At 43.0% G+C, this 116,363-nt stretch overlaps 4 protein-coding genes and 1 long non-coding RNA gene across 7 annotated transcripts; 4 read left to right on the top strand and 1 right to left on the bottom strand.

Annotated features, from left to right (window-relative positions):
* Positions 1–8,550: 8,550 nt before the first annotated feature.
* On the top strand, positions 8,551–10,929 carry LOC130193752 (claudin-19). The gene is made up of 4 exons (XM_056414446.1): positions 8,551–8,913; positions 9,292–9,456; positions 9,816–9,894; positions 9,973–10,929. Exons 1-4 carry the CDS (start codon positions 8,712–8,714, stop codon positions 10,127–10,129), a joined length of 603 nt encoding a protein of 200 aa, XP_056270421.1. The 5' UTR covers positions 8,551–8,711; the 3' UTR covers positions 10,130–10,929.
* A 3,759-nt stretch (positions 10,930–14,688) lies between these two features.
* Positions 14,689–76,335, top strand: p3h2 (prolyl 3-hydroxylase 2). Its single transcript, XM_056414529.1, has 15 exons — positions 14,689–15,272; positions 59,173–59,325; positions 60,111–60,300; positions 65,088–65,219; positions 67,505–67,632; positions 70,119–70,208; positions 70,608–70,648; positions 72,401–72,492; positions 72,632–72,759; positions 72,851–72,946; positions 73,140–73,290; positions 73,527–73,644; positions 73,775–73,850; positions 74,513–74,653; positions 74,891–76,335. Exons 1-15 carry the CDS (start codon positions 14,856–14,858, stop codon positions 74,981–74,983), a joined length of 2,046 nt encoding a protein of 681 aa, XP_056270504.1. The 5' UTR covers positions 14,689–14,855; the 3' UTR covers positions 74,984–76,335.
* Positions 76,336–78,107: 1,772 nt separating this feature from the next.
* ccdc181 (coiled-coil domain containing 181) lies at positions 78,108–82,278 on the top strand. Of its 3 annotated transcripts, none has more exons than XM_056415439.1 (6): positions 78,108–78,314; positions 79,130–79,283; positions 79,642–80,565; positions 80,678–80,824; positions 81,341–81,501; positions 81,808–82,278. In XM_056415439.1, exons 2-6 carry the CDS (start codon positions 79,182–79,184, stop codon positions 81,977–81,979), a joined length of 1,506 nt encoding a protein of 501 aa, XP_056271414.1. In that variant the 5' UTR covers positions 78,108–78,314; positions 79,130–79,181; the 3' UTR covers positions 81,980–82,278. The 3 variants fall into 3 exon arrangements, with proteins under 3 accessions (XP_056271414.1, XP_056271413.1, XP_056271415.1); XM_056415438.1 differs by having other exon boundaries at positions 78,109–78,314; positions 79,174–79,283; XM_056415440.1 differs by having other exon boundaries at positions 78,109–78,314; positions 79,174–79,283; positions 81,344–81,501.
* A 2,808-nt stretch (positions 82,279–85,086) lies between these two features.
* On the top strand, positions 85,087–87,586 carry LOC130193468 (protein-associating with the carboxyl-terminal domain of ezrin-like). Its single transcript, XM_056413935.1, has 4 exons — positions 85,087–85,107; positions 85,189–85,291; positions 86,029–86,199; positions 86,317–87,586. Exons 1-4 carry the CDS (start codon positions 85,087–85,089, stop codon positions 87,150–87,152), a joined length of 1,131 nt encoding a protein of 376 aa, XP_056269910.1. The 3' UTR covers positions 87,153–87,586.
* Positions 87,587–106,683: 19,097 nt separating this feature from the next.
* Positions 106,684–109,441, bottom strand: LOC130194014 (uncharacterized). Its single transcript, XR_008831770.1, has 2 exons — positions 108,625–109,441; positions 106,684–107,365 (listed from the first exon to the last, which is right to left on the bottom strand). It is a non-coding gene; the product is annotated as an uncharacterized LOC130194014 (long non-coding RNA).
* Positions 109,442–116,363: the final 6,922 nt, after the last annotated feature.

Raw genomic sequence — 116,363 nt, forward strand, 5'->3', positions numbered from 1 at the left:
AACAGGTGTTTGCGCTGAATAAAAAACAAGGTGTGCATCCTCACGAACAGCTTGTTACAGAACTGCAAAACAGAACAGTATCTATTCACAGGTAAGTTAACTCACCTGTCCTCCGATCAGTCAAGTGGCACGAGAGGGATGAACAACCGCCGCTGCGGATGTGTACCGAGCCAGGGAAATGGACTCTGAGGACTGAATGCATGTTCCGTGTCTCACCTGGCAGGTAAAAAGCTGAGTGCAGCTGTCTATCAACTGCAGCATGCCATGTCGAGACACGAAGACACACCCACTAGAGAGAGAGAGAGAGAGAGAGAGAGAGAGAGAGAGAGAGAGAGAGAGAGAGAGAGAGAGAGAGAGAGAGACAATCACTCTCACTGGATGTCTCTGTCCATCCAGGTTAAGTGTCTATCAAAATGTAAATCCCACACAGAGAGGAACATATAAAGCATTTGCTCCCTCGACACTCTTTTAATTTGTTTCTGTAAAGGAAAAAGCGCCATGCAGTCGTTAGAATTCAACACATTGCATGTTTTTTCTCCCTCTCTGTCTCTTGAAGCCCGGAGGCGCACCTTCAGGAAAAACCGGTGGAGGGAGTCAAAGAATAGTTAGTCAGACTCAAATGATCCAACCCTCAACAGAGAACAGCGTAGAGCTGTCTATGGAGAGGGAATCAATAAATCAGTCATGGATTAAAACATGAAATGTAATTAGAATAAAATAAAATGAATGAATAAATTGTTGAAACGCCACATTACCGGTTTTAATCTGAGTACTTTATACACTAATACTCTGAGGATTAATCCTACGCAGACAGGATTGCATCTGCACAGTTGTGCCACGCCTTCAGCTAGACACTGTTCCTAAATAAATAAATCTACCCACATACTGTACACGCTTGGCTCAAAGTCTAACAAGATATGAAGTATAGCCCTGTATATATGACACTTATATATGTGACCATATGCATAATGCTCATCTCTTGAATTCGTATTTTCTAAATTCACCGTCTTATAACCAAATTATTTTAAGAATGGCACTCACAGCCCTGGATTATAGTCTGCCTTTATTTTAGAGTTTATAATGGAGCATGTGAACGAAAGCAAACATTCTCATCGTGGGGTGTAAGAAATGAGGCAGGCCGTTGGGCCTGAGGCGCTCTGCTGTGCCTGATGCAGGAATGACACCGGACTGGTTTGGAGCAGCACCAAGGCCCATCGGAGCAGGGAGTCACCCTCCAATCCAGAGGTAATTATCCAGTGCTTCCTTTTAGCTTGCACGAATGGACACAGTATTAGCAGGATATTGATCCGCTGGTACACTTTAACTGAAGAGTCCATAGAAAGATCCTAAACGATTAAAAATAAGAAACACAAAAGAACATATTGTTGTTGTTTTAAAGTTAAAGCACCAATATATAAATGTTACATTGACTTTTAATTACAGGGTATCGAATTCCGATCACATTAAAAGGTGTTTTATCGACATCTTGGGGACAGCAGTCTGTTTGGCTTTCAGTCACAGGTATAGGTTGTTTTAACAAAAGACATTTTGACAGGTCTAAATAATAAAATCAATAATGGCTGAATTAGATTTAGCTGCTTCAGTTTCAGGGTCCTGGTACCGTGCATACTGGCTCACTTTCAAGACTTACAGGAACACTTGAATTGAAAAGATTGCTAATATTATCACACCTGTGCTTTTCGTATACTACTTTACAATGCTTAGGCTACCATGTTTCAGGGTTCTCACTGAGCAGTTGTGATGCACTTCACAGGTTCGACACAACTTATGCTGCATGAAAAACTAACAGATGCTTAACTTTGGGAAGGATTCGAAGAAATGGCATGTTGGACCTCAGCCCCTGACCCTCCTGTTCAGGGGAACAAGTGCTGGGGAAAAAAATCTCTTTCAAGTTCAAAGTCATTGCTCCCCTGATCTTAGAGGTCCCCAAGGAGTCCGGCTCTATTGTTTATGATATACATGTTGTCTCTTTTTTATCTTCCGTTCACTAGAGGAGCCCCGCAGCTTCCATTTGAGGAGAGCAGAAGAAAGCTTGCACCATCTTCCATTGTATATGTTGCATAGACTTTTGGAAAACGTGTTCAGCCTTTCATGCAACTCAAACCATTTTTTTCCGACGTTAAATAACAAAGATACAAGATACTGGGAACCTTTGGTGCATTGTTTTTTAAAATATTCTTCAGGTTTTAAATTGTATGAATCCCTTCACTTATTGACTAAAATTTTGACCAACAAGCATAAAAATAGACAATAGAGTCAATGCAGATTGTCAATGACACGTGGACAAATAAGACAGGCAGAGGCAGGGCCGACTTCAGTTGATGACTGTTGAGCTGACTGCAGCTGGTTCAGTTAACACACAGTAAATATAACATAAAAAACTACTGATAGAATATCAAAAAGCACAATAACAACACTTGCCTTGTTTGTATTTGTACAAACCAGACACACTCTTACAGACCGTCCTCACAGCAATGTGATGTCGCCGTCCTGTTTCTAGAGCACCAGAGCTACGCGTTAAAACACCTCATGGACCGCAGCCACCATTAACCTTGTTAGTTACACCTGTGTTTGAGAGGTGAGGATGAGATAAGGCAGCTACAGTATTTTAACATCCTATACTGCAAAGTGTGTCTTTTTAAATTATAAAGCAGGTTTATATAATATATAAATAGAGGTTATTTTCGGACGAAAATAAAGAGTTGTTTGAACATTAAAGCGTGTAAACATACAAGCACGGACCTGAAAACAGATGTGTCCTTTGTGGTTTTAGATAATACATTCTGAAGTAAGAATGAGTCACAGCCTCTCAGACTTCTTGTTTGAATCACTTGGTTAAACAGTAATGACTTGACTTTGTCAGTTTCGTATTGCAGGAGACATATTGTAAATATATCACATATACTACATGCATATACTATTTGTTTGAAGTATTGTATATGTACAGAAATGACTGCGATCAAAGCGGTATGCTTACTGGTACAGTGACTCTGCTCCTGGCGGCCCTCGTGGTCACAGGGGCCACTAGATGGCATCTTCCTCACATAGTTCCCAGTATATGTAGATGCATCTTCACCAGCACTGTGCAAACTGAGAAACTGTGTATGGACTTCACAAATGGAGTTTTTGCTTTATCAGCTTTTGATCGGGGTGTTGATTTACTTATGATCTAGCATTGGTAGCTTTTGGCTTTAGGACATTTTTTAAACATTAGACAACAGCACATGACTTTACTTTCGATTGTGTCCTCTCTACTTAGCAACATAACATTATAAATATGTGTGTGTAATTAACCTGAATGTTCTCGCTGCTATTCCCAGAAATGAGGTTACTCTGTAACTCCTCCCCAATGTCAGTATTGGGCAGCACCTACAGGATGCCAAGCAATGACAACAGATATCCCAAAAAGTCAGAAAGTAAGAAGGATTGGATCTCCAACCTTGTCCCCTATGGCGAGAAAATGAATTATAACAGTGAAACAGTGATAACATCATAAAGCGCTGCAGGAATGACACATTTTTGTAGGCCGACCCTCAAAGTCATCGTCACACTGGCTGCCTTGAGAGAAATCAAGGATTTTAAACACAAATTGATGATACTTACACATTTTGTCCATCAACATATTTGTTCAAGAATTAACACCAATTTCATTGATTTTTGAAGCATGAATGCAATCAGCACGTTAGGCTACAGTCTCACCACACCTCGGTTGCATGAGTGTGTGTGTGTACGCAACAAGGCTGTAAAGGTGCACTAGTTCAAAGACACTTCAAAGGTTTAAGAAAAGAACGGGATTTACAAAACCTGAACCTTTTTTAAACTTTGTTAACCACAGAGATTATTTCTGGAATATAACCAAGAATATAATAAAAAAGCGAATTGACTTTTACACGAGGGAACCAGAAGTGCAAAAATGCTGACTCATTTCGGGGTTTAAAGGACTTATACCTTCACCATATTATTTACTGTAAATTAGACAAGTGGTGATGTGCAATTTTCCAAGAAATTAAACCTGTATTTCAGTTGAACTGGTGTTGACTGAGCTCTTCAAAAGTGCTAAGTCATTGATATGTAATGCATTGTTTTTCTATGTTTTGGCCATGTCATTCTGTAAATAATGTGTGTGTGTGTGTGTGTGTGTCAGGTGTGTGGTCTGCACTTCCTGTCACACTGATAGATGTGACAGGACATGATAGAATAAGTAACGTAAGAGAGAAAACCAGGTTGGTCCCCTCAGTGCATAAAGATAAAGCCGAAAATATGTTTGTTTTACATCTGCTGCAATCTTGCTCCTATTGAAAGTAAACAATAAAAAAACATTAAGAGTTTACAGCTGATCTCAGAGGACTTTATTTTCCTGAGAAAAACAACCTCAATGTGTTTTTTTAAGCACCACATGGACACCTTCTGGACATTTCATATTTGATATGCACATAAACACATGTATTTGTTAGAGGAAACCATCTCAGCCTGCTGGTTTTGATAACGACTGGTATGACTGCCTCTTTCTTTGTTTTAAATACAATTCAGGGAAGGTTTTTTAGTAGGTGTGATACATTAAGGAATCATTTTCCCTCTGTGACATTGAGTCAGTTTCCGCTTTTATGCTAATGTCATTTTAGCTCTTTGCATGGTCCTTTCTCAGTTTGGGGAGTAGAGCGCGCAACAAGAGTCTCCTGTACTGAGATGCAACCTTATTAGAAGCTAAATTATTATGGCTCGTATTACTTTTGATGGTTTTTATTACTTACTTTTGACAGTGTGTATCAGTTACTTTTAATGGTTTTTATTACTTGTTTTTAATGTTGTGTATTACTTACTTTTAATGGTTTTTAATACTTACTTTTAAACAGGATGTTCTTCTTAAATTTAAAATGCTGTACTGTAACTTTGCATTGTGTGTATTGATCCTGTACTATTTGTTATTGTTCTATGTTTTATGTTGTACGGTCTGTCAGGGGACTACAGATGAATGATGAATTAGCTGAAGCTACACTCTGGTACAGTGCATCGAATGGTGACATTTATCTTTTAAACGTACATGGTCCCCTGTAAATAAAGATAAAAATCATAATAATAATAATAAACGCTAATAAAAGCATGCCAACATGTTCATAAGCGAGATGATGCGTTTACCATAATCACCATCTGAGTTCAGCGCGCATGGTAGCATACGCTACTGAGCGGTAAACACAAAGTGCAGGTATTTAATTACTAACCAAGTATTGAATGAATCCGAAATACTGACCGAAAGATGAAGCTATAGATGCAGCATGAGGGGATGATCGAGTTATATGGTTCATCCCTTTGTGAACGGATGCATCCAATACATGACAATCCATCCAATCGTTGTTGCGATATTTCAGTCCCGTCATCATTTTTAGATCATACAATTGACTTGTTTCCTGATGATTGGTTCAGCGCTGTCCACGGTTTCTCAAGTATATTTTCCTTAATGTAGCTTCATTTTACGGGTGTGTTTCATAAACTCTTACACTCAGATTACTATCAGAAGTGGGTTGTGACACTTGTAAATACTGTCACATGGATTTGTTGCCATTTGTCTTCATCTCAGAGGGATAGGTTCTGACTCTACACAAGAAGTGTGTGTGGTGTGTGCGTGTGTGTGTGTGTGTGCCTTCAGTGGGATTTTTACTCATCGTAGAAACACAACCTGCTCCGGTTTTTAAAGGAACTATGTTTCTGTTTGTGTGTGTGTGTGTGTGTGTGTGTGTGTGTGTGCGTGTGTGCGTGCGTGCGTGCGTCTGTCTGTCTGTCTGTGTGTACGTGTGTGTACGTGTGTGTACGTGTGTGTGTGTGTGTGTGTGTCACAGTGACCCCTCCCTTGTTTTTGAATCTCACCATAAAAAGTGTCATATCAATGTTACAGACTGTGACCTCTTTCCCCTTTTGATTCATTTGATTTCTGTTTGGAGGTTTTTGGAAAACCTTTTGGCAGCGAGAAGAAAAGTGTGAAGGCTTACTTTAACTTTGGCTGTGAATTGCCAAACATATAATGCCCACAACATGATGGGTCAGGATTATTCACAACAGCGTCCGTCACAAGGCTTGTTCATACATTATTATAGCATCAAATGGATGTTTGCAGTTGTTTGGATGATGTTTTTATTTATCCCACAGCAGGTTATGAACTGGACTTGTTCACTATGACTTTTTACTTAAACTATTAACAAAGTTGTGTAAATGAAGAAGATTTGTAATGGAGAAAGTGCCGGCAGAAAACCCACAATAACAGGTCAGTTCACACTATTGACCACATTCAAGATATTAGATAACACATTGGTGGGGACATCAGCGCATTTCAGTGAATACAAATGACGTGATTCAGTGGGGTGAATGGCATAATTTCATGCATACAGAATGTAAGAAGAGGATATTCAGTCAGGAGCATTGCATAACCAGAAGGTCATTTGAGTAAATCTAGTGCACCTAACTGAGTTATGTGTGTTCCTCTTGAGCCAAAGTGAGTTTCCACCCACCGGCCAAACAAGTTTGGTGAACTGGCAACTCTAAATGCCCGTAGGTGTGAGTGTTTGTGGCCTGTGACAGATCAACAGCCTGTCTAGGCGTAACCTTTTGCCCAATGTGAGCTGGTATACGATGTGTTATCACTAGCGCCCCCTACAGGCCGGGGCCGAGTAACAGCAGTGTGAGAGGGGTCAGCAGGCACTCAATGGCTTCATAAAATAGGCAATTTTATGAGAAAGTGTGAGTTGCTGCCTTCAAACTTGTAGAACTTTTTTGCGAAGACATAAAAGCAGTTATATTATGGCGGGACACAAAGTGAACAATTAGAACGCTATGAACTTGTTACATCAGGCTGTTTCAGTATTGCGTGTCTCTGGTGTTATGTTTCGTACAATAAAGAAATGGCTTTCAATGTTTTCACCCCCTTCATTTAAAGTGGGGATACATTCGTCTCTCAAGTTGAATGAACACCACAGCACACACCACCACACACCTGCTCCACGTGTTCATCACATATTCAAATCACAAATCCTTCATATCATTCTACTATTTTCACAAAATCCTCTGGTGATGAGTCACTGATGACACACGCAGGAAAGGGTACAGCCTATTTACAGTTGGAGCACATGGGGGAAGAGGGTTGACATTCTTTTCGTTTATCTATAATCCTCTGCGCACAGCATAATATAAAAGGAGGTCTATTTATAATCAGACGGAGGCCAAGTGGTTTAATAACTATGATTATGGTGCATTATAGCAATTTTAACTGTTGATGGATGGATATCGAAGGGAAATTAGTCCACTTTTCCTGATATTGTCACGATCGTGAAATGCAGTCTGCAAACATGTAGCAGGAATTCGTCGGGAATAAAGTTTGAACTGGGCTGACCTGAATTAAACAATGGCTGTGAAAAAAGAAGAAAAAAACTATTGCTTTCAAGGGAGGGCTGCATTATGACTGGTTGTAAGCAAATTCAGAAGGGAGTTGTGACTTTAATTGCTCTAAGCAATGTTTTGATTTGGGCTTTTTATCAGGAAAGGGTGGAAACCGATCCAATCTAACAGACAAATACAGCGTGTTTACAAACTGGCATCCCCTTAACCATATATGGTCAACTCATTTGTTAATCTGGTTAAAATGAAGACGTAAACTGAAGCTCGGTACTGTAATTTGCTGAGCAATTAACCCTCACTTGTTTGGGTGACGGATAATGTTTTCATTCTGATGTTTTTATCAGATGTCAGTTTTATGTTCTTGTTACCGACATGTAAATTAAACTCGTGTTGCATGAAGCTGAAGTAATTTATTTGACAAAACATACTGTTTACTTGAAGGCACGGAAATAACTTCAATCGAAGTTTACTCCTCGTGGTCACCAACAGATAACTTAGGATACCCGCCATAGAAAAAGGAAGCCAATGGACACCTTGTTATGCTAACCATCACTAAACTATGCGAGAAAACAAGCGCATTGTGTGGAACATATTGTTTCTTCAGCTGCAATACAATTGTGAGGATTAACATGTTGCTTCTAAGCTGCAGTAAACTGTATACATCTGAAGCTGATTCATGGCTTATTGATATAGTATCAGTTCATTACTTTAGTTCATATATATTTTTTAGATTCTTTAAGTTCTAATTTGGAGGGATTTGAATGCTGATTTTACATTTCGTATTTTTTGCATGTATTTTATATGGAATATCAATGCTATATTTACATCAGTGACCACAATGGAAGTAGGTCATGGACTCAACCGCGTCATGTTTGACACATGTGTGACCTGGAGTCCTCTGTTGTCTCATTGTGTGAAATATACTAATGAAGTGAAAAGAGCTAAATCATTTTTCCGACCAGAAATTGTACTTCTTCTTTAAAATAGTCAGTACTTACCGTCATTAACTGGTCTGATAAGACATAACATCAACAACAACTTTTCCCATCACCCACTGCAGGTGGAGTAGAGACCTCACACGCGTCACGCGCCTTGGGACTTTAAATAGAGGTTGCAGAGAAGCGCGCGTATAACGGTCTGAAAGCTGCGAGGAGCCACCGAGAGGGAAACCACACTGTTTCCTTTATTAAGGACCTCAAATCACTTCCATATTTGTTCTCTCTCTGTTAATTAAGTTTACAACCAAGTTATCGGACGTTTAAAGCTAATTTCCCCAACTCTTCCCGCTCTGCTGTTATCTGGATGCGATGGCCAGCTCGGGACTGCAGCTCCTCGGCTTCTTCCTCTCACTGGTCGGTCTCGCGGTCACCGTCGCCGCTACTCTGATGGTCGAATGGAAGAAGCAGTACCAGGGCAAGACGCACCGCATCTACGAGGGCTTGTGGATGAGCTGCAGTGGCAACGAGAGGACAACCTGTGAATTCCACCAGTACCTCCTGAAGCTGCCAAGTACGTTGTTATCGCGTCTGTATCGGCTCTAAAAAACAGACGCTGCTTGCTGAGATACCTTCCCCTTTAATAAGTTTATATAATAAGACAGAAATGCATCTTTTTTAGATCTTTGGATTGACCTCGTCTGACCCCATGTCTGATATTGTGGCAATTCCTTAGGGTGTTTTGGAAAATTGTTCTCTCTATTTCAGCTTTTATTTAATTGTGTGCTCTTGAAAAAGTGTAAAGGTCAAGCATAGAGCCCAAACCACACAAAATAACACAATTGTAATACATTTAGAATATAAATAGAATGTACAGAAGAAAAACAATATGAGTATATCAATGAGAAGTTTATACTGTTTAAATGTAACATTCCCATGGCTGCTCCTCTAGCTGAGGTGCAGGCTACCAGAGGCGTGATGCTGCTCAGCGTCTTCCTCTCCGCTGTGGCGCTGCTGGTGTCCACAGTGGGAATGAAGTGCACTCGCTTCATGGACGGCAAAGATGAGAGCAAATCCACAACAGCTATGGTCGGAGGAATCATGTTCATGGTTGCAGGTGTGTTCATTTGTACCTTTATTTAACTAGAAAGGCCTTACTAAGATTTAAAATCGAAGTTTTCTCTTGGCCAAAATAGGCAGCAATAACAGAGTTACAGGCAAATAACACACGAAAGATAAGACAAAAAAATATATCATCAGCTCCTATCTAAAGATATTGCCTTAATCTTTTCATAATTCAAACCTCTTGAAATTATATAAGTAAAAGGAAAATAGTGGATCATATTGAGCATTGGTAATGAATAACCTTCTACATCTATTTTACACCTGTAAATATGTAATTTGTAAAAACAGTTTAAAAAAAAGATTAGCCGCACTTAAAACTTGTCATGAACAATATATGTTTTCTTTGTTCAGGTTTATTAACCCTCATCATAACATCCTGGTACGTCAAAATGATTGTTCAGATCTTCAATCAAGCCCATCGCCTGCAGAGGTATAAACACACACACACACACACACACACACACACAGCGTTGGTTCTGTACATAATTGTGTGTGTTTTTCTCTGCAGCTTTGAGTTCGGTAATGCCGTGTTCGTCAGCTGGGCTGGCGGCCTCCTCACTATGGCTGGCGGTGCTTTCCTGGGCTGTCGAAGATGCTCTCAGTCCCAGTCCAAGAGCTCCAACCACTTCCTCTCCACCAGCCACCCAAAGTCCAACTACGTCTAGAGGAGGAGAGCAGAGGAGAGGCTTTGATACAACCAGTGATCAATTTACCAACAGGAGCAGGTTGTGTTTCTACGATGAGGAAAAATCCCACTGAAGGATTATAAATACCGCCTGCTGAACATCAAGTCAGAAATCAGGATCAGGAATACACACAAGATCAAGCTGATAACCACATATCACACTTATGTGTGGTTATTACTTCGGTGCTGTCAGTCACTGCAGTAATTTACGCTGCTGTCAGCAGTTTTTATTTTCCATTGAGAGAAATAAATGTAAGGATTCCATTTGTAATTTATTTAAAAAATTCAAATATTATATAAAGTTAGCAATATGCTGCGGAAATGAGTCCTAAAACCCAGACACATCCCATTGGCTTTGTGTTGAGGGAACCAAAAAAAACATGTCATCCCTGCAGCACTAATTCTTCCAGGTATTCATATATATATATATATATATATATATATATATATATATATATATATATATATTCTTAAACTTCGTCAGCCTGTTTATGAAATTATGACTTCAAAAATTTCCTCATCACAATTCCTGATGAAGAACACTTTCAATAGTTTGCAGCATAGACCCAAAGATTCGACACTTGATGGAAATATTTATTTTATGGTGTACATTGTGTACAATTCATTCCTCTTCAGTTCCACGCTGGTGTTAATGGAGATTTGTTTGTGCAATGTTGTTTGTTAGTTTTTATATTGTCTTGTCGTGTTTTCATGTAATTTTGTTGCTGTTGCCATTTAAAAGATGTTTTGAAATAAAAATAAAATATTTCTGTGGTCTTCCCTCTGGCCTACGTTACGTTCTATTTGATTGCACACAGTGTGGAGGTACATTTTAACATACACCGTACAAAATATGTTTTCAAAAATGAAACTCATTTCAATTTAGTTATTCCCTATTTTAAGTATTGTGTTTTAATCGATTTGTTTTTGTTCTTAAGACAGGTAAAGGTTTTAGGCAAATTATTTGATATTTACTTTTCATGTGACACTGGATTGATGTTATCCACTTACTTAAATTACTCGTTATACTCAAATTCAGACTCCAATAGTACAGTCGAAAGAAATCAATTAGTCCCTTTCTTTAAATGGTAAATTCATTTGTTTAGCCTCTCAGTAGTTTCCCCAAGGAGTCGGGAATCGAACCACCAATCTTCTGATTAGAGAACTACCGACACTTCCTCTTAGCCAGAGCCGCTCAGGTAATATAATCACATGAATGGTGTTTTCTCTCAGTGCGGAAGATTTACTGACACAGGTGAGCATCAGTAGTGTAAGAAATACTCATAAACATAAAACTTCACAAGTATTTGCATGATAATATACTTAAAGTGCAAAAAGAAAAAGTAGTCACCTCACAATGCAGAATGGCCATTCCAAGATAATATATAACATGTAATCCAACATCATTTAAATATCATCAAGTGAAAAGTATAATTATCTTCTGTGATATAGTGGTATAAAAATAAAGCAATATACATATATAAAGTAGTAATAAATGCAAAAGTACAAGTACCTCAGAATTAAAGAGCGGAATGAGTAATGTTCTTAGTGAAATGTACTTTGTTGATCAAATTTGATTCAGTTCATCAACATTGTATTATCCAGTGAGACGTTGCTGTTTACTGTGAAAAAGTGGATCCTGTTGCCTTAAAAAGAGTCCTCCAGTAATGAGAGCTTTCCTGACAGTGAAACAGTTTCCTTCCTCCCGTATCTGCTATCGTTTTACCCTGTAAATATTGTGTTTATGGTCATCTGTTATTACAGCTGCTGCTGCGAGGAACTCAGAGAACAGAATTGATTGGAGGGGTGTAAGAAGTTCTGTCTGAAAACGAGCTGAGAGTCGGTGTACGAGCTTTAACTCAAATTGGGTTCACATTGCGTTACGACGGATATTAAAGACGGGAGAATACACAAGAGAAAACATGACCTTTGACCCTCCTTCTACCAACTGGGGTCCCTGCAGACCCCCCACAGTTATATATGTTGTCATATCTCACAGATGCTTTTAATTTGTTTATGATTTATCATTGCCTTCAGTTCTGCTTGACTAAATAATAGGGTCTTGGGGGCCGAATTCAAAAGCACTCATGCAGTCTATGCAGTGTTAATAGATACAATAGAATATAGAGATAACATGTGTCTCATAGGTTCCTATAACATATATTACCACAGTATAGGAGCATTCTGTAATCTTGAAGGAAACTCCTTGTTTGACAGAATTACTTAATTGAAATTAATTTCTCTAAAGATAGTTGTTGGAGCTATTTATTTGATGTTAGTATTGAGTAGTATTGTTTCATTTTGTTGTCAGAGTAGACAGGCACAGGACCAGCATGCACCAGGGTGGGCTTGTGCTTTTTTCACAGAGCAGGGAGAGGCGGCGATAGGAGCTCCTTTGTTCATCCGTTTGTTGATTTGGCTGGTTTTGTTTAATAAATAACAAAAGAAAAAGAGAAACACGTCTGATTAAATTACAAACACATGGTGCATCAGTGGCCCTTTGAATTACATTTGTTTTTTATTTATTGGACAAATAGGCACATCAATATTAACTGCAGAATGATTGAAAGGACAGGAAAGTCCTCCTAGACAGGACCAAACAGCCTCATGTTTTCGTAGAAACACAACAAATAACAGGAGACGTTGTAGTGTCCTCCACGGATGTAAACTCATTAGGAGTCTCTCATGGGACGTGGCAAACTGCTGCCCAGATTCTTCCTGAATCTTTAGAGAAGAAGTGAAAGTAAAATGGTAGAAAATAGAAAGCTGTATGATGGGCGTCTTGAAGCCATGCAGCTATGCAAAGTACCTAATGAAACATGCTGGTATTCATCATTATTTGCTTTAAATCTTGTCATGTTTTAGCATAGTGAAAAAAACCATGTGGATCTATGTTCCCTGTCATGACTTCATTACAGCAACATAATATTAATATTTATATATATATATATATATCATAATATTCAGTATAATATGATCCATAAATATACAATATAAATATCATGATATCGCTTTTTTTGGTCGCCACACCACATCCACGTTGTTTGATAACACCTCAAAGCTTTTATAACTCCGGTCTTTCAATAGTTCTGACCACAAATCTAAATAATAATAACAAACATTTTAAGAAAAAAGGTCCTCTGAATAATTCAGTGATCGGGCCCTAATAATAGTAATAACAACTTTACATTGTCATTATATATAATATGGTTAAAGCCCGTCATGAACCAACTTCCTTTTTTTTTACTCGTTTGCTCTGCTGAGCTTTGAGCCTGTTCCATGATTCTGTTCCATGATTCTGTTCCATGAGCCTGTTCCGTGATTCTGTTCCATGATTCTGTTCCATGAGCCTGTTCCGTGATTCTGTTCCATGATTCTGTTCCAGGATTCTGTTCCATGAGTCTGTTCCTTCTTCTACCCGGTTGTCACGATCCTAAAATTATAACTTATTTATCTTTAGCCAATGTGCGATGAAAGGTACAGGAATCTAAATAGATAACACATTCACACATTGCTGTTATCGAAATACAAACGATCTAAAAATAAACTTGAATGGCTGCATATGAATGTTTTCATCCTTATGATAAAATACTGACCTTAAAAAACGTTGAAGATGTAACCTGCTTTACTACATACTTGTCGCCTCTGTGGTGTCTTCAAAGAGATTTGGATCAACATGTGTCGTTTAAAGATTCACGTGTGTCTGGATTTCCTCAATGAAGAGTTGAAAGGGTTTTTAAACGGTCCGGTTTTTAAACTGCTATGAGCTGGAAGAGCCTCCAGAGGGAGACAGCCTCCTTTAAGTGGATTGTGTCTGACTGTCTTGACTCACACTGAACCCCCCAAAGTAAAGAGAAACTCCCAGAACACAAAGTAGCAAGTATTTGTACATGCATATCTCACGATTTTTGTGAGGGGTTGTTTGCATAACAACTTACTAATATCAGGGTATTCATTGGTTGATTTAACTGGGAGAATAATTAATATTAATAAACAAGAGATATTTTCCATCAAGTAAGCAAATATTAGTCGTCCTAATAAATGGACATACGACTAATTACAAAGTTGACGTCTTAATTTTCTTGGGGAAGAAGTTTTAAATATAGAGCTATATTCCTAATTAATATCTCAATCGAAATCGCTCTTAAATAGTAGAATATGTAATTGTATGTAATGCTTCCTGGTCTATTAAAGCAACCTCTGTTTTAAGTATTTGGTGCAGTTTCTTTTACAGGCATTCTTAAAGTCACATTATCGAATACTTTTTTTCGTTTAAGTTCCTCATTATCTCCAGCGGAAAGTTGAGACTTAAAACGTGTCTTGCGAAACAACCACTTAAACTTTTTTTTATTTTTATAAAACGATGCGGTAAATGACGTTTTACCAAAAGTATTTCGTGTTCGTGTTTGAGGCGACCCACGCGACTCCCCGAAGGACCCTTGTGGGTCCCCCGCTCGGCTGCTCCAGGAAAGCGGTGATTGTGCTCCGGCCATTCGCGTCTTGGAGGGGCGGAGTCAGCGGAGCCAACGAGGTGTCATAACAAAATGTGTGTCCCCGACTAACGCAACTTTATTTCAGACCCTGGACCGGTGCCGTCCTGCGTATCTCCGCGAGGAGCTTTTTTAAATGGACTCCAAGACGAGTCCGAGCTGATCGTGGTCGCAGTCCGCTCCTGTCGCTCCTCGCCGTCTGAACCGAAGCAGAGGATGGATGGAACCTTCTCACCGGCCGCTATCCTCTTCGCAGTCCTCCTCACGGTCGCGTTGTTATCTCCAGCAGCCTCCCTGGAGCCATACGACCTTTTGTACGACAGTGCGGTGCAGGCGTTTTACATAGGCGACTATACGAATGTGGTGCGCTTCATGGAGGGAGCGCTCGGCAGCTACAAAGAAGTCCGGCACACTAAAGTCCGGTGCCGGCTGAGGTGCCAGTACCAGCATCCCTTTGATGGAACCTTCTCGGACCTGCGCTTCGCCGACGTGGTGCTCCGGAGAGCGGCGTGTATGAACACATGCATCGAGGAGAACATTGGCACTCAGTCCGTGCATAAAGTCAGCGAGGATGTCGTGCAGGACTTCCAACGGAGGATCCCCTACAACTACCTTCAGCTGGCATATCAGAAGGTAAGTGGGGAGGAGGGGGGGCCGGGGGGGTCACAGACTAGCACACTCCACGGAGCACTACTGCTGACCACTCCGCGGGGAATTCTCAACCTCGCTGCTTTGCGCCACTTTTCTTGCGTCAGTCTTCCTCAGCTGTTGCTGATGAGGCAGAGGGCTCTCGGGAGGTCTGCTGCACACGTGCAGCCAACACCGGTTGCTCCTGTGGATTCAGTAGTGTCGGCACTAGTATTTCTAGATGTGCCAGTACCTCACTCCTCAAATATAACCACACACATAGTACAGGGCACACAGCCACAGGCCTGGTATTTGTTATTTACAACTCTACTACAGTTGAACAATATCCATAAAATATTTTATATAAACATTATATATATATATATATATATTTTTAAAGTGCTTGGTCCAATAACAATGAAGAACAACTTTAGGAGAATAGATTTATTTGGCTACTATTCAACAGGTTGGTTCTTTTACAGTTGAACGATAGGCTACTGTTTAATTTCAAAGCGGAGGCTAAAAGTTAAAATTAGTTTGACCTTTCATTCTAACTAGAATTACATTTTTCAATTCTGTCAAATAATAGTGGCGTGCTGATCATATCAGTCAGACTCCTTCTAAATAATATACAAGCGAAAGCTTATTTCAGTTTTCAGTGAGATGCAACGTGCACGACATGCACCTGCCAAAGACTACCGTGTTGTTTATTAGTTTTAGTTGTAAGTAGATCGAGGCCCAGCAGGTTGACTCTACAGATGTCTGTGCACTTGCTTCAGCCATGCTTCAGTTGTTATAGATCCTCTGTGAGCAGTGTTATTTTTGGGCAACACATTTGGCAATTTCTCTTTCTGTTTTGACAGCTCCAACTTTTTCTTTCTTTCTCTTTCCACATTGGTTTCAACACGCTTGTAACGAGAGTGCAATAATCAGGATTTACTTTGAAGTGCAGTCAGATTATAGACTCGGTGAGCTTTTATATTATCGCAGCACTCTTAAACTAAAACTATTCCGCAATCTCTACGCTTTAGAAATCATTCACTCTACAATCATACAAATTTCCATGACATCTCTTGGCTGCAACTATGTTGAGCACTAGGCGTGGGAACAAGATACGGATAAAACAGGAGAGCTGGGAAGAAAGTGTAATTTGCTGATTCAGACTTTATGCTATATTTGTTTCTGAGGAACCAGTGAGTTTGATGTGCCTGGAGAATATTTGCCATCAGAATAGTTTGTATTTTGTAGTTTCTCAAATGTAAGAAGACACCCCATATTTGTATTCAGAGCTCCTTTTTTAAAGAGTTGGAAACCCCCTAGATCTGTGACAACCCGAATGACTCCCAATCTCCTTTTCCGCTGACTATCTTGGACTTCTGACCGATGAAAAGAGTAGAATTTGATCTTGACAAACACTTCATTCAACATGCAGGTATTTTATTAAAATATGTGACCGCAACAATGATAACTCTGGAAGGAAATTGTCTTTCTTGATCCGTCCATCAACGGCTTGCTCGGGGTCAACTTCAGGACACTTGGTGGGGGGTCAGTGACAATCAGATAGCGGCGGCGACATCTGGTACGAATAATAAACTCGTCCATGGTTGAGCTTGACTGGACTTTTTAACTTCACGTGTGCAAGAGAGTGACGTTTGACACGTGGAGCTCACTTCGGAAGCTGTCGGCGTCTCCTTCCATGAACCTGAGAACCAGTCGACTTCCACTGTTGCTGACATCAGACCAGCTCCAAATGCCGGGGTGATGACGCACAGCTTCCACTTCTCAGAAGTGGTGGGAAGTCCACGGGCCTTGTCATCGTCTGCTGCCGAGCAAAGGGGTTCTCTATTGTTTCCTGAATCGGAGCTGATGTGATCCTCCACGAAAGTGCACGCTCCTGTCTAGACATGAGCATATAGACACCGCCTTACCACACACGCAGAGTCTCGCCCAGCTGTAAAACATATTGCGACTCTTTTGAAAATTCTGATTACGCAAACATCTGTGGCTCATTATTTATTTTTTCTCTCTCACAACAAAGCATCAACCAGAGCTCTCGTGAACGTTTGAACAGATCTCTCCCCTTAGCGTGTTGACGTCTTTATGAACTAAGTATGTGGCAGCACATCAAGGCTGAGAGCTCTGAGGTTTATCTTGCCACAGGTTAGGAGAGGCTGAGCTGGAGCACTCCCATTGGCCCGCCGGATGAGAGCACATCAAACCAGTCGGTGTGTACAACATATTAGCATCTGGATCTTCTGTATGTGTGTGCAGGCGCCCTCACGTGTGTGTTAGTATGGGGGCGTTTGGTGGTGTTTGTGAACATAAATAACATTCCTGCATATCCCAGCGCCACACACCCTCCTCCTGACAGCCTCTGGCACAATGCAGCCTTTGGGCCTGTTCGAAGAGGCTCCACAGTCGCCAACTGTTCTCATTGCTCCGGCTGCTGCGTGTGTCCCCCAGCTCGCCCATCATTTAGCCCGGCAAATATTTTATTTATTTTCCTGATCAGTTTGCTTTTCTAAAAAAAGAGAGACACGCCACCTTTTGCAGGTATTAAAGGGAGACTTCTGTGGCTGCCCTTTGGGCTGGACCCCAATGGCCTCCAGTGAACTCGGGCTCGGCCCTCTGCTCCCACTTCAGTTGCCCAACTGCAGAGCGATCAGAGGCCCTCAGGTGCAAGAAGAGATCGTATCTCAAGCCTCTTTATCCTCAATCTGATTGGACTCGCAGCACTGCTGCTCTAAAAGAAGGACTCATTATTTCTGGTCTGTGAATTTATGAATGTTTAATTTGATTATAAATAGAAGATAATTTCTCGAAAAATGATTTTTTTTGTTGTTGCATGGGCATATTACATTATATAGAACATCAGTTTAATCTATCCCAAACATCTGGATATTTCTCCTTGAAACTCAGTTAAACATCATGAGTCTTGGTTTTGAATATTTTAATCGGTGTGGATATTGTTTAGTTTAAATGGAAAAACTGGAATACCATGGTGCATTATATTTAAGATGCGGACAAACAGAGTGGGATAAGATTATTTAATAGAAATGCTCACGATCTCAAACAGTGGACCTTTTTTAATTTCTGTGGATTTGTCTTCTGCATACCACCCATCCAGATATTTAGGATTGCAGTTCCCAGTGTTAGTGGGACGTATACATTCTTTTCATCTCGTGACTGTATCTCATATCACCAGGTCATAATGGGGTTTGTTTGACGGCTCACTTTACAAGTCTGCCAGCAAATACAGTGTATTATTTTTGATAATGATTATCTGTGTTCCAGGAGAGTTTGGGGAGATTGGGATATACATTACTTGTAATTAAGGAGGTGGCGATGCTCCATAATGACCCTGTTGATGTTCTCATACCACTTTGGAGGCCACACATTTGGAGCCACCAATGTAAATATACTGTCACAGGGCTCCAGACTAACTTTTTTTACTAGGAGCACAGTGGCCCCTAACTTAAAATTTTAGGGGCGCAAGCAGAACATTTAGGGGCGCACACAGGTTTTTTCGTTGGTCAAAATGGGTCTTCGGTGCTCCCCAAAAATAATGTTTGCGTGCTGCGTGCGCACCGTCTATTCGTGCAGGTCGAGCTGTTGAGTGAGTGATCAGCAGCTGGCCGCTTTGTCCATTCACGCACCTCACAGTTGTGTATTGATCAGACAAGAAGACACGCTTATCAACTCCAGTGTTTCCCCTACTATTATAACAGGGGGAATCTCCACCCGTCACCCTGTAACTCTTCAGAAGTTACTGTATTGAGTTTAAACATATTTTAAGAGAAAACATACCTTGAGCATGTGCATTTTGCACTTCGATGTGGCCAATCAAAATATTTGTTGGTTTCAAGAGATGCACCGATCAGGTTTTTGGTGCCGATCACCGATCACTGAAATCAGTATCTGCCGATCACCGATAATACCGATCACTGATCACTGAAATCAGTATCTGCCGATCCGATAATACCGATCACCGATCACGGTGTCGATTGAAGCATTCTATTTATTGTGTAGCGTTATTGCCTAGGACTATGAGGAAATACATATATAAAGCACCTCAAACATTAAAGAAATTACCGATTTCTTTAAACATTTAGGACTTTTACTTTGAAAAATGTCCTAATTGATACATTAAAATTGTTTGATTGCTATTGTAGGGGATTTCAGATATGTATGGAACACATCTGCATTATTCATTTCCTGGAACTCTTGGGGAAATCTATAGACAGGACTTTGTTTAGCATACAAAAGACTGACTAATTTTTATAAACCACTCCCTTGGTACAGTAAAAATGTTTTAATGTTAGCATAATTTAAGCTAAATCTCAGAAACGATCTATAAAGATACAACATCAGTTCATTGTTTACTTTTATATGTTAGTGTATGATTTGTCGACATCTTATTTTGATAAACTGATGTTGTTTCACGTGGTTCTTTCCGCTAACTTTGCAAAACCGGATGTTGTCAGTTAAATCCTTCCGCTAACTTTATCAAAACCCTCGCACGCTCCCGATCGAATGCGTTTACCGTGAGCATCAGTCTGTCGGGGCAGACATGTGAGAGTCGGCTGAGTTGACCCAGAGATTCAACTCGGGGGACGGGGACGCCGCTCGGTGCGTGAGGATCCCCTCTGACCTCTCACTCTGCGGCCCTCGCCCTCGTTGCGTCTCCGTTGCGGTGCGCCTCTTTTCACACATTAGCCCCCCCCCCCCCTCACACACAGGCCAGCCTTCTTCTTCGGTTTTCGTCTCTTTTCTTCTTCTTCTGGAGTTAATGTCGGTTAGTAAACCAGTCATTCAGGCATTACCGCTAACTATAGTGGGCTGAAGTGTAGAACAAGTTTGTAAACAACAAAAATATTTAATTTAAAAAAAAAGAAATCTGCTAATTTACTGGTCGCGCATGCGCGAGTTGATGAAAAATTTACTCGCACTGTGTCTAATTTTAGGCGCAAAATGCGACCATTTGGTCGCAGTCTGGAGCCCTGCTGTCATGTTGAGAAACTCGAGCATTTACAAGATCCATGCTGAAAACAGCAAAAAGGCAAAATATTTGACACTCAATGGTGAAATTCCTGGGAATATGAGACACAACAGCGATCCAAACGTCATTTTTTGTAATTATTTTTTTACTTCCCTGGGTCACCCAGCACGATGTTAGAAGGTGACTGGGTCAGGACAGCCTCTGGAGCCTGCTGATGTTGTGAGCCTCCTCTGGAATTTTTCTCTTTTTAGTCCGACCCATTCATGATTTCACTGTGACTGTGATGATTCCAACACGGCAGGCATCTTTTGGCTCAAGCACAGTCTCCCTCGGATGGCCATGGATGGCCTCATGGTGAGATGAAACCTGCTGGCTTGGTTGTGATGAGAGGTTACGGTGTGCAAACGTCTTGGCGCTGGTAATGATCGCTGTGCTTCTGGTACATTCCTGCTGCGATTTTGTTTTATCTTCCCTTTTAATTCAATTCAGTTTATTTTGTATAGCCCAATATCACACATTACAAATTTGCCTCAGAGGGCTTTACGCTGTGTACACATATTACCTCCCTGTCCCAGGACCTCACATCGGATCAGGAAAACTCCCAAGGAATAAGAAAAAAAAGGGACGAGACCTTCAGGAGAGCAACAGAGGAGGATCCCTCTCGAGGAAGGACAGAAGCAATAGATGTCATGTTTACAGAAGGAAGCATTAAAGAGTTACATAAACACATTCAATGAATATGACAATGTATGAATAGTTGTAGTCGTAGTAGGCATGGACCACGATCCAGACCTCCACAATCCATGAGACAGATGGAGGTAGAGAGGAGGGGTGGGGGGAGCAGGCCCATGGCAGGGGGCATCAGACACAGCCAGGTCCAATGGACCCTATGAGAAGTGAAATAACCAAGACTCCGAGGAGGAAGCAGAGTTATTAATGTGTGATGGAGAGACGAAAATTCATCCATAAATAGAGATCGGTGCTCAGTGTATCCTAAAATGTCCCCCTTTTAGAGCTCATTGAGATACAGTGACACAATTAGCCAAACACACAGCAGCATGGGGGGGGGGGGCAATCCAGCGTGAGCCCTGATGTTTGTGAGTTAGATGGGAATCACAGATGATGTTATTGTCATCTGCAGCTGATGAGGGGATTGATGGGTCTTCGACAGAGGGGGAAGGGCTTCTGCCCAGAGGCCGGCAATTTGTTCGCCTCAGTCAGACTTTTTTAACGTTTGATCTCAAGGGTCAGTTTTTGCTGTTCTCCTATTTGCAAAGTGACTGAGATGTAACGCAGGATCAGACAAAGTAGACTTGGGTACCGTAGATAAGGTGGTAATGTACTGTTGCAAGTTTGAGCATCTTTAGGGGAAATAAGTGTTTCAATTCCATACTATAATTAAGAGTTAACTATCCTGCACATCATTCACTGTTAAACATATTTTTTTACACTTTGATTTTTTCAACACTTTTTAAAAATTATCGAGCTGGAAAGATGCAGAGAGGGGGATTATATTTAATCACAGAGCTAACCTAGCTGTCTTCCCCCATTTCAAGTTTCAATTCTGCTCTCATTCCAATTCCCAAGAAAATTAATCCTATTGATAATGGAAAAGAGGGATTGCGAAAGAGAAACGACACTGGACGCTGTCTGTTAATGCATGTAACTGACCACCACCTCCTCTGCACACACACCTGCAGTGCCAACATGCTGCTTCCCTAGTGCGCTGTGCTCTGCCCAGAAAGTGTGGCCTCCTGCATGACTGGATAGGAGCGGATAACACACCACAGGAATGTTGGGGCACGCCGTGGCATAACACACCAATATAGTACTCGCCCTGATTAACAATGAAAGGGCTGCAGTGAGCTGCTAATGGGCCACTGAAGTGGTTCTGGGCTCGGAGGTGACTGCGAGGCGCTGGCTTGTGCGTCTGAGGCTTTAGCCCAACGGCGATCGGGACTTGTTTTAAATCAAGCTCCAAACTTTTTATTAATTCATAAATATTTATCACAGTGACTGCATTCTGACCAGTGTTCCCAATGTCTTGGATAATTTATGACTTGCCACAAAAGGGAGGATTTGGACCACGGTTCATTGTGTTGGTCCAACCAGCTGTGTGTCCTTCTCTGTGTGTGTGAGCGTACGTCAAAGAGTGAGATTCTTTGTTTTTAGTCATTATCAGTCTGGCCAAACACTCCCGGCTGTCTGAGTGGAGAAATCGGTGCTGGGATGGAAAACGCAGAGTTTGCCAAGCATCTGTTCAGCTTCACTGGTGTCTTGAACTATTTGTTGGCTGCGGTGGTGCAAGCAGAGAAAACCGCTTCTCTGCGTCGTGTTATCTTTTTACACAGCAGCTACAAGCTGGTATTTCTTTTCCATCATGTCATAAAAAAGCAGAAAGAAAGTATCTCACTTTTGTGACAGCCACACAGTAAACACCAACTGATGTTTTCCTTCACTAACTTTTCCAGACAATTAGTCACCTTCGGATGGTTTTGAGTATGTCCAGCTTCAGACGATGTGGTTGCTGTGGTTACATCGGAGAGAAGGAAGCTGCTATGCTGGAGACCAAGAACAGACCTTGATCTCTGTTGATAACGTCCTCACAGACCCGTGGGCGTGTCGTACACCGTGAACCTGGCTGCTGGAATGGGACGGAGAGAAAGGGCCAGTGTCCACTGAGTAGCGATGTTGTTCATTTGATTTATTTTTTTTCCTCCAAAATGTTTCTTCATAGGAAGCCAGTAGCCAGTTCAGGAGTGAACTATTCTGAGTGTGACTAAATGCATATCTGGCGTTGACGGAACGGTTGGCACATATTTAAGCCAACCTTTTAGTCCACACAAAGGGCAACATTTTCCACAGGTTTTCTGAGGTATCCTGTATCCACCCTCACAACCGTGAGCTATGAATCGTTACGACGTCTCAGGTGACTTCTGTCTTTTGCGGATCATTTCTAGGATGTGGAGAGCTGGGAGCTTCTGGTATTAAAGTGAGAGCTCCTCTGGTAAAGAGTTCTGACTGGCAGAAGGTTTTTGGTATTTGGTGCGTAGTCCCAGTTGCAGGGAGCCTTTTCAGGGCCATAGCAGGGTCACATGTCTCCTTTTTCCTCTTCCACTGGTGTGGTGATGCACACGTGTGATCACACAATGTGATTGTATGTATTCCCACAGCAGCCTCACAATGGGTAAGCGATTTGTTAAATTGATGGATAAGCATATTGGGTTGTATTTGCATATTTTTTCTTGCATCCAACAAACATTTACACCCCTAATGGCCATATTTAGCATTAGATAAATTAGTTAGCTTGGGCATTCACAACTGTAGTTGCCAGACATTGCAAAAGTGAGTCTGAGACAGAGAATGTCAAATAAAGATAATTTATTTCTGTCTGGTAAATACCATTTTGCCAAATGTTACTTTAAGTAATATGAAGCAAAATAATCGGTCATAATCTTTGTTCTTGTTCACTTCTCCGGTTGGAGTTGATAGACTAGTAGGACCAGCCCCTAGTCTTTTTAAATTGCGGGGCAGTGTTGAAACCCATGTGACACAGACACAGGAAATTGACTCATTTAGGTATTTTCTTTTTTATTCTTGCCGTTTGGCTGAATCTGATCACATTTGAATGAAATTTTTTTTTTTACCTGATACATAATTCATTAAATCAAATTGAATATGTTTTCTTTACACATATAAATCCTCCAGTACGGTCGGAGACGTTCATCTTTTGAAGGCAGTTTGTTTGCCTTCTTGACCCCACAGCTGTTTCCTGTAAAAATGAATTGGAAGTGTTGATTGTTTATCTGCACCGCTGCCGGGCGATGGTCCCACGGCGACTCTGTAGTAAATGTGTGCTTATGTGACACTGTCTATGGTTGTGTGTACTGAATGTGTGTAAGAAACTAAGATATGTCGTTGGTAGGGCCGCCCTCATTTTTAAATGCCTTTTCACTCCATGAGCACATTTGAGCAATATTTGAAGGGACCTTTATGGAGTTTTACAGATCTGTTGATTTAATCAACACATTGCCTAGTCGACAAAATCATCGAGTTGAACAGCTCTAGTTGTTGAGGTGCATTTCAGCTATGTCCAGTTTTGTATCATACATGTTACCGTGCAGATGATTTTATTTCACACAATGAAACATGTTAAGTACAGCTCTCGGAATCCACTTCACGCTGCACATCACCAAGTTGAGTTTGACAGCTGGCGCAGAGAAAGGAGAGTATGCCCCCCATCCCTCCTCCCACCTCCGACTGCCAAAGAGTAATTCATTCTAGTGCATAACGCCAGGATTTCCAACTATTATCCCCTGCTGCCCTGTGGCCTGCTTATCTTTGTTCTTGGATCTCAGCTCCCTCCCTGAGAGTATTTCCCCTGCAGGGAAACAGGTAGTATTAAACCTAATTGGACAACAGGAGAGAATAGTTTTCACGATCCAATCTTGACCTGGCCCCTGGCCGACACTGACCTCACAGCAGCATCTCCACATCTGGTTCAGATCTCTGTAAATTACAGCTAACAGCGTTGGGCAAAACGAGCTAAAGAAAGTCCTATCTACTCTGTCAAAGTAGTGTGGCAGGATTAGGAGAAAGTGAAGTTGAGGGTGAAATGGGGTCGACTGTAGCTTATGGGGGAGAGTGATCCCGCTACCACAAGGTGCCCAGTTCAATCCCCGCCCTCCCCATAGTTGTATGTCAAAGTGTCCTTGAGCAAGACGCTAAACCCCCAGTTGCTCCCTGGGCGCTTGAATGCAGCCCACTGCTCCTTAATAACTAAGACTGGGTCAAATGGAGAGAAGAACTCCCCACTGTAGGATTAATAACAGTGTACGTTATTGTTATTACATGTGCACTGAGGTGCTTTTTGCTCTTGCATGGCTCTTATATCTCATCTTTAGCCAATAAAGAAGTCCTTCTGGAGATGTCAAGTATGAGACAATGAAGTCATGGCGATCAACATACAGCTCAAGTAGTTTTGGACTCTCAACATGTGGATGTGGTTTGTACCCATCTGCTCAAAGCACAGCTGCAACAAATTATCCTCAAAAATCTGGATTTTTGGGATCATTAGCAATTTACTTTCTCGCCTAAATCATAGAATGGATATAAAGATGGATGAAATGATAGCTCCCGAAAAGTGAAGACAAAAAATGTTGACCGTCCTCTGGAGGCTGGCTGCAGTATAATGCTGTCCCCTCCTTGTTAGTGGATGAGAGATGGGTCAAAGTTAAACATTTGAAGGACACGTAAAATACATTTTTATCAAAATAAATGTTTCTGTCATTTACGGTAGTTCTTATCATGCCGATCTATGTTAAGTGTTAATTTTCTGGATTAATTTGATTCTATATTTGATGCTGTAAAGGCGATTTTACGTCATGATTGACATTTTTGATTGACAGCTGAAGTAATACAATTTATTTTTTATAGCCCAACATTACAAATTTGCCTCGGCAGGCTTTTCAATCTTTACATATATGACATCCCTGTAGCAGGAACTCACCTTGGATCAGCAAAAACTATTTTTTTAAACTCACAGGGAAAACGGGGACGGCGTAAGAGTTGTGGAGTCCAGCAGACACTCCAATGATGTTTGTGAAACACTAATCACAAGGTTTTAAAAAAAATAGAATATGCGTCAATTTTCATCAGTATTTTCATCGAGCCTTCAGCACAGATATTATGGTTTGTTTGTTTTGTTTTTCTAGCCAATTGGCTACAGAGATGCTAACATAGCCGCTAGATGGCTCATGCTACCAAGGCGTGGCTGTGCTCGCCTTGCGATTGGCTTGAACAGGTCTATGGGCAGGACCTCGCTTCAGCAGCTTCTCTAGTCACGACTGGAAGGACTCTGGATCCACATGAAAGTTACTGTATCCATGAAACTTTGGCTTGTACAGTAGGAGGAAGACCAAGATGTTATCATAATATGCTGAATTATACATACAGTTCCTGATTTACACATCCAGCGTTTCTGTTGTCATGACGAATGATTGTTATTTACCCTCCTTTTAGTTTACCAGCTGGTGCTGAGCACGTGGTTTCCATTGGAGTTTTTACCGTTTCATTTTTGTTACTGAAAACGGCGACCTGTCGCAGCAGACTACGATGCTATGAGAGCCAAAACAGTTCAGTTGCAAGTTGTTAAACCACGACAATGGGCTGAGACACCAAACATCTACAGCTACTATAACTACTAAGATTGTCACGCTAACATTTGTGCACTGTCATGTACAGAATTGTAAAAGTTATTCACCGCACAGTTTGCAAAGGCCATGTGTATTCTTTCAAGTGGTGTTGATGGTACAATGCCAAAGGAACGCTATAATGAGTCCAGAGGACGTGAAACACTGCAGCTGTGACTAAAGTTACATCATAGTTTTATGGCCTCATGTGGTAAAAAAATGCATTTGTCTTGCATCCTTGTCTTGGGGATGACCGTGATTGAACTGTAGTTTAAAAGATTTATTAACTTCTTACAACTTTGGCCAAACCTGATTCCAAATCTATAAAAAAAATGTTAAAGGATTTGCTTCGAAAGGCCTAAACGAGGCACGGCTTGTTTAAATCCCTGCAGATTGACATCAGCTAACGCTGCATGTCCAATTCGCCATTTATTTGACAAGCGTTTTACTTTTGGCTTGAGGCGAGTGCTTATGTTCGGCCTCGCTTGCCAATTTAGTAATCAGTCATTTATGTGAAGATTTGGAGGTTCAGTTTATGTAAAGCGTTCAGAGGAATGTGATGTCACCCAGTTGGAGAGTCCACGCAAGGAATGTAAACCTTTTGGAATCTAGATTTTGAGAGGAAACTGCCTCTGAGCTGCCACTTCTAGGCTTATTGCCCTGTGACCACATGCACTCAATACAGAGGGAAGGCCCCGGCCCACTTGACTCTCTCCATGCAGAAGTAATCATTAAACTTGTGGAGGCAGAAGAATATGGGAAAATACACTTCCGCTTTCTGTAATGATAAATATTGCAAAACAGCCAAGGAATTTAATAGAAAGAGAATTACCCCCTTTTATTGATGTCTTGTATGGAAATATTTACATCATTTCCATACACTTACGAGGCGCATTAAAATCTGCCCTCTCTGCCTCCTCTTGCACGGTGAAATTGTGTTATTGTCCTGGCAGCGGATGGTTTGAACTGATGTGCAGTTTGGTGTCGTTGTGTTTGTCTGTTTAGCTCACGTCGTATTTGTCGAGGTGACGCTAAACCTGCTGGTGCGTTTCCCTTCATGGAACAATTCGGATGGACTTGATGAGACATGACTTTCACTTGAGTTTTCGAATCTGTCAATATTTACTTCGTTACCAACTGGTCTAATGTTTATTATCAACAACAGACAGTTCATCATGTAATGTTTACACATTATAGGAGTTGTAACGCTGAGTTTATTGTTGCTTAGTTGCAACCGTTGGTCCTTATTGTAGTGAGTAAACAGTTGATACTTAAGTTATTATATTAACATTGGCCAAGTTTATGCTAAATTTCACTGAATCATATATTATAACCTTTATATTGTAATAATATGTATACATCTGGATTACTAACTGATGCACAATTATCTTTACTGAACTATTGTGCCATAGTGATGTTTAAATGGTCACAGATCAGTTGAGATGTTTTATTTTAGTTTACTTTCTGTACTGTACACTTTCCTTTGGAACGGTAATAGAGCTGACGCATTGAAAATCCACATCACTCGGAAGTTTCTTTTCATGTTGCTTTGTTGGTAAACCCCAAAACTCTTGGAAAGTAAAGCCCAAATATTTGCTTTTAATGGTCTAAATAAGGCTGTGCATGGTATTTAAAGTGGCTTTAGTTAATGATAGGTGGTAGGTTCTAAGAATATCTCGTCTGTTTATGGCAAACGTTTGGGAGGGTGTGAAGCTTTGCCTTGGCCCAGCTAAAAAAATAAAAAATATCATTAACTAAAGACGTGAATTCCTCACTTTAACTGCCGCTCACACAAACTGAACCACATCTAATTAAGATGTTGAATGTCAGCGACGGTGTTGTGAAACGTGTCGGCCATTCTTCTGTCACTGCTTCCTCACAGAAGATGCTGATGAATTAAACCCGGTGCCGAAGCTCACCTTGTGGGCCGGTTTCTAAGCAGCAGCAGAGATGCAAACAAAACCCAATGAGAGACTTGCTGCGTCGTGGTTTGGTGGCTTCCAGCATCTCTTCATCAGAGAGGAATTTTGACATGGTTTGGGCAAAAAGCTGAATCGTGGAGATTGTGTCATTTTTAGGGAATGAGCTGTTATAGACCCAAGAGTCTATCATATGGAGTCTGATTGAGACGAGCAAGCGGAACATGCATTTCTGTACAGTAGAGCCATTGTAGTGTTCAGAAACGGGTTCATGACATTCTATAGATGTTGGACAGTAAACAACTCGTCTTTGTCATACGCAGTTTGGGTGGAAAATCTTACGATGGGTTATTAGAGTTGCATATTTCTCTGAAGTGAAGTTTCATTTGGTTTTACACTTTCACTTCATCTTGACCGCTTTTAATAAACATCGGGCCACAGCTGGCACTGGTTTGACCTGCTAATCGCGGGATTTTTTCAAATATCTAAAGTTTATTTGAATAGACTTTTTACTGATGGTTCTCTCTGTATGATACTTATTCCGTCTTTACGGCTTGTGTGGGCCGGTACCCGCAGTAGCCAACAATAACAAAGCCCTTTTGGTCCTCTCGCTTGCCGGGTGCAGTGTGGTTTTCAGTAACGCGCAGACATGTCATGCATGCAGGCCTCTGTATTTCATGTTTTCCATGAGCTGCTCGCGTCTCCTGTAACCTCGTCTGTGGTTTATGGGCCATGGCGGCGAGGTTTAAGTGCACCGTCGGCCTGGAGGAGGCTCCAGCTCGTGCTGTACGTGTGGTGTGAGAGGCATAGCTGAGGGAACCCGTCATGGGATGCCCAGGCGCTGACTCGGACGCCGCGTCACTGCCTGAATGAGCTCATGTGAATAAGGGCTATTATAAAGTTTTGTGGAATGAGTGATGCATAATGTGAAATCAGTGTTTTCCAACATGCAGGGTCATTCAAAACCAACTAATATGCCTCTATGGGAAGGTATAAAGAGCATTATAATACTTGATATGTGAGCCTAATATAGAGAGTAGAGACAATATGATGATGATGTACAAGCTAATAGGATTTTTCTTTTACATAAGCACAAACCTTTTGATAAAGAACTGTACCCAAAACACATACTGGATGCCGGGTTATGGGAGTCTTCCCACAAACTTGTGACAACATCGGTGTTGGCGATTTTACAACAGACATTTTACAAAACAAGATGTTCCTCAATGATATCTGTAGAGCCTTGACTTTGATCTTTATGGCTGTGTGCCACTGCCAGGCCTCTCAAGTCAAACTGTCACTGCAGGGCTGCAGGTTTCCATCTGGTGCCGTGTTCCGGCTGCGGCCCGTTGTTTTTTCTTCTTCTTTTCTTTCCTTTACAGATTGCTTGAATTACGTTGTCAGGTTCTTTACTCGCATTGGGCTTGAATTCAAAATATTGCCAAAAGGGCGCTTTTTGCTTTAGACACCAAATCCTCAGTAAACGCTTGTCGATCATCTCCTCTTGTCCTGCTACGCCACCACACTTTGAGTTTATAACATAATCCGACATCCAATTAAGCACTGATAACCTGCCTAGTATTTCCTTCTTTTTTTGTGTGTGATGAATGTGGGTGCTGATTGCCAAGAAAACGTTTACTTAATGTTTTTCGTTTCTATTGGAAGAGAAAAAGCTAAATGGTGTGGGCAGTGGGCAAGAAATGAATCGGTGCGTGTCCGAACTTTGTGTAACATTGGTAACACAGTGTTTCTAAATCCCTTCTCTAAAACAGTGTCTTTGAAAGCAGCATCGGTCTGGCCAACTCCCTGGTCCGGCTCCAGCAGAGATAGTTGTATACTCGCAACGTGACAATGGATACTATCCAGTGCCGGGCGATGGGGCGTTGGAATGCAACGGGTTTCTGTGCACATTGGTACAGATCTGTTGTCTAGTAAAGTGGATCACGAGTGTCAGTGAAGCATTTAAAAAAAGAACCGTGTGTGTTTTCAATCATGTCTTGTCTTTTTCTTCCTCCTCACCGTTTGTTCGAACTTCACATAGATGCCCCGAGACAACCCTACACACTGTTGTGGCTGGATTTCTTCCTTCAACAATGGACAACAACAACCTCCCTCCACATCTGTCTTTCCCAACTCCCGAACACCGTGACATAATATTTCTACCAATACTCGATGCGTGTGCAGCCTCTTTCCACTCCCTCATTGCATATTTCTCGTCCCTCGGCGTAACTCCTTCCCCATTTCAAGCCGGTTACTTTAAGGAATGTGAGGTCCTTGCCGACGTCTCCCCCCTCGTCACTCTCCTATCGTTATTGTGTCTAAGCATCCCGGCCCTTGCTCTACAGTCTCCTTTCCACCGGTTAATACTGGAACAACACAAGGCCGCTGTGTGTATCCACGCCTGGCGTTCTTGTACCTCATGTTAGGGAGAGAGAAGTGTGTGTGCGCAAAGTCATCTTTGTAGACGTAATTTAAGCCCAATATAAGACTATGCACCAGTATAACATACTTTCCTCTATATGTTGTGGCAGCACACCATTTGAAACAGTGTATCCACCACAACGCACATCCGTGTGTCATCTGAGGAAGAGCTACAAATAAGACACGAGTGGCTTTCTGGTGCTAAGCCCCATTCTGTTATGTAAGAACACTACTTTGTCACTTTCCTTCACCGTTTAACATTAAGAGGTAAATGTTTGAAGGTTTCTGGGAATGCCTTAGGCCTGGTTTGTTTTTGTCAGGCCCACCACTTACAGCTGTCATGGCTTAGTGTTGACATTTACACTCATAACAATCCTTCATCCGAGGTTATCCTGCAGGCCTTAGAGACTTCAGTAGGTATAATTTACTGTCTCACAAGCGGCTTATTCGAGCACTTTGTGGGTACACACCTTTTTTGTGGGATTGTTCAGTGATAGTTTTAGCACCTCATACCTGTCGCCCCATGCTTTATAATTTAGGGATTGCGTTTTGGGAATGACCCCTATTTTGTTAGCAGGTTATTAGGATGTTTTCATTTGCTAACACATGCATTCAGTTGCCTGTGTACCTCCTCGGGCTATCGGAAACATCAAGTGAGTCTCTTTTTCCAATGACGTGATGGGGGGGAAGTGATTACTTCATTTTCTGGTTGTTTCCAGCTATTATTCTTTCCTCAATGTGCCAAACAGGACACAGATCACAGCAATTCCTGTCATCACAGCCACACAATAAAGCGCAGAACAAAAGGGTGCTCTTTGGAATAGTGTGTCTGTGGATTGGGAGTCTGCAGCTAATGAAGTTAGTGGAAACGGCAGTTGTGATCAAAAGCCGGATGCCGGTTCACACCCTGGTGAATGGAGGCGGGAAGACGAGACGAGGGAAGATGTGGCTTGCTTCATTCTCAGGGAGTCAGTTGTGGAAAGGGAGGAAATGAGGTCAGCCTCAATATAGAGAGCCACCCACACCAATGACAATGTATTTCTTCACCTCTTTTCATTATCTCTTTCTTTTAAAGGATCTGTACGTGACACTTGTAGAGCTGAACGGTCACCTGGCTTAAGCTGTTATGGTCGTGGTGGTCGGTCAAACTGTCCAGAAAGCTTTTGTTTTTGGAGGTCTGGAGGAGGTTTTCCCCTCCAGATTGCTGGGGATTTCCTCTCCTTCCCAGGGGGCATCCTGTTATCTGAGCTGTGACTCAGTGGAAACTGGTTTCAGTGACTGGACCGTTTCTTTCCTGTATTGCTTGATGCAGGAATTTTTTTTTCTTATCTAAAACTCCCATTAAATCACTTGTTTCCATTTTGCAGCATTGTACTTGGTGAACTTTATCGGGTGAGGGAATGTAGCCGATAGGTTTTTCATTTGACATTCATGAATGGAAATTAAATATAAATCAATCATTTTCTTCTATAACTTTAGCAGCTGTGTGTCGGATGACTCAGGTCTGGACTAGAGGAAATACAGAGGGGGAAATTAATATAACAGCCTGAGTCTAAAAAATGTTTGTGGAAGGGAAATCTGAGTTGTGAAACCGTTTTGCGTGGTTTGAGAGGGTTGAAAATTAAAAGTTAATTTCCTTCCATCCATTTTGCTCTCCTTACACGGGGCCGGTGCAAGGGCAGCAGGCTAAGCGGCTATTCCAGATGTCAAAGTGAATCTGTTCAGGTTAAATCATCATCTGTTCACCCCTACCAGCAAAATGCCCTCCAGAACTGAAATTAGTTTTGTGATGTGACGAAGCTATGTTTAAGGTTTGGTTAGGTTGAGGCAAAGATGATGATTTTAGTTCAAATAAATATTTTATTTGGTATGGCTTCCTCACGGTGACTATAAAAAACAAGTTTTTAAAGTAAGGGAAAGATCCAGCATTCAATGTGTTGTAACTCTGTTATGTTGTTCATTCTTTACCTAAACATCTATTTCACTTCTGTCCCTCCGGGGAGAGGGATCCTCCACTTTGTCTGTCCTCGAGATTTGTTATGTCTTTTTTCTACCCGTTAAAGTTTTTTTCTGTGGGAGTTTTTCCTGTGCCGATGTGAGGTCCCAGGACAGGATGTTGAATGTCTACAGATTGTAAAGCCTTCTGAGGCAAATTTGTGATTTTGGACTAAACAAAATACATTTTATTTAATTGTGGTCATGCTTTAAAAAAACGGTCTCCCGTGTTAAAGTCCAACGTTTTAACCCAACTATCCACCACAGCCTCTTTCTTACATGGATTCTATACCGTCGGCTGACTTCCTCATTTACTCCTGTCATTATGTACACGGTCACTGGAGGGCTTTGTGACTTTTAAAGTTGGCATGTGCTTTTGGGCCGCTTGCTGAAATGATGGATGCTGTTAATTTTTGGCAGCCTCATTGGCTACAAAGAAATATTAAGATAAAAGTGCTCTAGTTCCCTGATGATGTTTCCTAATGGTATTGATCCTTTGACCTTTTGTCTTGCACCACCAACAGGCTAAAATATTTATTTGCTGAAACTTCCAACTTAACATCTCCAAAACTAGCTATTTTTAAACAAAAATCTTGTTGGTGTCCACTGTTATTTGAGATATGTGGTAACGAGAATGGATTTCTCTTGTGCTGTGCCTTGAGTCAAGTACACCCCAGTGAATGACCTGACCTTTGCCCTCAACTTTTAGCCCGGGCCTGATTGATTAGACAACAGTTTGGTCGAGCCTGTTCTGTGTCGCACCATGTTTTTCTAAAGTAATTGGCATCATTACGTTCTGAGAAGTAGAAATATGCTGATAGAAATATGGGCCAGTGGTACCCGAGGGCCTCCTGTTAAACAGCTGGGCGGGGTCATGTCTGGCCTCCCTGGCCCGTATATTGGTGAACCTGTTATCAATATCTTCTCCTCTCGAGAAAGACTCTCAATAATGCTGTTCCTGCACAGTCATGAGCTTTTTTTTAATACCGTAGCAGATCGAGTATGTAGTCGTGGCAGAACATGCTGGGACAGACTCATTTAAATTACGAGCATATTTTGCTGATTTATCATTGGGATTTGGGGTTTCTTGCTACCGATACAAGCTTAAGACAAAAAGAGCGTTTGAGTTGAACCGAGTGAGGCACAAATGCCAACATCAACCGTACAGCTGTTTGCACCTTGTTTGTCTTCTGGTCCAAAAACTCCATGTTTCTGAGTAAACTTGGTTCTTGGGCTCAGAGTCTGAATCTTGTCCAAGTTTAGTATCAGACATTTTCCTCCCTAAATTTCCTCCTTCATTTAATCTCAGCACAATGATCTCATTCTCATCGTCTGTTGTGAAGGAAGTATCACCGGGGCAACAGCTCCTCTGGTCAGGATCAGGATGTTGAGATCAGCGTGACCATGTGAAAAATGTGAGTCTGGACTTCACTAATGAATACGTATTAGGCTTTAAAAGACACATTATTTATTCATCAGTTTGAGAGTTAGTTGAAGTCAAAGACACTGGCTTCAGGGGAATCATTTCTAAATATGTCAACATGTGGTCTGCTGTGTTCACAGTGGTTTTGCCTTACTGCTGATGCTCTTGAGGTCAGATACGTGTTGTGATCTATCTGCTATTGCATACTGTTAAAATGAAAGACAATCGTGTTAAAGCATCTGTAATCTATATTTTAATAATTACAAACTAATGAACCAAAACTCTTCATGGTGTCTGATCGCATGACCTCGAAGTTGGGAACGTTGGTCCTGCGGTTTGTCTGACTGAACTCCTCTTTCAACAAAACTCAAGGAACTGAATAACTTCAATGATCCTTGATGTGGTCCGACCACCAGTACAGCGTGAGCTGTGGCTTTAGCCTGTTCGTTGATGGATTTCATTCAGTGGCACTCAGTGTGGTAGTTGTTTAGAGACCTTTTGAGAGATGTATCTGGTAATTGTTTTCATTCTTGCTGAATCAGGGCAGCTGTGTTTTCAGACGGTTTGTTGGTAATTTCATAAATTGTTCAAAGAAACAAAGTAAGCTGTTGACCGCAGTCTGCCAGCTAAAACCAGGATTTCTCTGCAGAAAAGAAACAGACTTCTTATAATTCCAGACGTGTAATTCCAGACCTCCTGCGTGTCCCTCTTTGCCAAACCACTTCCTCACAGTAGTTTAACAGGCCAGTGAGTCCAGACCTCCAACAAACCTCTCAAAATGCTCACTCAGGGTTTAATAGTCGCTGAGGTCCAGAAGCCTCTCTGTTCATTATTCTAAGTGGCAGCTGGCATTGTTTCCTGCCAGTGTCACGGCCCTGAAAATAGTTCAAGTGAAGTGAGCGTCTGAGCTGCCAGAGTCTGAATGTTCGAGATTCTTTGAGGAAGAGAATCCTCTTCCCCTGCTTCGAGGCCGGTCGGCCTCTTCTTGCTTTTTGTGCATTTATGGAGGGAACATTCGAGGGGTAAAATGTTGAAAGAGGGCATCAGCGCATATCATTATTTATTCTGCCTGCTTAACCCTTGTGTTGCCTTTGGGTCATTTTGACCCGATTCAATATTTAACCCTCCTGTCGCCTTCGGGTCAATTTGACCCGATTCAATGTTTAATGTCTGTGTTCTTTCGGGAGTCAACAAACAAACATAAAGTACCTCACACTTAAACTTGGAAAACAATATTAATTCTAATAATTTTCTGGAGATTTTAATAGCTGGGGTCATATTGACCTCAAGGGTAAAATATGTTAGTAAATATAAAGGTAACAGGAGGGTTAAACATTGAATCGGGTCATATTGACCCGAAGGCGACAGGAGGGTGAAACATTGAATCGGGTCAAATTTACCCGAAGGCAACACAAGGGTTAATTAGACCGGAGAGTCGGCAAACCTGAGGTGCACACACAGCCTGTGGGGCTGCTGCAGGTGGGACACATCAACAATAACAATAACTCTGCACACGCATCCTTCTGCCCACGCACATCTTTCCCCACCTCCCTCCAATCCAAGCTGATCTCAAAGTGACTCTTGGTTAACCTCGACAGGTAATCTCTGCACATGTTTTTATTTTCCGAGGTGCTCTTTGGAGGAAGGGCCCAGTGTTCGATGACACAGTAGAACGTGTGTGGATTGTATTGCCTGTGACCCAGCATGCCCACAGCAGAAACCAGTACCAGGTGGGCTGCGCCCCCGTGCAGACTGAGGGTGCAGATGAATATCTCCAAGTGTTTCAGGACGGTTGGTACGGACGCATTAGCTGCTGTCAGTCATTCACTGTCACGAGAAACAACACATACAGAAACACTTATTCTAAATGGTGGTTGTTGTATCATTTAGTCACTATAGGTAGTCATCCAGAAAGCCTGTCCATCACTCGGTCAGTGAAGCTGCATTCCAACTGCAGGCCTTCACCCTTCAGTGCTCAAAGCCTTTGTATTTGGGTGGGTTTTGAACTTGTTTATATTTAGCCCAATGCTTAAAATCCATCTTCTAGCAACATTAACGAAAAGCAACAAAAGATTTAAAGAGTAACGAGTAAAAAAAAAAACTTAAAAATAAGGACATTTAATATTTACAGTTTGATTTTAACTAATGCTTGTCAGTCAATCAAATGTCTAATTGACTCGAGGTGCTATCTCTACAGGATAGGAGATCTTTTTCAGATAGATAGCGGTGATTATTTTCATCCCTCGGTGTTTTCTTCTAATAGTGGGCCTCATGTACTGGTGTACGTCTGTGGCTTTGGTAAAGCCTGTTTTCTCTTAAAACAGTCACTGATATTTTTAAGTGTTTTTTGTAGCTTCCGTGATTTATAGCAACTATAAAAGTAACTCTTTTTTTTTTTACAATGAAATCAGCTCATGTTTTATTCTGTTGAGTTTAAATTTCCATTATTTTTCTCAAACTTTCAAAACAACATTATTTCTCAGTCACTGATACAAATGCCATTTGTTGACTGATGTGTAAACAGTCAGAATGTGACGCTTGAGGACACCGGGGCTCTCTGTGTGTGGCCCAACAGGAATTTCTATCACAGGAAATAGAATCTCAACAGACAAGCAAATAGTGTAAGATTGTAAGCAGACTGCCCACAGCTGGGCCAGTTCTCTCATCTTGTCCCCTTTTTTTCCTTCTACCTTTCACAACATGGGGAATTAAGGCCTGGAGACCGACTTTTACTCTCTCTTTAATTTGGCATGGAATGAAAACCAAATGGCAGGCTTTGACTCTATACTGGGAGCCATTGGCTCCCATTATTCTGGACCCACATTGCTAACAGTCCCAGTACCTGTAACAGCAGAGGTATGTGAGGGTTGCCCTCATAACAAAGAACATAGAGGGCAGAAGTGTGAGCAGCCTTTCATAATGAGGAATGTAAATCCCTGCTGGAACCTTATTTAGGATCTCCAGGGAAAAACCCATGGAGCATATTGTTGCCAGGTCTGAATGTATGATTGTAAGCGATTAGCATGACTTTGGTATTTTATATCTGTATTTCTAAGCAAGATTTTGACTGGTGTCTTCTGTTGTTCTATTCTAACTTTTACATGTGCATGTGCTTGGCTGACGACTCTAGAGTTGCACCAGCAAAGACGAGCCAGCAGCATGACCGAAATTAAAAGCACGCTCCAACTCCTGACTGTTTCATTCATGTCGTACAAAACCACAACCTTGACTCCACCATGCAGTCGAGCAGTCCCACCCTGCCCTGTTATCAGCACACGGTCTCTTTTATGACGCAAGGCGGTACCGGGCTGGGCAACTGTTGCTCACCACTCTACCGCACTGGGCCTGCTGAAGCTTTTGATAACATCTCTTTTGCATCTAGATTTCCAGATGGTAGAAAAACACACCAACGTTTAAAGAATAATGGGAAGAATGAAAGAAATGAAGGAACACATCCTCAGCTGAGTTTCCAACATTTGGTCCTGGCTGCTCTTGCGGCTCACGAGTGTGAAGCGTGAAGATTTTTTAATTATTCTTATTGACCCAGAAACGGAGTCTGAAAGTCAGCAAGTGTCAAATGTGCCTAGAGTTTGTCTGCAGTAGACACATTGGTGAGGATGCCATGTGGCCTGATCAGTAATAAAACATCTTGTGTTTATTACCACGTTAACGGCTCTGTGAGGCTGTACTGTGGCCAAGTGGTGCTTCCAGGTAAATTAATCTCATTGCAATCCATCGAACAGTTTTGAAGACATTTCACTTTAAATCTCATTGTGGCAAGAGAAGAAAAGTCATAAGGATTCAAACTCGAGGCCCCATGATTATCTGGACAAAATGTCAATCCATCAGGTAGTTGTCCAGATATTTAGTCTCGACCAACGTGGTGGGCCGACCTCCATCGCCGCTCACTGAGCCACGCCACTATTGTAAAACATTTATATGAGCACCTCGATTCCTTGTATTTTCCTGACCAAGATTCCAACCCTGCCTGCCACTGTTCATGTTGACTGACTGAGCCAATCAAATCTAAGAAACAGTGTGTATCAATTTGACTCCTGGCCGGCTCCGTTACGCTTCGCTCTACAAAGTTGGCATCTTCAAACGAATAAAATGAAATGGCATGCAATTCCGTGAGTACATTTCAGCTAACAAATTATAAGTCTAAACTTTAAACTGTTGTGCTTAAAACAGCAGACTCTTCTTAAAAAAAAAACTTTTAAATTGAAAGACTTTGATCAGAGCGACGGTCACTGAGTTCCTCCTCATGAGAGGCATGCTGCTCCCTTGGACGTCTCACCACCGAGCCATCAGCATGGCACCCCGACACCCCTGGCTGACCTCACCCCTGTCCAGCCAGTCACAACCAGTCACATGTGATATCGTGATAGGTATACCACACACTTACTTGAGTCTTAAAATCCTCAGATCTTACTGGATCTTAGAAAAATAGAAATCAATACCATGTGATCTGCAGTGTGTGTGTGTGTGTGTTTGGTTATGTGGACCGAATTCCAGTCAGCATGCTGTGTGTCAAGAAAACTAGATTTGTGTAATGTGACAACAGGAACATGGTGTTTTTATGAAGGGAGTACAACTCAATTGTGTGAGGCCTTTGAAGAGATTTACCCACAGGATGGTTGCAGAAGTGAAATATCTCAAGTTGAAAGAAATAAACTGATTGGATGGCATGTGGTGGGTAAGAGCTTGAGGGGAATCTGTGAACGCTTGACTAAATAAAAAGAATGGGGAAAGAAATGCAGCACTCTTAAGTCATTCATTAAAATGACGTCAATAAAAGCGTAGACTGTTTAGTTTTTTGTCGACCTAAAAAGAAAAAAATCCATTAGTGAAGCAAACAATCTATAAAAACTTTTTTATTATGATGTTACATCTCATATTCAATTCAATTCAGTTTATTTGTATAGCCCAATTTCACAAATTACAAATTTGTCTCGGAGTGCTTTACAATCTGTACACATAGACATCCCTGCCCCAAAACCTCACATCGGACCAGGAAAAACTCCCAAATAACCCTTCAGGGGAAAAGGGAAGAAACCTGGAGGAGAACAACAGAGGAGGATCCCTCTCCTAGGATGGACAGATGCAATAGATGTAATGTGTACAGAAGGACAGATTTAGAGTTAAAATACATTCAATGAATATGACAGAGTGTATGAATAGTTCATAGTAGGCATATTCCACGATGGAGACCTCCACGATCCATCAGGCAGATGGCGGTGGGGAGGAGGAGTGGCGGAGTCTCAACAGGACAGTGGCGTAGTCATGAGCAGGAATTCCACGACCCAGGCGATCCATCAGGCAGATGGGATCTATGCCGTCTCATAGGGTCCGATGACCCCATGAGACGTAAAGTCAAAAGGACTTCGGGAGAAAGCAGAGTTAGTAACGTGTGATTGAGAGATGAAAATTCATCCTTAAGGAGAGAAAAAGAGGAGATAGGTACTCAGTGCATCCTAAAACGACGGCCGGCACCTCTATGGCTATAGCAGTATATCAAGGGGCAGAACCAGGTCAAACCCGATTCCACCCTAACTATAACTCTGTCAAAGAGGAAGGTCTTAAGTATACTCTTAACAGTGGTGACTGTGTCTGCCTCCCGGACTGATATTGGAAGCTGGTTCCATAACAGAGGAGCTGGATAACTAAAGGCTCTGGCTCCCATTCTACTTTTAAGACTCTAGGAACTACAAGTAGTCCGCATTTAGTGGCGTAGCTCTCTAGTGGGGCAATATGGTACGACAAGCTCCTTAAGATATGATGGAGCATCACCAATCAAGGCTTTGTAGGTTAAGAAGAATTTTAAAAGTGATTCTTGATTTTACTGGGAGCCAGTGCAGAGCAGCTAGTGCAGGAGTGATGTGATCTCTTTTCTTAGTTTTAGTGAGAACACGAGCTGCAGCATTCTGGATCAACTGGAGGGACCTAAGAGATTTATTAGAGCAGCCTGCTAATAAGGAGTTGCAGTAATCCAGTCTCAAGTAACGACGCGTGAACCAATTTTCTGCATCTTTTGAGACAAGATGTGCCTGATTTTTGAAATATTACGTAGATGAAAGAATGCAGTCCTTGAGATTTGCTTTACGTGGGAGTTAAAGGACAAGTCCCGATCAAAGATAACGCCAAGATTCTTTACAGTGGTGTTGGATGCCAGGGCAATGCCGTCTACAGAATCCACATCACCAGATAATTGATCTCTGAGGTGCTCAGGGCCGATTAAAATTACTTGGTTTTGTCTGAGTTTAACATCAAAGTTGCAGGTCATCCATGTTTTATGTCTTTAAGACATGCTTGAATTTTACAGAGTTGGTTGCTCTCCTCTGGTTTTATCGATAAATATAGTTGAGTGTCATCTGCATAACAATGAAAGTTTATGGAGTGTTTCCTGATAATATTGCCCAAAGGAAGCATGTATAAGGTAAATAAAATTGGTCCAAGCACAGAACCTTGTGGAACTCCGTGATTAACGTTGGTGGTTATCGAGGCGTCATCGTTTACAAATACAAACTGAGATCGATCTGATAAATAGGATTTAAACCAAATTAGTGCCGTGCCTGAAATGCCAATCGACTGCTCCAGTCTCTGTAACAGGATGTCATGGTCAATGGTGTCGAATGCAGCACTAAGGTCTAACAAGACCAGGACAGAGAGGAGTCCTTTATCTGCTGCCATTAAGAGGTCATTTGTAATTTTCACCAGTGCCGTCTCGGTGCTGTGGTGTTTTCTAAATCCTGATTGAAATTTCTCAAATAAACTATTATGATGTAGAAAGTCGCACAACTGATTTGCGACCACTTTCTCAAGGATCTTGGAGAGGAAGGAAAGGTTAGAGATCGGTCTGTAGTTAGCCAATACCTCTGAATCCAGAGTGGGCTTCTTCAGGAGAGGTTTAATAACAGCCACCTTGAAGGAGTGTGGTACGTGGCCTGTTAGCAGAGACACATTGATAATATCTAATGAGAGCCGCCAATTAAAGGCAAACGTCTTTAGGCAGCCTTGTCGGGGTGGGGTCCAAGAGACAGGTAGACGTGCTGGAACTAGAGACCGTCGACAATAATTGGCCACGGCTGATAGGAGAAAACCCCTCCAAATATACACCAGGGCATACAGCGGTTTCCAAGGCCATTCCACTTGAGGACAGATTGGCACTGGTTATGGGCAAGAGATTATTAATCTTGTCCCTAATAGTTAAAATCTTTTCATTAAAGAAGTTCATAAAGTCATTACCACTAAGGTTTATAGGAATGCTCGGCTCCACAGAGCTGTGACTCTCTGTCAGCCTGGCTACAGTGCTGAAGAGAAACCTGGGGTTGTTTTTATTTTTTTCTATTATTGATGAGTAATAGGCTGCTCTGGCATTACGGAGGGCCTTCTTATATGTTTTAAGACTATCTCGCCAAACTAAGCGGGATTCTTGAGATTAGTTGAACGCCATATGCGTTCAAGCTTTCGTGACGTTTGCTTCAGTTTGCGGGTCTGAGGGTTATACCAGGGAGCAAACCTCCTCTTCCTCACTGTCTTCTTCTTCAGAGGGGCTATCGGGTCCAGTGTCATTCTCAGAGAGCCTATGGCACTGTCAACAAGATGATCAATCTGGGACGGACTAAAGTTAGACCAGGAGTCCTCTGTTATATTGAGACGTGGTATCGAATCAAATACAGAAGGAATCGCTTCTTTAAATTTAGCTACAGCACTATCAGTTAGACATCTAGTGTAGAAACTTTTGACTAACGGAGTACACTCCGGTAGTATAAATATTGATCGTCTAGCGAGTCCAAATGGCACCATATTTGATGAAACATTTCATGGGTTCCCCAGTATAACACCCACCAAGTGCAAAGTAGATCGGATGAGCGGCTCCTGAGATGTTCAGAGAACACACACTTTTCAGTTCCATGATAATTGTGAAAATCTAAATATTGGACAATAACTTGCTAAATCGAGGCCTTTCCCACTTTGTATTCACAGGTATTTTTTCTCCCTCTGCCAAGGAACAGTGGCACTTCTCTGCAGTAACCTTCCTCGTGTTCTCATGTGTGGACGCACTCGTATGGAAGAGTTACGGCCACTCGCTCACACATCATCCGGCAGACATGGCCTCTCACACATGCAAAAAAATTCACAAGTTTGGGTTTTCTCACACATGTGCCTGTGTAAAAAAAACCAGATGAAATGAGGCGGTGTGTTGAAAGCCTGACGCGGCAGCGTGGCTGGGTTTTTCTGAAAACGGCCCCCCAGAGGGAAGTGGTGACAGGCTGAGAAAATGTCTGTCATGCGGTAATGGACTTTCCTTCCAGTCATATCATCATTAAGGGTCGGGACTCGGGTTCGACTGTTAAAATGCACGAAATCTAAGTTACTGTTGCTGTCACTTGAACACTGTCTGGGCCAGATCTCCCAGTGGGTGAATGGGAAAGTGTGTGTCTTGGGTGTGTGAGTTTATGCACATTTCTTGACAGTTAGACCTTAAATCACTTTTTGGTTGTGTTTGCCATCCATAAACAATAATGGTTGAAGCATGTCAATGATATTTACACCTAACAATTTGTACGTAGTAGTCGTATAGTAGTAAGGTTTTCATTCTTATGTAATAAGATTCTTAAATGGCCTTATTGAACTTGCCACAAAGTGATTTATTTTCCTTCATAACAGAGGATTTATTTCTCCATTCCCTTGACCGAGGTCTTAATGTTTTTGTTTTTCCAGGTTTTTTTGTCTTCAGTAGACGACACACAAAGCCTCCCACTACTGTCCCAGATGTATGAGAAGCCAGAGAGGCCAGTCTTAAATAAGCTGTTAATGCACTACCATTAAAATGACTTAAATCTTGTCAGCATTTCTTGTCATCTCCCCCCAACCCCCTCATAACATCCGTCTGTTCAAACCTGCAGGGAGCGTCTCCCGCATCCGGTTGCATCCTCTGTAGCGGAACTAAACTGTAACTCCACGAGGTCGCCAAAGCTCCACACCGTCTTACATGTTCAGTGCCTTGGAAGAGGATGCTCATCTTCTAGGAAAAGGGAGACGTTACTGGATCATTTTAGGATTAGAAATACTTCTGGCTCTGTGTGATGTTGAGACAGGACTCCTGGTCAGTCTGGTGGTCATTTTAGCCTTCATGCTCCGCTGTGGATCGCTTCGCTCAGTCTGAGCACGCATACCACCAACAGCTTTACGAAGAGGCTGAAGGAGGCACATTCTTCTCCTCTTTGGATAATCCTTTAACCATGCAGGCTTGACTTTCTTGGCCATTTCCTGACCCTTTCCAAACAATTGTCTGAAGTGCGCCAGGATATATATATATGTATGTATTTTTTTTCTCTTTTTCTCCAGGGCTTGGGGTTGGCATCTTGATTGATGGGCTGATTTTGTGGTTAAACGTTGGATAGGACCATTCTGTCATTGTTTGATTTATTGTGTATCCATTACCTAACCATAGGAGGGAGGATGAACCAGGAAATACTCCTTCAGGGCACTTGAACCTGTCACACTCTAATCTTAAGGGAAAATCTTCTGACACTTTAAGTCTTTAAGATGACAGCCTACTCACCTATCATCAACTATGCTGGTTAACATTTCATGGCAAGTTGCTCGTAAGTGCTCACTTTCATGCAAAAACAACTGTTTGGATTTGTTTCAATAAAAGGACATGCGTTTAATGGCTTCCCATAGTTTCCAAATGTATAACACCCCCTGTGATGGTTTATACGGCATTGGTCTCTCAGCTGAAGCTGAGTTGTGAGCGTTGTGTAATGGCTTTTGTTTTTTAAAAGCGGGTCATCGCTACAACTCCAGATTGATTTTCTACATGAAGAAATATATTTTATACTTCTCTAGGGTAAGCAGGGGCCCGACATGGTGAAAACTGACTGGATGAATGCTGGCATTGTCTGCTGGGGCGCGCATGCGCACACACGCACACACACACACACACACACTTGCACGCACAGCTCCTCATAGCATCCCCCTTAGTTTTTTCTTGAAGACCCTGTTGTGTTTGAACTAAACATTTGTCTGCTTTAGATTTAACACTTAAACACCACTTCATGCTCGCCATATTTTTTTCTCCCAGTCCAATGTATTTACAGGCTCAGTGGAAAAGCTGAATCCGCCCACGTGCATGTGAGCGGGTGACCTTTGACCTTTGTCCCTGAGTGGCCTGCTTGTAAATGGGTCCCTCTAATGTGCTGTGCCTTGTAATGTTTCTGTCGGATGAGAAATCTTCCCTTCGAAAGGCCTACAAATGTTCTGAAGTGGCTTAGTCTCGTGTTACCGCCTCTGAGATAATGGTGATCTTTTGAAACGAAAGTGTGAAAGGAATAGTTTGACATTCTGTTAAATAATCTTCTGCGCTTTCTTGCTGTGAGTTGTGCTGGAATGATGTTTGTCCGGGCTGAAATTTGTATGTAAACGAGTGTTTAGTTTCTTCTTGTAAAGGTTGGTGGTGGAACATATGTGTCCATTGGGGCGCAACGTCACTTTTGGTGAAAAGCAATGTTAAGAAAACTTAGAGAAAATCAAGAAATGGAAACTTTTTTGAATGCAACACTGTAAACGTATTATATCTGTCAATTTAAAGGCGCATGGAGGAGGATTTTTCTGAAAAAAATATGTATAGACTGGTACAAATATAATCACTTATGACCCACTCGAAGTGTGTGGCGGTATCGTCTTTAGAGACGTAACTCTCCGTAAGAAAGGAAATGAGTGTATTTCTCAAAATGAAGAACTGTTAATTTAAGCTATTGCAGGTTTCTGATGAAAAGCTGACTGCTAGTATCTTTGGCATCCCATGTGTGGGCTCCAGTTCCAGTCTGTATACACTTTTGATACACACACCACATCCTCAACCGAAGCCAAAGTTGGAGAGACAAAACACAACTGTTTCAGGTTTCTCAGACCAGTCACAGTGTGTTTTTCCAGTCTGGAAAAAAAACACCTTTTTGTTAGTGGAAAGTGGTGGAGTGTGAGATCAGAGGATTGTAGCGTAAAAATAAGACGTAGGTCAGTGGGCGTATGCAGCTGTATTTAGAAACGTCTGAGAGAAAAGAGTGCAGGACTGTATTTTCGGCAGGAGGGAGCGTGAGAGATGTGTCAGGAGGAGGAAGACATTATGGGTGATTTTCCACCCCGTTTGGACTACTTTTAAATGTACACACCTTGTGTTTTTGACATTTCCACACAAAGCTGGCCTTGTCCCGAAGCTGCACAGGAAGCAAGATCAGACATTGAAACGGGAGTACTGGTTGACTCAGGATACACAGGATAGCTCGGAGAAAAAAGGTTGAGAAGTTGTTCAGTGTCAAAACTCCCACAAAGATAAACGTTGTTGTTCCTGAAGATGGAGAGGATAATGGAAGCATTTCCCTTTTCATCAAAATGATATCCGCCACAGGGCAGTCAACTACAGATGTACAAATAACCGTTCAAGTATCCTGATCCAGATTAGCTCACAATGGACATGAACTGTGTTTTGATAACTTATGGATTCTGGACCCTGAGGGCGTGTTCCACATTCTGGGCTCCCTTTACTTTTCGGCCACTGTGTTCAAGAGCGTTCACTCATTCCCCCCCTAATCAAAGCCAGCAGCTTCAGAACATGAGCACGCAAAACAAAGCCAGAGCTATTTGCTCTAATATAAAGTGCCATTATTATTATTCTACCACTGCTCTCTTTTGGGTGCCTGCTGGGGATCTTTGAAGACGGATGACTGATGGAGGCCGGTGAAGGAAAGAGCGAGCGCCGTCATGCCTCCTGTGTCTATCCCGGGGTAATGAAAGAGGCTTTTTAGCAGCGGTGAGGCTTTTTCAGGCATTCCTTCGACATGACCTTATAGGAGGACCACGCTCTGGCCCTGGGAGGGGCGAGGACAGGCAGAAAGAGGCCTCTGTGCTGAGCCGTCAGCAGGACGGACACATGAGAGAGAGAGAGGGGTGGTGTGACGGAGATGGAGGGGAGGACATCAAGGTGGACAACATTTACCCATGACATCATTAAGAGGAAACGATCCCCTTATTTATTTATTTTCCACAGCATGTGCTTTAACATGTTAGCCGTCTTGCATGTAATGTACACACTGGCCAGCCGGCTGGTTTCCTGACTGGCAACAGTCTGAGCTACAGTCCAGCTCTTAAAGTGTTATTTGATTTAGCCGCAGAGCAAAAACAAACCCTTGTCTGGTTCATTTAGCTGAGATCATCAAGCGACTGATTCACACCTCGAGTGTACAGTAAAGACATTATGTGGCCTGTGTGTCCAGTAAGCATGAACTGAAGCAGCTTTTTGGCCGTCAAAGCTACAGAATTAATGAGACTAAAGACTTACGGGTGGGTAATGGAGGGGTTAACCTCTAGAGTCTGTAATGTGTTCCTGTCCAATTAGTGTCACCCATACATCATGAGCGCCCTTTGCCACCACAATGCCGTCTCCTTCATCTTGTCAAACCTGCGTCTGATTGGTTAGGGGGTCGACGTATTGTCTTACAGAAGGAGATCTTTCCGTCGACACGCTCAAAAACAGACATAAGTTGTTTTCCAGACTTCCAGGAATTTCTGAAGTTCCTAGAATCATGCTCGCTGTGTGCCTTTTGAAACGATCCAGAGTGGAAGGAAGTGAGGCGCTCGCCTCATGGGGAGGTAATAAGCCATTTAGACAAACTTTCCTACAGTGAGTTCCTGGTGCCAGGCATTGGTGCCAATACCTTCCCCGAAGCATTGCTGCTGCAATAAAGAGCTCTGTTTGAAAAAACAAAAGTAACCCTAATCTGACACCCATTTGGTGAAGATTTAAAGTATTGTGAAATGTCTTCATTCTATCCAGATGCTCAAATCAAAGTGCCAACCTCTTAAAGGTGCCATGTGTCTTCTCAAGATCGAACCTCACATTAATTAAATGGACCTAGACGGTGAAACAAAGAGACTCGATTGTTGATATGAGTAGAACAACTACTGGGCGGTCCGTGTCATGATTCAGTGCCAAAGACAGATAATTGAGCCAAAGACAGATAATTATGGTTTACTTGCTTGTTTAGGGGATGAATACCTTTATGACGAATATGCCTCAAACCCTCCACCTTGTGACACAAATATTGGTTTAGTGACAGTAAACGTTGCCATTGGTCTAGTCAAGAAAATAGCGACTGTGTTTAGACGAGAGTAAATATCTTCCCATTAAAACACTCCCTGGATCTATACAAACGGATAGCTGGGATGTTAAGGGCCCAGCTGTGCAGCAAAAATGCCTTTCCCTGTGTATATAAGTCAATAGATTTAGCATTGGTAGGAACTCCTGGCAGTAGTTATCTGTCTACTTTACGTTCAACTTTAATCCTATTTGAGGACCAACTTTTTATTTTATTTCCATCCCTTTCCATCAAAAGTTTTACGAGTTTAGGTTGAACTGAAAGTCTTTGTATGCCTGATAACCTGACGGTTCCACTGAAGCTGTAACATTGACCTTTCTGAAGCAGACACCACCGCTCACTTTACTGGCCTTAAAACCAGTATTGGCTGTACAAGGATGCAGTTACCACGCTCGCAGATGTTTCAGAGAGAAAGTGTTCGAAGCAAAGTGGTGCCATACTATATTTTAGGAAGCTGGTAATTATGTAATGCATCGTTTAAGGAAGGGTCAGTCGAGATTTAGCGGGCTTAATGGTTTATGTAAATATAAGTAATTAGAAATGATGTGACGTTCAGTCTGAAAATGGCTGAAATGTTGTGTACGGGTATTCTAAGAAGGTACCAGAAAGAAGATGAAATGTGATTTGGGTATTTGAACTTGAGTAACACATCAGTATGTTGTACGGCTCATCAGACACTAAAACTCTGATGTTATCCTCCGTTTGATGATTTATTTGCATTATGCGCTTGTACTCATTTGGTTGTCCAGTGCATTGCATTGTCGGATGGCTTTGCATTGCCTTGCAACAAAAACGTATCCATGTTCAACCCTTTTTGCTGAAGCCCTCTGCCTCAGCACCCACAGTGGGTCAATGCATGTCAACTGGTTTCATTCAAGTGAATCCGGGTTTTTAATGAGTTTGAACACGGGCTTCAGGCGGGATCGTAAAACATAAATGTTTGTTGGACATGTTCTTCAACTGCGTGGGAAGACAACAGCTTTCACGGCGGTTTCTAACACTTGAAGGCCGCCTTCACAGACAATATGGAGATCACAGCGCACACATTCCGTCTTTTTCTAACGCAAGCCCTTTCGGTCGGGGCTTGACATCCTCACTGCACATGGAGGCCTTCTGATTTATTGCAGCTGTACTTGTGTCGAGTGTTAACCTGAACACTGACCTATCAGCTTCACAAGAGTTTCTTAACCTCTGAGGAACTCTTTGAAACGGCTCGCCTCTCAAGTGTACACGGCTGCGGTTTGCCAGGTTTGACACTTGTTGCCAACTCCTCTCATTACCTTCGCATTGAAAATGCGGAAGGTAATGTTTTGATCTCCGTGTATTTGTATGTGTGCGTGTGTGTTATTCGCATAAGTCAAAAAGTATTAAACCGAATCGCATGAAATTTGGTGGGATGATTGGTTATTATCCGGGGACCATTTGATTAGATTTTGGGATCGATCGGGTCAAAGGTCAAGGTCATGAAAAGGTCAAAATGTTCAATTCATATCCAATTGGCATGCAACTAATGCCAAAATGTTCATAATTCAATGCCCAATCTTGTGATATGCGAAGGTATGCGCTCTACCGAGTGCCCGTTCTAGTCGCTTGTGTGGTAGTTCTGCCGTCTGTGTAACTGCAGCATACGTGCTGTTTGCCACAACTCCATCTCTGCATGTCTGGCGCCAGCCCAAGCTTATTTACAGTGCATCCGGAAAGTATTCACAGCGCTTCATTTTTTCCACATTTTGTTATGTTACAGCCTTATTCCAAAATGGATTAAATTCATTATTTTCCTCAACATTCTACACACAAAAACCCATAATGACAAAGTGAAAACTGTTTTTTGCAAATGTTTGCACATTTATTAAAAATAAAGAACGAAAACATAACATGTACATAAGTATTCACAGCCTTTGCGCAATACTTTGTTGAAGCACCTTTGGCAGCAATTACAGCCTCAAGTCTTCTTGGGTATGATTCCACAAGCGTGGCACACCTATTTCTGGGCAGTTTCTCCCATTCTTCTTTGCAGAACCTCTCAAGTTCCATCAGGTTGGATGGGGAGCGTCGGTGCACAGCCATTTTCAGATCTCTCCAGAGATGTTCAATCGGGTTCAAGTCAGGGCTCTGGCTGGGCCACTCAAGGACATTCACAGTGTTGTCCCGAAGCCATTCCTTTGTTATCTTGGCTGTGTGCTTCGGGTCGTTGTCCTGTTGGAAGATGAACCGTCGCCCCAGTCTGAGGTCCAGAGCGCTTTGGAGCATGTTTTCATCCAGGATGTCTCTGTACATTGCTGCATTCATCTTTCCCTCAATCCTGACTAGTCTCCCAGTTCCTCCCGCTGAAAAACATCCCACAGCATGATTCTGCCACCACCATGCTTCACTGTAGGGATGGTATTGGCCAGGTGATGAGCAGTGCCTGGTTTCCTCCAGACATGACGCTTGGCATTCAGGCCAAAGAGTTCAATCTTTGTTTCATCAGACCAGAGAATTTTGTTTCTCATGGTCTGAGAGTCCTTCAGGTGCTTTTTTGCAAACTCTAGGCGGGCTGTCATGTGCTTTTTACTGAGTGGCTTCCATCTGGCCACTCTACCAAACAGGCCTGATTTGTGGAGTGCTGCAGAGATGGTTGTCCTTCTGGAAGGTTCTCCTCTCTTCATAGAACAACGCTGGAGCTCTGTCAGAGTGACCATCGGGTTCCTGGTCACCTCCCTGACTAAGGCCCTTCTCCCCCGATCGCTCAGTCTGGCTGGGCGGCCAACTCTAGGAAGAGTCCTGGTGGTTCCAAACTTCTTCCATTTCCGGATGATGGAGGCCACTGTGCTCATTGGGACTTTCAATGCTGCAGAAATCTTTCTGTACCCTTCGCCAGATCTGTGCCTCGATACAATTCTGTCTCGGAGGTCTATAGATAATTCCTTGAACTTCATGGCTTGGTTTATGCTCTGACAACTGTGATACCTTATATAGACAGGTGTGTGCCTTTCTCAATCATGTCCAATCAACAGAATTTAGCACAGGTGGACTCCAATCAGACATCTCAAGGATGATCAGTGGAAACAGGATGCACCTGAGATAAATTTTTAGTGTCATGGCAAAGGCTGTGAATATTTATGTACATGTTATGTTTTCGTTCTTTATTTTTAACAGATTTGCAAAAAACAGTTTTCACTTTGTCATTATGGGTTTTTGTGTGTAGAATGTTGAGGAAAATAATGAATTTAATCCATTTTGGAATAAGGCTGTAACATAACAAAATGTGGAAAAAGTGAAGCGCTGTGAATACTTTCCGGATGCACTGTACATACCTGTGAATCAAGCAGCAGGCCAAGGGAGAGGAGGGGACCCAGACGAGCCTTGAGGAACCCCAGTAGTGAGAGGACAAGGATCAGACACAGATCCTCCAAGTTACCCGGTAGGTGCGGTCTTTAAGGTAGAAGAGAAAGAGAGGTGCAGTGCCTGAGATCCCCAGGTCCTGAAGAAGAGATCAGATCTGGTGGTTCACGTGTCGAATGCTGCAGAAAGGTCGAGAAGGATAAGGACAGAGGAGAGAGAGGCTGCTCTAGCAGTGTGAAGCTGCTCAGAGACAGCCAGAAAGAGCAGTCTCTGTCGATGGCGCCTTGAATCCAGACTGGTGAGGGTCAAGAAGGTTGTTACTGTGGAGATAGGAGGACACTTGGCCCAAGATAGCTCGCCCAGAGTTTTGAGAGAAAAGGTAGAAGAGAGACGGTCTGTAGTTGCTGACTTCAGACGGGTCGAGCGTGGGTTTCTTCAGGAGAGGGTTGATCTCGCCTCCTTCAGAGAGTCAGGGAAACAGCCAGTTGAGAGGAGCTGTTAATAAGATGGGTGAGGAAGGTCAGAAGGTCAGAGCAATAGCCTGGAGAATGGGAGACGGACGGGGTCAAGGGCGCAGGTGGTCGGTCGAGGCCGGAGGTCGCCAAGCTAAGAACTTGATTGGGAGACAAGGGGCAGGAGGAAAGGCAGAGGGGATGAAGAAGTTAGTGTTGGTGAGGGTGATAGAAGATGGATTTGTAAGGAGAGCGATGTCGCCTATCTTGTTTGTAAAGTAGTCGAAAAAGTGGCTCGGCAAAAGGGTGGAAGGAGGAGGGACAGGGGGATCAAGGAGGTTGGAGATAGAGAAGAGTTTTTGGGTTAGAGAAGGAAGACTGAATTTTGGTCAGGTAGAACGAAGTTTTGGCTGCAGAGATAGAGGAAGAGAAGGAGGAGAGGAGAGAAGGATAGAAGAGCAAGTCTTCCGCTTGATTCGACGCGCCATTTTCTTCCGTCGCCGCAGGGTGGTGGCTCTCTCGGGCGCCAAGACCGAGTCAGACAACCACGGAGGAGAGAGTTTCGAACCGGTCGTGTCTAAAAAGGACAAAGAGAATCAAGAGATGAAGACAGGGAAGAGAGGAGAGGTTCTGCGGCAGAGTTAGGTGCATGAGTGAGAAGCAGTCAGTTGAGGGAGAGCAGATAGGACAGAGGAGGCCAGAGGAGGAGGGGCAGAGGGTGCGAATGTTGCAGGCGTACAGGTGCAGAGTCTGTAGATATGGGTGGGTTGTCAGTACCAGAGAGCGAGAGAGAGAGTAAGAGATGAAGAAGTGGTCAGAGACATGGAGAGGAGTCACAGTGAGGTTAGAGGTAGAGCAGTTTCTGTGAAAATGTAGTCAAGGTGGTTGCCGGCTTTGTGAGTAGGGAGGAGGGACTGAGGAGAGGTTAAAGGAAGACAGTAGAGTAAGAGATCACATGACTTCTCTGTCTGGATGTTAAAGTCACCCAGAAGGATGAGCGGGGGCCGTGTTCGAAATTCGATAGGAGGACGCCTAGCTCGCCCAAGAAATCTCCCAAAGAACCAGGGGGACGGTAGAGAACAACAATGTGAAGTTGAACCGATGAGTAATCATCACAGCATGGAACCCAAAGTCAGTGGGATAAAGAGTGGAAGCGGTAGGGACAGAAACACCATGTGGGTGAGATGAGTAAACCTGTACCTCCACCCCCACCAGAGGGTCTGGGTGTGTGGCTAAAGGAGAAGGAGCAGAGAGAGAGCAGCCGGGTAGATTTGTTGTCTGCTGTGATCCAGGTCTCAGTGAGCCAGGAAGTCAAGCGACTGCTCAGCCAGCCCAGAGATGAAATGCCTCATGGTTGGCTGACTGACAGTTCCAGAGGCCTCCTGTGACCAGGTGCTGGGTGTGAGTAGAACAGGTGAGAAGGATAACAGAGGAGGTTCGGTACATGAATGAGCTTCCTATAGTAACTTCTGGTAGAGATACGCAGGTATGGAAAAAGACACATATTCAAAAAATGGGGAAATACTCAGCCACCCCCGAAGACTCCAACGGAAGACTCCTATGTCTTTGTCCTCCGAGTACTCCTATGTCTTTGTCCTCCGAGTACTCCTATGTCTTTGTCCTCCGAGTCTCGACTCCAACGGAAGACTCCTATGTCTTTGTCCTCCGAGTCTCGACTCCAACTCCTGTTGGAAGATGAACCGTCGCCCCAGTCTGAGGTCCAGAGCGCTTTGGAGCATGTTTTCATCCAGGATGTCTCTGTACATTGCTGCATTCATCTTTCCCTCAATCCTGACTAGTCTCCCAGTTCCTCCCGCTGAAAAACATCCCACAGCATGATTCTGCCACCACCATGCTTCACTGTAGGGATGGTATTGGCCAGGTGATGAGCAGTGCCTGGTTTCCTCCAGACATGACGCTTGGCATTCAGGCCAAAGAGTTCAATCTTTGTTTCATCAGACCAGAGAATTTTGTTTCTCATGGTCTGAGAGTCCTTCAGGTGCTTTTTTGCAAACTCTAGGCGGGCTGTCATGTGCTTTTTACTGAGTGGCTTCCATCTGGCCACTCTACCAAACAGGCCTGATTTGTGGAGTGCTGCAGAGATGGTTGTCCTTCTGGAAGGTTCTCCTCTCGTCATAGAACAACGCTGGAGCTCTGTCAGAGTGACCATCGGGTTCCTGGTCACCTCCCTGACTAAGGCCCTTCTCCCCCGATCGCTCAGTCTGGCTGGGCGGCCAACTGTAGGAAGAGTCCTGGTGGTTCCAAACTTCTTCCATGTCCGGATGATGGAGGCCACTGTGCTCATTGGGACTTTCAATGCTGCAGAAATCTTTCTGTACCCTTCGCCAGATCTGTGCCTAGATACAATTCTGTCTCGGAGGTCTATAGATAATTCCTTGAACTTCATGGCTTGGTTTATGCTCTGACAACTGTGATACCTTATATAGACAGGTGTGTGCCTTTCTCAATCATGTCCAATCAACAGAATTTAGCACAGGTGGACTCCAATCAGACATCTCAAGGATGATCAGTGGAAACAGGATGCACCAGAGCTACATTTTGAGTGTCATGGCAAAGGCTGTGAATATTTATGTACATGTTATGTTTTCGTTCTTTATTTTTAACAGATTTGCAAAAAACAGTTTTCACTTTGTCATTATGGGTTTTTGTGTGTAGAATGTTGAGGAAAATAATGAATTTAATCCATTTTGGAATAAGGCTGTAACATAACAAAATGTGGAAAAAGTGAAGCGCTGTGAATACTTTCCGGATGCACTGTACATACCTGTGAATCAAGCAGCAGGCCAAGGGGAGAAAAGCATGCAACGGAACATTTACCTTGGCAGTCCCGACTCCGGGTGCCCACATCAAGAGCACATCTCTCGAGGCAGGGCGGTCCCGCAGCTCTAACACTGGCTGCTGTTTAGTAAGGAGGGCAAATTGAGGGCTCAGACTGAGTGCTAGTTATTCACCTCTGCAGGTGCTCCTTTGAAATTCCTGCTAGAGGAAAAATGTACTCATGTGGTACAAGACGGACACAAGCTTTGCCTTTTTAACGGTAGAGTTTTAGCATTGCTGAGTTTTTAAATCTTGTCCAGTTTAATGTCAGAATTCACTGATGGAGTTCAAATCAAATATTTTGGTTGTATAGTGCACATTTTTCAGTGTCTTTTAATTGGATCAAAGTGGCGTGCAAGTTGAAAATCATTTTAAAAGAGATGATTCCTTCGTCCCTACCTTTCACTCCTATCGAGAGAAGCAGAACTCACTTTCCGAGTATCCATTTTCTGCTCTGGCAAATGCAGGACAGACGAAACATTTTGATTTACCCGTACACTGCGGTTGCTAGGTTGTTTTGCTTTCCATGACACTCCAGAATAATGGCAATTTCGCTTCAAATCCATGATCGATTTTTGCTCTGTCATCCTGAGGGGGAGCTATAACCGTTCACTCTGCTCTGGTTGATATACGGGCATGTGTTTTCAATTCAGAATGTCCAAGCTTGGACTGTTTGGAGCTTTTGACATCGTCATACAGTACTTGGACACCAAGAAATCCTCCATGTTGAATTATCTGTCTCTGTAAAAAAGTGGTGACCACTTGTCTGTGTGAATTCAGGTCTTAAAAAGTAGTGGGTGAGTCTGTCTCCCACTAAAAAACACAGATCTGGTATTTTCTTCTCTTTGGTTGCCTCCTGGATGGCATTTTGTTTTACTTGTCAAATAGAAATTCTAAAGTTTTTTTGTAATGGCATGATTTTATACCATTATTACTTTTCAAAATAAGCGGTCTATTAGGAATCATATAAGCCATGACTGTGATCACCTTATGATAGAAGAGGAAAAACAGTGAGTCTCTTAATGTTCAAGGCTTCCCCAGGTTTTGGGACAATAGATCTGGCTGTGGCCAATCACAGCTGTGTTGGTGCTGGGACGGTGCTCGATGGAGTAATTCCCCTCTTCCTCCAATAAACTGGCCTGAGCCAGGTTGTCCCGGAGGGTCTGAGGGCAGCACCCCCCCCCCCCCCCCCCCCCTCTACACCTCCTATGTTCATCACAACCGCTGTCTCTCATAGGTCTGTGGGGGTCTGGACTAAACGTATCAGCAGAAGGTTATCAGGTCGACAATCGTGTCTTTATGGAGGAAGTTCTCTCTGAACAACCTTGAGGAGCCTTTTTCAGGAATGCAGAGGACACATGTGTGCTTGAGGTTGCGCCATCAGTCAGAGGAAAACAATCCACCCCAGGATACACTTCCACTGATTTCGTCAGCGATTAATGCAATCCACATTGTATTGTGCGCTCAAGAGTTTCAACCAAGAGTTTTTGGTTTGCTCATCTTTGCTCAGTGTGCTTTGTGCAGTCTGTTTCTACTTGATTGTGGTTTACTTGTGCATTTCAAAAGAACTCTGGTTTTAACTTGGTGCATTTTCTGCAACTATTTGGTCTGTACATTGTTGTCATTCTTTTCTTGCTATATAATAATCTGAATATTGTTCTCCAATTCATCTCGATGCACTGGAAATAGCATGCCATCACATATTCTGTGTTGCAGCAGTAACTAATGTGATTAAGAAAGGCTCCATGATTTATACATTTTTCTGAAATAATGTTTTTATTTATATGGTTATTTGAAAACTTAAGGTTTTTATGTCTGCGCGCTGGTGCAGGTTTTCAGTCCGTTCCATTCTCGTGAACTTAATTTTGCATGAACGGCGGAACAGAGTTTCTTCAAACTTGGTGCCAAAGTCCATCTGCACCCAAGGGTGAACGGATTAGACTTTGGTGGTCAACGATTGGTGTGACCTCACTAAACACTTTTTGGCCATAACTCAAGAATGAATATGCTAATTCTGACCATTTCACACAAACGGCCAATCGGATAAAATGATAATACGATGACATTGCTGGAAACTGCAGCTCGGCCGGTTGGCGGGGGCATACGACTGCGAGTAACAACTGTCTTTGTACTCTGAACTCTGTCCCTGCTCGTTCTTCAGCTGTTACATACAGTATTTCATAAAACTGGTAATGTACTGCATATGAATAGACAAGACCTAATATGTGCCACACACCTCCCCTATTGGTCAGGTTCTATCTCCTTGTGGCTTTAGCCGGATGATCTGGTGAGGAACGCAACTCTTTGGCCTTTTACGGGAAAATAAGCATGTCTCGTTGGACTTGTCTCTCCTGCCTTTTCTGCTACCACATCAAAGAGACCCAATTGTGTCTCGGGAGTCATTCTTTATGAAGGAGTGGGTGGTTTTAGGGAACAAATTATTTCTGCTTCTATCATATCAGTTTGTTTTGTGAAGTATTGTGCAGACTTCATGGAAACACAAAGTCTATTGTTTTCGTATCTACGTGGGTCTGTACATTGTGTCATTCTGCTCTTGAGCTCCATATTTTCCAAATCCTGTGATAATATGGGATTTCCCAAGCGTTATCTTTCTGATTCACCCCATGAAAACAAAGCAAAAAAGGTTTTCATGCCAACAAAAGTCTTTCCTGGCAAACATGAATCAGTGCTGAGTGGCAAAACACAGGACCCAGTGTGTTGAGAAGCCAGTTGTGTTTTTGGCAGTCGTACCAGGCTGACCTTCTCAACTGTGAAACACTAGGATCTGTACTACAGTTGCACCTGTTGGGAACAGGAAGAATTCAAACAAAGGCAGTCGGATGTCTCTGAGATTCTGTCCTGAGGTAACATTTCTGCAAGATGTCCTTCACGAGAGAGCATGCTCGGTTTGTTTTCAGCTCTCTGAATCTGTATTTTATTTCCTTTTCCTGATTAACTCGCAATTTGTTCCGTTCAGTTACTGTCAAAGACGACATAAATGTGGCTCAGAAGTTTGAGTGGATCGCCCCTCAATCAGAAAATCGGCGGTTAGATCCCCGGCTCCTTTAGTTCATGTGGATGTGACCATAGGCAAGACCCTTCACCCCCCATTGTGTGTGTGAATGTTCGATAGTCCTGATGGAAAGGGAGCGACAGGGTTACCTGACCCAGATCTTAATGAGAGACAAATATTTGACAAATGGCAAGCAAAGTGGCACTGTGAGATTCTTTTGAATGAAAAGTATGTTTCAAATAAAAAGCATCATTATTAGGGTTAAATAACAGGAAGAATGATTTAAAACATGTCCACAAACTCACTCGTATGGAAGAAATTTTGCTGGAATTTTTAATTACACTCAAAATATAAAGCAGGCAACGTGCTGCACAACACAATGTTTGAGGCCGTGTGGGAACATGAATGCTGACCACTCGCATATTTTCCAGAACTGTACAAAGATTAGGCTTTCCAGGAAAAATGTTCATGCTGTTGTTAAAAACATTTTGGGATACGAGATCCCGAACATCTGCCCTGTGATGAGAGATGACTTCTACTTGGCTAAAGTTTTACTTGCATCAAGTAAAAACGGCGTTACCAGAAATTGGCTTCATGTAAACATTCCAAAACAGAAATTGTTCAAGACATCTGTGTTATTGAAAAGTCTGACATGTATCCTGAGAGTCGCGGTATACATTTAGGAACTGGAAGAAATGGGAACTTGAATATGAGTTGTGACACCGACCAAATGGAATACCTAATTAAAATGAATTTGTATGAATAGAAGTGTTTCCAGACGACTGCTTACTATTACTTCTATTTTTTTATTTTATTTTTTCATTTATTTTATTTTTTCATTTATTTTATTATCTGTGTAGATGTTGTGCGGTTGAGTTTGAACCTTTAAAAAAAAAAAAAAAAAGTCATGATGTGCAGGTGGCCCCCTCACATGGTAGCCCCTCCCATCAGTAGTGTGACCGTGCGTTGAGTGGTCGAGAGACTAGAAAGGCGCTATACAAATAGTCTATTTACCATAACGCTATATGACCTATGTTGATGCTTGATCATGCTAAGGATCTTATCTGATAAGAACCATGCAAATAATTGGCAGATTAACTAAAAAATCGTAGACAAATTATCATTATATTAATTGTGTTATAGGAAGCTCCTATTTGCTTCTTGTCTCTATTGTTTTGATGTGCTTGGTTTATCAGTTTACCAGCTGATGTGTTACAGCTGCTGTCTGTCATCCTTTTCATCTTCAAGTCACTGCGCTGTATCGGCATCACTCAAACACTGACGTCGACATTCCCCTGCCACTCGGGGTTTCTCTTATCGTGCTGTCTCTTTTCTCATGTGTTTATATTTGATACATTTCTGAGAAAGAGGATGTTTCCTGTGGGAAATATTTTGTTTTAATACTCCCAACATCAATCAAGTTCATGGTTTTGAGTGCAGAGCCCTCCTTAATCATAGTAGCTGCAGGATTAGTAAACTGCAGTAAAGAATTATCTCTCTGATGACGAGATGTGGTTGGTAACTGTGCGTCAGTTTCTCTGTTTACTAAATAATCAAATGCAGAATGATTACTTATTTCAAGTGGATTCCAAATTTCTTGCCAATAATTTTGTTCTAGGAAATGTTTGAATGCACCCCCGTATTTTGGCAAGTGTCTGTTCTTCCTGCAGTAGCGGCTTCAGAAGAACGCCTGGAAACTGTCTATGATTTTCCAAATTTGTTGATGATTGTGTTGGCAATACTTTGTAAACACATTCTTCCTGCAGTTATAAACTCACACATTTGACCTGCCATGACTACTTTTAGCTAACTTCTTCAACTCCACCAGTGGTTCTCAAATGGGGGTACGTGAAGGCCCTCTAGGGGCTACGTATTTAAAATGAGCATCCATTAAAAATATAGTTATTTAATAAATATTCAATAAAATAGAAGTGTAAATTCATAAACTGAATTGTATATATTATATATTTAATGCGTATTGGATCTTTTTTTTCAACCCCAAATACTTTGCACTGGTCAGGGGTACTCTGCTGAAAAGAAATATTTCCCAGGGGTTACATAACTCAAAAAAGGTTGAGAACCACTGAACTACACAGTTGAATGTGTGCCTTCACAGGTCTGTTTATTGATATCATTATTAATGTATAACATTGCTCTTTCTTTCTCTTTAGTTGAAGCAGCCAGACAAGGCAGCGGCGGCGGCTCACACTTATTTCCAGGCCAACCCAGAACATGTGGAGATGGATCAGAACCTGGAGCAGTACAAAGACCTGCAGGGCGTGGAGGAAGAGCACTTTGTGGACCGAGAAGCTCGGCCTCACCAGGTAAGAACATTTGTATTATTTTTCACTTGACTTATTTAATCTCGTTTGTGACTCTTATCTGAGCACGTTTGAGATCATCAGTGTGATCTACTGTCATCTTTGTTCAAATCAGGCCTGAATGTCTGGCTACGGTTTCTTCACATGTGTGTACTCCATGTATTTCCTAAAGGGAAAAGTACAGCTGTGGTCCCCATTTGAAGGGCCCTTTGTGTTAATAGTACTACGAGTTTGATGGCTGGAAACTCTTCAGTGCTCGTTGCAGTGAAATACTGAAGAGTTTGGGATCCTTTTTGCTCTGATTCTTTTACAATCTCAATTCTCTCTTTTATCGCCAAGTAAAACTCCTGAGACACAGAACCTTCTGGAAGAAGTTACAAACACTACTTTAATCCGTCATTCATACCAACTGTACCTTAACTAAACTTGCATGAGCGATAATTGAAGTTATTGTGTGCCTTTTTAACTTCTTTACTTTCCAGTCGATGAAACCCTAGATTTATGTATATTACATCGTATTATAAATGTATTCAGGGGGAATCCTTTCTGGCAACTGTTCTGGTTCACCGTCCAACATCTGTTTTGTTTATTACAAACAAATGATTATTATTGCTGCAGGAAACGTGATGTGTGCCAGAGGAATTGTAAAAAGCATTTATGGACAACAAACATGTCTTGTGTAAAACAGTCAAGATAAATAGCTATTACATCGGCATATCATAAAGCGCTTTTCTGGACACCGCAGGTCATAAACACTCATCCCATCATTCCTCCGTCTCTCCTCACAGCGCTCCTTCGCAGCAGCAGTGAGCTTGTATGAGAAAGGGGAGCATGAAGGAGCCATCGCTCTGTTTGAGGAGGCTGTGGCGGAGTACTACAAAGCAGACTCTGAGTGCCGGGCCCTTTGTCAGTGGCCGCAGAGGTTCGATGGCCATGACCACCTCCGCTACCGTTACAGCCTCCATGAAGTCGTATCAGGTAAGAGCCACCAGCCTAACAAGTTTACACAAATGGAAAACTGTTGACCTGCATCTTCTCAAGCAGCACAAAACATGTCCATGAGCTGCATAATGTAAATATCAAGGGAAATATATGTATATATTGCATTTAAATCCCGGGATTTGCATTTTGGATATGATTTGTTGGTGCAACCAGCTGTATTTATTCTTCACGATGGCAACATTTGAGAAATAATGAACTATTTATACTGCATGTCTCTAATTAGAACCAGGACTTTCTTGTTTAGGTTTCAATTCTTCACACCGTCTTTGTGTTACAATCATACCCTTTATTAAACATGCAAATTGATTAAGCAAAACCGTAAGATGACATCTAACATTGGTTCAAGCTGTTTCAGTTTTTTGATTGTTGCATTATAGCATATTTTAATATTGTATTTCTAGTTTGAACTGATGTCTGAAATGACCGCCTCATGCTTGTTGCAATGCAGTCGAGCGTTGCTCGTTTGGTCTTTGCCTTCTAAGTAACCCTGCCCTGTGTTTTCTGTTGATTTAAAAATCCCACGTGTCGTGTTCATTTTAAGACACCCTGCCCTCTGACTGTGGTTTCATAAATCCAGTTTTTAGTTGATTCTAAATGAGACTGCTTATTTGGGAAACATGTTATCAAGTTGATGCGGCCAAACAACGCCCTTCATGCTCACTAGGTGATCAGGGAGAGCAGACGTAATAAGGATAGCAGCCCTAAAAATGACAGCTGTTAACGGAGCAATATACAACATTCAGATCAATAATATAGAAAACAAACAACGATTTTCTACGTAAGTATCAGGTGGAGTATGGTCTAGCGGAGTATAGAATAAAGTCGCTCTCGCTCCGCGTCGTCAACCAAGCTTCTCCTTGGTGTGTTGACGTAGATGACGTGATGCTTTTAGTGCATGCGAGTCACCGGTCTGCACTGCTGTCATATGGCGGTTACAGATGATAATGCCGTCCCAACCAACAGCATGGCTGTGGAAGCGTAGCGCCCATCCTCCGGTTCCCCTCGGGTAAACACTGTCGGTTCCGGTAGCACGTTTGCCACGGTTTATCCTGTTGGTGTGGTTAGCACCGTTTGCCGTTGTGTCAATAGAAATGCTCGCAATCTCATATTACGCCCTTTAAATTCTGTATACGTGTTTGACTGGCTCAGTGGTAGACCAGGGTTACCCTTCAATTAGAGAATCGGCGGTTCGATCCCCCGCTCTGCTAGTCCATGTCGATGTGTCCTTGGGCAAGACACTTAACCACAATAACCCTGCGTTGTGTGAATGAATGTGAATGATTATAGTCCTGATGGGAAGGGGGTACCTTGCATGTTAGCCCCTCCCAGCAGTGTATGAATGGGTGTGAATGATGTCATGTAGTGTCGACTGTTAGTTACAGTTGAGCTTTGATTCATTTGATTAATATTTGTTTTCATCGGTCGCCAAGCTTTTCCTGTTGAAACAGAGATTTAAATGCCGGTTCTTTGGCTTGAGTTCCTTGGAGACTGCAAAGTCTTCAGAACAGATTCATACACATCGTAGCAGAGCCAGTGTAGTCTGTGGTCAAAACAAACGCAAACAGGGGACATAGATATCAGCGTCATTAGTTTTCAACAATCCTCTAATACTGTGGATATTTCACCCAGTATGATCTTGGTGTTTGAGTAAAAATCGCTGCGGTAAACACAACTTTGATTCGGTCTTGGTTTATTCCATAGTAATATTCACCATACTGTACTCAGACAAAGTGAAAACAGTGTGGATCCTTCACACTGTTTTATGAATGAGACGCCTTGTCCCCATATGTTGCAAGATTCGATCCCACAGACTTCCTTCAGTTGTTCATTGTTGTATGGTTTACCACAGCACTGAGGTCTGAGGATTATTAAATTAGGTAGAAAGCTGCATCAAGCTCTTTTTAAATGGAGCATACGTTCCACATTTTATGGTTTAACGTAGAAACATTATCTGAACATTTACGTTCCTTTACTAGGCGGGACCACATTACAGACCCTTTGGAATCGCTAAACCCCACTTCTGATGTTAAGACATGGCGTGGAAGACTCGTGGCACATGGCAGAGCCTGCTGATCCAACTGACTGCCCAAATCAATGAGTGGATTTTGAGATTATTTAGCTTCCACTGTATGCTTTAACAAACTCATCAATATAGAATCAATCAATGGATAGCATGCAGATCCAAAGTAAAAAATCTCAAACAAATCGGCATATTAATTAATTTTACACAGTTTCTTAGAAATATATTAAATGACAAAAAATCACACAAAGGAAGATCCGTCCGAGCCCCCAGTTAGCGCCAAAGTCTTGAGTGATATTCTCTGAAGTAGACTGTTCAGTTCCAGCCCTGGAGTTCAGTAGACATGCTCCGTTACCGTCTTTGACGGACCAGAAAAATCACCTGAATCCGAGCCAGCACAGCAGAGTGCGTCCAAGATGCCACTTGGTCGAGACAACACTTCTCCTTCTCTGTCGCTCTTTCACCTGGAGTGACCTTGTTTCTTCTTTTCTGACACTGCAGGGCTTTTTCTTGGCATATATTACAAACGGCGAATGTTGTTGTTGTGGTGTTGAATATTATGGATTGTTCATTTCATTAATTTGGTGCTCTCAGTTTCTGGTTCAGAGACTTCCTTCTACTTTGTTAGTATTCAAACTTTCACTTTGTTTTCATTGTTAAACAGTATAGTTTGTTAATGACTGTAGACTAGTTTAAATTCAGGTTTCAGAACTTCCTCCCAACACCCTTTCATCTGGCTGTTACAGAGAAGCCTCAGGGTTAGTTCATCTCCAAGTGTGAGTCATACAGTTTAAATGAGCAATAACGAGCACAACGCTATCTTTTATGTGCTGCGTTGTTATGTAATTTTGTTTAAAAAATGGTTGGCAGCCAATAACTATCTTCCTGCAGAGAACCATGGCCTTTTTTGATGTGGAGGGAAGCGTGTATCCACAGCAAAGCACCAGATCATCATAATAACGCGATGATACTGTTATACAGACACATCTCCTGTGGTCAGCGGTGTTCCTGATGACACGATTCAGGCTTTTCTCTCTGGAAGTCGAGGCGGGTTTTGTGCAGTAGCCGCAGCTTAATTGCTGACAAGTGTGCTTTGTCTCCAAAATGTATGGCCAGGTTGCATAAACACAGAAAAGCTGGCTGATTAGTTTTGTTTGACTTAAAATCAGGGGGATTATTTTCCATAGCACCACTCCACTAGAGTCTGTGATTATGTTTATTTGTGTTAAGATGTACGTTTGTATTGTTTTAAGAGTAATATAATTTGTTATGCGAGTGAAATAAAAGAAAGTATTTAATTGAATGACTTCCTGGTGTAGTGGTTTGATTTACTTAAGAACTAAATAAACTGCTCACAGTCCTGCTTGATTCTGGCCTAAAACATTTCATATTTCTGCTCCTCTGACTCTTGAAGAGATTGAAACAGACCACAGCTCTGCTGTCTGGCTGAGGGAAGTAGCGCTGCAGCTGCACAAGAGTGACCTCACTCACGCTCACAGAAAACCCCCCACACACACAACCACGCCATCATCCAATCGGCTCTTCTCTTGGGGCCAGACATAAGACAATAATTTGAATTGCCTCGTAAAAGTCTGATGTTCCTCAGGTGGTGGTGATTCCTGTTTGTTGTTGATCCTGTGGGGAGGACAAAGACGTGTGAGTACTTTACTGGTAAAGGGGGAACAACGTTGAGTTGATCTACTTCATAGCGACAGGGAATAACATGATGTTGGACTTGCTGTATTTGATTTGATACAACTCCTCAAGTTGAACTCACTCCAGGGTTTTCCCCCCACAAATAACAGACATTTCCCTAAAACAAGGGAAAAAATACAAACATGTTCAATATCTGCTTCTTCATTATTTGTAGCATAGGAACACATAATGATGCTTTAAAGTTGAATGAAGATCTATATGGTAAACAACAGTCACATACACGTTATCTGCTAAGTGATGTAGTTATAATACCTTGATGCCTAACAGGTTCATCAATATAATACGCTGGAGATCAGCTGCTCTTAGTTCCTAAGTTATTCATTATTTTCAGCTGTATTTCAAGTAGTCCTTTATCCCTGAGATGATGTCACACCATTAATCTCAGCTGAGTTAATAGCTGTGGCCATGGGATGTTACTGGAATAGTGACCATAAATTGTATGTGTGCATTACAATTGCAACAGACCACCACCACGTCTTCTAAGTGACTCAATAGGCCCAGTGGTATTGGGCGTGCAGTAAACTATCTGTAGTAAAATGCTGTAATGGGAGCCGATGGCCACTGTCCCTTTTTTTTATGACATTATTTTCTAGTTTGAAACTTTCAAACTGATCAAAGTATTGTCTTCTGTAATCAACCAATAAAAAGGTGTTCTGGTCAAGACTGCATGTCTGTCCTTCCTGAAAATAAGTATTTATTTATATTTTCTTCCATTAAAGGTTTTTTTGAGGTTTTCTCATTCAAATCAAGATTTAAGGATAAAGAGGATTGTACAGTCGTTTCGGGACTCTTGTAAATATGATTTCAGATATCGAATTGTTATTATTTACAAGAACTGGTGTTCTATAACCTTATTTCTCTATTCTGCAGTTGTCTGTAAAATCTTCTCCTCACCTCAGTTGTATTGGTATCGGGAACACTGGTATTTAGCTAAAAACGACAACTCAAGGAAGTAAAAAGCCAAATGCATCATTTAAGAAGCGGCTGACCATCTCAAAGTGAAGCTGATGATCTTATTTTGTTTTAGATCACTTCACTCAGGTGCTGCACTGTGAACACGAGTGCGTTCGTGACCTCGCCACCCGGCCGGGCCGCCTCTCGCCGATGGAGAACTACCTGCCCCTGCACTACGACTACCTTCAGTTTGCCTACTTCCACGGTAAGTTGTTCAAGGAATGTAATACTTATTCAGACCTTAGGGTGGATTTTTTGATGGGAAAACATGACATCTGTGTGACTATGCTTAGTTTAATTTTGAATAAAGAGGATGGATACACCCACACGTCACACATGTGCACGGACAAGAACTCATCGTGATCACAGAGCTGCAGACGGGCCGAGCCCAACTAACTTTTGGTCTCAACCTGTTTAGAGTTCCTCATTGTTCCCCAGGAATGACATTATCTTTTATATGGGCGTGTGCAGTCTGATGTAGGAGCTCTCAGGTGTTTGTTCCTGTGTGAGCGAGTGATTAGGCTCAAGTCTTCTGTTGTTGAAGTAGAGAGAACCCCTTCGAGACAAAGGTGTTGGCACAACAACAAAGCGTAGTTGGGAAGGACAGTGAGCTTGAGTGGTTGTGAGATCACCAGGTTATACTTAATGACACATAAGCACGTGGCTCTAATAAAGCAAAGTGGCTCGTTGGATCTGTGCAAACACACAGAGCAGGCTTTGATTTCCTACAGCCGCTGCTGGGTGTGTGTGTGTTGTTTCAGTCTTCTTGTCTGTGTTTTAAGTCTGTGGGAGCCTGAAAAGTATTGAGTTGATAAGAAGAGTCTCAGTGAGTCGGTATTCAGGGTTTGTACGGTCATGGAAAACCTGGAAAAGTCAAGGTATTTAAAAAAAAAGTTATTTCCAGGCCTGGAAAAGTGCCCTGAAAAAAAATGTATATCCCAAAAGTCATGGAAATGTGTTATATTCACATGTTCACTTATGCTGAGTTTGAAATAATGTATATATTTTTAAAAGAAAGATGCTCAAAATATAAGTAGGCATAAGCTCTCATACTGGCACCATAACTGAAAAGTTTGGTGGCCATAACAAAAGTAGTTCAGGGAAGTGGTCAGGATAATCTACTATGCCAGTGGAGTGTATCTTGAACCATGCTTGGCTACTCTGGTTGTGTGGTGGCAAAATAATCGACATTTCAAACATGGGAGAGGCGGCATTAACGAGCCATGATAAAGGAAGCAGACATCGGAGAGCTACAGCTAGCCAAGCTACAGCTGGCAAAGCTACAGCTAAAAGCTACAGCAACCCCCATCACCGGCTCGCTCACCACAGCGAGGGCTACTCCAACACCGAGCGGCATGACTCTCTTTTCATTGAAACGCAGGCGTCGATAACCGATGCTGTAACGAAAAGTGAAGTCCTGACTGCGGTAATGTGAACACTGAAGGTTGCCAATTCCAATTTTTATTTAAAATCATCTGAAGATGCCAGCTTGCTATTTTGACGAATGTTCCCCGGTAGCTTTTGTCGAAAGCAAATGCTTAAGGTGATATCTCTGCTCGTTGGGGCTGCGTCACTTCAAGAGTCTCACGTCGTCCAGCGTGTTGAAGCAAAGGGCCGATGTCTTTCTATTTGACCAAAGCCTGAACCACTAGTTACAGTCCAAACAGATGGATTTGCACGTAAAGGACAATAGTTTGATTAAAAGAATACATATTTATTCAAATATGTATTCTTTTCATCAAACTATTGTATCTCATGTATTTGTGTCATTGAAGGTATACTGTATGCTTTGGAATTCCCTTTGTTGGTTAAAATCCTCTAAAATGCGAGAAGGATGATCACACAAAATGGGTATTTTCATGGTGTTACCCATGATGATTTTACATTATCTGTATTCTAAACATTAAATGGGGAAAACGCATTTCTGTTAGGATGCTGCAGAACAAGGTTACTTTCAAATGCAATCGGTTGAATGTCTTGAGGTACTTTAACCTTAAATAAACATTAATTATGTTAAATATGCACTTGTTTCATCCACTTGGGTGTTACCCACTACATAATCAAGGCTGTGTATGTTTTACATGTCGGATTAAAAATATGTGAAATACAAGACTTCTCTCTTTTGTAAACAGTCCACAAAGTCCATTTATATCTAGCATAATTATTGTATTTTTTTTCGTAGTATGTTGCATGTTCAAAATCAGGCAGTATTTTTCCACTATGTCAACCACAGTGCAGCTTTTCGCTCCATCGTGTTAATGGGTTGGGAATGTCGGCCATGATGGATACATTTCCACATTTCACACACGCACGCGCATCACACTGGTCAACCAGTCCATCCAGTAGATGGATCAGCAGGAACCCAAGGCCGCACTGTTGATCAGCGGTATCGTGTGTAACCATGGTGGCGACTGTGACACTGTGTATGGTGTAAACAAACAGATCCACAGCAGTACCAGACAACTAATTGCTTTCTGTCTCTCTCTGCAGTGGACCGCCTGGAGGAGGCGCTCCAGTGCTCCCTGACCTACCTGTTATTCCACGAGGGAGAGGAGTCCATGACGGACAACGTGGATTACTACAGAGAGACGCTGGCACACGACGGCAAGCCAAGAGAGGTGAGGATCTGAGGAGAGCAAAAAAATACAGTAAATACCAGGATAGGTAGTTTGGTGAATTCATTTGGGATTTATTTACATTTTATTTGACAATGGTTTTATTAACTTAGAAGAGCAATCTCACCATTAGGATATTGAAGGCTGCATGGATCATTGTGTCTGTGTGAAAGCTGTATTGGTGAAAGAATAAGTGAAACCGCATGAATGACCGGCTAAATAAACAAACAAGAGGATCGAGTGTGGCAGTAATTAAACATTGTGGATACGATAAAAAATTCAAAATATTTAGAACACCAAAGTTTAAAAAAACAAAGTCATGCAGAAGATTGAAAAACTAAAAGAAACAAAAGATCACAGGTTGACATTATTCAGATTAAAAAGACACATGCAAGGTGGACACCATAAAGGCAGGTTTGCAAGGAAGAAAGGAAGATTTACAGATTAAAAACTTATTGACCAAACTTGAAATATTTGAATTATCTGCAGAATCGGGCACAATATGGAATACCGAAAACTGCTCCAGATTATAGGTGGCACAACTAAACGGATTCAAGGTTCACTTATTGTTGTTTTACAACACAGGCTTGCACAATGAAATGCAAGTAAAAGTCCCTTTTATGCTACAAAAACTAAACTATTTGTTATGGCGCATGATGGAGGATGAGTCGAGTCGTGCAGCCGTCTGAGGAAAGAAGCTGCTCTGTAGTCTGGGGGCTCGACAACGGATACTTTTGTATCGCTTCCCAGATGGCAGCGGGGTGAACGAGCTTTGCCGGTGTCTTTTAATATCCTTTGGGGTCTGCGCAGGCTCCTCCCCTCCCCAATATCCCTGATAATCAGTAGATGTACCAATGAAGATCTGGGCGCTGCAGAGCCCTCCTGTCCTGAGCCGTGCACATCCCATGCAGGTTTGGGATTTGTCCAGTCGGGATGGTTTCTTCTGCTCCTCTGTAAAAGTTCACAAGAACGTGGAATAGGAATTTAGCTTTCTTAAGTTTCCTTTTAGAAGTACAAGCATGTTCTCAGTTGATGTAAGAGTAAAACTCATTAAGGATGGTGTAATCTCCAGTTTGTTGAACAATATACCTTTGGAAGGTAGAGAAAGTGACTGGAGAGGAAAAGTGTGGATATCAGAGAAAAGGGGGAGGCGGCCGGCCGTTTGCTGCATTTCTCTGATGAACTTGCTATTCGCTGCTTCGCAGCTATTGTCTTGTGAAGTGTGCGTTCCCCTTGTATATGTTCTCAATCCAACTGGAAGTATTAAGCACATTTCTCCTCTGGCTGTGCACTTTATTATTTCCTTGACTCCTGGTATTCCTAGCACTCTGACTGATTAAAGGCTGAATGTCTGCCCACTGGAGAAAAATTTAATTTGCCAAGTCTGGGTACCCATCAGGCATTTCAGCTTCGAGAATGAGTTCTCCCTAAAACTCTGATCAGCTGCTTTGAAAAGTCAAGAATTTCAGCCTCAATTTCACAACATCTTTTTCCTAGAAAGCCTGGGACTCATTATAGTGAGCAAGGCTCCCAGCAGGAATGTGTGTGTGTGTGATAAAGAGAAGCCGACGTGTTGCAGCTCATGCTAATGTTTTTCTACTCATAGCTGACATTTTTCTAGCCCTCAAGTCTTTCCAGTCCCATCAGTCGTTGGCCCACAGATCGCTCCTCTCTGCGCCCTCTCTCTCTCCGGCCTTGGGGTGCGCATTTACAGAGACTTAGATCTGAGTGCCAGGCCTGTCCTGCCTCCCTGCCAAAGATTCCTGCTTTCAGGAATGGTGGAGGAGGAGGAAAAGTCATGTCAGTGTGCCCACAGAAGTCTCTGGAACAATTTGAGAGCTGTTCTCATTAAGTGTGCTGGAAAGAGGACTTCTGGGTTTTTTAACCACAACAACAAAAACACTATTGGTTGCTCCAGTTTCATAGTATTCACCCTCGTGGCTTCAAATCTAACCACATCTCCCTTTTTCGCACAGACAAAAATAGAAAAAGACAGGACTGTATGTAGTCTTATAGCACATTTACACTTGGTTGTAAAACTGCTCTTACACACTGTCTATTTCTGTTGCACATAATCTATGCATAGACGACTAGAATGTCCCTCAGAGAAGACACAGAGGAAAGAGAGGCCATCCCACTCCATACATCCTGGCACTGAGCCGAGGGAAAGACTCTTTGGGGTTTCTTTTATTGGCTGTGAAAGGGCGAAGGACAAGAGTACACTGTCACTTTAAGAGTTTGGAATGGTTATGAGCTTTAATAAATGGCAGGTTAATATTAGTTCACTATATATATATACTTGTATATGTGCTGTAACTGTGAGCTTGAAAACAATGCAGTGATTTAAAATCTGCTATATCATGTTATATACTGTTAAAATATATAATGTATTTCTCTCTCTTTCTCTGCAGTTATTTCCCTCCTATACAAAAGCATGTGTTTGAATTGACGTTCATGACTGTAAACCTTTGGCGTGTTTGTGTTCCCAGGAAGCGGCATGGTACCTGAGGAGGCACAGACAGGAACTGGAGCTTCTTCTGATTGGCAGTAAAACCATGGGGGTGGAATTTATAGACGGGGTGAGTAAACAGAATACACAACGACATCCCAAAGCGTGTTCATGTTACTATAAACTCAAACTACAAGTATTTATTGACGGACGAGTGCCCTTAAATTGTTTTGTTTTTCCCGGAAAGAAAAACATTATATTGTGTAATTTATTGGACAGTTGTTTGTAAGCCGGTCCACTTGTGTCTGATGCAGAGCAGATCTCCTGCAGGGTGTGTCAACGCATTAGTGTGTCCCGCTGCTGGCTGACTCAAGCAGGGTAACAGGTGTCTGACCCGCAGCTGTCCTCGCAGCCCACAGCGACTCCTGCTGGCCACGTTGACGAGTGTCGAACCAGTCGCACTGCTCTGGTGTCTTCTTTGTGTTTTTAATGACTTGCTGTCTTTCTGCTCCTCGTCTCTCTCTTGCAGAATTACTGGAGCAGCACAGGTGGAAGAGAGGACTCAAACAGGTGAGAGTTCTGCATCTGGAAAAAATTTAACGTTGAGTGTAGTCTTGTTTGTATTACTATAATTTAACTTCTCACTACCTGGAGCGTTTTCCTCGGTAACCGCATGAACAGAAATATATATATATGTATATATATATTAGTGCTGTGAAAAAGAACGCGTTATGATTAAATTACAGGATTAATTAGATAATTTTTTTTTAACGCATGCGCAGAATGAGCTTCAATCCGTCTGTTGGTCATCTCTACAGCAGCATGTCACTCTGTCTCTACGTGTCGCGTTAACACGTCTCCGATCTCCGTCTCGCGCGCCGCAGAGCTCCGATGCTGGCGCGCGCACTGGTGAGCAAGTTATGTGCACCCCTGTGTATAAATGTATATATGTGATTAATCATGATTAATCCACAGAAACCTGTGATTAACCTGATAACAATTTTTTATCGTTTCACAGCCCTAATATATACAGGACTGTCTCAGAAAATTAGAATATTGTGATAAAGTTCTTTATTTTCTGTAATGCAATTTAAAAAAAAATGTCATGCATTCTGGATTCATTACAAATCAACTGAAATATTGCAAGCCTTTTATTCTTTTAATATTGCTGATTATGGCTTACAGCTTAAGAAAACTCTAAAATCCTATCTCATAAAATTTTAATATTTCCTCAGACCAAGTAAAAAAAATTATAACAGCTGAGTGTTTGTCAAGGCTCAGGAAACCCTTGCAGGTGTTTCGAGTTAATTAGACAATTCAAGTGATTTGTTTAATACCCTACTAGTATACTTTTTCATGATATTCTAATATTTAGAGATAGGATATTTGAGTTTTCTTAAGCTGTAAGCCATAATCAGCAATATTAAAAGAATAAAAGGCTTGCAATATTTCAGTTGATTTGTAATGAATCCAGAATGCATGACATTTTTGTTTTTTGAATTGCATTACAGAAAATAAAGAACTTCATCACAATATTCTAATTTTCTGAGATAGTCCTGTATATATACACTCCCGTTCAAAAGTTTGGGGTCCCATCAATGAGGTGCCAAATTATTTGTTAGTTAGTTTTGATGTGGGCTCAGACTCCATGCACAGCCTGTGTAAACTGAAGTCCACAACCTGGAAGACTTCCGTTATCAAATACACTACCGTTCAAAAGTTTGGGGTCACTTAGAAATGTTTATTTTTCAAAGAAAAGCACTGTTTTTTCAATAAAGATAACATTAATCAAAAATACACACTATACATTGTTAATGTGGTAAATGACTATTCTAGGTGGAAACGTCTGGTTTCTAATGAAATATCTCCATAGGTGTATAGAGGCCCATTTCCATTAACTATCACTCCAGTGTTCTAATGGTACATTGTGTTTGCTAATCGCCTTAGAAGACTAATATCTGATTAGAAAACCCTTGTGCAATTATGTTAGCACAGCTGAAAACAGTTATGCTGGTGATATAAGCTATACAATTGGCCTTCCTTTGAGCTTGAAGTTTGAAGAACAAAATTTATACTTCAAATATTAATCATTATTTCTAACCTTGTCAATGTCTTGACTATATTTTCTATTCAATTTTCAATTCATTTGATAAATAAAAGTGAGTTTTCATGGAAGACACAAAATTGTCTGGATGACCCCAAACTTTTTAACGGTAGTGTATATATACAACTTAATGTGTCAGTGTTTCAGTTATTGCAGGTATAGATTTTACAGTCACAGTTTTGGCTGCTCGTATGAAAACGCATTGTCTGTTCTTCCAGGATTCCCTCCGGGACAGACGGCTGGATGGAGTATGTTCCCATTTCAGACAAGAAGAACGTCACAGCGGCCGCTCACCAGCACCTCAAAGAAGGTAAACCTTCACTGAAATGAAGCAGAACGGGAGTTAAACTGCCAAAAGATAGTTATTAGTGTTCAGTTGAACCTTCTCTCACCACGATGGCCGAGATGACATGTTGCGCTCCTAAAACACTGTTGTGTGATCTGTGTAGGTGGCCCCTTGCTGTATGACGACGTGCAGCTGGTGCAGAACTCTGCAGCCTTGAACGGGACCCAGCGGGTGCTGCTGGATCATGTTATATCCGAGGAAGAGTGCTCAGAGCTCAGGCGCCTGGCTCATGTAGGGGCATTGCACAACTCTGATAACGTCATGATTTTTATATCTTGACTGTAAAGCTTCATTCTGGCTTTTTTTCCCCCTGGTATTCAAGACTGTCACCATGGCAGGAGACGGTTACAGAGGGAGGATGTCTCCACACACTCCCAATGAGAAGTTTGAAGGAGCCACTGTCCTCAAAACCCTGCAGGTACGCTGACCGCTAAAGCAAAGGACATGATTCTCTCCCTCATCTGCCCAAATAGATACCACGGTTGCAAGCAAGCAAGATCATCAGGATTATTACGTTTGTTGCTTTATTATATATACGGCTCAATAAATTGTGTTGCAATGGACCGCTTTACCTGTATAGTGTCCCTTTTTTTGTTTTTTATTCCCTGCAGTACGGCTACGAAGGCAGAGTGCTGATGAGGAGCGCTCGCCTGTTCTACGACATCAGCGAGCGAGCAAGACGGGTCATCGAGTCTTACTTCCTGCTCAACGCCACCCTGCACTTCTCCTACACACACCTGGTGTGCCGGACAGCCATCACAGGTCACTCGCCCACAGAAACATACACACGTATACCATCATCTCAGATTCCTTAAACATACTAAGGATTCATAAATGATTCCAGTTCACTGGCGGAATTTTTGGGAAGTGGTAGTAAAAAAAATAGTATAACAACCCAGGAGGAAAAACTTGGAAAAGTGCAAAAGATGTTGGATTTATTGATATATATATTCATATGAGAGTATTTATTTATTTGTGTGTTTGTTGTCTGATCACAGGCCAGCAAGATCACAGGAATGACCTGAGCCATCCCATCCATGCTGACAACTGTCTGTTGGACCCTGAGGCCAATGAGTGCTGGAAGGAACCACCAGCGTACACACACAGAGACTACAGGTATGAACATAACAAACCTACTTTGCTGCAGCTGCATAATATAATGCAAGAGGGATATCGGTCATTACTATCTCTCTCACGGGAATGTTGAGTCTGTACTGATCTCTCCTTTGCTTTGTTTTACTTTCAGTGCACTGTTATATCTAAATGGAGATTTTGAAGGAGGGGAGTTCATATTCACAGAAATGGATGCCAAAACAGTCACGGTGAGAGGATTTCCCCTGACATGTGAGATTTGGTTGTACAAATTATTTCACTGCACAGGAAGGCAGTGAACATGCTTATCTTGCAGATAATTAATTAGTTTCATAAAATGGCATTGTATTTTTTTAATTAATAATTTTGTCGAAAGCAAATGCTAAACGTTCTATCTCTGCTCGTTGGGGCTCGTTGTCCAGCGTGTTGAAGCAAAGGACCGATGTCTTTCTATTTGACCAAAGCCTGAACCACTAGTTACAGTCCAAACAGATGGATTTGCACATAAGGGACAATAAAAGAATAAACATTTATATAAATATGAATTATTTTCAAACTATTGGATCTCATTTATTTGTGTCATTGAAGGTATACTGTATGCTTTGGAATTCTCATTTCTCCCTTTTTTATTTCACGTCATACACCGAGATTTCACAAAACGTTTGGTCATGGAAATCTATTGGTCAAAATGTGTACGAACCCTGACCCAAACTGATCAGCGTTGAGGCTCACTTGGGTCACACTGTTGCCCCTCCAGACGGACAAAAGCCTGCTCAAACAACCAAGCGGCATGTAAATGTGTTGGCCTCACGAATACAAACATCCTTTTTAACCTCCCCTCCTCTCCTACTCTGTCTCCTGTCTCCTCTCCTGTCTCCTCCCTCCTCTCCAGGCGTCAGTGAAGCCCTTATGTGGCAGGATGGTGGGTTTCTCATCAGGAGGGGAGAATCCACACGGCGTGAAGGCCGTGACCAGCGGGCAGAGGTGTGCTGTCGCTCTGTGGTTCACTCTGGACCCGCTCTTCAGAGAACTGGTAAACTATTATTACCAGAGAGGCGATGATCACTCTGCGTCTCGGTTGATTCTTCACTCGGCCATCTCTGACCTCGCAAATCACGTTTTTGTCGATAATTCAAGAATCGATTTGCTAATCATGACAATCACCCACAAATGTCTGATTGGATAAACGGTGAAGCGATGACATTTTAGACGGACATGGCTGTGAACTGGTTGGCCGAGGAAGTAATTCTCGTTTCTTCTTCTGTCCCAGGAGAGACTGCAGGCGGACGAGGTGATCCAGGCGTTGGACACAGAGTCCGTGTGGGGTCAAGGCCTCAACATCAACCCGAAAGATGAACTGTAGAGGCCGGAGCAGTTCATCCCCTTCTATCAAATCCGTCTATATATTTTAACTATTTATTGAATCGACCTCTGGATCAGAACAATTCTATTTTTGTACTGTTTGAAGTGCAAGATTAATAATATTGTAATTTTTGTGTTCTCAGTCGCATTTTTTTTTTTATGTTTCTCGACACATAAGTACTTGAGTTTGCCTTTTTGTTCTTTCTTTCCCTCCAGTGACGGCTTCTAAAAACCCAACTCACTTTGTTTTGTTGTTCCTGGTAAGAAGCTGTTTCATAGAAGACTGATCATAGCTGTAATCTCACTGAACTGTGAAGAATCCAAAGAGAATAACGGCAATTTTTGTGTTGCTTTGAGTTGTTCTGGTTCCGGATGACATATCTAATATCTAATGTTCATAAACACTAAGAATACCTTACAAATAACTTGGTTTCAGTGGTCAGTAGTTTAAAATGATTCACAAATGGTACTGTTACATATGTTATTACACGTAGAGCCAGTAAAACATATTTTCAACATAAGCGGTGCACTGTTTATAAAATGGTACTCGAACAAAGAGTTTAAGGAAGAGATATGTTCTAATATGCTGAATATTGAATGATCATGCACTCTGTCTTTCTCTGGGTTAAGTCTGAAAGTGAAAATGTTTTCCGTCGACTACTTTGTGTCACTCCCCTCTCACGGAGCAGAATATACTGGTTAACATGTTCACTGACCTGAGGAAATGGTGTTTGTGTTTTACTTTTATTTATGACTTTATAATAATAGACAGCTGCTGTCGTAACTGTCTGCATTTAATATGAAGAACTTTTTTTCATAAAAGATGTCAATCATTCCTGTTTCAAGGAAAACGTATTTGTATCTATCTTTCGTCTCTTTGTATTTGTGTTGCCGACACAGACGATAGGCCGAGTCTTGCACTGTAAACCCAAAGGAAAGAAACCGAGAGCAGCTTTCTTTCCGACATCGATTCAAACCGCTAACCAGAACCTTCATCCTGTCGTTTTATGAGGTTGGCCACTTTTGTTTAACTGATAATTAATTCTGAAATGCTGTAACACATAAAAATGTTTGTGTACATGCCTACTAAAAATATGTAATGTCATATCTATATTTATTGTATTTTTATTTGATGTGTTCATGAAATTAAATGTCATTTATTCTTTTGTTTAAAATAAAATGATGAAATGAAGACACTGATAAATGACTTGTTAGGATTGTGCAATATATCGTTGTATCTTAATTTGAGACTAGATATTATCTTTGATTCTGGAGATCGTAATATGGCTTGAGGGTCTTCTTTTTCTGATTTGAAAGGCTGCCTTACATTAAAGTCATTTTCTGAACATAGCATACCTGCTATAGATATTGTTCTATTATTTACCTTTACTTAGTCATATGACGGTGGATTGACTGAGGGGCACTTGAGACGAATGCATCCACCAGTTAGCGAAGAACTAAGGCGTCTTGCAATCATTTACTGGAAGGAGTTATATAATCTTTGGGAATTTTCTACAATTTTAAACCACGGTATAAACTGAAAAAGCTAAAGATTAGTCCCATGGACCACTTCCTCATCTACAGGCCTTGTCCAAAATAGATTAATTGAGGTGAAACTGTGCTAAAATTGTGCATATCCCCAAAATAAATGTTTTTTTAGCGAAGCTCACAGCATGATCTATGGAACGCCCTGAGGGTGTAAACTGGAAACTACTGGAGGCCCAAAATGTCACCTTCAGTTTGACGTTTTAACGGATAAAAAGGATAACTGGAAAACAAATCCACTCGCAAAGCAAAGTTCCTCACTGGTTGGCAGATATGTTGTTATTTGCAAACTGAAGCCTCACAGCTAGATGCCACTAAATATTGCACACTGCCCCTTAGAAGGAAGAATGTAAAGCTGGCATTCTGGCCCCTTAATAGTAAATCCCTGAAGATAAGGATTAGGAGCATTTTAATTGCCTCCCTACGGCTCTCAACGTGGCGGCGGCTAAAAGCTAACCATGCAAACAGCACAACACCTTTTGTTGGGAAAACGATGCTCCTCATTTTAAAGGATCAAATGGTTTACAGCCAGGCATTACTTAGCGGTCGAATTGCGGCGTCGGTGTCGTGATGAAATGCCCTTTGCTCTGCGTTTGGTGGGGTCACAGAGCCACTGTTTACCCACCTCAACCATGCAAATACAAATAATCACACAAACAACATGACACATGAATACAAATGAAGGCGCTGCTATTTCTCTGAAAACACCCTTTTCCATCCATCTTAAACTGTTTTATGAATTTATTCATTATTAGTTTTTTTGTCTTATCTTTTATTTGGATTTTTGTATTTATATGCATGGCATATAATCTTTTAATTGTTGCTTTTCATTCGTTGCTACAACCGATGGTCTGTTGGTTTAAAGTGTAACCCGGTGAATGAGATTGTGTTTTATTTCCAATGCAAAAACTAAATTATGTAGATTTTCCAAAGGACAACCCGGGGTCACTTTTGCATCTAGTTTATGCAATAATCAGTCAGTAAACAAGCTCCTGGACTTTGATTTGGGGATTTTCTGAACTCCATTTAGGCTACTTTAAACTCTTTGTTTCAGGTCATTATACTCATAAAGTTATAAATAATCCCTGTATCACGTTTTTGTTTAGAGTTTAGAAGTGTTTAAGTCTAAGTGTTTATAAGTCTAAAAAATGGCTCTGGATCAAACAACATGGAACTGAGCACCCAGTGACTCCGTTTTAAACTTAATTAATAATTCACGACTATTGCAAATTACAAAATATCAATACATCCTTTGGTAATTGTTTCTATTATTCGGTCTTCTTAGCATTGTTATTTGTTTCGAGTATTATTGTATCTGTTTTAAAGTTGTATTTTAATATTTGATACTTGTAATTGTATCGATTTTACATTTCTTATGATTCTGTGTTTAAGTACACATATCATGCTATGCATATACTATAGTAACTATAGTAAATAGAAAGTAAAGTGTCCATAGTGGATTATTTAAAATATCTTTGGTTTGTAGAACAAATGTGTCTGTTGCCTCTTGTTTATCCTGAGTGTGGACATGGAGATTGTATTGCTTGCGGGAGAGTTGTATGTGTGTGTGTGCGCGCATGCGCAGGTAGTAAAGCGTGTTGTCGGTCTCTATGACAACGGGTATATTAAACCTTGTAGGGCTGGAGAGGGACAGACGCAGATTATGTGCGCAGGTGTTGCTCTCAGACGAGCAGACAGTGTGTGGGCCGGTTAAATGGAGTGATATCCACAAAGCGACCCGCGTCAACTCAACAGGAATACTCAATAAAGCAATAAAGCTGCTGCTGGTGAGTTCACGCACCTTGCCACAATGTTAACTGCTATTTATTCCCAGTAACCAACACATGTGGTTGTTATAATTCCTATAAGTGTGAAGAGTCCCCTACGAGTCAGCTCCTAATTCGCTCTCCGTCCTGTTGACTTGTGTACTCCGCCGAGCATTACACATAAACAGGATTATAGTCTTTATTAAACTCCGAACCGTTTTGTAGCCATTGAAATGTGTTCCGAGTCGCAACATAAACAGATGTGATGTAAACATCACCTATACTTCAGCAGAGCAAAGGGCATGTTTGTTCAAAAAAACAAAAAAGCTAAAAACAAAACAAGAGAAACGTTTTATTAGTAAGCGTGCAGTACTAATGTATGTCCACTAGGTGGCGACCCATCCCCAACACAAGCAGCTCAGTCACAGTCCAGCTCTGGAGGAACCACGTCTCCTGCACCTATAGGGATGTGAGATGTGTGGGAATTAGTGCCACAATAAATACATTCATGACACACAATAAGTTGAATGTTGAAGTCGTATTTTGATTTGTTGATGTTTTGATTATCCAAATAGATGGAACCTGTTGGGATTCCTTGATCTGTATTGTGCGCTGCTGTAATAACTTCGTATTGCATGTCTGGTAATATCCTCAGTCACAGGGTGTTCATGCCACTCATCCAAAGTGGTGAATAAAACCGTATTATCTGCGATGTCTGTATTGTCATGCAATTTACAACATAGTAATACATTCATATATGAAACATGGGGTTTTATTTGCACCAGAATAAATATATATATATATATATATATATATATATATATATATTCTTCAAGTGTGACAAGAATCTTGTTTAAATTTGTCTCCGATCTTCTTCCAGTGACGATTATGAGTGAGGTGGTTTGCACAAAGCCTCAGGAGGAATATGAGGACGACTTTGAGAAGGATCTGGACTGGCTGATCTGTGAGGAAAGTCGAAGTGAAGACCAAGTAAGCAATAATTTTCTTTTTTCTTTTTTATTTGTAATCACACTGCTTCATAGTTTGTCGTGTGAAGCTAAGTGTGCGCTACTCACTGCAGACTTGGTGCAGCATGGGTCCCTGAATTTGCTCTGTAAATGTGTAACAGTGAGTAGGGTTTAAGTTACCTGGTACATATCACTGTATGCAGGTGAGACCCACTCTGTTCACAGACACTGACTACTTTCACTATTCGCCACGAGATGCATTATTAATGAACACGCATGTCTGTTATCAAACCAGCGCGCCTATTACCTGCTCAGGTATCGATGCTGCTCTTTCATTTACCTCAACCTGATTAACGAGTGTCTGCCTTTCCGCCCCACAGGGTCCTGACTTTGACGACATAGAAGCAGAAATTGACAAAGAACTGGAGGATGATGACGAGCAGAAAGGAAAGAAAAGAAAACTCAATCGCCACAAGGAGGAGAAGAGAGGCACGAAAACAGGGGAGCTGGAAGAAGATGAAGAGAGGTGGCCCTCACCCATGGAGCCATTTGAGTTTGACTCAGACAGAGACAGCCCGAATAAGTCATCATCTATAGCCCCGCCACCCCCGAGGATGGAGGAACAGACTGAGGAGGAGAAGAAGTTCATTTTGGAGAAGATCCAGCAGGCTAATCAAGACTTGCACGACCAAGAAGCTCCAGATATGACGAGGCGTAGGCGGCTGCATTTTAAAGAGACGCTGGTGGATCTGGTGGTGCCTCCGCGGCAAGATGGGCACACTGGTGAGGGTGAAGGGGAACAGGGAAACAAGGATTCAGAGGCGGAGACCGACGTGTCAGGGAAGCTGTCGGAGCTTAAACTTTCCCCTCGGGGGGAAAGCGTGGGATCTAACAGGGCTGTGGAGACCGCTGAGGGAGGAGGAAAGGAGGGTAGAGTCCTTGTGGAAAAGGATGGTAAGTTTGATCTGGTCAGTCTGAAAGAGGTGGAAAGCCAAGGACTCCTCCCTCCTCTGGTGAGCAACTCCTCCCCACGTCACCAGCAGCCAACTGTGAGCTCCAGTAAGACCCACAGGTCCTCCCCCTTCCAGCCAGGCACGGATCACCTCCGTGCCCCCAAACCTCCCGCTCAGCCCAGGAACCGGCCCAGTTCAGCCAGCCACAGCCAGAGAGGCGGTCATCTGGTCAGCAAGCGGCGGGTGCAGTCGGCCACCGGGACACCCTCCCAGGCCACCTACACCCTTTCCCCGCATCAGAAGGAGCTGCTGCAGAGGATCCGGGAGAGGAAGGAGAAAGTGGCCAGAGAGGTAAGAAAGGAGTGATATAGAGGTTTATAAAAAAAATTAAAAAATGTTGTAAGATTCTGAAAAGATAAAGTAGTGGATCTGACAATAAAACATTTCTCGCTTCCCATGGCAGGAGGAGCAGAGGAAACTGGAGGAAGAGGAGCAGAAGAGGCAGGAGAACGAGCTGGCGTTTAAGGCGTGGCTGCTGAGGAAGAGGGAGCAGTTTCATGGGGAGAAAAGGATCCAAAGAGCCCAGGAGATGGAGAAGATGAGTTCCAAGGTATCACCACCAGGGGGCACAAAGGCATGGCTGTAAAGCACCGTGACACATGCAGACATAAGCCAGCAGTGAGTCATGCATTCTCAAAATGTATTGAAAGTACCAAAAGAAAAGTATTCATAATGCAGAAGGGCATATTTCAGAATCACATATTTAATAACTGGATTTGAATCAGTGATGAATTAATACTGGTAAAAAACGTCCTGTTTAATCCTTAATACTACATCCACATTTATTTAAAATCACATTTTTGTTGCTGTTTAAAAAGTTTATATTAATAATCTGAATATGCACATTTACTAAAGTTATCCCCAACAATGTAGAGGACTAAACAATAGAATACGAAATTAGTTTCCAAATTGTACTGTATATAAGTCTAAAATTAAAATACCGTACAATTGTACTTAGTTACATTCTACCAATGCGTGACACTAATTCCATTTTCACTATCTATAATATAATTCTTGGTCATTTTCAAATAAGCACTATAGTTTTGCTCTTGCAAATCTTTCAAAGCAGACAGACTCCAGCGACTGTGAAGATTCCTTCCGGCTGTGGCTTCAGAGGAAGCAGGAGCAGCAGCAGAAGGAGAGACAGCTGGTGGAGCTCAAGAGGCTGGAGGAGGAGGCTGGTTACCTCCTGCACAGCCGCGAGGAGTGTGAACGGGCCTTCAAACTGTGAGCTACTTTTCACTTACAGGGACAAATAATTGGCCAAACTGTCAGTTTATTAATATGTCTCCCTTGAAGTTGTATCCTCACATATAAAGAATAATGCTATGTTTTTTTCCTGAAATGGTAATAGACATGTAGTAACAGTGAGTTTGTTAGTTAGTTACTTAGTAGCCACATTTCCATATGTAAAATCACAACACCTGTAACACATTTTTTAATGTTCACATTTCACATTGTACTGTTTGTCTCTTATCAAATATTAATTTCAAAATCATTTCTAAATTGGCTCCTGGCCCTCTCCATCCTCAGGTGGCTGAAGCGGAAGTGGGCGGAGAAGCGGGCGGCGCAGCAGGTGACTCGAGAGCGCTCCCGCAGGTTGGTGCTGGAGGAGCGGCGCGTGCGGCGAACAAGGGATCTGCTTTGTTCCTTCAATGAAACCAAGCCGTTCAGATTCACCGAACAGCTGGCCTACCGCTTCTGAAGCAAACCCAGACTGATGGATCCACACAGACTGGGCCGCTGCAGACGTGCAATACAAGACATTTATTCTCTGTTCAATCGTTTCCAGTTTATTTTTGTCATTACTTCTGTGCTGCGTTAACACACATTGCTCCAAAGAGATCGTTTACCTCAGTCTGACACAAATGTATTGAGTGAATTATTTATATTTTACTGTATTCAACGCTGTCTAGTGGCAAATGCACTTTACTTTAAATGGAGCACTTAATAAACAACATGGCTGTGCATTTAAATACACACGCTGAACCATTTGTTACTGGAGGCCTTTTGTCAAGTTTTTGTTTGTTGACATAGATATTACAGGTGTGCAACAGTTTACTATCTGTAGGAGTTAAAAATGCCTGACAGACAGAATTCAAACTAAACACAAGTTAGGAATGGAGAAAATCAAACTTCACAATATATTTGACTATATACCTTAAATATAGAGACAATATTGTGGGTTTAACTATTAGTGTTTAACAAAAGAGTTATACATTGGCATTTTTGATCAATAATCAGTAATTTGGATATGACTAGAAGTAAAGGTAAATAATAGAACAATAGCTAGAGCAGCCTGCTGTGTTCAGAAAATGACTTTCATGTAAGGCAGCCTTTCAAACCAGAAAAAGAAGAGCCTAAAGCCATGTTATGATCTCCAGAAGTCCCTGTGAACGTTGTTTTCTATTTCTTGGGAGTTTTTCCTTCTCCAATGTGAGGTCCTGGGACAGGGATGTCGTCTATGTACAGACTGTAAAGCCCTCTGAGGCTAATTCTAATTTGTGATATCGCGCTATACAAAATAAACTTAATTAAATTGAAAGATAATACCTAGTCTCAAATTAAGATACGATATATTGCACAATTCTAACCAGTCATTTATCAGTGTCTTCATTTTATCATTTTATTTGAAACAAAAGAATAAATTATATTTAATGTGTGAAAGTGTTATTTAATAAACACATCAAATAAAAATACAATAAATATAGATATGACTACATATTTTTAGTAGGCATGTACACGAACATTTTGATGTGTTACAGCATTTCAGAATTAAATATCAGTGAAACAAAAGTGGCCAACCTCATAACACGACAGGATGAAGGTTCTGGTTAGCGGTTTGAATCGATGTCGGAAAGAAAGCTGCTCTCGGTTTCTTTCCTTTGGGTTTACAGTGCAAGACTCGGCCTATCGTCTGTGTCGGCAACACAAATACAAAGAGACGAAAGATAGATACAAATACGTATTCCTTGAAACAGGAATGATTGACATCTTTTATGAGAAAAAGTTCTTCATATTAAATGCAGACAGTTACGACAGCAGCTGTCTATTATTATAAAGTCATAAATAAAAGTAAAATACATTTCCTCAAGTCAGTGAACCTGTTACCCAGTATATTCTGCTCCGTGAGAGGGGAGTTGGAAGAAGTGTGTCTTCCTGTCTCTTGATTGTTCATTTCCTTCACCTGATCTGTCTTCCTGTCTCTTGATTGTTCATTCCCTTCACCTGCTCTGTCTCTCCTGTCTCTTGATTGTTCATTCCCTTCACCTGCCCTCAGCCACTCCTCTGTCTCCCTGATTTACTCATGCCCTACACCTGTGGTTTCCCCCCTTATATATTCTCAGTCTTTCCCTTGTCCCCTCCCAGATTGGTCTCTTAGTTAGCGGCATGTGTCCCGGTCGTTTTTACCTGTCCTAGATTCCTTGTGTTTTGTCTGTAGCGTATGTTGCCTGAAAACCTCAACTTCTTTGTTGAACCGTTCTCAGTAAAAAGAGTTTCTGACAGTCCTGACAGATTTTATCTGCACCTCATATAAACACAGCAACAGAGGAAGACAATAGTGCAATAAGAAAATAAAAGTTAAGAAACTAAAAGTTTATTTTATTTTGTATTATAAAATAGCTTTAACTTTGTAATTATGTTTAGGCCTTTAGAGAAGGCTTAGACGGCCCGCCGCTGCCAAACCTACCCCCTTGGGTTCAACTGTAATGGAGTTGTAAATAACAAATACCAGGCCTGTGGCTGTGTGCCCTGTACTATGTGTGTGGTTATATTTGAGGAGTGAGCTACTGGCACATCTAGAAACACTCGTGCCGACACAACTGAATCCACAGGCGCAACCGGTGTTGGCTGCACCTGTGCAGCAGACCTGCCGAGAGCCCTCTGCCTCATCAGCAACAGCTGAGGAAGACTGACGCAGGAAAAGTGGCGCAAAGCAGCGAGGTTGAGAATTCCCCGTGGAGTGGACAGCAGTAGTGCTCCGTGGAGTGTGTTAAGTCTGTGTGTCTGACGTTGTTGTTTCAAAAGACACGTGTTAAAATTAGATTTCGATTTAAATATTAATTAGGAATATAGCTCTCTATTTAAAACATCTTCTCCAAGAAAATGGAGAAGATGTCAACTTTGTAATTAGTCGTATTTATGGGGATGAATAACATTTTCCCAAATACTATACTGATGGAAAATAGCCTCTTTCTTATCAATGTTTTTTTAAATAGCCTCTTGCTTAAATGCATTCATATGAATTACTGTCCCTGTTAAATAAACCAATACATAGCCTGGTAGAAGTAAGTTGTTATACAAACAATCTATTATAGTGAGATATGCATGTACAAATACATGCTGCCTTGTGTTCTGGGAGTTTCTCTTTACTTTGGGGGTTCAGTGTGAGTCAAGACAGTCAGACACAATCCACTTAAAGGAGGCTGTCTCCCTCTGGAGGCTCTTCCAGCTCCAAGCAGTTTAAAAACCGGACCGTTTAAAAACCCTCTCAACTCTTCATTGAGGAAATCCAGACACACGTAAATCTTTAAACGACACATCGACATGTTTTTCAACTGTTGATCAAAAACTCTTTGAAGACACCACAGAGGCGACACGTATGTCGTCAAGCAGGTTACATCTTCAACGTTTTTTAAGGTCAATCTTTTATCATAAGGATGAAAACAATTCTATGCAGCCATTCACGTTTATTTTTAGAAAGTTTGTATTTAGATAACAGCAATGTGTGAACGTGTTATATATTAAGATTCCTGTACCTTTCATTGCACAATGGCTATAAATAAAGTAAACGAATAGATCCATATTTTTATGTTTCCCCCAGAAGAGCAGGTAAGCAGCTTCATGGTTGTGTTGGGGGGGGAAAGGAAGAACTTTTGGTTCACAAGTTCTCATGAAACATGTTGTCGACAGGTCGAGGGCTTTAAAACGCTTCCGGATCAAAATGCTCACTCTCGGGACTGTTACGCTTTTGGGAAGTTGGTGGAGACCCTCGTGTCTCTCCTGAATAGCTGTGGTGAGTAGCCTAATGTCTGCAGCCGTGTATCGATGCCTACAGGGAGCTTCTCTTACACGGCTTCATCCCACTCTTTCCTCTGTTTCAGTGTCACAGGAGCTGACAGTCTGACCAAGACCCTGCAGACGGGCCTGCTGAACTCTGACCCCTTGTCTCGAGTCTATCAATCATGACCAGAACAAGGAGACGTGCCGACTTGTATCAATTATGTTTATGTCCATATATACATCAATATATTAATAAGTTGTCAATAGTAAATGGCATTCTTTAAAAAAACCTTTTGTGAAATTATATGATACAGCTTCTTCTTTTTTTTTTTGGGACATACCATCTTGAGACTTTTAAATTATTTGTTATGACGAACTATACTACTTAATTTTTTTATGAAATGCTGTACAATGGCTTTTTTATTTCTTTATACTATTAAGACTTAATGACAATTTTACAACATAGATGTTTATTCAATAGTCATTCTATGAATTTATAATGTACTACATTCTGACTTTTTTTTATGACAATTTTCACAAACACTTTTTTATGACTAACTTTTTTTTAATGGCATTTAAAATTACTTTTGGGTGTTTGGATAAGCTGACTATTAAATAATACACGGCATTCATTTTGTCCACTTGTTTTCTGAGTGGACCAGTTCAAACTAGAAAATCTGGATTTTAATAAGTGAATATCACTCTTGTGATATACATTGGGTGAACACTAATCTTTCCTCTGTTCTTCAGCTTCACCTGTCCATATCGTTGGAGGCTGCCACCCTCATGTGGCCCAACCTTCAAAAGTCTTGAATCTGTGCCCCAGACCACCAGAGACCAAAGGCCTGGTCCTGGGTCACATGGGCAGCTTAGCAGGGAGTAGGGAGACGCCACAAAGTGACCCGCAGCCAATAAAATCAGGTATGACCCCCTTCCATCCTTTTTATATTTTGTATTCAGTTTTTATTTTGTCTGAATCGCAGTCTGTCTTTTTTATTTTAGTATTTATAAACTTCTTTTTTTTCCTACATCTTTCAGATGTCAGTAGACAGATGTCTCTCCCGTTAAATGGCTTTCGCCAGGACAGTGAGATGGAGCCGCTGTCTTACAGCCCAGAGCAGACTGGCGGACGAGAGGGTCCAGTGGAAGACTGGCCTGACTCCGAAGAGAACGAGAAAAGAGACGGGCAGGCAGTCCAGATCCACATTCAGGCCTCGGAGAGAGAAAATCCAGGCGGCGGCAGACTGCCACTCTCGCACGCCAACATGGACGAGGAGCCGTGGGACGACTTTGAGGGAACCGAACCCACCTCGGATCTTTCCCCTACGGCTCCTTTATCAGACCCGGTTATACTCGCACCACCCAGAGGGGGCGCCAACAGACCTGCTAATTATGCTCCTGAAGTACTGAAACTGGGCTCCTCCAAACCGCTCAAATTGACCTCAGCACTGCGACAATCTGCACAGAGCACGACCGCGTCCTCGCTGGGCGACGGCTGGGCTCAAGACGACGGAGACGCGGAGCAATGGCACAACCCATTGAACCCCAAGACCAAACCTACAGTGTCACGGAGGATTAGTGGCCGAGGAGGTCTGGGGGAGGAGTTCACCATTAAGGTGAAGCGAAAGGAAGCGCCAGACCCCGACCTGGATTTGTTTGCAGACATGGTGCCGGACATCAAACTGTCCTCTCCGGCTCTGCTGCCGCTGGACCAGAGCGGAGCGAGTGATGCCGGACTATCGGAAAACTGTAACTCTCTGCAGGCTGACTCGACCATCGATGCCGCGACGCTCACCGCCAGGTTCGCAGTGGACAACCTGACTGAGGTGGGTGTGCGTGGTGGGGTTTTCATACAGACATTTAAATATGTTTAAAGCAGCCATTTCTTATAACTGTCAACGACTTCACTCAAAACAAAATATTTTTCAACTATAATCTTTTTGACATCGAAACCGAGTGGGAACCTTTTTCTCTTGTGGTCCCTCAAAAGGCAGCAATGCTTATCAAAATCTCCTTTTAACCCTTGTGTTGCCTTAGGGTCATTTTGACCCGAATCAATATTACACCCTCCCCCCGCCTTTGGGTCATTTTGACCCGATTCAATGTTTCACCCTCCTGTTACCTTTATATTTACTAACATATTTTACCCTTTGGGTTCAATTTGACGCCAGCAATTAAAACCTCCAGAAAATTATTAGAATTAATATTGTTTTCCAAGTTTAAGTGTGAGGCACTTTATGTTTGTTTGTTGACTACCGAAAGAACACCGACATTAAACATTGAATGGGGTCAAATTAATCCTAAGGCGGGGGGAGGGTGTAATATTGATTCGGGTCAAAATGACCCTAAGGCAACACAAGGGTTAAGTGTCCGAGTTGTGAGGAATTTTTCCTCCGAAAGACAAACGGGATTGAAACTGTAGCAGCTTTTTGTCATGAGTTACAAGTTTATAGTCTGCTTCATAATTTGTGTTAATACACTTTGGCAATGAAGCATGAGATACAATTTTGCTCAATTTACAAACCTGTTTGACTCGTTACTGCTAAATAAAAATGTAAAACTTTACTGAGAAATATTTTGCTGAATAAAATTTACGATTTCCAGTGCTCTTGTTATTGCATTTTAGGACTTTTATGATACTTTCTGCACTATTTGAATGACTTCTTTAAGACATACGATACAAATATTTTTATATCACACTTTAAGTCACACTATGATTTGTCATTACATTGAGCCATTCAAAACAATAGTATGACTTACTATATACATTATTATATATAGTTTTTTCATGACATTAACCTTATGAGGTACTATATTGTGACTTGTATATCGTGATGTCATCACACACATTTGACATACTATGACCTTTTCTGATATTTTTCAATCACATACTATTCAATGCCATTTATATTACCGATATACATATATATTACACAGATAATATATACATTTTAAAATACTTAATTATAATTTTGTCAATTAAATTTTTTAAGACATACTATACAATGACATATTCTTCAATGAGTCATAACATGGTATGTCAGAAAAGGTCAACTTTTGTCGTGAGATCATATGAACTAGCCTCTCAGTACCTCCTAGAGCAGTGGTTCTCAAATGGGGGTCCGCGTACCCCTGGGGGTACGTGAAGGCACTCCAGGGGGTACGTGAGATTTTTTTAAAATCTATTTAAAATTAGCATCCATTCAAAAATCCTTTAAAAATAGTTATTTAATAAATATTCAATAAAACACAAGTGTAAGTTCATAAACTGAATTGTATATTAAGTAGGCAATTTAATTTAATTATCCTAAAAACCCAGAGTCTCCCCCATATCAGGATGGTTTGACCCAACGTGGCACACGCTAACGGCATGAGCTGGAAATCCTGCCACAGCATCTGCACGGACGCAGCGGCCTCAATGACGGGCAGCGCGAGAGGACTCATAGCGCGCATTAAAAATGAAAACCCCGACATGAAGTGGACTCACTGTGTCATACACAGGGAAGCGTTGGCGTGCAATAAAATGAACCCTGTGTCAGGCGCGTCTCTAGGATTTGGATACATCTGGGGCTTAGCCAATGCAGCTTAGATAAGAAAGTGACCCACGGCGAGCGTTGTCGACGGGGGAGGGGGGTGCTAGTGAGTTTTTTTAGGGAGAGTGTGCGGATGTGTCGCGGCGGCGCTGGGCTTAGCCCAGAGGAGTGAAGCAGCGAAATTTGTAGACATAGAAACACTCTCAGACAGAAGCTTGCTGTTACGTATGGAGGACTTAAAATGACTTAAGTATAAATAAATAAATAAATGAATGCATGAATAAATACAAGAATAAATAAATAAATGCTTAAATAAATGAATAAATAAATGCTTAAATAAATGTATACATAAATAAATAAATGTATACATAAATAAATAAATGCTTAAATAAATGTATAAATAAATACAGGAATGAATAAATATAAGTTATAAATCAACAAGACATCATTAAATAAATATATTTCTGCATTTCTGTATTTCTTCATTTATTTATTTATCTATTTATGTGTCCACACGTATTTCTTCATTTATTTATGTGTGACATTTACGTTGAGTTACAACTTGTATTTATTTCTGTATTTATACATTTATTCTTGTATTTATTCATGCATTTATTTATTTATACATAAGTCATTTTAAGTCCTCCATAGCCAGGTGCGCAACATTGGAAAATTCAATCTAGCCCCTCCACCTATAGGCATCAAACTAGGTTGTATACTCCGGGCCAGAAGGTGGCGGTAATGCAACGAATATATGGATGCAAACCGCCATTAGACATCAAGAAGAAGAAGAAGAAGAAGCATCACCTGTGACGTTCATCTGGAAGGAACAGAAACAGCAGATTTAAATGTAGAGCAGAACCGTGTCGAGCACTGAATGTGATCATTTAAATCCTGAAAAAAAACCTGTTCGTGGTTTATCTATTCCCTGTCCCGCTTCCGTCTGTCCCGTCGCCGGTCCCCCCCTCCTCCCGTCTCGCTTTCGGCTGTCCCATTCACCTGAAAGAGGTGCTGCTGGGAGGAACAGAAACAGCAGATTTAAATGTAGAGCAGAACAGTGTAGATCACTGTTCTGCTCTACATTGAAATCTGGAGAGATCAACCACCGAAAAACAATGAGCGTGACCTGTGCCGTTAATCTGGGAGGAACAGAAACAGCAGATTTAAATGTAGAGCAGAACAGTGTCGAGCACTGAATGTGATCATTTAAATCCTGAAAAAAAAAACTGTTCATAGTTGATCTATTCCCTGTCCCGCTTCCGGCTGTCCTGTCGCCAGGTGCCCAAAATTGGAATATTCAATCTAGCCCCTCCACCTATAGGCATCGAACTAGGTTGTATACTCCGGGCCAGAAGGTGGCGGTAATGCAATGAATATATGGATGCAAACCGCCATTAGACATCAAGAGGAAGAAGAAGAACAAGAACAAGAAGAAGCAGCACCTGTGCCTTGGATCTGAGAGGAACAGAAACAGCAGATTTAAATGGAGAGCAGAACAGTGTAGAGCACTGAATGTGATCATTTAAATCCTGAAAAAAAAACTTCATAGTTGATCTATTCCCTGTCCCGCTTCCGGCTGTCCTGTCGCCAGGTGCCCAAAATTGGAAAATTCAATCTAGCCCCTCCACCAGTGGCGTCCCTAAGCTAAAACACTCGGGGCTAAAGCCCCGGATGTTTTTTAATTAGCCCCGAATGTTAATTTTGAAAAAAAGAAAAAAAGATTTGACACACAAGTGGTTAACACCTCCAGGTCGCACGTGACGTCATTCGCGCAAAACAGCGGAGTCAGGCTGCCAGCAGGCGCACATAACAGCAAGCTGCTGTCTGAGAGTGTTTCTATGTCTAAAAATGTCGTTGCTCCACTTATCTGCTTCACTCTTCTGGCTAAGCCCAGCGCCGCCGCTCCCATAACGCGCATCGCTCTGCCGTGATACGCGCCGAAACATCCGCGCACCGACAATGTGACATTTTGACCGTGTGATGGCGATCCCCCCAACGTGATTACAAATCATCTTGATACCCAACATCCTCCCAAATTGAATGGCAGCCCACCCTGTAGCCACACATGTCCACATCACGGATTTGTCCTCCAGGTACCATGAATATCGGTAAAAGTCTGGATCAAAGCAGGAGAGTAGCTAACTGTGACACGCGTGTTGCCGTCACCAGTAGGTTCCCCCCCCCCTAAGCACCAAGAAGGACTGAGCAGCCAGAGGGATAGTTGGTAATCATGTTTATTTCCATGGCAGACTGTGTTTCTGCTCTCCACCCTGACTCCCGATCTGCTGTCCAGCCAGCTCCTTTATGGAGACAGCCTCAGATACACCAACACACGTCATCAGCTGGACTGATTACCACTCTGATTAGCAATTAGTCCAGCTGATGACAATCAGACACCGTTCCCTGAACCACACCCCCGCTCCACCCACTCAGCAGCCGAGCCTACACCCCCACTGCCACATACCTCCACCGCCCGACTTAGGCCGGGCAACATCCGCCTAACCTACTCCCCTCCCCATGAGAGCGGGAGAGGAAGTCGGCCACGACCATCTGTGTACCCGGCCTATGGATCACCTTGAAATTAAAAGGCTGTAAAGCCAGATACCACCGAGTGATTCGGGCGTTGGTATCTTTCATGCGGTGGAGCCATTGAGCGGGCGTGGTCCGACCAGAGGGTGAATGAGCGTCCCAGGAGGTAGTAGCGCAGGGAGTCGACCGCCCACCGGATGGCGAGGCACTCCTTCTCCACCGTGCTGTACCTGCCCTCCCTCTCCGACAGCTTGCGGCTGATGTACAGCACGGGGCGGTCAAACCCCTCTACCTGCTGGGACAAAACGGCCCCCAGCCCTCTGTTCGACGCATCGGTCTGCAGAGTAAAAGGGAGAGAGAAGTTAGGTGTGTGAAGGAGTGGTTCCCCACAGAGAGCTTGCTTTACCTCCTCAAACGCCAACTGGCACCGCTCCGTCCACTGGACCGGATCTGAGGCACCTTTCCGGTCAGGTCAGTCATGGGGCTGGTCAGCTCCGCAAAGTTCGGGATGAACCGCCTGTAATAGCCCGCCAGCCCCAAAAACTGCCTCACCTCTTTTTTAGTCTTGGGCCGCGGACAGGCTGCGATGGCGGCGGTCTTGTCCACCTGAGGCGCACCTGCCCGGCGCCCAAGTGGTACCCCAGATACCGTACCTCCCTCCGTCCAACTGCACACTTCCCCGGGTTGGCCGTAAGCCCCGCCTGCCTCAGGGACTCCAGCACCGCGCCCGACCCGCTGCACATGCTCCGCCCAGGTGGTGCTGTGTATGATCACATCATCCAGGTAGGCGGCAGCATATGCAGCGTGCGGACGCAGCACCCGGTCCATGAGGCGCTGAAAGGTGGCTGGGGCCCCGAACAACCCAAAGGGAAGCGTGGTGAATTGGTATAACCCAAACGGAGTGGAGAAGGCCGTTTTTTCCTTAGACTCTGGCGACAGAGGAATCTGCCAGTAGCCCTTGGTTAAATCCAGTGTCGTAAAGAAACACGCAGTGCCCAGTCGGTCCAGGAGCTCGTCGACCGGGCATTGGGTAAGCATCGAACCGTGACACCTCGTTCACCCTGCGATAGTCCACGCAGAACCGAATAGACCCATCCTTCTTGACCACAAGAACAATGGGACTACACCAGGCACTGTGGGACTCTTCTATTACCCCATCTCCAGCATTGCAGCCAATTCCGCTGAACCACCTTTCTCTTGTGTTCAGGTAACCTGTAGGGTCGTAACCGCACTGTCACGCCCGGAGGAGTCTCGATCTCGTGCTCTATGAGGTTGGTGCGTCCTGGAAGGAGAGAGAACACATCAGCAAACTGCTTTTGCAACCGGGCAATGTCTGTTTTCTGGGTCCCGGAGAGACGGTCTTCACAAAGGAGCGAGGCCGGATTGGTGGATTTTGGGACCTCAGGCCCCAGCTCCTCTCTCTCAGATACCGAGGACACCAGAGAAACAGACTCCGCCTCCCTCCATGCCTTTAGGAGGTTGAGGTGGTAAATCTGTGTAGCTCCGCCCCTATCAGAACGCACCACCTCATAGTCGACATCCCCCACTCGCCGTGTGACCACAAAGGGCCCTTGCCACTTGGCGAGGAGTTTAGAGCTGGAAGAAGGAAGCAATACAAGTACCTTCTCTCCCGGTGTGAATTGTCTCAGCCTGGCACCTCTGTTGTACAGCCGCTGCTGACGCTCCTGGGCCTGGAGCAAATGCTCACGTGACAGCTGACCCAGGGTGTGGAGCTTTGCTCGCAGGTCCAGGACGTGTTGGATCTCGTTTTTACTGGTGCTCGGCCCCTCCTCCCAGTTTTCTTTAATGAGGTCGAGCACCCCGGAGTCCTGCCGAACAAAAGTTCAAAGGGAGAAAATCCCGTGGAGGCCTGGGGAACCTCCCGTACTGCAAACAACAGAGCGTCAAGCCATTTATCCCAATTACGTTCATCGTCATTAATAAATTTACGGATCATGGACTTCAAAGTCTTATTCAGACGCTCCACCAGACCGTCGGTCTGTGGGTGGTACACGCTGGTCCGAATAGACTTGATGCCCAGTAACCCGTAAAGTTCTCTCAGTGTTCTTGACATGAACTGGGTGCCCTGGTCAGTCAGAATCTCTTCGGGATTCCGACTCGAGATGACCTGAAACAGCGCCTGTGCGACACTCTTTGCAGAAATGCTGCGCAAGGGCACCGCCTCCGGGTATCGTGTTGCGTAATCCACGAAGACTAACACAAAGCGATATCCGCGTGCACTCCGGTGAAATGGCCCGATGAGGTCCATAGCGATTCGCTCAAATGGAACCTCCATTAATGGCAGAGGCGCAAGGTGCCCTCGGAATGGCCGGAGGGTTTACCAATTGACAGTCCGGGCAGGACGCACACCAACGGCGCACATCCGCCCGGATGCCCGGCCAATAGAATCGGGTCATTATCCGGTCCAGAGTTTTATCATATCCCATGTGACCAGCCATCGGGTTATAATGAGCCGCCTGGAAAACCATTTCCCGGCGGCTCTTCGGCACCAGCAACTGGGTGCTTTCCTGCCCTGTGTGAGTGTCACGGCTCACTCTGTACAGCCTGTCCCTGATCAATGTGAAGTGCGGATAGGTCTGCGCTGCGTCAGGGCGCACCAGCTGACCATCAATTCGTATCACTTGGTCAAAGGCTGAGCGTGAGTATCATCCCGAGACTGCTCGAGTGGAAAATCTTCCATGGAGTGAAACTCGGGAGCCGGAGGAGTCGCCATAGGAGGCTCCCCCGGTTCCCCCTCCCCGTCTGCAGTGTCGGACATCCTCGCGTCACCGCTGAGCACGGCGCACACCGCATGACCCTGTCTGCCGTGAACGCACCCGCAGCCTTCCCATTAATTTGTCAAAGCCCGGCCAATCGATTCCCAAGATTAAGGGGTGCGTAAGGCGGGAGCTAACCGCAACCTTCACGTTATGCTTTTTCCCCCCGTATCTAATCTCCGCTGACACTATGGGATACTCGTGAATGTCCCCATGCACACACCTTTTTTTTTTTTTTTTCCATGTGGGCTGCATTTATTCAGATTTCTTTTGGCCTCAGGCAGCCTACAAGCAATGTTCCAGAGATGAAGACATGTTAATCAGATGGAAATCACTGGGATGTCCTCTATGAGGAATACTGTCTTTAGTGTCATCATCGTTCTCTGGATGTCATGTTGGGCTTTCCAGGAGGTCAGTTAAGGTTATGGAGAAGCGATGAAGGCAACAATAATCTCATTCCACGACTCCAAATAATGACTATGTGAAGCTCACGACTGGGAAAAAAATGAAAAGCAAGACATTCAAACCTAATTCAGCTTTCAGAGATTGAATTTATTGTGCCGGAAAAAAGCTATTTAAAAAAGTGTCAATTTTTCCCACTGAAATACCAAACCTTTATAAGTGCATCAGATGAACGTGTTGCTGTACTGTACATACTTTTTTCAAACAAATGCCCCTGAGCAAGTTTGCAAAAAGCAAAAGATTGCAGAGAAAAGAGTGATTGTGACACGCGTGTTGCCGTCACCAGTAGGTTCCCCCCCCCCTAAGCACCAAGAAGGACTGAGCAGCCAGAGGGATAGTTGGTAATCATGTTTATTTCCATGGCAGACTGTGTTTCTGCTCTCCACCCTGACTCCCGATCTGCTGTCCAGCCAGCTCCTTTATGGAGACAGCCTCAGATACACCAACACACGTCATCAGCTGGACTGATTACCACTCTGATTAGCAATTAGTCCAGCTGATGACAATCAGACACCGTTCCCTGAACCACACCCCCGCTCCACCCACTCAGCAGCCGAGCCTACACACCCCCCACTGCCACACTAACAAACAGTGTCATCCAGAGTTTGGCAGACATCACTGCACCAGTGGTCATACAGTCACGGAAAACCTAGAAAAAGTCATGGAATTTTTAAATGGTTATTTCCAGGCCTGGAAAAAGTCTTTGAAAGAAATTAAACCTCAAAAGTTTTGGAAAAGTCATGGAAATATGCTAGAAGCTACAAGACTGGAAGCTCCACAGCTAGAAGCTACAGGACTGGAAGCTATACAGCTAGAAGCTACAGAGCTAGAACCTACAGAGCTAGAAGCTACACAGCTAGAAGCTACAGAGCTAAAACCTACACAGCTAGAAGCTACAGAGCTAGAACCTACACAGCTAGAAGCTACAGAGCTAGAACCTACAGAGTTAGAAGCTACAGGACTGGAAGCTATACAGCTAGAAGCTACAGAGATAGAACCTACAGAGCTAGAAGCTACAGGACTGGAAGCTACAGCTAGAAGCTACAGAGCTAGAAGCTACAGAGCTAGAAGCTACAGAGCTAGAAGCTACACAGCTAGAAGCTACAGAGCTAGAACCTACAGAGCTAGAAGCTACACAGCTAGAAGCTACAGAGCTAGAAGCTACAGAGCTAGAACCTACAGTGCTAGAAGCTATACAGCTAGAAGCTACAGAGCTAGAAGCTACAGAGCTAGAAGCTACAGCTAGAACCTACAGGACACCAGCCGCCTTAACAAACTGGTTAGGAAGGCTGGCTCCATCATCGGTTGCCAGCTGGAGCACCTGGAAGGTGGTGGAGAGGAGGTCGTTGAAGAAACTGGTGTCCATATTGGACCCCGGACCACCCTCTCCACCACCTCCTACAGGGACAGAGGAGTACTTTCTCCAGATCGCTCACGCTCCGCTGCCACAGAGAGATACAGGAGAACATTCCTGAGCTACAGGCTCTACAACAGATCACCTCTTGCCAGATCACTAACCCTTCTTATATTTTGTGTTTGTTTTTTATTCTTGTGTGTTGCTGCTACTGACTCGACAAATTTCCTTGGGGATTAATAGTATATCTAGAATCTATCTATCTATCTACAGAGCTAGAAGCTACAGAGCTAGAAGCTACAGGACTGGAAGCTATACAGCTAGAAGCTACAGAGCTAGAACCTACAGAGCTAGAAGCTATACAGCTAGAAGCTACACAGCTAGAACCTACAGAGCTAGAAGCTACAGGACTGGAAGCTACAGAGCTAGAACCTACAGAGCTAGAAGCTACAGGACTGGAAGCTACAGAGCTAGAACCTACAGAGCTAGAAGCTACAGGACTGGAAGCTACAGAGCTAGAACCTACAGAGCTAGAAGCTACAGAGCTAGAACCTACAGAGCTAGAAGCTACAGGACTGGAAGCTACAGAGCTAGAACCTACAGAGCTAGAAGCTACAGAGCTAGAAGCTACAGGACTCGAAGCTACAGAGCTAGAACCTACAGAGCTAGAAGCTACAGAGCTAGAACCTACAGAGCTAGAAGCTACAGGACTGGAAGCTATACAGCTAGAAGATACAGGACTGGAAGCTACACAGCTAGAAGCTACAGAGCTAAAACCTACAGAGCTAGAAGCTACAGGACTGGAAGCTATACAGCTAGAAGCTACAGAGCTAGAAGCTACACAGCTAGAAGCTACAGAGCTAGAACCTACAGAGCTGGAAGCTACAGAGCTAGAAGCTACAGAGCTAGAACCTACAGAGCTAGAAGCTACAGGACTGGAAGCTATACAGCTAGAAGCTACAAGACTGGAAGCTCCACAGCTAGAAGCTACAGGACTGGAAGCTATACAGCTAGAACCTACAGAGCTAGAACCTACAGAGCTAGAAGCTACACAGCTAGAAGCTACAGAGCTAAAACCTACAGAGCTAGAAGCTACAGAGCTAGAAGCTACACAGCTAGAAGCTACAGAGCTAAAACCTACAGAGCTAGAACCTACAGAGCTAGAAGCTACAGGACTGGAAGCTATACAGCTAGAAGCTACAGAGCTAGAAGCTACACAGCTAGGAGCTACAGAGCTAGAACCTACAGGACTGGAAGCTACAGAGCTAGAAGCTACAGGACTGGAAGCTATACAGCTAGAAGCTACAGAGCTAGAACCTACAGGACTGGAAGCTATACAGCTAGAAGCTACACAGCTAGAAGCTACAGAGCTAGAAGCTACAGAGCTAGAACCTACAGGACTGGAAGCTACAGAGCTAGAAGCTACAGGACTGGAAGCTACAGAGCTAGAAGCTACAGGACTGGAAGCTACAGAGCTAGAAGCTACAAAGCTGGAAGCTACAGAGCTAGAACCTACAGAGCTAGAAGCTACAGGACTGGAAGCTATACAGCTAGAAGCTACAAGACTGGAAGCTCCACAGCTAGAAGCTACAGAGCTAGAAGCTACAGGACTGGAAGCTATACAGCTAGAACCTACAGAGCTAGAACCTACAGAGCTAGAAGCTACAGAGCTCAAACCTACAGAGCTAGAACCTACAGAGCTAGAAGCTACACAGCTAAAACCTACAGAGCTAGAAGCTACAGAGCTAGAAGCTACAGAGCTAGAAGCTACACAGCTAGGAGCTACAGAGCTAGAACCTACAGGACTGGAAGCTACAGAGCTAGAAGCTACAGAGCTAGAACCTACAGGACTGGAAGCTATACAGCTAGAAGCTACAGAGCTAGAAGCTACAGAGCTAGAACCTACAGAGCTAGAAGCTACAGGACTGGAAGCTATACAGCTAGAAGCTACAGAGCTAGAACCTACAGAGCTGGAAGCTACAGAGCTAGAAGCTACAGAGCTAGAAGCTACAGGACTGGAAGCTATACAGCTAGAAGCTACAAGACTGGAAGCTACAGAGCTAGAAGCTACAGGACTGGAAGCTATACAGCTAGAACCTACAGAGCTAGAACCTACAGAGCTAGAAGCTACACAGCTAGAAGCTACAGAGCTAAAACCTACAGAGCTAGAAGCTACAGAGCTAGAAGCTACACAGCTAGAAGCTACAGAGCTAAAACCTACAGAGCTAGAACCTACAGAGCTAGAAGCTACACAGCTAAAACCTACAGAGCTAGAACCTACAGAGCTAGAAGCTACAGGACTGGAAGCTATACAGCTAGAAGCTACAGAGCTAGAAGCTACAGAGCTAGAAGCTACACAGCTAGAAGCTACAGAGCTAGAACCTACAGGACTGGAAGCTATACAGCTAGAAGCTACAGAGCTAGAACCTACAGGACTGGAAGCTACAGAGCTAGAAGCTACAGGACTGGAAGCTACAGAGCTAGAAGCTACAGGACTGGAAGCTATACAGCTAGAAGATACAGGACTGGAAGCTACAGAGCTAGAAGCTACACAGCTGGAAGCTACAGAGCTAGAACCTACAGAGCTAGAAGCTACAGGACTGGAAGCTATACAGCTAGAAGCTACAAGACTGGAAGCTCCACAGCTAGAAGCTACAGAGCTAGAAGCTACAGGACTGGAAGCTATACAGCTAGAACCTACAGAGCTAGAACCTACAGAGCTAGAAGCTACACAGCTAGAAGCTACAGAGCTAGAAGCTACAGAGCTAGAAGCTACACAGCTAGAAGCTACAGAGCTAGAACCTACAGAGCTAGAAGCTACAGGACTGGAAGCTACAGAGCTAGAAGCTACAGGACTGGAAGCTATACAGCTAGAACCTACAGAGCTAGAACCTACAGAGCTAGAAGCTACACAGCTAGAAGCTACAGAGCTCAAACCTACAGAGCTAGAACCTACAGAGCTAGAAGCTACACAGCTAAAACCTACAGAGCTAGAAGCTACAGGACTGGAAGCTACAGAGCTAGAAGCTACACAGCTGGAAGCTACAGAGCTAGAACCTACAGAGCTAGAAGCTACAAGACTGGAAGCTCCACAGCTAGAAGCTACAGAGCTAGAAGCTACAGGACTGGAAGCTATACAGCTAGAACCTACAGAGCTAGAACCTACAGAGCTAGAAGCTACACAGCTAGAAGCTACACAGCTAGAAGCTACAGAGCTAAAACCTACAGAGCTAGAAGCTACAGAGCTAGAAGCTACACAGCTAGAAGCTACACAGCTAAAACCTACAGAGCTAGAACCTACAGAGCTAGAAGCTACAGGACTGGAAGCTATACAGCTAGAAGCTACAGAGCTAGAAGCTACAGAGCTAGAAGCTACAGAGCTAGAAGCTACACAGCTAGGAGCTACAGAGCTAGAACCTACAGGACTGGAAGCTACAGAGCTAGAAGCTACAGAGCTAGAAGCTACAGGACTGGAAGCTATACAGCTAGAAGCTACAGAGCTAGAACCTACAGGACTGGAAGCTATACAGCTAGAAGCTACACAGCTAGAAGCTACAGAGCTAGAAGCTACAGAGCTAGAAGCTACAGAGCTAGAACCTACAGAGCTAGAAGCTACAGGACTGGAAGCTATACAGCTAGAAGCTACAAGACTGGAAGCTACAGAGCTAGAAGCTACAGGACTGGAAGCTATACAGCTAGAACCTACAGAGCTAGAAGCTACACAGCTAGAAGCTACAGAGCTAAAACCTACAGAGCTAGAAGCTACAGAGCTAGAAGCTACACAGCTAGAAGCTACAGAGCTAAAACCTACAGAGCTAGAACCTACAGAGCTAGAAGCTACACAGCTAGGAGCTACAGAGCTAGAACCTACAGGACTGGAAGCTACAGAGCTAGAAGCTACAGAGCTAGAAGCTACAGGACTGGAAGCTATACAGCTAGAAGCTACAGAGCTAGAACCTACAGGACTGGAAGCTATACAGCTAGAAGCTACACAGCTAGAAGCTACAGAGCTAGAAGCTACACAGCTAGAAGCTACAGAGCTAGAACCTACAGGACTGGAAGCTATACAGCTAGAAGCTACAGAGCTAGAACCTACAGGACTGGAAGCTACAGAGCTAGAAGCTACAGGACTGGAAGCTATACAGCTAGAAGATACAGGACTGGAAGCTACAGAGCTAGAAGCTACACAGCTAGAAGCTACAGGACTGGAAGCTATACAGCTAGAAGCTACAGAGCTAGAAGCTACACAGCTAGAAGCTACAGAGCTAGAACCTACAGAGCTGGAAGCTACAGAGCTAGAAGCTACAGAGCTAGAACCTACAGAGCTAGAAGCTACAGGACTGGAAGCTATACAGCTAGAAGCTACAAGACTGGAAGCTACAGAGCTAGAAGCTACAGGACTGGAAGCTATACAGCTAGAACCTACAGAGCTAGAAGCTACACAGCTAGAAGCTACAGAGCTAAAACCTACAGAGCTAGAAGCTACAGAGCTAGAAGCTACACAGCTAGAAGCTACAGAGCTAGAACCTACAGAGCTAGAAGCTACACAGCTAAAACCTACAGAGCTAGAACCTACAGAGCTAGAAGCTACAGGACTGGAAGCTATACAGCTAGAAGCTACAGAGCTAGAAGCTACACAGCTAGGAGCTACAGAGCTAGAACCTACAGGACTGGAAGCTACAGAGCTAGAAGCTACAGAGCTAGAAGCTACAGGACTGGAAGCTATACAGCTAGAAGCTACAGAGCTAGAACCTACAGGACTGGAACCTACACAGCTAGAAGCTACAGAGCTAGAACCTACAGGACTGGAAGCTATACAGCTAGAAGCTACAGAGCTAGAACCTACAGAGCTAGAACCTACAGGACTGGAAGCTACAGAGCTAGAAGCTACAGGACTGGAAGCTATACAGCTAGAAGACTAGAAACATACATTTTCTAACAAAGGTATTATTACATGAAGTACCTTGATATATTTCACAAAAATCATTTTGCTTGATCTACTTATTAGTGTTGAGTGATCTTCTGTCCCTGCGTTGGGCGTCTCTCGTCCATGCATGCTCTATCAGAACCTGAAACGAAAGGGACAAAATGCAGACCGCGTACCAGTCTCTGCCGAGTCATTCGTCCTGCTCTCAACACTGAAACAAAAGGGAAAAAGATCGTTGCAGTTAAAAGTTTAACCGGTGCCTGGCACGCCGCATTCCAACGTCCAAGTTGAAGCGCACTTCTGTCCCTGCGTTGGGCGTCTCTCGTCCTGCTCTCGGAACCTGATGATTTGGATCTATTTACAAACTCAGAGTGATTAGTGTGATGTCACTAACAACATCAGCTCTCTTTAAGTGGGCAGTTTGAAGGGATCAAAGCCATCTGTGGTGTCACACAGTGAGGTCATCAGCTCTCAATTATCTAATTAAACATGCACATTATTCAACAGAAAAGATTTTCTGTTGAATAATGTGCACGTTCAATTTGTTAATTGAATGGCTTTTCCTGGAACTAAAACATACATTTTCTAGCAAAGGTATTATTACATGAAGTACCTTGATATATTTCACAAAAATCATTTTGCTTGATCTACTTATGAGTGTCGAGTGATCTTCTGTCCCTGCGTTGGGCGTCTCTCGTCCATGCATGCTCTATCAGAACCTGAAACGAAAGGGACAAAATGCAGACCGCGTACCAGTCTCTGCCGAGAGTCATTCGTCCTGCTCTCAACACTGAAACAAAAGGGAAAAAGATCGTTGCAGTTAAAAGTTTAACCGGTGCCTGGCACGCCGCATTCCAACGTCCAAGTTGAAGCGCACTTCTGTCCCTGCGTTGGGCGTCTCTCGTCCTGCTCTCGGAACCTGATGATTTGGGTCTATTTACAAACTCTGAGAGTGATTAGTGTGATGTCACTAATGACATCAGCTCTCTGTTAGTGGGCAGTTTGAAGGGATCAAAGCCATCTGTGGTGTCACACAGTGAGGTCATCAGCTCTCAATTATCTAATTAAACATGCACATTATTCAACAGAAAAGATTTTCTGTTGAATAATGTGCACGTTCAATTTGTTAATTGAATGGCTTTTCCTGGAACTAAAACATACATTTTCTAACAAAGGTATTATTACATGAAGTACCTTGATATATTTTGCTTGATCTACTTATTAGTGTTGAATGATCTTCTGTCCCTGCGTTGGGCGTCTCTCGTCCATGCATGCTCTATCAGAACCTGAAACGAAAGGGACAAAATGCAGACCGCGTACCAGTCTCTGCCGAGAGTCATTCGTCCTGCTCTCAACACTGAAACAAAAGGGAAAAAGATCGTTGCAGTTAAAAGTTTAACGTGCCTGGCACGCCGCATTCCAACGTCCAAGTTGAAGCGCACTTCTGTCCCTGCGTTGGGCGTCTCTCGTCCTGCTCTCGGAACCTGATGATTTGGGTCTATTTACAAACTCTGAGAGTGATTAGTGTGATGTCACTAATGACATCAGCTCTCTGTTAGTGGGCAGTTTGAAGGGATCAAAGCCATCTGTGGTGTCACACAGTGAGGTCATCAGCTCTCAATTATCTAATTAAACATGCACATTATTCAACAGAAAAGATTTTCTGTTGAATAATGTGCACGTTCAATTTGTTAATTGAATGGCTTTTCCTGGAACTAAAACATACATTTTCTAGCAAAGGTATTATTACATGAAGTACCTTGATATATTTTGCTTGATCTACTTATTAGTGTTGAATGATCTTCTGTCCCTGCGTTACGTCTCTCGTCCATGCATGCTCTATCAGAACCTGAAACGAAAGGGACAAAATGCAGACCGCGTACCAGTCTCTGCCGAGAGTCATTCGTCCTGCTCTCAACACTGAAACAAAAGGGAAAAAGATCGTTGCAGTTAAAAGTTTAACCGGTGCCTGGCACGCCGCATTCCAACGTCCAAGTTGAAGCGCACTTCTGTCCCTGCGTTGGGCGTCTCTCGTCCTGCTCTCGGAACCTGATGATTTGGGTCTATTTACAAACTCTGAGAGTGATTAGTGTGATGTCACTAATGACATCAGCTCTCTGTTAGTGGGCAGTTTGAAGGGATCAAAGCCATCTGTGGTGTCACACAGTGAGGTCATCAGCTCTCAATTATCTAATTAAACATGCACATTATTCAACAGAAAAGATTTTCTGTTGAATAATGTGCACGTTCAATTTGTTAATTGAATGGCTTTTCCTGGAACTAAAACATACATTTTCTAACAAAGGTATTATTACATGAAGTACCTTGATATATTTTGCTTGATCTACTTATTAGTGTTGAATGATCTTCTGTCCCTGCGTTGGGCGTCTCTCGTCCATGCATGCTCTATCAGAACCTGAAACGAAAGGGACAAAATGCAGACCGCGTACCAGTCTCTGCCGAGAGTCATTCGTCCTGCTCTCAACACTGAAACAAAAGGGAAAAAGATCGTTGCAGTTAAAAGTTTAACCGGTGCCTGGCACGCCGCATTCCAACGTCCAAGTTGAAGCGCACTTCTGTCCCTGCGTTGGGCGTCTCTCGTCCTGCTCTCGGAACCTGATGATTTGGGTCTATTTACAAACTCTGAGAGTGATTAGTGTGATGTCACTAATGACATCAGCTCTCTGTTAGTGGGCAGTTTGAAGGGATCAAAGCCATCTGTGGTGTCACACAGTGAGGTCATCAGCTCTCAATTATCTAATTAAACATGCACATTATTCAACAGAAAAGATTTTCTGTTGAATAATGTCTGCTCAATTTGTTAATTGAATGGCTTTTCCTGGAACTAAAACATACATTTTCTAGCAAAGGTATTATTACATGAAGTACCTTGATATATTTTGCTTGATCTACTTATTAGTGTTGAATGATCTTCTGTCCCTCGCTACGCCTCTCGTCCATGCATGCTCTATCAGAACCTGAAACGAAGGGACAAAATGCAGACCGCGTACCAGTCTCTGCCGAGAGTCATTCGTCCTGCTCTCAACACTGAAACAAAAGGGAAAAAGATCGTTGCAGTTAAAAGTTTAACCGGTGCCTGGCACGCCGCATTCCAACGTCCAAGTTGAAGCGCACTTCTGTCCCTGCGTTGGGCGTCTCTCGTCCTGCTCTCGGAACCTGATGATTTGGGTCTATTTACAAACTCTGAGAGTGATTAGTGTGATGTCACTAATGACATCAGCTCTCTGTTAGTGGGCAGTTTGAAGGGATCAAAGCCATCTGTGGTGTCACACAGTGAGGTCATCAGCTCTCAATTATCTAATTAAACATGCACATTATTCAACAGAAAAGATTTTCTGTTGAATAATGTGCACGTTCAATTTGTTAATTGAATGGCTTTTCCTGGAACTAAAACATACATTTTCTAGCAAAGGTATTATTACATGAAGTACCATGATATATTTTGCTTGATCTACTTATTAGTGTTGAATGATCTTCTGTCCCTCGTTACGCCTCTCGTCCATGCATGCTCTATCAGAACCTGAAACGAAAGGGACAAAATGCAGACCGCGTACCAGTCTCTGCCGAGAGTCATTCGTCCTGCTCTCAACACTGAAACAAAAGGGAAAAAGATCGTTGCAGTTAAAAGTTTAACCGGTGCCTGGCACGCCGCATTCCAACGTCCAAGTTGAAGCGCACTTCTGTCCCTGCGTTGGGCGTCTCTCGTCCTGCTCTCGGAACCTGATGATTTGGGTCTATTTACAAACTCTGAGAGTGATTAGTGTGATGTCACTAATGACATCAGCTCTCTGTTAGTGGGCAGTTTGAAGGGATCAAAGCCATCTGTGGTGTCACACAGTGAGGTCATCAGCTCTCAATTATCTAATTAAACATGCACATTATTCAACAGAAAAGATTTTCTGTTGAATAATGTGCACGTTCAATTTGTTAATTGAATGGCTTTTCCTGGAACTAAAACATACATTTTCTAACAAAGGTATTATTACATGAAGTACCTTGATATATTTTGCTTGATCTACTTATTAGTGTTGAATGATCTTCTGTCCCTGCGTTGGGCGTCTCGTCCATGCATGCTCTATCAGAACCTGAAACGAAAGGGACAAAATGCAGACCGCGTACCAGTCTCTGCCGAGAGTCATTCGTCCTGCTCTCAACACTGAAACAAAAGGGAAAAAGATCGTTGCAGTTAAAAGTTTAACCGGTGCCTGGCACGCCGCATTCCAACGTCCAAGTTGAAGCGCACTTCTGTCCCTGCGTTGGGCGTCTCTCGTCCTGCTCTCGGAACCTGATGATTTGGGTCTATTTACAAACTCTGAGAGTGATTAGTGTGATGTCACTAATGACATCAGCTCTCTGTTAGTGGGCAGTTTGAAGGGATCAAAGCCATCTGTGGTGTCACACAGTGAGGTCATCAGCTCTCAATTATCTAATTAAACATGCACATTATTCAACAGAAAAGATTTTCTGTTAAATAATGTGCACGTTCAATTTGTTAATTGAATGGCTTTTCCTGGAACTAAAACTTAAATTTTCTAACAAAGGTATTATGTCATCATGATGATGTCACTATATTATGTTGAGCATGAAAGGCAATGCTGATGGGTTCTATCTCCATGACAACAGATTCTATGCAAATTTGTACCTTCTTCTTTAATGGCGGTTGGCAAACTGTTTGGTGCTTTAGCGCCACCAACTGTTATGTAATTGCATTTATTTTTTATTTTTTTATATTAATTTTTTCTTAAGTTTGACCAAATATGGCGAAACCACATAAATGAAAGTGAAAGTTTCAAAGGAGTGAAGAGGAAGTTTGTCCGTTTGACTTGCAATGAAACTGTTGCCGTGATGAATAATTATAATATATATATATATTAGGGATGCTCCGATCTGATCGGCGCCGATCCATATCGGCCGATATTCCCCATATCGGTTTCGATCGGCGTTCTCAAAACGGCCGATGAAACTTGGCCGATCAGATGACATAGAATCTGCGAGAACTATCAGAGACGTCTCAATGGCGGCGCATAGCAACGGAGAAAATGCGCCCTGAGAGGGCCGGTGTTACACCCCTACTGGTTTTCAAACCTACTGGTTTCCCTACGCGTGCGTGTGTTGTGTTCTCTTAACATCTGCAGCGGGCTCCGTCTCGCTCACCAGATTCGACACATTCACAAACATATTGCTGGAGATCTTCAAGCCTCCGTTCATATCCATTTCGGCGATTACGATTGTATAAGTGAGCAGTGCATCACAGCCACGTAGGAATAAATACATTTAATAAAAAATAAAAAGATCGCCCGACCTGGTTTCGATCTGTCACGCAAAATGAGACTGCACTCTAAGCCACGCAGTCTGTGCGCTGCGCCACCAGATATTAGTTTCAACTCAAGTAATTGATATATTCAACAATTACGTCACATCTTTTGTTTCATGGGAACAGTTTGGTGGAGGGGATCTGAAACAACTGGTTACCTTGTTCGGATATTTACACTTTGAAACATGTTTAGCGATGCTTGTTCGCAACGCAACAGCCACACAATACCGACAACAACTAATTGACTTTCGTGACGAGTATATAATGACGATGGTACTGTGAACAGAGATTAGAAACATTGCGAACACTGAATAATAAATAAAAAAATTATTTCTTCATACGTGGCTGTGATGCACTGCTCACTTATACCAGTGGTTCTCAACCTTTTTTCAGTGATGTACCCTTTGTGAAATACTTTTTTCAGCCAAGTACCCCCTAACCAGCGCAAATAATCTTTGGTAAAAAAAAAGTAGTAATACACAGCACTGTGCCATCAGTGTCGGATTTATTAAACTGTCAACAATGAACATTGCATTAAACTGAATGCTTTAGCATTTACATTTTAATGAGAAACGTGTGCTTGTGCTTCACTGAGGATCTTTGTCAGTCTTGATGGCAGGGAGGCCACTGCTGTGATGAAGCTCTTCTCCAGGCACAGTCTGTTTCTTTGCTTTGTTTTGATCACAGTCATTGCAGAGAAGGAGGCCTCACATAAATATGTGGAGGCAAAGGGCAGTAGCTGCTCCAAAGCTTTCTGTCCCAGGTCAGAGTGCTCCTGCTTCACACACACCCAAAACTGTGTGAGTGTGGATGTGGCACACTTCATCTGGAGGCCACGGTCAGATGACACTTCCAGGAGTTTTTCCTGATAAGTGACAGGTAGCTTCTGTTTGCTTCAGACAAGAGAAATGGGTTTCTCACCCAATCCAGCTGTACAGATTTATCCTCCATGTCAGGAAAGTAGGAATGAAAATCTTTAATCACGTTGGTCAAATGTCCCACTATGACCGACTTGACTGCAGCTCTGTCCACATCCTCATGAGAGAGAAAAGCACCCACCTGGGGAAAGCAGGTGAAATCTCCCTCTGCAGAGGACCTTCTCCACAGCTCTGCTTTCTTCAGGAAGCCACCCAACTTGTCATACATGTTTAAAATGCTGGTCTCCTTGCCCTGCAGAGACACATTCAGTTCGTTCAGTTTGCTGAATATATCTGCCAGATAGCACAGCTTTGCAAGCCAGTCTGTGTCCTGGAACAACGTGGCATGGGGAGACCTGTGCTCGATCAGAAAGGTGTGTACTTCAGATCGTAATTCCAACAGCCGGTTGAGTATTCTCCCGAGAGAGCCAGCGTACTTCTGTGTGCAGCAGCAGTGTTGTGTGTTCAGCTCCCATATTTTCACAGAGGCGGCGAAACAGGCGTGCATTGCGTGGCCTTGACTTTATGAAGTTGATCACTTTGACGCTGTCGTTCAAAACGTCATGTAACACAGGGCTCATTTTCTTGTACGCCAACGCTTCCCTGTGTATGACACAGTGAGTCCACTTCATGTCGGGGTTTTCTTTTTTAATGCACGCTATGAGTCCTCTCGCGCTGCCCGTCATTGAGGCCGCTGCGTCCGTGCAGATGCTGCGGGGTGGGGGTGGGGTGCTAGTGAGAGTGTGCTCGGCAGAGCGATGCGACCCGAGAAGTGTTAACGGGGGGTGCTGAGCGATTAAATATATCTCTTGTTCTATTTTGTGGAGCCCCCTCAGGACTTGGTGCCCTACGCGCAGCGCGTGCACGTTATGGGGCGGCGCTGCTCGTGGACGTAAATCCCATTAAACATAGTCGTCTGAAAACTGACGGATTTTGCCGGCTCTGGTTTGGCCTTCTTTGGCACTTGTCCCTCCGTGTTTTCAGCAGCATTGCTCCGCTTCAACCACGACTTCATTATTTGAGTTTAAAAGCCGGCAGTGATAGACGGGTCATGACCGTTAGCGTGTGCCACGTTGGGTCAAACCATCCTGATATGGGCGAGACTCTGGGTTTTTAGGATAATTAAATTAAATTGCCTACTTAATATACAATTCAGTTTATGAACTTACACTTGTGTTTTATTGAATATTTATTAAATAACTATTTTAAAAGGATTTTTGAATGGATGATAATTTTAAATAGATTTTAAAAAATCTCACGTACCCCAGGGGTACGCGGACCCCCATTTGAGAACCACTGACTTATACAATCGTAATCGCCGAAATGGATATGAACGGAGGCTTGAAGATCTCCAGCAATATGTTTGTGAATGTATGACGAATCTGGTGAGCGAGACAGAGCCCCGCTGCAGATGTGAAGAGAACACAACACACGCACGCGTAGGGAAACCAGTAGGTTTGAAAACCAGTAGGGGTGTAACACCGGCAGAGAGCAGAGGGGATCCTCACTCACCGAGCGGCGTCCCTGTCCCGCCAAAATGCGGTCAGCTCAGCCGACGCTCGGATCTCCGTGGTCAACTCAGCCGACAAATAATTTCTGTGCCCCGATAGACTGATGTTCACGGTACATGCATTTGATCGGGAGCGCGCGAGGGTTTTGATAAAGTTAACGGAAGGATTCACGTGACACAACATCCGGTTTTTCAAAATTAGCGGAAAGAACCACGTGAAAAAACATCCGTTTTTCAAAATAAGATGTCGACAAATCATACACTAAGAAATCAAAGTAAGCAATGAACTGATTTTGTATCTTTATAGATCGTTTCTGAGATTTAAATTATGCTGAAATTAAATTGTTACTGTACCAAGGAAGAGTTAATAAAAATAAAGGTCAGACTTTTGTGTGTTAAAAAAGCACATTTCTGATTATTTGAAGTCCTGTATATAGATTTCCACAAGATTTCCAGGAAATGACTGATGCAGATGTGTTCCATACATATCTGAAATCCCCTACACTGGCAATCAAACAATTTTAATGTACTAAATTTAAATGTTGTGTATTTAATGTATTTTAATTGTAAATACTTAAAATACATAACCAATGTTGTTAAGAATAATTCATTTCATAAATAATGCTTCAATCGACACTGTCGATTCGACAGTGATCGGTATTATCGGATCGGCAGATACTGATTTCAGTGATCGGCACCAAAAAACCTGATCGGAGCATCTCTATTTTTAATGCTTTGTCATGCCGTATGATTCTTCGTGGGGAATCTGTTTTATAAATCCGTATAAACTTACCTATTAGTCAATAAAAATGTAAATATATCTCAAATGTGATGCCACTGGAGGTCTCAATCCAGCATTCCTTGATATATTTGAGTGAAAAGTAAAATCACACGTACACGCGTTGAGTTACCGTCCAATTGTATTTATTCCACAGAACAGACAATGGGAAGGAGGGAGGGAGGGAGGGAAGGGCGGGCGGAGGTCAGAGGTCGGCCCGAACACATACAGAACCTACTGTCTGAAACATGGCGTTGTTATTACACACAAGGTGCTTTTCATGCCACCAATGAAAGGAAAACATTATCCGACCAATTTGAAAAAAAAAATGTTTAAACAGCCAGCCATCTGTATTCTGGTGCTCACAAATTAATAACAGTTTAGCATTTAGGAGTTTATTGTAACTTACTTAATGGTTTAATAACACTTCATGTTTTGGAAGTTGTAAACAGTTACACATATGACTATCGCCCATGTAGAAATGCTTAAAAACAAAACATAAAAGTTGTAATCATATGTGAATAAATCATGACCGTTATAAAGCATTTAATAACTGTTTATGTACATTTACAGAGGTTTAGGTTTATATATGGTTTATGAATGTATTTTGAAGGGCATTATTTAAGTTGTAATAGTTTATTTGATAACATCTGCAGAGGTCTTATGTTTTAAATTAATACATATGAAAGATATTATAATAATAGACAATATTAAGGAGGAGAATATTGATATTATTATGATCATGTATTATGAAAACCATAGGGATTAATGTTTACTCTATGCAAATGTAAATAGCAGAATTAATGTATATTGCATATGGAGAGTGACTGTGCGTTAGTATTATATGAATTAATGACAAGCGGTTAGAAATCCATTAGTGACTCTCACAATAACGAAGACTTTTTTATTGTGAAGGTGACTTTTAATGCAGATCAAAACCAAAGGCAGGAATATATATTGTGGCGACTGGACTGGAAGTGACGCGTTTTACGACTGGTGAGAGAAAATTCCATCGTCTCAGAGAAGAGGTCGGTCTCTTTCTCCAGGTAAGTGACGCGCAGGAGGGTGTGCTCCCGTGAGCTCCCGGAGGAGCCACGAGGAAGCAGAAAGAGACACAGAGAGGAGGCACCTCAAATGATTGTTTACTTCCTTCCTGCCATTAAATGTTGATAACTTAATCCATAGGTGTCCGGAAGAAGCCTGTTTTTCCACCATCTGCAGAGTGCCCAGTTTCGAGAATACCTTACAGCATATATGATAACTATGTATTGCTTATTTATTATCCTGGAAGTGTCATCTGACCGTGGCCTCCAGATGAAGTTTGCCACATCCACACTCACACAGTTTTGGGTGTGTGTGTGACTTGTGTGTGAAGCAGGAAAACCCTGACCTTACTGACCTGGGACCGAAAGCTTTGGAGACAGCTACTGCCTTTGCTTTGCTCCACATATTTATGTGAGGGCCTCCTTCTCTCTGCAATGACTGTGATCAAAACAAAACAAAGAAACAGACTGTGCCCCTGGAGGAAGAGCTTCATCACAGCAGTGGCCTCCTGCCACCAAGACGGCAAAAAAGGATCCTCAGTGAAGCCTGGCACAAGCACAGTTTTCCTCATTAAAATGATCATGGCTATGCTAAAGCATTCCAGTTTAATGTTTAATACAATGTTCATTATTGACACGGATTTCCAATAAATCCGACACTGATGGCACATTAAGTGCTGTCTTGTGTACTACTTTTTTCAAAAGATTATTTGCGCTGGTTGAGGGGTACTGGGGGTGCCGGCTGACAGTATTTACAGAGGTACATCACTGAATCTGGAAAAGGTTGTTGAACCACCACTGTCCTACGGGCACTGGGGTACATAACTGCGTACAGAGGCGAGGCTAGGCAGTGTCGTGTGGGTCCCAGCTGCCCAACTGCCACTCAGTGAAGTGGGACCGGTGTAATGGTAGAAGTGAGAGTGATGTCATCGTTTTCGTTTTCCAGAAGCCTGTGAATGAAGTTTGGATTTAACTTAATCTCCACTAACCTCCGACTCTGCCTCCGCTTCAGCAGGCAGTGTGTTGGAAGCATCTCCTTTGTTCGTTTCCAGCCGCTCGTTGTGTTGTTCAATTTCTGCCGTCTCCAGCTTGAGCCTCCGGAGCCTCGACTCCGCAGCTTCTTGTGGATTAGCAGTCTACAACAAGACATGCTTATTTACATCCATTTGTGTTATCCATAGTGGATCTGCATTGCGATGCGTTAGCGTCTCCTTACCTTGCTAAGATAGTTCACCACCTTCGTCTTGGTATCTTCTACACTCAAACTTTGAGAAATAACCTCTTCATGGTTTGTAATCTTGAATCACAAAAGGACACGTTAAGTTTATGACCAGGCAACAAGCATAGCCATATCATTAACCATAGGTGCGATTGAGTTGCTGCCCTGCTGCTTCCTCTGAAGCTGAAGCTGAGAAGGCCTCCAGGGTGTGCTGCTGAAGCTGTCAGCCAGCCCAGGACACACCAACAATGACTTAAAGCCGGACTTAGCCTCGGCAGAATCTGAGTTCTAAGCACAAAACAAAAAAGTTGGTGTGAATGAGAAAATATGACAATAAATGAACTTTAAAAAAAGGTGAGATCCCTAACAAAAATAGACTGGTCGCATTACCTGGTTGTTGGGAGGAACTAAGATCTTCCCCAGGGAGGAGAGGAACTCCAGAGCAGCCAGCAGCAGCTGATCTGGACACTTCTGGGACACCACATTATCCACACACAACAGAGCCTGGAACACACACACACACACACAAAACACACAGATGTATTCTCCAATCTTCATCTGCTTTCTGTGGATGACTGACAGCATACCTGAAAAATGACTTGCGGTTCGATGTCTGTGGATATTTGACCACTAAACCTGAATAGACTTGTGGTTCGATATTGACTAAAAGCAGCTGCAGAGTAGACTGGAGCACGGGATGTGTCTGCACCTGGAGCATGGCAACAGGACAACACCCAGCTGCAGAGTAGACTGGAGCACGGGATGTGTCTGCACCTGGAGCATGGCAACAGGGACAACAGTTCAAGATTCAAGATTCAAGATGTTTTATTTGTCACATACACACACAGGGTGTGCAGTGAAATGAAAGTGGCAATGCTCAGCAGGAATGTGCAAGGGCAACAAGTACACACTATTTACAATAAAAAACAACACAATATTTAGTAGGGTATTGTGTGTGTGTGTGTGTGCCTAAGAGGGGAGGCAGTTGTGTGGAATATGTGGGAGCTCCCTGGTGAGGTCGGAGTTCACAATCACTGATGGCCTGAGGAAAGAAACTCCGTCTCAGTCTCTCTGTTCTTGCAAGCGTGACTACGGGCGCCTGCCTGACCGCAGCAGCTGGGAAACAGTCTGTTGTTGGGGTGGGTGAGGATCCTTCGCCTGATCCTGCCCGGCTCTGGTTCTGCACCCTCCTGGTGTACAAGTCCTGCAGGGTGGGAGTATGTAGTTTCCAATAGTGCGTTCAGCCGGAACACACTACTCTCTGCAGAGCCTTCCTGTCCTGGCGGAGCAGTTGCCAAACCAGGCTGTATGATGCTTCCTGTCAGGGGCCGCTCTCTACAGCTCCAGAGTAGAAGGACCTGGAAAGGATCTCTACTGAGAAACTTTAAATTTCCTCAGCTGCCTGAGGTGGTAGAAGGGCGCTGCCTTGCCTTTCTCACCAGAGTGTCTGTGTTTGTTGACCATATTGTCAGATCTGCTCGGTGATGTGGACTCCCCAGAGTATTTATACCCGCTCACCCTCTCCACAGTAGTCCCGTTAATCCCCAGTGGTGAGTACGTCCTCTGTTGTTGTACCCTCCTAAAGTCCACAATCAGCTCCTTAGTTTTTGGTGACGCTTCATGATGAGAGGCTGTTGTCCTGGCACCTTAGGTGACAGATCAGCAACTTCCTCCAGGTAGGCTAACTTCGTGGGATTTGGTAGGAGATCCAGGCCCACCACCACTGTGTCATCCATGAAACTTGATGATGGTATTTGGAGCTCGAACCTGGCCACACAGTCATGTGTGGCCACAGGGGAATACAGTAGGGGCTGAGGAGGCGCAACCCTGAGGGGATCCTGTGTTCAGGGTGAGGGAGTTTGGAGAGGGAATGTGTCTGCCCACCCTGACCTGCCTGTGGCCTGGCGGTCAGGAAGTCCAGGATCCCAAGCACACAGGGGGGTGTTGATCCCAGCTCAATCCAGCTTGCCGGCCAGTCTGGAGGGGACTTATGGTGTTGAAAGCTGAACTATAATCAATGAACAGCTTGAGTCTCACATAGCCCCCCCTCTGGCTGTCAGATGAGAGAGTGTGGTGTGCAGTACCTGGGAGACAGCATCATCTGTGTGGATGCTGTTTGGGCGATAAGCAAACTGCAAGCCGGGTCCATGGAGGGGAAGGGAGGAAGGCGCAGATGTAGTCCTTTGCTCAGCCTCAAAGCATTTCATGACCACGGTGAGGGCCACGGTGCAGTAGTCATTCATACATGCTGGAAGGAAGCATTCTTGGGCACAAGGGACAATAGTGGGATCTCTTGAAGCAGGGGCGCGGGGACCACCAGGACTCCAGCCAGGGAGAGGTTGAATATTGTGGTGAACACTGGAGCTAGCTGGTGCTACAGGTCTTCAGTACTCGCCCAGATATGCCATCTGGACCTGCAGCTTTCACTGGTGTTCACCCTCAACAGAGGCCCTCCTCACGCAACTGTGCTCGAGTCACAGAGAGTGTGTGTCCCCATGAGTATTAGGAAGGGCTTTCACCACCTCGGCTCGCTACTTGAGTGTTGTTTGTTAGCCGGCTGAGCTAGCGCTTTGTTGTTGCCTAGCCTCAAACCGTGCATAAAATGAGTTCAGGTCGTCCGCTAGGGATGCGTCGGCTTTTCTGCCATTGCCCGGCGGAGGTCTGCTCACGGTAGTCTGTGATAGTCCGTAGCCTACCTGCACCATGGGCGCCTGGTGTCAGCGCTGCTCCATCTGTGATTCCTCTGTCTCGGTACCTCCTTTTTGACTTCCTTCTGCACGCCCTCCTCCCAGTCCACCCAGACCCGCTGCCTTGTACTCGTCCATGTTGCCGGATACAAGACCCGGAGTTATAGGCAGCAGCAATGTCGACGGGCGTTCCTGAGCTTCACCGGATGGATCCATCAACCTGGCTTTTGGTTGGGAAAGACCTAACTTTTACCGTGGGGGACGATGGTGTCCATATAGCGTTGCTATGAGGGCTCATTGCTTCACTTCCATAAACTACGCTGGCGTCACTGGGAACTGGATTGGATCATGTCCACAGTCGGCGACCTGCATGAAGCGTCCTGTAGCTCAGCCTCCACTGATTGGTCAGACCACCGCTTCACGTTCCTCGTCACTCCCGCTTCCAGCGATATTTTGCAGTACGGTGCAAAAACGAAAAATACCGGCGGCATGGTCACTGATTTTCGAGCGGAGGAGAGAGAGACAGCCTTGTAACCCCTCTCTTGAATGAAAGTATAGCAGTGGTCCAGCGTTCTTTTCCCTCTGGTAGCACACGTAATGTGAGGATTCGGCATGACTTTTTAGAGTTAGCCTAATGCAATAAAGTCCCCAGCCACCACCACAGCAGCGTCCGGGATACTTGTTCTGATGCCGAACGCATAACACATCATAGTAAGGTCCCGATAGTGCTACGTCGGAATTGTCCGCTTGTGGTGGAATAGTGAAGCTGACTGTGGTGATGACCGAGCTGAACTCCGGAAGGTAGAATGAATGGCCCGGCATGAGATAAAATCAGATGTTCCAGGTTGACGAGCAGGAGCGAGAAAAGTCTTAATGTTCTTGAAGAATTACTTTCTGCACCACGTATATTTGTTAGTCATGAAGCAAACCCCTCACCCTTGGGATTTACCAGACTCTTCCGTTCTGTCTGCACGGAAAACAGAAAAGGACTCGGTTGGGCATATGACTCGATCCGTAGATAAGCACCAGCGGAATTCAGCCATGTTTCCGTCCAGACAAAAGATATTACAGTCCTCATGTCCCGTTGGAATCTGATCACTTGCCTAACATCATCCATCTTATTTTCCAGAGACTGGGCGTTAGCTTAAGAAGGGATGCTACCAGGCAGAGGTGAAGCGGTGGGCTTGAACTCTCAGAAGTCTGTTCGAATTCGCGCTCCGTTTCCTCGATGTTTTCGTCGTTGCGTCTCCCGTAGTAGCGCTCCACTGTTGTTGATGTAACCAGATTCGCCGTCGTCTACGATCTCTGCAGCCACGCTGGATCGATGGAAAAAGTGGACAAAAAACTCCTATGTTTTGCGCAAAAGTTTATGTCCAAAAAGTGTGCTATGATCGCATTATGCTGTTAGTGCCGATGTGTTTGTAGCAAGAGAAAACATTAAAAATAAACACCAAAAACTAAAAGGCGCACAATCTCCAGCGCACAATCTCATGAGCTACCTCGGCAGCCAGTCTGGACACGCTTGCCATCCTACACTACGCCTGTGTGCATGGGATGTGTGCGTGTTTAGATCTCACCTGGTCGGGACTCATTCGTAACCAGAGCTGTGTGATTATCCTCATTGCAGACAACACACACTGCTCTTCAGGAGAGGATTGCACCCGAACCACGGCGAGGAGGCATAACAGCGCCGCGTTCTGGAGACAGAAGGAACTTCCATTTCAAATGTCTCCGCCGAGCTTCCTTGCATTGTTTTCTCGGCTGGATTTAATCATTTTGGCAAGAATTTAACTGATAGCAGCTGGACAATATGGCTGTGAAATAGAGCTACACTGGAACAAGCCAAATAAGATTATTGAAGGTGGATCAAAAGACAGGTGATGCACAAGTCCAGACTTATTAAAATCATATTCGAAAATTAACAAGACTAATAAATGTTCACCTTTTCCACCCAGACATGAATCTTTTACGGTCCAAACCATCTCTATACACTGACGGCTAAATTAAATGAATT

This window comes from Pseudoliparis swirei, chromosome 5 (genome assembly GCF_029220125.1).
Source record: "Pseudoliparis swirei isolate HS2019 ecotype Mariana Trench chromosome 5, NWPU_hadal_v1, whole genome shotgun sequence".
NCBI lineage: Eukaryota > Metazoa > Chordata > Actinopteri > Perciformes > Liparidae > Pseudoliparis > Pseudoliparis swirei.

Bases quoted from the DNA above. Each gene is read 5' to 3' on its own strand.
- p3h2 (XM_056414529.1), top strand. From the start codon at position 14,856: ATGGATGGAACCTTCTCACCGGCCGCTATCCTCTTCGCAGTCCTCCTC. The intron at 70,209-70,607 runs GTGAGTAAACAG...TCTCTCTTGCAG, and splicing joins GGGTGGAATTTATAGACGGG to AATTACTGGAGCAGCACAGG. The intron at 73,851-74,512 runs GTGAGAGGATTT...CCTCCTCTCCAG, and splicing joins TGGATGCCAAAACAGTCACG to GCGTCAGTGAAGCCCTTATG.
- LOC130193468 (XM_056413935.1), top strand. From the start codon at position 85,087: ATGTTTCCCCCAGAAGAGCAG. The intron at 85,108-85,188 runs GTAAGCAGCTTC...TGTTGTCGACAG, and splicing joins TGTTTCCCCCAGAAGAGCAG to GTCGAGGGCTTTAAAACGCT. The intron at 86,200-86,316 runs GTATGACCCCCT...TACATCTTTCAG, and splicing joins CCCGCAGCCAATAAAATCAG to ATGTCAGTAGACAGATGTCT.
- LOC130193752 (XM_056414446.1), top strand. From the start codon at position 8,712: ATGGCCAGCTCGGGACTGCAGCTCCTCGGCTTCTTCCTCTCACTGGTC. The intron at 8,914-9,291 runs GTACGTTGTTAT...CTGCTCCTCTAG, and splicing joins GTACCTCCTGAAGCTGCCAA to CTGAGGTGCAGGCTACCAGA. The intron at 9,895-9,972 runs GTATAAACACAC...TTTTCTCTGCAG, and splicing joins CAAGCCCATCGCCTGCAGAG to CTTTGAGTTCGGTAATGCCG.
- ccdc181 (XM_056415439.1), top strand. From the start codon at position 79,182: ATGAGTGAGGTGGTTTGCACAAAGCCTCAGGAGGAATATGAGGACGAC. The intron at 80,825-81,340 runs GTATCACCACCA...AATCTTTCAAAG, and splicing joins TGGAGAAGATGAGTTCCAAG to CAGACAGACTCCAGCGACTG. The intron at 81,502-81,807 runs GTGAGCTACTTT...CTCCATCCTCAG, and splicing joins TGTGAACGGGCCTTCAAACT to GTGGCTGAAGCGGAAGTGGG.